Here is a 101,571-nt window from a genome sequence, read left to right as displayed (position 1 = left end):
CATATTAGTTCAATAAGGAACACTTACGGGATGATAACACTGAAACAGCAATAGGTTTACTACTTTACAACCATAACTACAGGTTATGGTTTACCTCTGTCATTTACTTTTTATTACTTTGGATCAACATTAACATTGGCCTTCAGTATTGCTTGTCACGCCTCCAAACTGCATTTAAATGAGTAACATTAGCAAGCTTCAGTTTCACTAATGCTTTAATGAATAATGTTTTAAAAAAATCAGACATTTGGAAATTTTTCCATTTCCATCCTGGCTTTTTTTTTTTTATCAGAAAATGCATGAACAACTACATAACACACAGCACCACCAAACAAAGCATTGTACTTATAATATGAGAACATATTTTGACACTTTCAGTTCGGTTGGAAATGAACTTAAACTGCATCTCATCTGCAGGTAACACATTAAGAAAATGCAAACCCCGCACAGGAAGGCCCCAGCTGACTGTACTGCCAGAAAGACTAAAACTGTATGGATACAAGATCTGTTTTGAGGATGAAAATGGAACATTGCAGGGGAAAGGCTTCTTCACCACAGACCAAGTTCACTGCATTCACGAAGACCACTGATGAGGTGAACCAAGGTAAAAGCCATTTTCTCATATTGATTTCCCTTTTTATTTTTAAACCAACCAGAGGCAGTTAAACATGAACGAAACTGGTTTTTCACTTCGAACAGAGGAACTGCTCCACAAGCAACAGAGTGTCTTGTCTTGGGATTATGAGCCCCTGTTCTGTTAACAAGGTGCTGTGGCAACGAATCAGAGCTGCTAATGACTTAAAGAGCATATCAGCTATGGCTCGTTTGCTGAACAGCAGAGGAGCACAGCACTTTGAGTTTCTACTTTAATTAGGGATTGGCTAAAACATAGCTCCCTGCGGTCCCGACACATTACCAATACTCCTGTGCTCGGGGCTATTAGTGCTTAAAACAGCTCCACAAGGACTGCATGTTATCCCACAGCTGTCCAACAAGTAATGTATAAGAGAGTAATGTATCTAAAGTATTCTGTTGACATTGCCTATCTGTGTTCATGACAGAATAGGGGTGTAACACATTTCCTGCACTTTGTATTCAATGTATGCAGATATTGACCAAGTTCTGTGTGGCGGTCACGAGCTCACCTTCACTCCTGAGCAGACATTCATATTCTTACATGGGGGGAAAAACAGTCACAGCCTCTCTCAATCAAGCCCTGATCAAGCACAAAGGCAGATCCAACTCTAAATAATACATGACTTGCCTTCCCATATACACTCCCCACTGGGACTCGGAAAAGAGGGTGCAGGTTCAAACATCTTTCCTCATCTTCAAACGTCCTGCCTTCATCTTAGCTGCTGCCAGATTCTCTGACACTGCCTCATCCTGCAAAAGGTGATATCATTCATTTTAGAGCATGATTGTCCTTGTCCTCAAAGACTCTTTTTGATTGGGAGACCACTCAGTAACACCCTGATTTCCAGACATTAGAGAGGTGGATATGTGATGGACAAACCGAATGCTGGAGCATTTTTCGATCATTTTAGGGGACAGAGTTACATTTTCAAGTTCAGATTGTTTCTTTGGTACAAAAGGCCAACAGAGGGCCACCATGTCTCCATATCACTGCTGTTCCTTTGCCATAAGCCTGAGTATCCTAGTGAATATAAATTGCTGTAGACCATCGGGAACTGTTTACAATAACTGATATTTCTTAGTTTGTGGGCTGAAGTAAAATTAGATCTTGCAGGTTCTCTTCCAGAAGTAACAAAACCTTTTTCAAAGTCACACAGACATTTGTAATAGTTCAAATAACTAAAACTCAGGCCCTGAAACCTCAACAATGTGTCTCAGTTTATTTGATTTGTCTAGACAATGATAGTTTTTTTATTGTGATGTTTATTTATTCTTTCTCTCTTGAACAGCCTTTAACACTCACCAACTGCAAGAAATTCAGTATTCGGGATCAGCACTGTTGACCTTGTAGTCACATCATTTAATGATCCTCCCTATTTGGAGCAATTTGTTAACAATAGAAACAAGATACAAGTAAACTGTGTGTAACTCCTTATTATATTGGCTGCGCCAATTCTATTTTATTGTATTAATATTGTATTTTATTTTGATGTACAGAAACCACCAGTGGTGACACTGTCGTTCATTTTGCCAAGTGGGATATATATACTCGCAGAGTATATATATCCCAGAAATTTCCGATATAGAAGAAGTAAGTCCATGGGTGAGTCGAACGGCCATGGCCCTTTTAGACATGGATAATATGAGAATTTCATATTTATAAGAGAGCTTTTGTGGATACCATGAATATGAAAGAAAGCAAGTTATGACAATGTATGCATGCTGCCACACTGTTAAATTATTATTGGAACCATAGTTTTTTTTATTTGTAGTTTTTTTTTTTTATGTTGTTCCTTCAAAATCAAACAATGGACTTGGTTCTCAGTTCTCTTGTCATTGTCACGCTGTATGTCTTTCATGCATAGCTATTAGGTGGATGTTGCTGAACCTGAGGTAAAACCTTGACTTGTAGTGAATAATTATATCTCCTCTTTCAGTGGAGCGATTTTTGCAAAGAATGCAAAATGCTAATTGAGGTCTATGTTAACTTTTCTTGTCCGAATTCTGGTCATTTGATTAGAACAAAATAATATTCCCTCTTCTTTGACCGGGAATGCAGACAGGCACAGAAGGCAGGCGGCTCAGTGCTGCTGCTCTTTGGCTGGTGATAAAGATTCAGCCTGTTCCTTTAGCTCCAAGTGTAGTCATGTGTATAATTGCTCTGGGACTGGAAATGCACCATGTGTGAATATAAAGGAAGGGCCATCTAATAGGAGACACTGTTCAAACAACATAGCTTGAGTTTGTCTAAATGTCCCATGTCACAGAGAAGCTGCAGAGGATGGAGAAGGGTTCAGGATAGGAGCAACGAGCGGTGAGAGTGCGCGGAGCTAACAGGGAAGAACAAGAAACCAGATAAAAAGTGACAGAGGGCTGCTAATCACCACAGATTGTTAAAACAAAACAAACAACAACAACAAAAAAAAACATGTAATTTAGCTGATTATATGGACAACATTTTAATGGGACATTATGGACATTCAGTGGGACTAGCCATAAGCGAATACCAGTATCTACCTGTAGGTGACATTACAGCAGCTCTACTGATGGCTTTCATTTTTTCTGTTGTCATATTGGTTCCCAAATAGGCCTGTATGTTGGTGATGACATGTTTCCATATAGTTTTTCCACTAAAATTTTCCAGAACTTTAACTGATGTCCTGGAACTTTCCCATGTTAAACATTCCCCCAGCGCATCAGGATTTTCATTTCCACACCTGGTCCACCTGGTTGTATGTGAATGTAATGATGCTATGAGTGAACTAAAACTGTAAAGTTGCTGGCCATAAAACCAAATCCGGGGTTTTTAGCTATTCCACTATGTTCACCAGCTACATTTGTCTGTCTCTGTTTGGTGCTAAATAGCGTACAGAAGGTTTCAGAGCTTTTTTATGTTGAAACAAGCTGCTGCTATGGTTTATTCCTGCTTATAGGAGCTGTCTGCTCCTGCTGCGTCCAGAGCAATGCTGAGAACAACAGTGAGACTGAACCAAAACGGTAAAGTTGTGGGCCGTAGAGCCATGTTTACGCTGAAAGAAGAGGCAATAGTGACTGAGAGAATAGCTCTTTTGAGAAAATAGGCATGGATAACATGGTGAGGCGTGGGGAAATGTCGGGGTATTGGGATGTGTGACCGTGCTGGATGTAAATGTATCATTGATTGTTTGGCTGAGGCAAGCAGAGACCCTGCTCCTATTGATCAGCTCAAGGCCAAGGGCAGGATGAGGCTGACAACTCAGACACTGACCTCTGCCACCTTGACCTTGGCCTAAAGCCAGAAAACTGCCCTTTAACCTTCATCAGGTGATCTCTGGCCTTTATGGGGCCCCAGATGTGACCTGAGCAGAGTGTTTTGGTGTCCAGGCTATGCTCCCTCTCTTCTAGAAACACTGCCCTAAACCAAAGGAACATCTCCAGAGAACTCAAGAGGAAGGCAGAGTGAATGCAACTTCACCTGAAAGGTGTGACAGGTGAGGGAGAGAGAGAGTGCAGAGGGGAGGAGGGACATAGTAAGAATGTTTTCTGTACACTTAGGAAGCAGTTTTAAGGTTACTAGCTCTGTTGTATTGATCAGGTAATTTAATTACATGAGCCTTTATTAAATACAAGCACAGACAGTGAGGTGATGGATCACAGCATCAGGCAGCTTTTACTTTATTTTGTGTTGATGTAACACAGAGGAGGATTTCACAAAAAAAAGCTGAATATTGCCCTCAATTCCTAGGAAGGTCTCCATTCCTTCCCGTAGAGCATTATTTTAAAATCACTGACTTATAGAATGAATTATAGCAATTGTTTTGGGGGAATATTTTGTCACATATGATGATGATACCTGATATTTTAGATTTATATATCTTAACAAACTTAGTCCTGTCAGGTGACACACAAATATCTTTCATAGTAAATATCTAATGCATAACAAATGCCATAAACTTTCTTGGGTGCGTGTTATCTTCTGATGATACCAGTTGCTGCCATTCAAACAATTACATTTTCTGATCACATAATGAGAAAATGTTAATTAACATATCTGGCAAGTTGCAAAAATGTTGATACTGAATATATAAGTAAAATGTTCACTTGCAACGTATTTAATTTGTTTTCTGCCATAATATCTGATCTTGTAGTACAATATTAGGATTATTAAACTTTTTTATGGTCATGTTTAGACACTGGCAGCACCTGGTTAAGATTAGGAAAGATCGTGGTGTGATTTAATACAGAAAAAGTTCACAGTGATTCCAGACACAATGCCTTTATTAATGTTTTACCAAAACCACAGTCTTTTCCTAACCTCAACCAAAGTGCTCTTGTTGCCTAAACCCATGGATGGATAACGAGAAATGAGTGCCAGGGCACAGACAGGTAAAAGGCCCCCCCACCCCTCCTGTATAGGAGAAGACCCCCAGGCTGAAAGAGACACAAAATGATGTGGCTTGTTGTAATTTTGTGCCTTTTCATGGTCATATTTTCTCTCCTTGTGGTCGTTTTGTGTCTCTGGTTATTTAGTGTCTCTTTTTGTCATTCTGCATCTCTTTGCGGTTGTTTTAGTCCTCTTCGTTGCCATTTGTGTCTCTTTGTTCTCATTGTGCCTTTTTATGGGCATTTTGAGCCCTGACCTCTCAGCCCCATGGGCCTGTGCTGTCCGGTAATCCATCTTTGCCTAAACCTAACCACAGATGGGAGTCAGGATGTGAGCCCCAGGTTCTAGTGTCACATTCCTGTGCGTTTTATACCCATGCTCCCAGCACCTCTGTTGCAATTCATAAATATAGCACTTCATCCATTCACAAATATGTTGCTTCTGGACATAATCCAACCAGTGATTACATTTGCCACCATAACATCATAGGGAAAACAATTTAGTAATATATATACATAATTTTAATAATTTTTAGGAGACAGAGTCGAGACATGAGACTGGTGTCGATCTTTCCATCCAAGTCTCAACAAAGAATCAAATGAGAATTTACTAAAATGTTGAACTATTCCTTTGACGTGTGGTTGAACTTCCTTCCTCCGTAATCACATTAGCCCATCAAATCTCCTTTTCGTTTTGTTGTTGTGTCGTACCAGACTAAGACAGACGCAATCAATAGGTTAAAGGTGAGAGGTCATGGCCAGCGTCGCAAAGCGTGCGTCTTCCTCTCTGTTTGGCAAATGTCTGTTTTCTCAGAAATTTGTTTCTCTTCGAGAAGAGGGTGTGTGTGTGTGTGTGTGTGTGTGTGTAGTTTGACGGGTTGTGTGGGTTATTGATCACTACCACCACCCACCTTGTCCAATTGGAGGGAACACCTGAGCCTCTCATAAATCAGTACTGACTTTAAGAGTGGATGGATCAGTGAGGAAAAACATAGATTATAAGAGGAAATTTATTTCAGTTGGTGAAACTGTACACTAGCAGTCTGCACTTTGATTATGCTAAGGCTCTCTGCATGTGGTATAAGGCAATAATGACTGAAGCAATTAACTCAACTGATCTTTTCAGTAACACCTGCAGCACAGGGGGCTCAAGCACATGTTTTTTTTTTTTTTTTTTCGAAACAAAACTGCTAATTGTCTTGTTATGTGGTCCTGGTGTGTTAAAGTCTTTATACTGTAAGTTCACAGCCCTGTCCCATCTCCAGTCGCTCCACATTGTGTGCTTATTGCCTTTATCAATCTACTGGGGCCCAGAACAAAGACCTTCGTGTTCAAACAGCAATTACTCTCTCATCTCCTGAGGCATCAGCACAGGCCTAATTGGATTTAAATGAACCCCCAAATTTCCCTTTGTTACAGCAAATAATATGCAAGGCTTTTTAATTAAGATCCGATACAAGCCCACGTACAGGGTCCGTAGTTGCTTTCATGTCCTGCTCTTCAAATAGAGGTTTGGGCTTGTGTAGCGGACGGTTAGGTGCAGAGTTTGGCTCAGTGGGAGTTTTCATGTGGTGGTTTTGTGTGTGTGTGTGTGTGTGTGTGGGTTGTGGGGCAAGTTGTCTATCAAGAGAGGTGGATCAGTTAATTAAAAGCGCTCCAATGTGATTGATCAACTTCTTTCAGAAATCTGAGGACACAAGAGGTTTTTGTCTCTTGTGTATTTATGTAGTCTGTCTTCTTAGCACCTGGACGGTGCTTGATGTCCTCTGGGATCATATTCTTCATACGTGTTAGCAATCTATCTGTAAATTTGTCATTTACCATTGTGATTTCAGACTATTCTGTAGGCTACATGCAGCACTTGCAGCATCCACCCTGTAAGAGGAAACTGGCCTCTCTTGCTCTTCCTGAGGTTTTTAATCTTGTCTTTTACTTTGAATAATTATTTGTTGGGAGAGTTTTCTGGTCTATTTTGAGGGCTAATGTGTCGTTTGTTGTGCAGATTAAGCTTTTTGACGCAAAATTGTGATGTCAGATTTTGAGGTTGAAGTTAAAGACAATGGCTGTACTGTGATTTCGACTATATTTACTTGTTAAATGATTGATGAATGTTGTGGTCCAGCCAAAAGAGTTCAAAAAGCTGTAGTCCCTACAAATGGATACTGCACTGGAGGATCGGATGTTTTGGCAGAAAACAAATACATTGTGATAATTTGAGTGATTTGTGACTTGCCAAATATGTAAATAAACAACACATTCTCAGCAAATGCAATTACATTTCTTGGAAAAATTTGCTTTTACAGTTTAGTTGGATATAAACATTATTTTTAGGAGACAGGGTTGTTTTTTCTGACTTCCCTGTCCCTGCCTGTGGCACTCACCCCAAAGCCCATTTGTTCCTACTAAAGACATAAAGTTTTAAAATCAACGACCAAATCAAGTTTTGACTTTTCTCCTAAAAAAGAGCTGAGTCATTTACTTAAACAACTGGGCACTCTTTAGTCAACATTACTCTAACAGGACTAAATTGTGCAGTTATGTGGGAATATTTTCAGATGCAGATTAACACATATTTGGGAGGAAGTGAGTTGTTACAGTACTGCAGCAGACCGGTGTATGTGGCGTTGACTCAAAACAAACTATAAAGACTGTCTTCACAGTATTAAAATAAATGTCTCCAACACTTTGGCTAACTTACATGCTAAATGTTTTTGGACAACATTTATTAGGCACACAGGAATAAGATATATCAGACTTCGGCTACACGAACGGTACTTGATAGCAGGAAAAACTCATTTCTTTCTTTGGTCCAATTTGTTGACATTAAGAAAAAAAATTGAATATTGCCAATCTTATTCTTTAAAGCATTAAATTCCAGCAACAACATCCCATTGACATCAAAAGCTTCCATAGTACATCTCATGGTGCTCTTTCTGTCTTAGGAATGGTTGGAACCGTGTTCAGTCTCACCAGCATGTGTACCTCAGGCATCATTTAAAGTTGGGGCATGTGTTTAACAGATGCTCAAGCACAAAGAATCCTTTGCCTTTGGCATAGGTGTACAGACATAGGGAAATGTGCTGAGTCTGCAAGCAGAGGTGTCAGCCTTTACACTTGGACTGTGCAACGACAGTGATCATTTGCTGCTCAAAAAGTGATTCAAATGCAGCTAAAGAATGTTCTCTTGATGGATCAGTATTGTAAGATTGATTGATTGATCTGCTGCTCATGTAGAGTACGCAGGAAGTCATCAGTCAGCCAGTTGCTGTCATGAGTCATTCAACCTTCATTACTTTGTTGAGTCAGCTTTAGCCAATCACATTGAGAGATTCAGGAGAGGACAAATGTGACGCCAAATTTCGGATTACATTTTCAGTTTCACTGTAAAATTGGGTTAAATGCCACTATAAGACAACAGCTCAGTAAAGTATCGAGTTTAAAGTATGGATTGAATTTTCTCATGCTTCGGTGAATTAGCAGAGGAAATAGTGACGGATGATGGAAGAGAAGGAAAGTCATCTTTTCCTTTGCTTATTGCAGAACCTCCTTTTTCTGTAACGGCATACAGTGCGGGTCATTTCCATTACCTCGGCTGGGAGTTTGGAAGATAATGATAGAAAGTGCTGAATACATATTCACACTCCGCTTTCCTAATGTGTGATTGCTCATTTTCTTTTTTTTTGAGAAAGTGGAGGAAATATTATGTCGAGCTAAGAAAATATTAGCCTGACTGCAAATGCAGAGCGGTGTCAAAAATGACTGTTTTTCTACACAGCTGTGTTACTTCATTAGACGTGCAAGCAAATTTATACTCACACCTCATGCCTGTGTTAACATTATAGATTTCAAGAGCAAACACAATTACAAGTATTCCACTATAATCATGGTTGTGTGAGTACGAGTGCATAGAAGTATTTGTTGCGAAAACGATGGCGCTTTAGGTTTGTGGTTGCAATGCTGGTACAGAGAGGATTGTGGAGTTACAGCTGCAACTGTGTATTGAGAGACTGATCAAGAGTGAATGGAGCTGTGAGACTTTCAATCCTTCTCATTTCTCCTTCTTTTCAAGTCCAAAGAATTTGGCTCTTATTCCATAAGGTAAAGTCAAACAGTTCCATGTGGTTTGTGAGTGAATTAATCATGATGATTAATTGGCTTTCAAGTTAAATATCCAGTGAGCGATGTCAGGCTGCCAGACATCAGGGCTAAATTGACAGGCCTTTAAGGAGAAGCAGATTGATTTACACAGCAGCTAATGAATGCCCCTCCACCCAGAAGGGGAGGAAAGGTAAACAAGTCTTTTCTTTTCCTTCCTCCCATCTGCCTTGTTCGGGTACTCTTTGCTCTCTGTATTGAACTCTAGCCTGGTTTTGAGACTCTGAGACTATTCTTCTTTTCTTTTTCTTTTCCACCATGATAACATGACAGCGGAGAGAAAATGGGTTTGTGGAAGTTGCACTATGCTGGGGAAAATACTTTCAGTTAGATAGCTTTCAGAAATTATACCCGCGTTGTATGTTGATACTGTATGGCAAAGTTGTTGGTTGGTCTGTCTGCTGCTTTGGTCCTGGCTGAAATATCTCAGCAGTTACTAGATGGAGTGTCATAAACATTTTGCAGATGTTCATGATCCCAAGATGATAAACCGCATAACTTTCGTGATCCCCTGACTTTTCCTTTAGTGTCACAATCAGGTTCACATTTGTGCGAAATACCTCCAGAAGTTTTAGCTGGATCACCTTGACATTTGAAACATATATTCATGTTGCCCAGAGGATGAGTCCTTTGAATGACTTCGGTGACTCTCAGACTTTTCTCTAGCATCACGAGTAGATCAAAGTTTTACATTTTTCCATTCAATATCTCAACATCCATTAGGTGTACTCCAAATTCTGTGTATTTTTGTTTCGCAGAGGATGAATCCTACTGTCTTCGGCTATTCTCTAACCTTTTTCTCTAGTGCCAGTATGTGGTTGACTTGGTAAACAGTTGCCATAAAATTTGACGTTCAGGAGGTTTTGGTGCTACTCTAACTCCACTCTCTTGGTTTAATTGAATTCCTGGAAACATTGGAAACACACAACTGAAAAAATACATATAAACATAGGTTTAATTGTTTTTAGACATTTTAATGAGGGAAAAGTTACATATTATACCGTTAGCCTCACAGAGTCACCAGGATGACTGTGGACTCTGGCCCACACTGGACCTGTTTTCAAACGCTGAAATTCAATATGTAAAATTTCAGATCTTCTACAGATCACTATACTCAGGAGACTGGAGATGTTATAACCAGCCAAATGCAATATTTTGAGGAAGAACAGCTGATTCATCCACAGGAGAATACATTTTTCTATAGTTTGCATTTTGATGTTATATGAACAAGTTTATGGAGACGGAGGAGACAAAGGTTCCTCATCCGTCCTGCTAGGTGTTGTGTTTTATCTTCTCATTATACAGACTGTTGAGATGCTCATAAACTTTCATCACAGCAGGAGCTCAGACAACAAGATCTCAGTGTGCAGGAGGATGAGGGTCACGTCTGGCCGTTGTTAAGACTGACTTGTATATATTTACGGCATATCTCAGGAAAATTGCTTCAAAAAGTTGGGAGCAGCGTTGAAGCATGCTAACAGAAGCAAATTAGAAGTTGGAGACTTTAACGTTTTGCATCTACACAGAAATAATTGTTGGTTGGATTAGCTGTAGAAAACAAAACCTAAAATCTAGTGCTCAAAGCAGATACTGTATAATGGTATGACTATGATAGATGTTAAAATATATCATGAAATGAACTGGCTTTGACATGCCATTCAAATACTGCCACTATTTCTCAGTCACTACCATGTATCCCAGGCGGGAACAGCTCTTGATTAGATTACTGACATCAGTGGTGATCATAATAAATAATATCCACTACAGTTACTTTTCATTGTTTAAACACAATCAGTTTGTTTTATTTCTATGTTGTTTCCTGTAATATTTTGCTGTCCAAATTTCCATGTTACATCTTGCTGGTGTTGAAAGGTCATGGCTGGTGAAAAGCATAAGTACTAGATGTGTTTTGATGTTCAGTGCTACCTATTCCCTCTCTCTAACCCCCCTGAGCCCCTCTGATCTACTCCTCAGCTCATTAAAACACCCTCTCCACCTCCACATTAGCATCAGAGTCATGGTCAGACTGCTTTGTGTTATAAGGGTAGAAAACAATATCAATAACAACAACAAAAACAATAGTAGCCTTTGGTCCAGGGAGGAGAGGAGGAAAAAGGTCTTTGATAATGCACATCAAAGAGAGACGCTGAAGTAGGCTGTGTTTTCACTGCATGCATGCCAAGGTCGTCTCTGATCCTGTTCGTGTGGTGTTAGCGCTTGGGGCCAGTCTGATGACACAAGGTGAGTTGCTGGGTCTGCACGACATTTCCTCAAGGATGGGAAGTCAAACACCAAAGCCTTGTTGCAGGTTAAAGTTGTGCCCCTTGATTGACGTTGATTTCCTCTCTCTGCCTCTGTGTGCATGCGAGACTGTGTGTTTGAAATCCTTAGAATCCAGAATTGTTTCCACGCGTCATTCTTTTTTTATATGTCCTGGTAATGTGTTAAGGACACATTGGAAAGAACTGGGAAGCTGCAGCTTGTCTTCCATTTTGTATGTAAGTTCCTTCACATAGTGTTGAGTAGTCCAGTTTTAGCTAGAATCAAGATGATCGCGATTGGTCCTCGTTTGATCATCCCCCTACTTTGGAGGGGGTGTGTGTGTGTGTTTGCATAAAAGGGCAAAAATTATACCTAAGTTTGGCTTAGAAAAGACTTTAATACAAAACGTAACTGTTTTCCCACATTGTGGTGGCAATATAATTGCTGGCATGGTTATGTTCTGAGGCAATGTTCTGATTTTTTTGAATTAATGAAAGGCTACATTTAGAGTGCTGTAGGGCTGACGCATTCTTTGGGCTAGCCTGGAAATTAGCATCACCTTGGTGCCCTCCACAAAAAGCAAATGGGATTTTTCCATTGACTTTTGGATTATTGCAGAAAATAAACTGTGAAAAACAAAACCCATTCAAAAAAACTTATTTCGGGGTTTTAAGACTCACACCTGAGATTGGGGTTCACATCCAGAGTCAAGCCTGTAGTTAAGTTTAGGCAACAAAAGCACTTTGGTTAAGATGAGGGAAAGAATGTGGTTTTGGTTAAATGTAAATAAACACGTTGTGTCTTAAGTCACTGTGAACTTCTGGACTACACCAGACCAGGATCTTTCCCTAACCTTCACCAAGTGTATGAGAGCCTATACATAACACATAACCATAAAACTGTTTAATAAGGCTGTAGTCACTACAAGTGGATATTGTGCTGAAAGATTGGACATTTTGATAGAAAAAAACTATGTTGTCTGTTGAGATTTTACTCATACATTCAGTATGAGTATCAATATTATTGCAACTTTCCAAATATGTAAATTAACAATATATCCTCATTGTATTAATAGGAAATGTAATCTGCAATTATGTTTAATTAAAAATGTATTTTTTGTTGTAAATTAGTTGTATAAACATAATTTCTAAGCAAAAGGGTTGGAAATGGAAATATAACTATACTGCTCTCTAATAAGGAATTCTTTATAACAAGTTTCTAATTTGCAACTAATGACTTTATCAATGGCTAAAAATGTCATTACTGCTCAGTAACAATCCATCTGTTGAGAAACAACTCCTTGGTTGCCAGGGTGTGAAAAAATTCATTTAACTGCTGTGAACTTGCTTTGTCTTTTTAGCTCGCTCTTTATTAATTCATCAGGAAGACCTCTCATTCCACTTGTAGAGTCAATGCTAATATGTTGCTAATAAATGTGCTTTGGTGCAGATGCTCTGCAGCTGTTTGCTAGAAGGTAAGTGGTTGAACATCACACTGAAGGGATCCTCTAAAACTAAACACAAAAAACAAATTATAGCGGTCAAAAGGATTTGTCATGTTCAAGCCAAATGTTTGACAAACAATCACTAAACCACTAACTTGCTTTTTTTAAGAGCTTTTAACATATAACATGCTCTTCAGTTTGCCCAGTTGTCATGGAGATTGTTGACTTGTGGCTTCAGCAGTTGTTATGATTTGATCCGCAGTTGACGTTGGTGTTGATGTAAAAGTGAAGAATGAAAGTTTGCTCCTGTCCTTTTGAAAGAGTGGTCTGACCAAACAATCCCAATTCAATGTCCACTTACAGGCTTTTTCCAAAGCTTTGGACCATATTACGTATAACATATAAAGGATTAAATAAAGATTAATAAAGACATAAATTGCAACTTGCCCTTTTGTGTGGATAAGTGGCTCATTAACGTGGTGCCAGTGTAACTATACAAAGAAGACTATGCATGACTATGAAGGCATGTGCATGAACAGTGGTTCATTTGCCACTTGAACTGCCAAACTGAAACTGTGCACTTCATGAACTTTTGCATTAACACTTCCACAAAAAAGATATGTGATATTATCTTTCATATTCCAGATCTCAATAGCACTGACTGCAATCAGTCTTTATTTCCTTCACTAAAACACTACATGCGTAACTTTAACAATGATTAAAAGTATTGCAATTTTAATCAAAAAATAGCTCTTTTTCTCCTTTTGAGGAGCATGTGATGGGAGTTATACCTCTTGAAGTGTGTGGTGTTGATGTGAAACTCTCCTCACTGTGCAGTGAATAAGTGTTAATTCCAAAGCTGCATGGCATCATCAACCTGCTGTGTTTAAAGGTATTCTATATTTATTTAATTAGATGCCACAGTAAGGTGTGTTGATTGATGTCTCAGCTGATCCACACAGTACTACTTGGTGCTGATCAATTCACAGTAACACTGACACGTTCAAGTGTTTTCTTTTGAACAAATTTAACAAAAAAAAAAGTCATCCGGTCAAATTCAGCCACTTCTTATCACACTGCTTAATAATCACAGATGTACATTTTGAGTTATACCTTTGGGATTTTAGTATATTAAAAGTAAATTAGTTATAATGGCTAAGTATGTTTTCATTAAATTCAACTTTAGGTTACATTTCATGTGTAGAATGGGTTATTTCATTCATGTTCTTTGTTAATTAGGTACTGTTACTTTAAGAGAGCGCACCTTGCACATTTACCTCAGTGAAGCTGTGGAACTGAGGAATCTAGTGGAGGCTAGATTAGCTGTGGAGTCGTACGGTTTGCATACTGTGTCCTGTTTAGTTCAGTGTATTTTAGCAGAGACCAGCTTGTGACACGTGTGGAAGAAAGGTTTGTTGTGTTTTCCAACTTTACAACGGAAGTGGATTATTGTGGAACTGCATCGGTTGGACACGTGTAAGCCATGACTACCAGCTAGGTCACATTTTGGCAGTAACAACGCATGTACAAACACTGTCAGCCTCTTTGTACACTGTTATGAAAAGTGGGAAAAGACAAAAGACAAAAGGTAAATGATGCTGTCACCATCCATAATTGAATATAACTAATAAATTATGGTCGCTTTATAGTACCTATTATGATCCATGATCTACTGAACGCAGTGTCACAATCTATTCTGCCATTTGTATCAGAAGTCACTTAATATTTCAGTATCTGATACTTCTCCCCCCCCAAACCCACCTGAGAAATGATCTTAACTACAGAGAGCCTTTATAACCACGTGGACCTCAGAGAAATCTGTCCATTCATGAAAGGCTCAGGGCCAGCCAGACTCAGCCAGACCAGCCCTTCAGGGACACCCGCTGTTTGACTTGGCTCATGACTGGGCCTGGGTACAGGGCTGCAGTTGTCCGTAGCCACAGGCTGCAGAGCTGCAGGTATTTCCTGACTAAATTTCTCTGTCATACTGTTTGCAGTCGCATTCGAAGGACGGCAGGGGAACTTTAGAGAGAACGTGGATAAAATCTCATTAGATGCCACTGTGGGAAGACACAACTACAACCACAAATGTAGTCGTAATGTATTTTTTAAATTTCTATTTCAGAGCATGAACTTTACTAAAAGCTAAGAGGAAATTAAAAACTCAAAGACTTCCTTTCCTTTAACCCAACTTCCATGTCTTATTATTTTTTTTTTTTTTGCAGCTATATAAGCACCATATTTTCTGTATAGGCCATGACTTTATCTGAATGCACCAAAGCCCAAGACTCTAATCTTTTCTGAATTTCCTCTGGTCTTCTTCTACGATGGCCCAGATGTTGCTCTCCCATGTTTAGTTCAGCATAAATATTCATCTTAGACTTCTATGCCTTCATTCTAGGAACATCTTTCACCATTATGTTAATGCTTATAGACACTTAGAAATGGGTAAATTTCAGTCCCAGCACACACCTGCAAGCACCTGGATACACACACACACACACACACACACACACACACACACACACACACACACACACACACACACACACACACACACACACACACACACAGAAAAGAGAGATGAGTGATGTCTTTGTACCATTTTCCCCGCTGTATTTTCTCTGCGCTGTTCCTTGTCACTTCGGCCCCTTTCAAATTATCTGTTGGGATTAATGAATGTAATTTTCACACATTAACTTCCCCCCGCTCATACATAATGGGCCTGTCCACAACAGTGTTTAACCAGTGCATCTGTCCATTGGGTGTCATTATTTAAGTCGCAGCAGGGGTTTGTAATTGACAATTGTTCCAGTGTGGTAAACAGAACTGCCCCCCTTCCTGTCCTCTCCCTCTAGCATCGCTCTGCCATGAGTAATTCCACCACATCAAGTGCAGTTAAGAAATGGGTTTCTGTCCCAGCAAACTTTTCATGCCTTATGAATCATCTTTCAACTCGGTTATTGACTGAAGAGCAATTTAAAATGTCACATCACAGTGCATTAAGACACATGTTCAAACCTCAGAAATGTCATATGCCTTTAAATTTGAATATAACTGGTAATGTTTGCCTCATATTTTTCAGTCTCTGTGAATGGGGACTTTGGAAATGGATATACTTTGATCATTTCCCCTCCATATCCTCTGTTTCCCCACTCTCTCTGTAGCCCGACTAACACACTTTGTCTCTCCCCTCTTCCTCTCTCTCTTCTCCACGGCTGCCTCTGCTTCTGATTTAAACACGCAGCAGGGGGTTGTGGGTAGAGACTCATGCTGTGAAGGATCCCTCTAACTCAGGGAGAGCTGAAGGTCAAACACACTCATGATCAGAACCACGGGATGACACCCGAAGAGGTGGAATATAAAGAGTAGGGGGATGAAAGCCAGGGAGATAAGTTCTGTTCTCTCAGCAGTGTTTTCAGTGAAGACAGGCAGATCAGTACAGTTCATTCTGTAAACACCACATCGCATGGCTCACAGCAGAGGAACACAATGACTTGGCTGGTCTTATAGCTTCTACAAGAGAGATGAAATGAATCAATAAAGATCTCAGATGTTCAGTACTACTCCTAGCCAAAGTAAGAAATTGCTGTAGTTTCTGCAGAAATTATTGATAACCCGATTTACTTAATAACTTCAGCAAATACCAGCAACAACATTGTCACCCTTGCAACTTCATTTTTGTTTTGTCTGGCTGGTTTTTGGTTTTGCTCTCTTCTTAATTAGACAGACCCTTGACTGACAAAGCAAACAGAACTGGAACAAGAGCATGAACAAGAGAAAATCATCTGTTTCTTTGAATGGAAAACTCCTGGAGCCCAGATGAAGGTTTTTCCTTTTCTCCTTTGCAATTTTTGTTGGAAGCATTTGCATATTTCAAAAGTCGACCAAAGAAAATAGCCCGGGGGCAGAAATGGCCGATCTGCATATTGAAGACTCAACAGAGGGCGAGGAGTGGGAGACAGAGAGGAGGAGAGAGGGAGAGCGAGAGAGAGAGAGAGAGAGAGAGAGACAACATCTTTGTGTAAATGATTTGAATACAATCTAAAAGAAACAATAAAGTCAATTAGCTGATGGTGTCATGCTCATTATGCTGGATTAATTGCAGGATTCACTACAACTAAAACAGCATATTTGCTTAGTTGTCAAACAGCTCCGTGGAGAGAGAGAGAGAGAGAGAGAGAGAGAGAAGGGAGAGAGCAGAGAGAAAAATGTGCATCATAAGAAGGCCTCTTCACCCAGCTTCCTTCATGAATAACAAATAGAGGACCCAGTGCTGTGACCAGCCAGCACAACACATGAAAAACATTACTGCATTCCCTGAGTCGTCTGGTTTTCTCCACAGTGCATTGGTAGGTTGGAAATATGAGAAACAGTGTGCGGCTTTTGTAGCTCTTTCTACATGTTTTCACTTTGTTTTACGGAAAACAGCTCATCAATAAACAGGTTTCAAATGCTGTGGAATAAATTACCACTTAATAATGAGACGCTGATTTCTGAAGCACTTATACGAAGTTGTCTCATTTTCTATCAAATAATGGGTTTACGAGTTGTAACTATAGCTTTATTAATAATTAATAAATCATTTATTAATGCTTAAAAATCCTTAAAATCTATTAACTGGAACAAGGGGTTGCCAGTCTGTGACAAATCCCTCTGGCTGGTGTATATCTTCCTCCCACATGACACATGTTAATGACAAATTAGTCATTAGTAAAGGGTTATTTCAATAATCAGTCTGAGTTGTGAATTTGGTGTTTGTAAATTAAAACTAATGTACTTAACAATTAATAACTGATAACCACTTTACTAATTCCTTACAGCCACTATGTTTACATATGCAACGATATTCCTGGCTTAACTTTGATATTGATGCACACCTCTCATTTGTTATGTATTAATCTTTGTACATCGTACATATCATCTTTTAAATATTCGATTCCTAAAACCACAAAGACAAGATAACTAAGAATATTGTAAACATACCATTATTTAAAAAAAACAGATTTGGGCTTACACGTAAAAAGACCTGGCTTGTGTGGCGCACGTCATCTGCATTGTGTGATTGTGTAGCTCTTTAGTTCATCATGAAGACCCCTTCGAAAGACTGGATCAAAATTAAAGTATTAACAATACGAAACATTTTCAACTGCAGATTTGCATTATTCTAAGAGCCTTTCCTTAATTACTGATTAACATTTATAACCAAGTGTCATACTGGAGAAAGATCTATACCAGTAGATATTTTTTTAAAGACTTGCAACCAAAGACTTGCAAGTTGTTCTTATAAATGGCTAAAAACTGATCATCAGTTAATTAATTAACCATTTATAAAGCCATTAGCTTTGACTTATAAACCCTTTACAAAGGATGCCTTATCAGAAAGTGATAATTCTTCAAGCTGGTGTCTGACATTTGAGGATTCTTGAATTTCCTGCAAGTCACAGAGGTTAAAACCTTATGCAGCTAAATTCCAGTATTTAAACGCAGCAGATTATTCACTACCATACAAACATTTTGTTGCAAAATGTCTTGTCTTATGCAGCATGTGATGCTACCTAGAATTGAGCTGAGTAGAGTATGAGTGAGTATATCAGTGTGCTCTCTGGACATAACCCCTGAGTGACATCCTGCATTGAAAAAAAGTCGCTGGGCGCATTTGAAGGGACGGTGCAGAACACTCTTACCAGTTTCCATGATACAGACAAAAACAAATAAAATACATGAAAAACTTTTCATTTTAAAATTCCTGAAGTGTCTCTATTGGAACTGATACAGTTCCTGCATTACTCACTCAGTTTGTTGTGACTTTAATGCATTTTTAAACTTTTTTTAACAACTGTAAAACACAGATAGATAATTTTGCTGAATCATAAAGTACATTGCATATTTCTGTTGCTACAGAAATGTGATACCTATTTGCTATTCTCAACCTTAACTACATCCTAAAATTTGATAAATGTAAAAGTAATTCAGCACATGATAACTCAACATATGTGGATTTAACTTATGACAAAGGAATCAGTTTATGTTGCAGGTTGGGCAAATGCATTTTTGTGCCTATTTATCTTTTACCTCTTTGGATAAGATCCAAGACAAATCCGCTGAAAAACATAAATTAGCACATTTATTGGGCTGCACCTGGCTGTCTCCTCCAGCCACAAAAACTTCATGCGTCTCAATCGATGCTTTACTCTCTTGAGGCCCTTAAAACCGATGCAAACCCGAGGTAGAAAATTCTCCACTACACGTTTATTTAACAGGCCATCCATAAACTGACCTAGCATGGAAACATCCCACCGAAACTGGTGTGTTTCCTGTGGATGGAAAAAAAAAAAATCAAACTGCTGGCTGGTTTTGTGCACCTTCAGAGCTCGCCAGAGCGGCGCGTCACGCCACTGTGGCCTTTTCCCTTTACCATATGAAAAGGAGAGCGCATTAAGATGCAAGAGGCGTACAAACCCCCTGTTTACCCAAAGCCGACTTGAGTATCCTTGACACAGGCCTCGCTGCACTGCGTTATTATAAAAGAGATAATTCACAACTGTAAAACATTATTTTAACAAACTTTAATGACTTTATAATCTCAGAATTGGTTAAAGAAGTACAATATTAATAGTAAACAATATTAGGCTAATAATAATAAATAATACATTCGATATTTTATAGGCTATTTGAGAAGGCGTTTTGTTGCACGCTTTCCTACTCCTTATTCTCAGATAATTCATGCTTTGCGCGTGCTTAAAGCCACAGCCAGAGTATTCAGTGTGCGTCATTTTTTTTCTATTGTAATATTTTCGAGCATACTGTTGCTTTTTTTTTCCTGCAGCAAGAACTTTGTGCACCCGAGGCTGCACTGCGAGACGCACTAGCTCATCTCCGGCTGTGCGTCCAATCAGCGGGAGCTTTGCAGAGTCTTCCAGTTGTAATTGGATGGAGATGGAGGGGGTATACGCAGCCTTGGCACAACGTAAACACATGCTCGTCTCCTTCGCTCCGTAGAGGACGCACCGGATAGAGCAGATGGATAGAGAGAGAAACAACTGAGAGGACCACAGAGGCTTTAAAGTTTTTTTTTTGTCATTCTCATTTTTATCGCATTCAAAACCCAAATATCAGAGAACCGAGCTACACGTGAGCGGTCTAACAGCTCCTCGGTTTGTCACGGAGCAAAGAAGGTGTTCTATATCATCAGGTCTGTGGATTACGCACGGCGGAGCTCACGGGACAGACAAAAGTTTTGAAAACTATCTTTTTGTCGCACAGGACTGCGCAACAAAGTATGTTTTGCCACACATGTCTGAGCACGCACAAGCTTCAATGTAACTAAAATTATCACCTAAGCCTCCATGGAGTGATTTGACACTTTTTTTTTTTACTACTAGCGCAAAAAAAAAAATTTCGCTCATGCTGATATAGACTGACTTTATTTAGGCTATGGATTAGAATAAAGTGGGACTTTAATCAAACATCAGAAGAGAGAAATACAAATAACGATATATGCTTTGGGGGATGGCAACAGCCACCTCAAGTCCATACCTAGCCAGCAGCAGGATTTTATCCGGGCCGGTCCTTCACTCTGATCGGAGGGGTGGTGGCATGCAGCCGGGCAGCACCGCTGTGACCACGGTTTCTAGTGGATACAGAGGGGACCCTTCAGTTAAGATGGTGCAGAGTGACTTCATGCAGGGAGCCATGGTGGCAAGCAACGGGGGGCACATGCTAAGCCATGCTCACCAGTGGATGACATCGTTGCCTCACGCAGCAGCCGCAGCAGCCGCAGCCGCGGTGGCAGCAGTCGAGGCCGGTTCTCCGTGGCCCCCCAGCTCCCAGCCGCAAGAGGTGAAGAGAAACGGCGGCAGGGAGGACCTCCACTCAGGCTCCGCTCTGCACCACAGGTCCCCACATCTGGGACCCCATCAATCGCACCCGGGGAGTTGGGGAGGCACCTCCGCAGCGCACATCAGCATCACAGAGGGGCAGCAACAGCAGCAGCAGCAGTCCCTCATTTACTCCCAACCAGGCGGGTTTACAGTCAACGGGATGCTCAGCTCACACGCCGGACAGAGCCTCATGCACCCAGGGCTCGTGCGCGGGGAGTCCCCAGAGCTGGACCACGGCAGCCAGCATCATCACCATCACCACCACAATCACCACACGCACCTTCACCAGCATCACGGTGTGAACCATGAGCCACACTCAGACGAGGACACCCCGACGTCCGATGACTTGGAGCATTTCGCCAAACAGTTCAAACAGCGGCGGATCAAGCTGGGTTTCACACAGGCAGACGTGGGCTTAGCTTTGGGCACCCTGTACGGCAACGTGTTCTCACAGACCACCATCTGCAGGTTCGAAGCGCTTCAGCTGAGCTTTAAGAACATGTGCAAGCTGAAACCTCTGCTCAACAAATGGCTGGAGGAGGCCGACTCCACGACCGGGAGCCCGACCAGCATCGATAAGATCGCCACCCAGGGCAGGAAGAGGAAAAAGCGCACATCCATCGAGGTGAGCGTAAAAGGCGCGTTGGAGAGCCACTTCCTCAAGTGTCCCAAACCCTCCGCGCAGGAGATCAACTCTCTGGCGGACACTCTGCAGCTGGAGAAGGAGGTGGTCAGGGTCTGGTTCTGCAACCGCAGGCAGAAAGAGAAGCGCATGACGCCACCTGGACTCCCACGTACCCCGGAGGACACATACTCACAGGTGGGAAGCATGGGTCCTGATACACCGTCACCCTCCATAGACTGCAAGAGGATGTACAGCGACACGTGAAAATAACTGAAACGAAATGACGGAAGAGAAATCTGACCAACGTGAGGTGTTTGAATAGATTTTTAGAGAGACGTTTCCCCGAATGACTAGAATATTTGGTTAACTTTTCTTACAGTACATATGTCCGTTGATCCACAATAATGTTATCCAGTGTGTGTGCATTTCAGAGCAGGACAGATGTCTACTTTTATGCATTGTCGAGTATTTTTCTGCACTATATGAATCAGCCTTTGGGACAGAAAATTAAAATCTTAGCTGAAATTTGAATAGAAAACAATTTTTAAGTCTTCTAAAGGCAATTTTCACTGAAAGATCACAGCTTACAGAGAAAAAGCAAACGCTTTAAAGCCAAGAAGTTCAAACAGGCAAAGCTATTTACATCTCTCTGTGCTGTTAATAATATAAGTTCCCTTGTAATGCTGCAGATTTTAATGTCCCTCAGGCTTAGACCGGGCTGTAACCTACTTTTTTTTCTTTCTTTTTTTTTAAATGGAAGTCATTGATTTAATGGGCTTTATTCAGCATTAAGTTGTTTTTTAATAAGCAATAATTTATCTTCCTTTAAAGGTGTTTCTCACATTTGTGTTGTGTGTCAGTGGATTTATGTTGTGACACAGTTTAAGATGCTCAAAGAGCAGAAATGATTCCAGTATTGTGTTTTCCTTCATAGGAAACATCCTCTTCTTTTTTTGAAATTAGCAAAAACATTCCCTTGAGTTAATGTACAAGTAAGTCTGCTGTGTATTCTCGTGTGATGATTTGGACTATTTATTTTTTCCACTGTGTTTATTTTCATGGAATAGACTAATTATTTAATAAATCTGACATAAGGGAAAATTGTGTTCATATATGTGAGATGGCCATCATTACTAGTTCCCCACACACACACACCCACACCCACACCCACACACACAAACACAAGACTTGTCAGTTAATCGATTCGTTGATTGACGGAGAAGTCCTTGACAGCGACTCTGATAGTCGATCAATTGTTTAATCAAAGACGCTAAACTTTTGCTGGTTCTGTACTCTCTGATGCAAAGATATGATGATTTTCGTTGCCATATTTGATAGTTCACTTCAGCTGTGGAGAATTACAAAAGGCATTTTCACTATTTTCTGTCATTTTACAGACAAAACAACAAATTGAAAAAATAAGTGGCAGATTCTTCAAAAATTCTAATATTTACTAGTTGCCGCCCGAGCAGCTTGATTATGTGAACTCAACCCAATATGTACTGTAACATAAACCAAAATTCTGTCACTAAACAACGCCATTACTCAGTTTTTATATCTCCCACTTGTATGAAACTATGTTGACTACTGAAAGTGATCGACGCATCACATAAGCCTGTTTTTGAAATTAAATTTTTCCATTTCTGTGTGCTATACTGCATATCAGTCCAACCACATACATCCTGTGGCAGTGCTGTGGACTGCAGCTCTGTGGAACGCAGCCAACAGAGGTCGGCTATCCCAGCTGGCAGTTCACCTCGGCAGCGGTTGCCAAGGTGACAGCGAGATGGAGTGACACGAGGCAGCAGATCTTTTGCCACAGATGATGGGTTTGGCAGATAGGCAGCAGAAAGCTTGGGACGCTGGCTATGAAAAACAATCTGTGTTTCTTCTCTCCGTCTCTGATCCGTGCCCACAAACACACAACAATGCACAATAATAAATGCACACAGAAACATACATGTGCTGATGTTACAGAACAAAAATCTCATTGATAACAATAGCAGGAGTCAGAGAAAGAGTCAAGGAGAAGCTGTAGTTGCAGTGAAACTGGGAGGAAGGTCAAAGGTCTGCTGGTAGGCTACAGCAGCTGCTGACAAACCAGACAGAAAACTGAGGAATAAACATAAACCTGGAAGTTAATGCATTACTGCAACTGCTACACTTGTAATTACAATTTGTGTATGTATTTTTGGCATCCGGTCTTATGAAAACAAATGGGTGACTGGCACACACATTTGAGGTAACTCTGTCACTCTTAATCGGATTCATGATTAAATTGTTCTTGTGGATTTCTATCCTCATTGGAGCAACATGCATCCTATAATGCCTACTATTAAAACACATGTAGGCAGTCACACAAACATGTCAGAAAGTGTGCAAGGTGTGTGTGTGTCTTCGATGAACATTGGCAGCATTTAAAGGAAACTTGGGCCTCGTGGTTATAAATAGCAGTCTTCCTGTATGAGTGGGCAGTTTGAATGGGTCTTTACACATTAGCCAATACAGCTGTGGTCACTCCAGGTCAGTTTTCGATCTTCAAAGAGACTGAAAGGACACAAGTAGATATGACAAGGACACGTCGATGGTAAAATCTGAGAGGATTCTGCTGTTATTGTTTGAACTCATATAGGTGACCTCAAAGACACTGGAAACTGAGGTGTACTTCTTAGCTCCAGCCAAGTTGACATTTTACAGAAACAATGTTTTCACCAGGCAATGATGATACAGAAAAAAAACACTTGTTACTGACTTTTATTGACTGATTATTGCTTCCTTTGGAGAGATGCGCTGAGCTCCTCAACATCAGGTGACTTTAATGTGAAAATGATAAAAGACATACGCAGCTTTCCGTGTATGTCAATCAAACCAATCAGAGTCGAGATATTGGACAGAACACAATGTTAATGCAATGGAAGACTTCTATGCGCTCGCAGTAATATCACAATAGTATCACATAGAGCTGGACAGGTGGTACCACAGCTCACTGTCATCACCCACTGATGGCTCTTCACATGATGTATTCCCATCGAGCTGCAAAAGTCAACTGATAAAAAGGGAGGGAAAACCTAAGCTTCCAGGATTGCAGTGTGATCCCCTCAAAGCTTAGTGATGTAAAGATGAGAGATAAGGCTGGAATTGGTGGGGGATAAGAAGCCCTTTAAAGGGGTTTTGTCATCACACGTTGCTAGGTGCCTTTTCTGAATATCAATGCTGGGATGTGAAGCTACGATCTGATGGTGTTACAGTACCCAAAGTATCCAAACCTGAGCCCCAAAAACACTTCAGAAACATCTCCGCTCACATCAGAGTGCAGCATGCGTCTGTGTTGGTTTTTGCTTGTACACGTGTGTTCTATTAAAATTGAGTGATAATTGTTTTTTTTTTGCATCACTGAAACAGTGGCTGTTTGCAGCTACACACTAAAGATGTTATTACCTCCTCCCATAACAACTGCTAATATAATTGCTCATAATTGCTCTTAAAGCCCTTTTCAGAAGTACATTACATAAAGCAATTATTGCTTGATAATCCCTCCCTTAATGATTGCTGTTTGTGTCTCGCAGCTCAGGCACGGTCACATACAATAGACACACACCTGAACTCTTTCAACAAATTATTTAACAACAGAAAAGTCTTCATCTGGAACTATTTTTACTGTGGTTTGCACATTATCAGTCCCCACTGTTTGGTGTTAATTATTTTCACATAGCGGAGATTGGCTAACCACTAAAGTCTAACACTGATTAACACATCATGGCCTCCTCAGTGTGAATCGAACCTTGTGAGACACATAACTATATACCTGGAGTCAGAAGAATGGGCGTGCATGAATAAAAGAACCCAAAATACGCATTAGAGGTGGATGTAATGTCAGAGCTGTTTCGTTTGCACGTGACTATATTAAAATGTGTGTCTTTTCCCCTCTAAATGTAACACAATTATCTGTACACGGCTCAGTCAATATTGTTACATGCGTGGGTTCTCTCCTCTCCTCTCATCTGAATATTCTGATTTCGTGGTGAACATTTTTCTCTTTGACTGTGTTTGCTTTGATGGAGTACCAAAGTCTCTCCATCAGGAAGAAATTAAAGCAAACATCTGTGGAATAATGGACAGGGAAATGAATTCTCTCACTAGCAAGCTTGTTGTGTGGGTGCCACTGAACGTGACGAGCATGCATGTGCCAGACCGGTGGAGTGGAACTCGTTTGATGGGCATGTTCAACACATGGGCATGATGCCAATTTAGACAAGCATGCCCACGAAAAGAATCCCAGCCTGCATACTAAGTGTGTGAATGAATTGTAAGTGTGTGAACATTGAAAATACAACAGATTTTCTTTATAAATTAATTAAATTAAATTAATTATCTGTGGAGGAATATCAGTATACTTGTTTGTAACTATTTATTATTATCATTGATATCTGGTGCTCCAAAAAGAGGCACTGCAACTTTAAATAACACTGAATTAAAAAACATAACAAAAGAAAAAAACCTTAAACCTATACCTATAAATACCAAAACATACCACCACAAGTGCCAAGTGCATATAAAAGGTACAATGCTGCCATCTCCTGGAGAAAATAATTCATGCATATTTACTGATCCCATGTCAATTAAATATTACTATTTTACAGATTCCATATTAGGCCTGTGAGGTTGGATTTTAGCATTTTTTTTTTAAAAATGTTGTAAATATGAAAATTTAAATTGCTGTTTGTGAAATTTATCAGCATCCAAAACCTACAATTACCTACATACTGTGTATGTGTTTTTTCTTAATGTGGATCTTCACAAATAATGCACTCAAAAGTTTCTGTAAACACATTGTTGTCTGTAAACACCTAAGACTGGGCCAAATGTTCACCTTCCAACAGGTCAGTGACCCTAAGCACATTGCCAAGACAACGCAGGAGTGGCTTAGGAACAACTGTAATTGTCTACAGTGGCCCAGCCACACCTGACTTGAACCCAATCAAACATCTCTGGAGAGACCTGAAAATGGATTTGTACTCACAGTCCCCATCCAACCTGGCAGAGCTTGAGAGCATCTGCACAGAAGAATGGCAGAAAATGACCAAATCCAGGTGTGCAAAGGTTTTTGTGTCATACCCAAGAAGACATGAGACTGTAATTTGTGCCAAAGCTGCCTCAACTAAGTGCTGAGTAAAAGGTCTGAATTCTTATTATTTCCTTTTAATAAATTTGCAAAAATGTCCAAAATTCTTTTAGTTTTGACTTTGTCATTATGGGATACTACGTGTAGACTGAGGGAAAAAAATGAATGTAAACAATTTTAGCATAAGGCTGCAACATAACAAAATGTGAAGAAAGTGAAGGGGTCTGTTAGGTCTGTTCTAACAGGTGGTGCTTGCGGGCCCATATCATTTCTTCAGACACTGCTGTTGTTGTTTGTGTCATTTACAGTTTAATTTTTCTCATTAATGGGTTTAGTTTTACATTCAAGGTTTGTTATTTTTTGCTTTCAAACATTCTGACCCTAAATTACCTCCACAGAAAACCCTGTAGTGATTACTGGACTTCAGTGGCCAACTATTTGATTTGGAGTTGATTTTTCTGATAGCACTGCCTAATGCTCTTAAATACAAGGGGCATGACTGAAGTTAGTGGTGGCTAAATTTGTCTGGTATTTTATCTACAATCCTTCAAATTAGCACCATGGATATTCATTATGTCCTGTGTAGTCATGAATGCTTCCAAACACTGTCATGTATTCACTAAACAGAGATGTTTAGAGAGATGATGAGATGATGAGATGATGAGATGATGAGATGATGATGTGCCAGGCCTTCACTGTTATTTCAGGTCACGCCATCCAAACAGACTCTTCGCTGGTGGCTGTAGATTCTTGTTTCAAAGCTTTGTTCGTGTTTGACATCAGTTACACCAAGCATTGCCTCCCCACCTGGGAGTTTCTCTAGCAGGAGGTTGAGTGTATATAAATATACATTTGTATTCATGTATAACAACACTTTTTGGCAGGGAAAAAAATGGCAGATTTGAATGCACATTTACAGTGGCGTCTAGTGTGTTTGTATTATTATGGGAAATTATTTATTCATTCAATCATTACTGAGTACACAACAGTAATAATTCTTAATATAATAATAATTATTATTAGTGGTAGTAGTAGTAGTATTAATATTATTAAATATGAAAACATAGATAGAGTTCACCAGGTTGGGTCAAATGATCAACAGCATTCTTGGATAAATGGCAAAACCCAAACCAAACCCGTGCATGTTCTGTTAAGGTTGGATTATTTTTTAACCCACCAGTTTTTTAGTTTTCAGTAGTGTACTGATGTTTGTCCTGCTTTGTATGTAAATTGTCAATAATCTGTTATTGTCATCATTTGTTTTGATGTCGTTGTCATATGTTTTTTGCGAAATTAAATTTAACAGTATAAGGTGAGAAGCAGTTTTTACAGTGCAGATATTTTAGCACCAAAGAGTAACACCATATGGATTACCTGTCTTTTCTTCTTTCTTTTTTTTTGCCACACTGCTCCTTTAAATCAGCGACCACCTGCTCTATGGCGTCAGCATCATCCGCAGGCGGCACGATGGCGATCGATACGGCAGTGAAACGTTCAAAGTGGGATATTTAAGGAAAACCACTGCATGCAGAGGGAGAGCAGCACGCTCACCCAGCTGATTGGCTCGACAAAAGACGAGTATAAAACCTGCTGCTGTCAAATGCGACGGTCAAGGTAAGGCCTACTCATGTCGGGTTAATGCTCAATGATGCATTGATTTATTGCTCTGATTTCCCAATGGAGAGAAAAAAAAATCAGGCATTTTGTCTTTGATGCCTGTCATGTATCTGAAATTTTGCATCGACCTGTTTTGCCTTGATTAGTGATGCGGACAGGCTCAGAGAGAGTAGTGAAACACGAGAGTGCTAGTGAAACAAGCTCAAATGTAAACGTGAGAACACTGTGTACAGGCTTTGTAAAAACTCCTCATTGTCACCAAATGTAATCCATGAATTATCACTACAGGAAAAAATAGGTTCTGGTGTCGCACATATACACATACTACACTGTGAAACAGTAACAGTCTACATGGAGGTGCTGATACTATCATCTAATCTTATAAAATGTATTATAACTGTATCTGGATAAAGGCCTGTTTAAATTCATCTTCATCATAAATTTTTTATTTTTTTTTCATTTAGATTTCCTCAGGCTGTAATATTGATCTGTTATTGTATTGTCACACCAGTCTCATTAGCTACCTGTTCAGTCAGTCCCTGGGCTGAACAGGAGCTGAGTAAAATCACATATTTTTTGTTGAAATAAGCAGCTAGGAGCCCCCTGCAGTGCAAATCAGCTCATTATCAGTTGGAAATAATTTGCACCTACTCAATAATTTCGAATAGTAAATGTATTAGAATTCAAAATGTGTAGATTTGTTATCATGTAGATATTCGTTTTGGATTACTATCTCATACTTTTGCCCTCATTTTTGTTTTGTTCTTTCTTTACCTAGCTGATTTATTCCTTCATTTGACTTAACAAATGCCTACATGCTTTATTGATTATATCAAAGGGCGATGACGTGAAACTGTATTATGTGTCTAAGTGTGTTTGAAAAAAAAAATGTACAGGAGTATCTGACTGTGAGTGTAAGTCCTATGTCCTGAGTCATAAGTGTTAAAGCATGTGACACAGAAAATATTTTGTCATAGACACTTGTAAAGGGGATGAGAGTACAGGCTGCTTGTTGCCATGGAACTGGTGACCCTGTTACCTTGGCAACAACCAGCAATGCTATTCAGTGGCCTGTAAGGGATTTTGTGCAAGAATGTAGCTACAATCACTGAAAAGATCCTTCCCTTTTAAGATCATTCCCTTCTACCGGCTCGGATGAATCAGCATGTATTTGGGTAACATTCTACTTTTTTTTATGGGTATATAAGACATTATAGTAAGACTCTGACCCTTGAACACTACACAGCACAATCACTGAATCCATATTATTCTCTCATGGAAGACATTTTCACATGTTAGAGTAATTTGTTTTAGCTGCTTCATATTCAGGGTCCTGGTGTTCATGTTGACTCACTGTCACACTGCCATGGCTTATTGAGACAATTGAATAGAACGGAGTCATTGTTATTGTTAGTACTTGTGCTTTTCTTGCTATTAAAAGTCAAGATGTCTGCATGTTGAAATACCTGCTACAACTAGGTATTAACACTGTAAGTTGTACAGGCGTTAAACATGGAGGATCAAAACTCTGACTGGGTCTCCTTGTCTCCCAGCTCCTAAGTACAGATCCATCTGGGAGGACTGTCTCTGAGACCTGAACACCAGAATAACCTCTGCACACTTTTAACACTTGCACTGTTCCACCACTAGGAGCAGGAGGTGGAAACCATAGCAACGGACTTGTCCTGCGTGTCCTGAAGATGCCTCTCTGTTTTGCCAAGGTTGCATCAGAGTCTGAAGTGAAGGGAAGACAGGCAATCATACCATGGGTGTGTACTCTACTGTATTTGTGTTGTGTAAATGTGTGTATTTCTATTCATGTGGGAAACATTACAGCTCAGTTGTTAAACATTAACCTCGTTCAGGCCAGTGACAACACATCTCTGTCCTTTGTGACTATATCTCTCAGTGTGGTGTGTCTGTGGGTTGGCCGTATGTTGTGCAAAACTCCCTCAGCATCACAGGGACGTCATTCCTCCTCCCTCTGATTCATATTTATAACTGTCACTGAGTAATAGATCACTGAGCAGCTGAACTCATCTGACTATCTAATGAGACACTCCGTTTTTTTTTTTTTTATGGTTATGCCATATTTACTGCAGCTCTTCAAGACAGACAGCACATAAATTTAATGCACTGTTAATTCACGTCGACATCCATCCTGTTCATTTCCTGAAAGTTAAAGGTGTTCTTGCTGTTACACTAAATATTCTTGAAAAAGCCTTATGTGGATATTCTTCTGTTTCTCTCTCAGATTTCACCATGGAAGACCAACTGGTCAAAAACAACGTAATATGTGTACCACAATAATAATCAGCCATGCACAGCTTCTCTCGGGTTGATATCCCCTGATAATCGCTGCTATGGCTTTTTGTAATGAAAGCCTGCTGGAGGAGTGTGACTTCATGGAGCCGGACAATGTGGAGGAAACAGCAGAAAGCCTGCCATCGGAAGCTGCGACTCCTCTCATATCAGTCACTCTGCGTGTGACCCTGGCAGCCATAATGATCTTCATGATTACTATTGGTTTCCTCGGCAACGCAATTGTGTGTCTGATTGTTTACCAGAAACCTGCCATGCGTTCTGCTATCAATCTCCTCCTCGCTACGTTGGCCTTTTCGGACATTATGCTCTCTCTGCTCTGCATGCCCTTCACTGCAGTCACTGTGGCCACAGCTGACTGGAGCTTTGGGAGCGGGTTCTGCCGAGCCTCCATCATGCTGTACTGGCTGTTCGTCTTGGAGGGGGTGTCCATCCTCCTCATAATCAGTGTGGACCGATTCCTCATCATTGTGCAGCGGCAGGACAAGCTGACCCCACACAGAGCTAAACTGCTGATTGCAGGTTCATGGGTGCTGAGCCTGTGTGTGTCCCTGCCATCTGTGGTCGGGTGGAGGACTGGTGCGGCAGGTATTGGCGGTGCCTGGGCGCCGCAGTGTGTACTGGGATATAGTGAGTCTCTGGCAGACCGTGGATACACAGTGCTCTTAGCAGTTGCAGTATTCTTTGTACCATTTACTGTCATGTTGTACTCTTACATGTGCATCCTGAACACGGTGCGTCGCAACACCCTGCGCATCCACAACCACACCAGTGAGCATTCCTGTCTGCCAGCTCTCAACCAAGTCAGCAAAATGAGACTTACTGGGCTGCAGCGCCCCCCTCAGGTCAAAGTGGACATGAGCTTCAAGACACGAGCCTTCACTACCATCCTCATCCTCTTTGTTGGTTTCTCAGTGTGCTGGTTGCCGCACACTGTTGTCAGCCTGCTGGCCGTGTTCAGCCGGCAGTTCTACTACAGCTCGGTCTTCTACCCGATCAGTATAGGCGCTCTGTGGCTCAGCTACCTGAAGACAGTCTTTAACCCCGTCATCTACTGCTGGAGGATCAGAAAGTTCAGGGAGGCCTGTCAGGAGTTCATTCCCAAAAGCTGCAGACTGTGTCCCAAAGCGCCAGGCAGGAGCCGCAGGAGAGTGAGGCCCAGTAACATTTATGTGTGCAGTGAGACTCAATCAGCTGTGTGAAACAAGGAGGACCAGTTGGATAGATGCACAAACCAGCAGCTTTTAACACTGCTATCAACTGTTTTTTAACTCATAATCTTCCTCTTAACAAGCAATGAGAGGCCACTAAAGTTCATCTTAAAAGAATATACTGGTTGTTCATATAATCTCACCACAAGAGTGAACCTTCAGTCTCAACTTTAAGGCAAAGTGGATGATGTGAGTGCTCAGAGAAATGTAAATATGAACATCGACAGTTCTATGGCAACTCCATCTGGTGAGGAAGGTCATTTGACACAGTCAAAAGCTCCAGAGTAGCTACTGAATGGAACTTGTGGTGAGATTATTTAGTGCGAAAGATCACTATTGAACTTTCGGTTTCAATATACAGTGGTTGACTTAACTTCATGGCCTTAATGGCCTCTGAAACTTACTGCCATTCCAACAGTTTCATAACCTCCACTGTCCATTTACTTCTTTGTTTCATATTTTGTCCCCTCAAGTGGTTCATCAGTGTTATTCTGTTGCTTCAGACTGTAAACTTAATGTTCAGTCTTTGAGTAGTAGTCGTGATAATTATTCAGTTGTTAGTTATGTGATGAGTTTCACAAAAACAAACTAAAAAAAAAAAATATATATACATGGTATTAATGTTCAGTGATGTTCTCAGAGGAAAGTCTGACAGCTTTTTGAAAAACTGATTTTAATGAAATTTGTGCAAAAACAAAAACTTTTATTAGTTAAAAACTGTTACGTTGGACCATGTGTGTCATCAAAGGAGAGTGTCAGTTATTCAGCTGTAAATGTTACTTGAATGAAGAAACTACCTAAATAAATATAGTTTTGAAATGAAATTACACTAATAGACTGGAGTGTTTGAATGAAAAACACATTGAAAAACACAGCATGATAAAGGAAATATGTTGCCGAGTTACTAAAGATGTCTATACACTGCATTAACCATACAATTGGTAAATGTCATTTAGACTGTGGGCAGTATCTTTAATTGTGTGTGGCATTTAATCATTGATAAATCATTACTGCATTAATTTGGGGATATTTTATAGATGCTATAAAGCAGGAAGATTTGATTATTCTGGCAGCCTCAGCCAAATAGAGGAGCTGTGTAGCATAAAACAGAAAGATACAGCTGTTCTTTCATTACAAATTAAGTTAGCTCCATTTGTCACTGAATTCTCAGCCTCGTTAGAAGACTAAATTCGTTAATTCATTCAGTTTGAATTGCTGAACAAATCAAAGATCTTGACTGTGATCCAGAGGTCGGAAACAAGATTACTAAACCCGAGGTACAGCAACGTGGTTTTGACAAACAAAGGGAAACGTGGTCTCAATTTTGAGATATATTAGCAAAACACTGACTGTAATTTCTAGACCACAGAGAGAAAACAAATAGCACAAATCAAGTACACTCCTCCAGCTCACCTGTTGCCTGAGGTAATTATTCTGCAGACATTGTGATTTTTACCTTGAAGAGAAGTTAAATAGACATAATGTGTAAAACGAAATTAATAAAAAAATTTTTTTTAATTAAAATAAATAAATACGTATGTGTGTGTATATATATATATATATATATACATAGTTTGTGTAAAGTACAAATTTTAGAGGAACTGATCCTGTATTATTGTAAATGCTATTAGTGTAAAAAGTAAATGTTTTGTACCTATATTATTATAATTTTATTGATTACAAAGAGGTGCAGCAAAACATTTCTATGTTGCATATAAATCAAAAATCCCTTTCCAATACTGTTTTGTCTAGAAAACTAAAGACAGGCAAAGATAAATAATGAATTATTATTATTATTATTATTATATAATGATTAAATAATGAAACATTCATTTACACTCTATACATTTACACGTGTCAGCAACGTGACAACCAACCCATGGTCTATCTTAATTTAGATCTCATGTTTACTTCTACATCACATTACTGCCCTAACTTAATCACTTGACTTAGGGTTGGATCTAACAAGTAATTTGTTTCCAAAGACGTCAGGAGAGAGAACCTTTTTCTTTTTTTTTGATCCGGGGCCGTGCCAACACACCTCCCCTTAAGAAAAGGTTATTTATATAGAACCATTCATCAACAAGGCAAGTCAGAGTGCTTTAAAGAAGCATGAAATACATTGAAAATAAGTCATTGCAATAGTTACCCAAACAGGCTCAATCCGTATTGGCTCAGGGCCATGGTTCTGGTTAGAAAGAAGCTTTCATATGAATTTGGAAACTAGGATTACTAGGCAAATTAGACCTAGTGTTATTAATAATCATTTTAATAAACAATATGTTCCCAGGTACTTCCAATGAAGAAAATGTGGGTCCATGTTGTTTTGCAGCAAGCTCATGCAGAAGTGGGGCCATGTGATGTCTGTTGTCTGTAAACCAGGGCCAGTTTAATACAATTCCTCACTGTTATGCGTGGGGCCCCTAGTTGTTCTGAAAGTCTGCTGTCCTCTTATCTAAAAAAAAGTTAAATCCTAATCACCGTACAAGAGTTCTGATTGAAGACGTTTTGCTATTCATCTGAAAGTCTTCTCTTCTAACTTGCGATGAATATAGATATTATTATGATACATTATGATAGATATTTATCCCTGTCAGGTGACAATGCCTATCTGTTAGGTGGATCCAGCAATGGTTAAATCAGTACGTGATTAAAAAGAGGTTCTTCTTGTTTTCATGTGACATGCAACTGATTGAAACGAGCCTCTTCAAAATCATTTAGTAAACAGCTCTTTTGACATCATTTCTGATTTTTTGTAAAGACTATTTTTCGCAGATTTTTTTTTGCCTTTATTTAGCAGTCACCATTAAAGAGGCAGAAAGGAAATATGAGAGAGAGGAGTGGCATGACATTACATTTACTAATTTGGCAGATCCTTTTATCCAAAGCGAATACATGCAACAAAGGGCGCTGGCCGGAATTGAACCCGGGACATTGTGATTATGTGACATGTGCTGAGACCGTTCAGCTTCCAAAATCTTTGTTTGAATTTATTTCAAAGTCCTGAGCATGACTCCAATCAAGACAGAAGTACCACAAATAGTCTTCTTTCTTTTACATCTGGAAAACATCAACCTGGCATAACATGAAAGGACAATTCTGGGTTTTATTCTGGGTTTTATTTTTTATAATTGTAGCCATTTTTATTTAATAAAGATAAGCCACCATGCAAATTTCTGAGGTCCTGAATATTTTTTCAGACATAGAGGTCTCGGGCTGTAGAAGACAACATATTTAAGATTATATTTTATATGACACACATTACCTATACTGAGCTATGCAAGAACATCAGAAATAAAACACTTCATATTTGGCTGAGTGAACAACATTCACTTCTTCGATCATTCGATTTCTTTGGAGCTGAACATCTGCAAAACCAAAGAGGATGTGTGGGAGGAGAAGGCTTAACATCTGCTGATGCTGTTCACCCACTTTTTGAACCCCTGGATTAAAAAGGGCAAGTTTTTGAGGAGGGTGGTACGGTGGTGCAGTGGTTGGCACTGTCACCTCACAGCAATGAAGGTTCTGGGTTGGAACTCCAGTTCTGTGGGTACTCCAGTTTCCCCCCAGAGTCCGAAGGCATATAGGAATGTGAGTGTGAACGGTTGCTCATCACGATGTCAGCCCTGCGATAGACCGGTGTCCAGGGTGTAACTTGCCTCTCGAACCCTGTCTCCTTCTACAAGCAGCATGCATTTTCCCAGCTCATGGAAGTGATGCAAGTAAGTTAACTGGCACGACGCACTCCTGATCTCTACACCCAAGCAGTTAGATGTAAAACAACTCTCATCACACAAGGTTTTTCACACCTCCTTCATAACCCATTTGACTGCCTTATTCCACTGTTAATAAAAACTCTCTGGCCAGAACAAATCTATTTAAAAAGTCTTTCACACCACCCTCCATTAACATAAACAAGCTACTTGCAAAAAGCCAAACTGCAATTAATTCTATGTGTATGCAAACACACATATAAAAATATAGTACAGGTATGATTTTAGGTCAAAGTCGAAGTTCCATCGCCTTGTGATAGACAATAACGTTTTCCTGGCTCTGATTCTAAGTAAATATGCAGTTAGTATGATTTTTTAAATGTTTCCTAATTATTTAAAAAATAACATATAGGCAGAATATGCTAATAGGTGCAACATGTGTTCTCAAGTCAAAGACATTTATTTTAACTGGGAATCCTTTGGTCTACACTTTTAATGTGTTAAATCCGCCATGTAGTGAGTACTTTCTGCATTTCTATTGAGCTTGTCTCCGTGAGTATAAAGTGTAAATATACAAATAACATACATTAAGATACGTTAAGGGGCGACAACAAGGGCCCGACAACAAACAAAAACAACCCGATAAAAGCTAATTAATTTTTCCACATACAAATATACACAACACATGCTGAGCACACAGAATACAAGTCAATACAAATCAATATAGCAAATCAATATGGCTTACATTCAGACAGTACAAGTCCATACAGAGGCTGTTCATACGGAGAAAGACAATTTTTTTTTTTTTTTTTTTTTACAAGTGTCATTATGGAGCTCTATACCGGTAGCACATACCCCCCACCCCACCCCCCCCCACCCCCCTTCCTCCACCTCCGGTCGTGTTGTTGTGACGCGGGGCATGTCGGGAACGGATGAGCATCCAGTATGGCGACTTCCACGGGGCAAGATGGAAAGGCTGTTTGTTCCTCGAATGTGGATCTGTTACTGCACCCTGAGCTGTTGTCTCAAGACTTTATGCAGCTCATTTTAAGTGAGGTGAGTGAAAGCTCCGGGAAAATCGTGGGAAGTGTCGTTCACTGTGGAGATAAATGAAGAATACCATAATGTTAGCATGCCGGCTAAACCTGCAGCAGGTTTCTGAGCATCAGACGCTGATTAATGTTTGTCATGTCGGACAAGGTGAACTGACAGTACTTTGTGTCTGAATCAGAAAAATGTCAGTACCAGAGACTGTGGGAGTCGGGACCGGCTCACAGACCTCTACCTCCGGCATGTCATCCCGCTGCCGCAGAGGACTTTGCCCAACAGCCGCTGGGGAAGGAGGGTGGAGAAGAGCCGAGGGAGGCAGACACCGGCCGGTCACAGGTCAGACGGGTAACATATACCACAAAAGGGAGATTTCAGCATGAACATTACTGTGTATTAATTGGCAGGCAGTTAGCATTATTGTGATCTCAGCACTTCAGAGCGATACCAACACGTAAAACCAGTATATTCACAAACCATATCCCATGGTTCAGCATAAATCAGCCATTCTGGTGAGATACTGGATTATCTGTCATACCATGTTGATCCTCAGAGGCACACATATCTCTGTTGTTACTGAAAATGTGGTACTCCAGACTGTACTTGGGCCTGACCAAAAAAAAAAGCATTAAGTTTAACTAAGGATGGGCCTTATTCGTTGTGTATGCACAAATTTGCCATTTTTTTTATGGAAAGTTGGGACTGATAAAAACAAACTTGACGAGCGAATGTGTGAGACTGTAGAAACTGGTGAAACAGATGGTCCTTTTTATACTTTTTATTTTACGTCATGATTAATATATTTCCCTCATCACTCTATTCAGGCCAGCAGTGTTATATTGTGTTTGTGCTTGTTGTTAGAAACCAATTTTTCTGTCCCAACCAAAATCATAATCACTAACATCTGTGATTTATTACTGAACTGTTGGTCATAGTCTGTTCTGCAGCTGACTGCGGTGCTTCCATCAGCTGCTCGCTCATCACCACGTTCACAGTTCTAAGCAGCACAAGGCAGTGTGTCGGGGCATATAATGCCCACACTCAGTCGAGATCACTTGTGGGGCACATCAGCTCAAATGCCTTTTTAAAGGTCCTGATTCACTATCCCATCTATCTAAAAAATCAGAGACTGTATCAAATAACTTTATACAACTGGAGAACAGTGCATTGGTAGATTTTGAAATTATGTTTTAACACACATATTTCATCAAGTTCAGTGAACTCAAGGTCATGCTACCAGGGGCAAAAAGGGCAGGTAAAGCACTGGAGACGCTGCAGTGACGGCCAAACTCCGTGCGCGCCTACCCACTTCACAGTAATCCGCTGCCATCTTACCCAGGGAACAATGTGTATATTAATATTCAAGAGGGTCTCGCATTGAGGAATTATGGTTCCTTAGTAATTAGTTATAAGTTAATTGTGGAAGTTTAGTGAGTGGATTATGAGGATCATCCATGTGCACACATTTTCAAGCTGATTTATAAAGGGGAAATTGTGTGCACATAAAAGTGTGCACAGTTTTGTAAACCTGATTACTTTTTGTTGCATGCCATTTCTGTCTATTGTGTGCATGTAAAGGGTTGGTAGGGATCTTACGTGTAGTCCAGAGGTCCCTGCTAGTGTTCAGATGGCTGGAGAGTTACCAGTGTAAAGGGGAGCGATAGGCTACAAGCTCAAGATTCAAGACTCAGGAATATTTTATTGCCATTTTAACATAGCTGATAGGAATTTGGTTTGGTGAGATACCCTTACTGTCTTATAGACAGTAATACAAGCTGCAAATTATATAGGAATTGAAGATTATGGTTATGATACTTTTCAGTCTTTTAAAATGAGGGAAGAAGTTACAAAGATCCTCACAGAATCACCCATGACTCTTTATTCTGTGTCACTCTCATTAATGCCGTAATCATAAAAAAAGAAGTTGTTTTCTTTGTGAGATCGCGTCTGCTGGTTGAAGAATGCAGAATGAATGTGAAAGAGACGAGCAAAAACATGAATAAAGATGTTGGTGCTTAATTTAGACGGATTTATGTGGGTGTGCCTGCATCAACTCAAGTGATAAAAATAATGCAGAACACAGGTGTGCTGTGCTGTTGACCTGTTCCAAGCAGGTGGGCAGCAGACAGTATGAAACAGTCATTCTTGGCACTAAGACTGCAGTGTGTTACTGGTTTGGCAACTGACCCCTCCTCCCACTTTAACATGCTGCAAGTCTCCAAAATACCAAAGCGGCACAGACGTGGGAATAATCTCAGTGTGTCTCCTATTGTTGCACACCTGCATGGAAATAGAGCCTCTTACTTTCAACATGAGTTTAATCCATTTGAATGTAAAAAACTGATTATTGTTGTTATTATTGTTTGGTAATTTGTAGTTCGAGTAACGACCACAATAGGAAAAGGCCTCTGATCGTGTTTGATGGCAGTTCCTCTCATTCTGGCCCGCTCAAAGTGAGGAAACCAGAGGGAAGTAGCACAGTGTCAACAGGGATCACTGACAGGTTAAAACCTCCTCCAGCAGGAAACCTGTCCAACCCCATCCGCAAACTATCAGGCAACACCTCTTCCTCATCCATTCATCGCAGCACTGACCCCGCAAACCTCAAACGAGAAGCAAACAGCTCGGTAGGAACCTTTTCTGTCACTTCAGTTATGCGCTGTACTCAAATTTACTGCGGTATACAAGGAAAATGTGCATATTTGTCAATCTTGTCTATATAATTATTACAAGCAACACAAAACATTATGTTGCTTGTATTAATCATATTGTAATTAGAGGTTAAATCTTTTGATTCTGTGCAAAAGAGAAAACTTCCAATAGCAAATTATTATGAATCCATCATTTAATAAATCATTGATATCAATGTATTTATAATACTTGTTTCATCTTTCATCACTTCAGGTTACACCGAAGTCACCAGAGGTGAAGAAAAAGATCCAGCATGTGACATGGCCCTGACTCACAGAGACCTGATTAGAGCTCAGACTCTCGGGGACTGATCGCTCCCTTCCCATCACTGAACACCCAACTGTTGTTGCCCACTACCTTTGTTCTCCCCATCACAATTTTCACACTAATTGCATCACAGAAAGAGGTGGAAGCCGTTTTACCTGTGTGTCATGGCCACCTCCCTGCTCTCGTTCAGTTCTGGGAGCGGAGAGGATAGGACGGTGCTCTGAAGATCGCCCTGCTTTTGACGTCACAGGTCTCCTCGTAGCTTCCCACAACCTCAAGTGCCCTTACCATCAGTGATCTGCAACTCCTGAATGCCATTTAGGAAATTATGGCTGTCCGTATTATGTTTCTGTGGAGGAATTGGTTTTGGTAAAAGGGCCTCAAGTACTGGTTTGCAATGGTTTAAGGGTGAGTTTCTTGGATTGGATATGCTGGAAAAAAAAAAAAAAGAGTGAAACAGATGCTGAAGAATCTCACAGTCTGAGACCCAGACTGTCAAAGTGCTGGGCATATCCAAGAGGCATTGCGAACACGTTATGTGGCAGTGTTTAACAAATTTCTGCTTTGGTGTGTTCGCTTGAAATTTTGAACAGATGTTATGTATTATTTTTATCCTCGATTAACTTCATTCCACTGAGCTTTATTCGAACCTCAGTGCAGTTTCACGAGTTGTTCAGGGTTTTTAAATATTAGTGTAGTGTGGTAAACATTACACAGAGGAAAAATGATTTTCTTGTACAGCTGGATCATAATCCACTGCTGAGCAGCCACTCTGCCACAGACGAAGCAGGTAATTTACATTCATACATGTAAATATCACATTTTAATGATTCAGGAAAAGAAAGGAATATGGATTAAACAGAATAAAGTCTTGTTGAAGTAGATTTATTTGAAAATTGTGGATAAGTTGACTTTGCGGTTGCTGTCTTTGAAACTGACAGAGTTTAGAAACATACAGTAACAGGATTCACAAAGCATTTTGAATCCACTGTCAAATCAAGTGACATATTTGTACAAACAGTTTTTTTTTTAAATAAAATGTCCAATACAATGCATCACTTTTGTTGATTTAATTGCAGTGGAAAAGTCAGCAGCTTAGTGGCCCATGTTTGATATGTTGGTATTGTAATATATATTACATAATGTACTTTTAAAGTGAATATTGAGATTAAATGATTAAATAAAGGAAATCTAAATTCCTTTTAAGGGGTTTTGACCCAGCAATCTACAATATGTTTTAAAATTTTTATTAAATATACATTTTAAATTTGTGCATTTTTGGCTTAAAAGTTGCCAAAAGAAACATGTTGACCTCTTCATGATGTTTTTTTTTATGTATTAATATTTCTAAAATTTATGTAATTTCATGCATAGCTACAATTAGCTTTTATAGGAGTGAAGTTGCAATATGAATGTTATATTTGTCTAGTTATAGTAGAACTCATTCACAAAACTCAAACTAATTTCAGCATCAAGCTAATTCATGCACAAAGCAGTAATTATTACACGTCAAAGTCTGCATTAATAATGTAGATTTATGTCAAAATGCTTACAGTGTCTGCAAACGTGTTGCTCTTTCATAAGCAAATGTCTTTACATTCGTGCTGACAGTTATTTTTTCAGTAAAGACTTTTTCTCAAAGAATTAAAATTTAACTTAAACATTCTGAATTCAAATATCACTGTTATTAATTTGTATTTCATATCGTAAAACAATATACATTCATAGTAATGCTTGGTAGTATAGATATGCTCTGTGCTCAGATAGTATTTATTGCATGTTTCTCATTCCTTGATCATAGTTATCATCCAATCAGATGTCTCTGTCATCCCTCAGGCTGAATTACATGTCCTTGCCACACTCAGGGCACAGGATATCATCACGTTCGGTGAGGAATCCACGCCCAACCAGGGACACAGAGCACTTCTTACAGTTGAAGCAGTCATTGTGCCACTGGCGCTCCTCAAAGGAAATGTACTTGCTGCCTCCAAGGCCTGAAAGAGAAAATCAAGTGTAGGTCAAGACATCAGTGAAACGGGAGAGATCATTTTTAGATCCAGGAAGACCAATAATTAGTGGTTACCGCTAATAGGGGTAGTGCAGGAAGCGCACTTCTTGGCATAAAGGTTGCAGAAGCAGTTGAGACAATAAGCAAAGTCGTCTCTAGAGGTAAACCTCTGGCCAGACAGCTGCTGCTTGCAGCTGGTGCACAGGAAGCAGTCCTTGTGCCAGGGCTGGTCACGGTAGGTCACCCCGCCAGTGGTGATGGGCTAATAGGAGAGAATTGTCACACACAGGTGTAAGCACGGTTCTTTGAGTGAAGATGGAGATTGATTTAGTTCTACTTTGAAAATTAGTTACACTTGACTTTACGATATGAGCAATCGGGCATTTCTACCTTCTTGCAGTGCACACACTGCATGGCAAATTGCTTCTCATAGCAGGGCACACAGAAGTTATGGTTGTCCTTAGGGATGAAGCTCTTGGTGCCAATAGGCTGCTGGCATCTCTGGCAGGTAAAGCACGTCTCATGCCAGCTGTTCCCCTTGTGCTCCATCTTCCTGGAGCCTTCAGAGGAACATGGATGGATTGAGATGAAAGGATGCAAAGAGAACGGAAATAAAATGGAATTAAAGAAACCAAACATATGTTTTGGGGTCTAGAAAGAGTAAATATTTAATTATGTATTTTACATTTAGAACCACGTGTATAATTTGTGGAACTATTTTAACTATTTTAATGGTTCTTTAGTACCATCTAAAGAGATGTTAGCAATTTTCAGAATTGCTCCTTTATGGTTTGTTATTATCTATTTAGTCCTTAGAGTTCAGAATAACGTGATGCACTCATTTGAATGCATGTGATTGAATCTCAGTGTAACAGCCTTGTGGCAATTTGTTAACACAATGAGTGTGCATGCATGCTGATGTCCTTCAGTTATACCTAACTAGTATCCTCCGTGTGTTATTAACTTGTATTATTATCTATATCTCTTGGAGAAACTATAAGGTTGCTTGACCTCATCCCATTGTTTCCAACCTTGATATCTCTACCTCTGCTGTTCTTGGTGGAAAGGAAGTTCCCACTTCACTCATGTGGAGATTGTGTTATGAGTTCTATGCTCTTTTCATGATGAATTTGAAGGAAACGGGCTTTGTCATTAACTCCCTAATAACAATTAAAAATGTCCTTACATAATGCTCCAATAGACACGTCTACTATTCACACTTGCCCTAACATAATTACACGTAATCATTCTGACTCTTACTGTACATCTACTTCGGCTTTAGCTGATGCTGTCTTAGTCTATCACATTATTTCACACACAAGGGTGCAAAAAAAGAAAGAAAAAAAATCATTATAGTATTTCATTTAACCCAACTCACTTGTACTGCAATATTCTAGTGGATAAAGAATAAAGACTATTTTTTACTCAGAGATAAGGTTTTCAGAACTCAAAAGGACAATCAAACATTGAGGGACAAAGAGATTTTCTGCAAATCAGAAATTGCATTTTTGTTATCTTCTGTGTTGGTGCTAGCTCAGCTCAAACCGGTTACTCGCTTTGTGGTTTTCTTCCCACCTGGCATAATGGTTTTCTTGCAGTCATGGCACTTGGAGGAATACTCATTGGAGTAGCACTCAGTGCAGAGGAGTTGTTCATCCTTGGTGGAGAAGGGCTTGTCCACCAGCGAGCGCTTGCACTGAAAGCACTTGAAACAGTCCTCATGCCAGTGACGGTCCTTGTAGGACAGATCCTACAAGAACATCAGAGGGACAGTTAGAATAAGTCTGGTGTTCATGTTGTTTAGTTTTCACGGCAGAAACCCACAGAAAGAGCATGTTAGTCTTCATAGGTACAAACCCTGGTGTTGCAGCCAATAGGCTTCTTGCACTCCTCACAGGTGTTGGAATACAGGCTCTCATAACATTTCACACAGTAGGGATTCTCCTCTCTGAGAACATACTTCTTCCCAAACAGGGACTCCTTGCAGTAATGGCAGTCGTAGCGCTCAGTCATCTTGACCCAGGGTCACTCACCTGAGAGAGAGAGGGAAGAACAAAGATGCAGAGATAGAGAGTGAAGGGGAAAATGTCCTGTTAAACAGCATGGAGGTTGAGCAAAACTTTAACATGAAACAGCTTTATCTGGATGATTACAAAAGATTTTCCACATCCTGCTACCAAAACAATAGTATGTCTTGTAGACAGTTTTGTCTTTTCGCTACTTAGTCCAAATACATCTTTGCAGTGACACTGACACTCAGCAGAGATCAATTTCCCAGAGATTGTAAATTCCTAGTAATAAATGTTTTCCAGGACACAGTATCAGCATTCAGTATCAAGACCCTTTACGTTACAGGGTTTTTCCACGTAGCATTTTTCCCCCTTTCATCTCCCCGTCCCATCTCAGCAGTCCCTTTATTTTCTTCTTGATGTCAGAGGCAGAAGGTGACAGATGAGGAGGATATAAATAACTCCTATCAGTCCTGCTTAGAGACAGTCAACTTTTGAACTGATGCATACCAACACCCACCATGCCACCATACACTGACCCATCCATCACCTCACCTCCAGCTGTCAGCACCAGATCACAGTATCCCTTGTCATCGTCGGAGTGTGTACGTGAGTGAGTGTGTGTCCGTATAAGTAGGTTTGAATGGCACTTGTAATAATGACTACTCACAATCTGCAGCTGTTGGTGGTCTGGCTGTTAAGCCATCTGGTTATCCCACCTGTGCCTAAATACTCTTACTCTCCGTAGACCAAGGATAGTGTCGGCTATATATTTGAGTGTGTGTGTCTTTGTGAGTGATAAAGATGATGAAGAAAATGAGAAATAACAGAGAGAGAAAGGGTGCAGTTGTCCAGTCTCCCTGTGCATAAAACTTTCAATACAAGCAGGCTTTTTGTTTGCCACTCACGCACATGCTCTACTACTCATGCAACTATGTGTCCACTGATTCCTCAACACAGTTTTGACTGTATAAGGAGGCTCGGAAAGAAAAGCTGGAAGACTCAAGTTTTATTCCTACTTGTATCTTCACTCCTGTTCACTGTTTGAGTGGCTGTTTTGTTTCTTAATTTCTTGGATTTCTGGTTTTGATCGAGCTGCTCTCCTCTGTCGTTATTCCCTTTATCCGGCTGTTTTATCGTCTTTAGACTGTCTGAACGTCTTCCCCTTGATCTATTTGGGCTCACTGCGTATTCCTGCCTCAGTGGTTCAACATGAGATCTGTGAGTGATTTGTGATGTTCCTGACATTCAAAAGGTTAGAATCTTTTATCTGGTTGAAGTTGAGACGTTTAATCTGCGTGTCCTCTCTGCTCTGAGCGTTCTCAACCCCTCCCACATTCCCTCATTGTCTGTTGCTCCAGCCATGACTCACCTAGCTTACATAAGGATTTATCTGACTCCTAAAAATAAAAAAAGGATAATGTGAACTGCCACAAATAAAACCTCTAGCTATTCAGACATGCCATGCAGCTGTTTCCCAGATTCTGGGGTCTCTTTGATGCTTCCCATCTGGGAGTCTCTCTAAACTGAACTACAGTCAGTTACATGGTAAGTGTTGGACCACTGTGCAGCCTGGTGTATCCCCAGAAAGTTCTAGTGCTTAAAGACAACTTGCCTCTCTTTAAAGGTGAGAAACTGCTCAAATAATACTGTTTTTATATGACCCATCAACTTTTTGTGCATTCATTGCTTTAAAAGTTTTATTTTTACAATAATCTTAGTTGCACCGTTGCACAAATTTCTCTTAAATTCTTCATTTCAGACTTTTTAAAGATGTACAGGACTGTCTCTCAAATGTTACCCAATCATCTCAAGAAATGCAAACCACTAAGTACTCTCTCTGACAGTGAGACTACTACACAGCAATCCTCTACTCTACCAAAGCAACAGTTCTGGAGGAATTCCTCGTCAACAAAGTAAGTCAGAAAAACAGCCACGAAGAATCACCTTGTAAGCGAATAATGAAAAGAAATGATAAATCAATTTAGGTTCTAAATTTAAAATGTTCAGTTACAGTTTGCACTTTAAATAAAGCTGCACATAAAAAACTTTACACCCTACTATATGTACATATATTTACAGGAACCTCTCAAATCCCTATTGTACTCACTGTTACCACAAGATATATTTATGCTGAATTTCATCACAACAAAATGCTGTGCAGTGCATGAACAAAAGCAAAAGAATAGACCAGTTTACCAAAATAGAAGTCACTACTATGTAATATATTACCTAGTAAGGAGCTGACACCTTCATCAACACAGTGTTGCTGAAGGGAAGTGTGAGGTTGATGAGGAGAGAAGAAAGAAGAGTTGGAAGGTGGAAATTAACTCTGCTAACAGGGGTCAACAAGGGCTGTGCATTTTTTTCTTTTGGACAAAAATAGATAGTAAAATGATTTAATGAAATAGGAAGTCAGACTGTCAGATCAGGACAGAACATGAGAAGGGGTGGTGGTGGTTAAATAGTGAGGATACTGTGCAGGTGGAAAGAGGGAGAACATGAGCAGGTGGGTGGGGAGGCAGATAGGAGGATGCCAGAGCACAGTGAGCAGCTGTGGCCCAGGGAATGGAAGACATGGTGAATGAAGACCAGCGAAAAGGATGGATAGGTGGAGAGATGGATGAGTGAATGGATGGATAGTGGAGCAGCTGAACAGAGTTGGGTCTTACCTTCCTGTCTGAGGAGTGTGTGCCTGTGCAGAGTCTGTGGCAGACTGAGAGAGGAGGCTCTGGCTCAGCAGTAGTAACTCCTGATTGCATTACTCCACCCATCAGGGGCTAATTGAAAATGGGGGAGGGGCAATGCGTGGGGGGGCGGGGGATTTTTTTTTGGGGGGGGGGGTACCAAGAGGGCAGGCAATCTTTTTTGAGATGATCTAAAAATACAGCGGTGCTTCACAGAGATAACCCCGAGGCCCCCTTTCACTCATTCAGTCACCAGTGAGACTATGTGGTCTTTTAAGGTCACTCAGTTGTTGTTCATTCGCTCACTCACATACAGGATCTCACAAGCTTGCTTAAATTACACTTTTTATTTCCAATTTGTTTCTCCCCACAACAGATATGCCATATCATCCCTCCCCATCCTGCTTCCTGCAGAAAAAAAAAACAAGTCAATCTTCTCAACTGTTGTTTTTGTTTCATCGAGTATCTGTGGTTATCATTATCACAATACAGAACACACACATACACAAACACACATTCGCTCTGTTACATAATGCCTTAATATTCCTATGGCCTCTGATGCGTGATGGAAAGGATGCCATGGGTCAAATGTCAAAGACTGTTGTCCTGTGAGATTTGTCCCTACTCATGTGTCTCATCTGTCTCTACCTCCCTATATTCCTCCTCACAGGGGAAAATGCATTCATTCCCAAACGTCCAACGTGTTGAATACAGTATCCGCGCCTGGTAATGACAGACACCCACATGGTTTCTAAGAAAATTTTAGCACTATTTTCCGCAACCCCACTCTCTCTTGTTCACACTGCTACACCCCCTCCATCATTTCCAATGCTCTTCTCAATTCTTTCTTTCCTCATCTCACCTCTCTCTCTCTCTCTCTCTCTCTCTCTCTCTCTCTCTCTCTCTTTCTCTGAAACAGGTTTTCCTGACCCGGTGGTCTCTCCAGTGAAAAAATACGTCAGCAGTTTTCCACTAAGATTAAAGTGCTCTATTTGTGGCGAGCCATAAAGAGTTTAGCGCTTTGTGTGTCAGTTTGTGTGTATGTATCTCTGTGTATGCATGTTTTCGTGTTTATATCGGTATATGCAAAGGTTGTTTTTTTTGCCATGCTAGCAACATGGATACCGGTTGGTCTACTGCTTTGGTACAGACTAAAATATCTCAACAATTATTTACTGGATTGCCATGAAATTTTTTTACAATTTTTTTTTTAATGTATTTTGGTTTTGAGTGAAGTGTCTAAACATCTTTTGGCTAGATTGTCTTGAAACATGATGCAGATTTTCATGCCTCCCTTAGAATGAGTTGAAATGATTTTGCACAAGTGAAAATTTTAATTTGTCCAGTACTTTACTTCATGACTAGATACCTGCAAAAGTAGTGAGACAGCTGCGTGACTGAGACTCAGCTGCACTGTGTGTTTAGCGCTAACAAGCGAATGTTAGCATGGTGAACATGGTATTACATCTGCTAAACATCAGGATGTATGTATTCTAACTTTAGCATTTAACTCAAATCACCACTGTGTTTACATACACGCTCACAGAGCTGTAGACTGATTAGCTGTTGCAAGGATGAGTAGTTAGCAGTTTTCATTTTTTTTAAAAACAATGTTTTTCTTTCACTTAGTCTCACTCAGCCATTTCAGGTAATCTGATTAATCTTTTATTTCAGTATTTGGCCTGTGGCTCTGCAGCCACAGGCCAAATACTGGACAGGCCTTTGTAGTTTTTACCAACTGAAATTAAAATATAATCACCAGGAAGTGTTCAATTTCTGTTAAACTGTGAGCAATAGCTTAGCAATGTTTTCATGAACGCTACTCTAAACAGGTTTGACATGGGCAGCTGGGAAAAACAGGAAGCTCTGTCACTTGGACATGGGGGAAATTGAAGTCAGATGACAGTTCGCCAGACTGAAGACAGAAGATGTACCAGTTCAGAGGACGTGACTGGGAATAGATTTGATTTGATTACCCTGTCTTTAACAAACTAGTTATCTTTTCCTTCATGTGTCTAATGTGCTTTTAGTAAAAATGTAGAAATTTTCCCCATGGAACTCAAGCACATATATAAATCACATGTTCACCAACCACCCCCTATATTGCCAATGTATACTTTAACCACTTTACAGTAGTACTCTAGTATTTAACACAGGCATTTTCAGTTAACTCAGTTCACTTAATTTCAGACATGTGGTCTAATTTAAACCTCACAGGACAAATCTGTTTCATGACCAATTGAAACATTGCCCAGGACTGGTCGAGCATGCCCTCAGTCCTTGCTCCCCTGCCCCCAGCCTTTGCTTCTTCTGGGCCTTCAGCTGGCACACAGTCATCCCTCCCCCACACTGTACCCTCTGGATCGAGGTCTCCAACTCAGCTGCTAAGGCCAGCGGATAAAGGTGCAGCTGTCTGGGCACTGCAAGGCTATCGTGATGCTAAAGCCTAGTGCTTACTTCTGTTGCAAATGGAAAGGTCAAGCCAGGCAGACCCCATCATCACTAGTGGACCGTTAATCATTAATGCCACAGGAACCAATTGGACTGGAATTTCTCTGGGTCATCCAAGATCCAATACGATCCTCTGGAAGAACTTCACTGACTGCCTGTCAAACTGGTTGAAATGGATCCCAGTGACTGATTTTAAAGAACGTGCAATGTCATAATTAAGGTCTCAAATGGGCAATCAGAACCGATGAAGAGGGAAAGAATCATTTTGGGCTCCCACTGTGGGAATTGGGCATACTTACAGCTTAGCAAGTGTAGAGCAGGAGTCTCCTGGCTCAAGCTGCCATATATCCTCAATTTGATGTTTAATACTCAAGCATTAAACATAGTGCACATGACTAGATTACCTGCATAAAAGGAAATTAATTAGATGATGAGATCATTATACAAACCTTTCATGCTTCTGGAAATAAGGCTACAGCTAGCAGCTTAGCATAAAGAAGGGGGAAACCGCGAGCCTGGCTCTATCCAAAGAGAGATATTTGGAGAGACTTCAGGAAGCTGCTCCCGACGCGTCTTATTGTTTTTCCAACTTTCCAGCTCAGATTAAACTGTCCACTTCGGAAGTAGGCATGTTTAAATCTAAACTGGGATGGAAAAAAATACAAGCAACCAGGAAGTAGTTCCCCCAGTAAAACTGCATTGTGTCATTTTTGGATTTCATTTTTTCTCCAGATAAAACAAAGACAATTTTACATGTTATTTAGTGAGCTTTAGAGGCAGATTTGTTACCTTTGGATTGAGCCAGGTTAGCTGTTTCCACTCGCTTCCATTCTTGGCTGCTAGTCATAGCCTTATATTTAATGCAACCTTTCATCTAACTCTTTGCCAGAAATGTTGTTGTTATTGCTTAATAAGATACATTCTGTTATGCATCTGAGGTACTTAATCCGCATCATCTGTGCAGGGAGGTAATTCTGTCCAAAAAAAAAAATGCTATCATTTTAGGGTAATACTATCTTCTGTTATTACTAGTACCGGATATAATTTAAAGTTATAGTAATGTGGTCAGTGGTATTATTTTCTGGAGCAATCCACTTCTCCTGCCAAAAGGACAGTGCTATCGCTAATAAACTCAATGAATCAAATTACGCTGAATTTGGAAGAGGTAATAGTGCCTTTTCATAGCGCCCTGAGCTCCTTGTGAATGTCCTGAGACCTGGGTGAGACTGCAAAAGTATCTAGGAAAGGACAGGACTTATCTTTTCCCTTTGCCATTACAGACTACAATCCTTTCATTCCAAACTCAGGATTTTGTGTACAGTTACTGCCTGCCGCCTGCAGCATGTGGATCTTTATGGTTTACTGTAGCTGCTCTCACAAGTAAACTGAGATTTAATTTAAAGCTAAATATCTGTTGTGTCAGCTGGCAATGTAATGACGCATGTGTAACTTAAATAATGCCCATAAGAAATCATGAAGCCAGACCGAGATGAGTGGGATTACTTTGCATGATATCTGGCCATTTGCAAAGTTGTTTATTGTGTTAACTTGCCTGAAGATAGTTTAGATCCATTAGCTGAGATCCAGTAGTGGAAGAGGGAGCATCCGCGGACACGGCAAGAGGAAAAAAACAAACCTTTTAAAATAAAAATTAAAAGTAATTCAACTCCTGCAATGGCCAAAAATAGTTTTAATAGTTCTCAGGCTTTTCCTTCCCAAATTAACTAAACTGTCTCTGGTTAGTGTGGTGGCTTTGTCACCTGATGTTGAATGTATGACGATGATTAAAAGCCTCCTGTACTCATTTTCACTCTTTCTTCGCTTGCTGCCATCGCACTGATGTGGGTCTATATATGACACAGCAAAGCCTCAGTCATTTAGCCTGGTGTTGTGTTCCAAGACTGCTAAATCCCTGAGGAGATTGGTGGGATGTTTCAACCCCAGCAGTCACTGGACACTTTATTTAGATGCTGAAGTTCCTCTTTTCTTTGCGTTCTTTTTGCCCGTGCAAACTCTTCATGCAGTCACACAGACAGTCAGCCTGACACCAATACATACAAAATTACAATGACCTGCTTTCCTCATCTGGATGTTAGTGTGACATTTGAAAGCATATGACACAGGTTTGACACAGGCTTTTAGAGGTTCTACAATTAATATGGAGAGCCTCGAAAAGTAGAGCAGAGAGAATCCTTGTGACAGCATTAATATTTTAATGTGGGAAATTCATTTCCCAACTTGGATCTGACATTGTGTTACTCTCTTCCTGCAGAAAAGCTCTCATTTGTACTCATCAGTGAGGTAAGGTGATTTACAGTAAAATACTTTTCTAGCAATGTATTTTGTGAACTGGGAGGGAGTACGTAGACATTTTGGAGATTTGTTGCGCTTCCTCCTAAAAATTGATTACCATCTCCTCCTCTGCTGATGATAGGCTACCTGAGTATAAAATCCAGCTCTTTTAAAAGAGTTCCAGTGAAAAGCCCCAGTCTTAATAACTATGTTGTTCATCTCGTGTTCTCATTTACTAAGTGGGTAAAAGACTGTTGCAGTCTCATCTGACCTCACTTATCTGGACAACAACTGGGGCCCCTCTGTCTCTGGCTGAGTTTATCTTACTAATTCTGTCTGTTGCAAAGCAAGGACAGCTGTCATGGTGGTACTCTGGCAGCTCGTACCAAGCCCCCATGTCCCAGAATACAGATCCAAAAGATGTGGGGCTGAGAGGAAAGATCGAGGCTGGAGGTGTGGTGGCAGCCAGGGGCCAAATTAGCTCCAAAAATCCCCACTTTGTAATGCTGTTATGCTTTTATTTGACTGTTCTGACAGCAAAGGCCTATTGGTTTTGGTGGAAAGGTGAAAGTGAAAGGCCTGTAGACAGTTTTCCAAAGAAACTATAGGGCTAAGGGGCAGGTATTTATACCGAATGGTTAAATGAGCATTTCTCCATTTCATTGGCGTATCCAATTAAGCTCTGTTGACATTACAAATATTCATATAGCCTAATATGCTAACTGCCACAAGAAGACGAGTTTCTTGTAGAGAAACCTGAGCTATGCTAACAACAACAATAGCAATCAAATCACATCCATTCAGGGTTTGTAGTATACAGCTGTTAATAAGCTGTTTTTAACGCAGTGGTATTGGATCAATACTTTGTGTGTGTTGTGCAAGTTTAGGCATCAGAATTGGCATCGGGAAGGAAGTAATGGCATTGGAACATCTCTACTTTCTGTGTTGTGTTGAGCTGAGGAATGCTTCAAGCTCTGAATTCAGAATTTTTCAATTTGGAAATCTCCGACCTAAAAAGCAGCATAAAGAAAACAGTCAGTCTGGAATGACAGATTAAACTGTGACGACACCGTTACCGTCACAGCAACACACGCTACTGTTCTACTGTCGCTGTTTTTGAAGGGCTATAAAAGCTCTGTTTATAAGAGTGTGAATCAACAACCTAATATCTGCAACAGTCATCACAACATAATCGTTTCTGTGGCTTTTTTGTGGTCTTTCAGTAAACTTTGAACCAGGATGTAACAGCTGCTAAAATATGAGGCAACTGCATGTTTTCTTGGAACACATCCCTGATATATTTTGCAACAGTATTTATCCAGTTAATCATCTGGATTCAACAGATTTTTCAGATTTGTTTGTGGTTTGGTTTAAATGTTTAAATGTTTGTGTCACAGTTGTAGTCTTGATTTGCTGCTGTGGTAAAGAGATAAAGCAAAGGGCAATCTGAGCCTCAGTTTTAATTCTCTTCCATCCATTGATGCGTTCTAAATCTTGTCAACCTTGAAACGGTAATTACTTGAAATGAGATTTAAACTCTTTTATACAAAGTAAACACTAAGTTCTTACATAGAGATCTTCTCTAAATGTGGTGGGATCCGCTGCCATAGAAGATCTTGCAGTGGCAGTGGAGTCATGAGAAGGTACTCTGTGTGTGTTTGGTTATGTGTCTGAAAGGGCCTCTTTCAAAAGTCCACATACAGTGCATGCCTTTCAAAATCCAGACACTGACTTTAAAAATGTTTAAATATTTTCTAAATCAAATTATGCCCACCAAGCTGCGTCACACAACTTTACCAAATCTTCATAATGTTGTGACTGATTATGAAACAATACTAGTGAAAAAACAATGAAAGGGCTGCAGCATGTGCACATCATAAGCAAACCAACGACCACTGAATTTACCTGTAATGGATAATGCCAGTGCAATGATACAGTTTAACTGCATTTTATTTAGGTGTAAACCAAAAAGGCAGATTGAATTGTGGGGGTTTGAACATAACTATGTAAGTATATCATACTTCTATCAAATCTACATTTCCATTAAAAGTTATAGTATTAAATAAGAGTTACTTTATTTCAGTGTGTACAGTCATTTTAATGACATGCAACAATAAAGGCAGAATGTATCTATGAATCTGGTGTAATTCAAACCATATTCATAGGTATCCTGTCCTTTTTATACCCTCCACATTTTAGTTTATAATATGATACATTTGATACGTTTTCATGGAAAGAAAATTCTCCTCCTTTTCTCTGAATTGAGATTAAATTCAGAAAAATAGAGCAGGATTCTTTTTCCATGAAAACCTCCCTCAGAATTAGTATAGATAATATTCTCCTTGATTCAGAGAAATAGGGCCAACATTTTTCTCAGTTGGATGCAGTACGCTTGAGATATTTCTTCTAATGTTAGAGCATTTCACTTTTCATTTCATTTCATTTCAAACTTGTTATCACTTATTTTATAAAATCTTGGCAAGTGAAATTTTCCTGTCCTGTCAGCAGATAGGTTTTTTTTCTTGTTTTTGAAAACTGAGTTTTTAGTAGGATTAGCGTTATGTCCCTCTGCTGATCACCACAAACAAAAAGGAACTGATCTGATCCCATTCAGACAATGGCCTTATTACCACAGAGATATATGTTCTTTGGCAATTACAGTGGAAGCTATCGGCTCAATTTAAGAATAACATAAACCTGGTATAATTATATATAGTTTTATTATATAAATGTATATTGTATAAAGCACATTTTGCTCATGTTTATGTTATATTTAAGACACATTTCTATGATTTCCACTGACATGATTTTGAAGCTATGTTATCCAATTTTTGCTCTCCAAATACCTTAAAATGCACAAATGTAGATCAGGAAATATATTTGGTCTCAAACCTCCGCCCACAGAAGGCTCCGTTTTTAGTCTTTGGTATTTCTAAATCCCTGCATACGGCACATAATAATCAACGTTTATTGTGATTCACATTTCACTGGGCCTGCAGGCCACCGCATAGCAAACATAGCACGGGAGCCACTGCTTCATCACATACATCATCACTTCCAGTCAGGTGGACTTGAAGACGGGCGCCTTTCTGTCAAAGTAAACATGCAGTTTCATCAGCGTTGTAACTATAGCTCCTCTCAGCTCTCAGTAGTCACTCAGTGGGAAGATTTGGTGCGGCTGGTGAGAATATGAGGGGCATGGATCTAAAGAGAAAGACATCCTGGTTATAGCAGTGGCAGATAGAGTGTTGACAAGTGTTACTCAGCCTCGATTAATAAGTCAAGCTGTCCTGTGGCTGAAGAGAGGATGGACATTCTAACAATTTCTCACTTTTACAGCAGCTTTGAATCCCATTCACTGCTGTGAACCACCATATTTCTACACTGTTGAGATTCAACAATAAAATCTAATAATACCAACTGTACATCTGATATAAACATGCACCTCAGCTCTTTCCAATTATCCTTGAGTCAGACAAACATATTGTAAAATGTTGATCTTCAAAAAATAGGCCAAAGCATGTGCTTTTACTTATTCATCTAATTGCTTTCTAATTAAATTGATTTGTTAGGGTATGTGAGTCATTGTCTGTGTTGAGTGAGAGAGGGGAGGTGGGTGAAAATTCAGTTGGTTATTTTAACATCCTGACACTATAGTACAATCAGCTGGTAAAGGTTGTGTGACGTGCACGCTTGGTGACAGAGACGGTGTTGAACTTTTCTGCCAGGGATGCTCTGCCCCCTTGTGATAGGAAGTTCAACACTTCGTCAGTGCCGAAGAAACTCTTCACATTTTACCTCAGAAATAAAAATACTGTTTTGCCCTCAAACCGCTCTCAGTTTCAGTTTCATATCCAAGAGTCAAAAATGAGTATCCAAAAACTTTTTTACAGGGGTACATTTCATTACTCCCGTTCCCAGTGTAGGAGTAAAAAACAGACATGTGGAGGTGCTGTGGAGCAGGGAACAAGTATCAGTGTATCTGTCTGGGTTGAACTGATAACGGATGAGTACTGTGTGAGACAGTGGTAAAAATTAGATGAATATTGTGGATTTAGACTAATTTTAGATGTGTGTAGGTGAGGAGGTTGTCATAGACTGGCAGTGTATTTATGTGACAAGGATATGACGTAACCCTCTGATTTTCAGTTTATCCTTAGTTTTTATTTTATGTTCACAGCAGAGAATGAGCCACAAATAACCCAAATTTTCACTTTTTTCAACTTTAATGTCAATTTAAACAGACTTTGATTTAAACTGACCAAAAAAAAAAGACAAAAGACAAAGGCTATTAATACACATACATCTATCACATATACACAAACTACATTGTCTAAATTCTGGCCATTTCTCACATTCTCTCATTTATCACAAACTTAAAACCATGAAATTAGTTTTTCTTTTAGCACATTTGGATAATACTTTGCCAGGGACTGTCTTTCTGAGTCAGACCAACATTACTTTATGATTCAGTGCAATTTCCTGTTTGATAAACCTTGATTCTATCAGAAGGTGTCAACCAAAATAGGATTGACTCACTTTTACCAAGTTCTAAACTATAACCTATTATAATGTAACTACTGTCACTATAGCTACAAGCTCATGGGTTACTCATCCAACATGCATCTTTTTAGGAGCTCGCCTCCTCTCAACGTCAAAGTCATTCTACAATGTATGTCAGTTACAAATATGAGAATGACGAGGGAACAAAGTGCACCACGCCCACACTAAATATAAGTTCTGCTTATTTAACAGCATTAAAACCTATGCCATGTGAAGTTTTTGATCTGATGTGAGTGTAGGCTACAAGTGTAACACCCTTTTCCATTCTACCGTCCATTAAATTTAATTTTTTAGAGCTCACTTCAACAACAGGACAAAACCCATTTCTCTAGTGCAATTTTTGTATTTATTTGATGTGTCTCAACCTTCCTGTGAAAGCCTCCTTATAGTGGAAGCTCATAATATCCATAGTTGGCAACTCTGGTTTTATTAGGCTACTTCCTGTATCTTTACAAGCATCTATTGCTGTGCTTCCTCTTTTGGCTGAGACAGTTTAATTTTCCTGTGTTGAAACAAAAAAAAGTTGATCATGTGTAATGTGAATATGTAGCAGTTATTGAAGTGGAGTACAGTTGAAATCAGACTGTTGTTTAATACTGCTTTGATCATACATTATGTCACATGTTGCAACATTTTGGAAATAACATAGTATCTGTCTTAGTTTTTAATCTCATTTTTGATCCAGGAAACAGCAGTTGAGAACAAACAATTTTCTAACATAAATTGAATATAATACATTATAATTTGTCACATTAAAAAAATAAAGGAAGAAAGAAAAGTCTTTTTAAAGTTGTTTTGTAGAATTTCAACATTTCTGCCATTTGGCGTAAATGGCAGACTTTCAAGTTCATTCAAGACATCCACAACTGAGGAAAATAGAAAGTGTCTGTAGATGAATGAGCTTTATATTACTTTATTAATCACTGTATATTACTTCCATTTATTGAATTCATGAATGGAGAGATTGTGTTGACTCACAGAGAGGCTTGGGGGGGGGGGGCTGAGTCACAAGACTTCTCAAGATAATCACCTGTAGGCCTACTATGAAAATGTCAGAACCAGATGAACGTCGACAAAAAGAATATAAAGCACGTTTCCCATTGTCATCAGCAAGGGGCGATATTGTCCCCTAGAGTTTGTCCCTTTTTTCCTTTGGCGTTGTCCTGTACTAGTCCCGGCGTTGGTGACATCACCAACCGGGCCGGCGATCAAGCCAGCCAAAGAAAGCATGATCACACCGGAAATCAAGTGATGTTCCTCCAAAATGGAAGTGTCTCTTCCCTTGAGTCGCTCATTGTTGAATGTAACGATATATAATCCCGAACCTGAATAAAATGCCAGTGGGGAGTACAAATGTTAGATAATAAAATATTGTTATGAAAAATATAATTACAGTATATAAAGACATCAAATGTAACACAGCTAAATATGTTATTCACAGATTTCTAATTTGTATAGAATTTAATAGATATTTAATTTATGGAAAACTGTTTGGCTCATGAATTTGACATCAATATGTGTAAAATGTAGCTATGATAATTAAGATTTGATGATCTGTGCTTGTTTTTCATTTGATCTGTTATAACTTACGCACCAAATTTGTAGGCCTGTGTATTAACCAAAAAGTATACTTTACCAATAAAATATGACATATATGTAGAATACTTAAACCAGTTTGACCTCAACCAGATACAACACTAAAGTAGCCTATTGCTTAACTTGAATGCATTTGTAATAATAATCCAATAAAATAATATATTTTTCAGTTACACTGTTTTATGTGTTTTGTTTGTTTATTTCATTCTACTTTTTAATCTGATTTTATTGCATAGACAATTACGTATTTTATTCCGTTTTATTCACTGTAGTTTTACTTGCTGAATTTCTGCATACAGTGTTCAGTCTACAAAATGTCCGAAAATAGTGGGAAAATTAATTATTAATTATTATATTATCATATTATTCGGATTCCTTTAGCTCTCTGATTGATAGTCAAAAACCTAAGTAACTCGCTAATATTCATTAGAGAACCTGGTACAAGGTTTTGGCTTTTTTGCTTGAAAATGACCAATAAATGATTAATGAATTGTTGCCACTTAATTTTGTGCCAGTCTCAACCAATCACTTCTGCTCCTGAACTGGTGGTTCAGGAACCTGGTTTCTGGGTGGCTCGTGAACTAATGGAACTGCATTGTATAGTGGAGGGTCTGTAGATGTTTTTGCAGCGAAACACCGAGTTTTTATTACTACTAAGTCGAGCTGTTATTCAGTATGTGAACCTGTGCAGTCAACACCACAACTGAAATTTTATTACACATAAACGGGTTGTTTTATTTTGGTAGTTGAGAGCGGAAGTTCTTATTCCAACTGACTGGCTTGATAGGAGTGATTGAGGTGGAGGCAGTCAGCCTGCGACAGAAAAACAAGCGAGGATAGGTCGAGCAGTACATGGTCAGTCCATGATTTAAAAGAAAAAAAAGGAAACACAAGGATATGTGGATTTAAACGTTGTTTTTGTAGCTTTTACGCCGGCTTAGTTACTTACTGTTTGCTACATAGGTTTTCATTTTGGCGTGCTGACTGTGTCGCCGTTTGCCCATTCTCACTGGAGTGAACATTAAGGTAAGCCTGTAACCGAAAATGAACTGTGTAAGTTGGTGCAGTTGGACGGGCTACTTTGCCTAGTCAAGCGCTGTTTAAGTGTCTTTTTTTCAATTGTATTGTCTCGCAAAAATGTAATCACAAACAGCCGTAAAAGTTGTGACAGAAACGGTAGCTCACTCGTGTCACTTTTCTCTACATTTGACGCTGGGTCTTTGTCCACTCAGATGTGGTTTGTTAACTAGACATTGTGCTGGAACCTCGGTTTACCTCGCATTTGCGCTTGTTAACGATTAAATAGCGCACTCTGCATGGCTCAGTTTTCCATTCTAACAACTAAAACTGTTAGTTTAAATGTATTCACTCTCCCATTTTGCAATATTTCTACAGGATCACTTTTTAAAGGCCTGTAAGCGCAGGCTACTATAGCAATCCACAAGCAGGTCTTTAGACATCTCTGATTTCTAAGACATCTGTTTTGTCTGAGTCATTTTCCACATTTCTGTTAGTAATTTACTTATTTAAAAAAAACAACAAAAAAAAACCACTCACATTTACTATTTTTTATTTACTAGAGTGAATGTCGTATGTCAGCGCTTCTGTTAAAAGCGCAATTGCTCACACAATGAACCACATTGGCCATAACACCATAGATTGGCTGCTGGTGCCACATGCAGAGCTTGTCAATGTTTCTAGTGGCTCTTCGTGGTAACTGCACCATGTATATTCACCATCATTCCCAGTACAATGATAGGATGCATTGCCTGTCTTGCTTGTCTGGAGTAGTTGCACACTAATTGTCCCTAAACTCATGATTTAGAGGTAGAAATGTTTGTTTCTTCTCTCTTACTGTGTGAGCAAAGGGACGATTCAGGTTCCTTGAAGGTACAGACACAGTAGTTTTAGTGTAGCAGGTACACTTAGATGGTACACCTTACAGACACACCCTCTGTTAAAGGTACCATGGTAACACAATGTCTAGGACAAGGTTCGTTCAGTATGACAGGTATGAGGAAGGCAAGTGTTGTAATAGGCTGCTAGGTCTGTATTACAGCTACTTCTTATCTTACGTCATTAGTCAAGGCCATAAAAACTGCACTTTAAAAGAAACGGAAATTTGTACTTTTTACTCCACTACATTTATCTGAAAGGTAATTGTGCTAGTTGATTTAAAAATTATGATTTTACAGTTTTAAGTGACATTTAGAAATTCAGGACTTTTACTTTTGGCATTGCTACTTTCACTGAAATAAGAGATATGAGCACTTCCTGGCACTGCTTGATGTGGTAGATTTGATAATGAGCTCCATGAACTTGATCCCTGTTCTAGGGCTGAAGCAGTAAGTGAAAACAGAAAATACACCATGAACTGTTATGGCAGATGGTTAATTGTTTAAGTAATTTTTGAGCTTATTCTTCTCTGATAGTGAGCTGAATATTTGGGGGCTTTGGGACTTTTGCTGGCTATTTTTCACTATTTTCTGACATTTTATAGACCAAACAATCAATCAAGAAGGTAATCTATTCATTGATCAATAATGAAAATAATTGTTAGTTGCACCCTGTAATACTGTATTTATGTTGTTTGATATTAACGTATAGTCTTGCGTAAGATAGATATTTGTGAGGAGGTCAAGTAGGGTTGCCTGATCTTATCCATAATCAATCATCCTATTGTAGTCCTGTGAAATTTACCCTATCAGCGAGAGAGACAGCAAGAGAGCTGAAATGATTAATCAACAGCTAAATATTAGCAGCTATTTTGACAATCAGCTGTTTCTCAAGTTAAAAAAAATGCACACATACTCTGGCTCTAGCCTTTGTAGTGGCTGTTTTTCTTTAATGTCATTATAAATTTAATATTTTTCTGTTTTGGAGAAAATGAACAGGAAAACAAAAAAATCAAGACATTTTAAAACATTGTTTTGGGCTTTAGAAATTTGTCATTAAAGTTTTCTACTTCCAGACCCGTTACAGACCAAAAGTTGTTGAGAAATTAATTGACAGTTAGTTGCAGCCCTGCAGTTGCTGCACCATCATTACGCAGCTTATAAAAATTTCACCCTCAGAGGACAGATAGAGGAAGATTTTCCAAATGAGTCACTGTGAATTGCCTTTCTTATCCTCACAGAGACAAAAACTAATGGTGCATTCAGTTGGCCCTTTATTAATTAATAAAGAAATTCAAAAGTTAACATCCAGGAAGTTACTCCCTCACAGCTGGTTAAGTGATAAATGCAATAGATAAACTAAAGCACGTTTTCAGAGTTTACAGTTTATGTTCAAGACATAATTAAAAATTTGCAAAGAATAGTCCAAGTTAATGATAGAGGATATAACTTCATATTGTGTCTAAGTAATTATCACAACCATGTAATGATTAACAACATATCCAGGCTGATAATAAAAGAACAAACAGAGGTGTTACCACCCAACGTTCATTATTCACACCTTGAGGTGACCTTTTTTTATTGGTCCAATTCATGTGGTGTATTTTCAAGTGACTGACAATGGAAACACATTCCAGGTAAATAAAATGCGGTATGGTAGTTTCCAAATTCTGTAACTTGATATGGACCATGTGAGCGCACCATCCGCAATGGATTTTGGAAAGCTGAGGGCTGCAAAGGATACTCTGCTGGTGATTTAAGGGGATACTGCAGGCTTGAGTTTGGTGTTAGTTGTTGGTCGATGACAAACTGAAATTACGAATTTAACTTTCATAATGCTGTCCTGAATTTTGTGAGAGTGTAAATGTTGCCCTATTTCCAGTTTTGGTTTTGGTTGGTTTAGTTTTGGTTCCACTAACACCTCTTGCATGATAAATAATATTTCCTTCTCTTTCATTGGTTGTCATTTCTAGTCACTTGACACACAGATTTGCTATTTGAGCCACAGCTTCACAGATTAGATAATAAGCCAAATCCTGTCTTCTTTATATTTGATTGCGCAGTTATGAGCCGAGACTAATTACTCTGCAGTCATATGATGCTTAATGGACCTCAAATGTCCTCACGCATTGAGTGATTAAACATCACACAATGCCCACACAATGTTTTGTTCATCCGTTCTTTTGAGTGGGAGTTACTGGAAAATGACGTTAGGTTATTAACAAGAATTATTTTTTCTGTAATAAAGTAGTGTGAGCATTGTGCATATAAGGAAATATTAGCCTAGTATATGTGGACTGCACATAGCGCAATTTAATATTTTATACATTTAATAGTCTGTGATACGTAATTATAAAAAATTCATACTTTAATAATGTAATTGGTAGTTCAATAATTTAAGATAGTAATTTTAAGAGCAGGAAAAATGTCTGACTTGTGAGAAAAGGGTTTTAATGTTTATTGCATTGTCCTCTGAACTCTAAATAGATTAAGTGATATGTCACTTTGAATCACTTAATGACGGTATGGTGTTTGATATTTATAATGCTGAGACATATCACTTCCTCATATGTGTGCGTATTTTTAATTCTTGTGTGGGCATCCCAAACAAAATAACACAACTTTTTATATATCGATGACAGTCTGCCTCTGTTTATGACAAAACAGTTTACAGTGCCTTTGGAAATTTGAGACTTATCCGTCGCTTTGAGTAGCTGCAGTCGTCCTCCAGGAAGCCACAGCACGGCAGGGGAAACCATGTAAGGAATAGAGATTGTTGTATTTTGGCTTTGTGGAAAGTCTCTTGTTTGCCTCCCTCAGGAAATCTTAATCTCTCTAGCAGAGGAGAAGGAATTAATAAGTGAAGGCACAGATGGGCAGTCAGGAGACATAGAGCGATACTCATGAAGAACATCATGTTGATAGGGAGATAAAGGCCATGCCATTGTCATTGTAATCATCTGTAATCCTGGGAATGGGTAGCCATTAAACTGAGAGTACATACAGTTATGACAATGGACCCCCTTTCTATGACCCCATGATCTAGAAAGCTAAAGAGGATTAATGTCACTATGAAGCAGAAAGTGCACAATGACCACTGGTCATCTACTTGATGGATTGACACAAAAGTTTGTATATTCATTGTTTGCAGACAATTAATCTTAATGAATTTGGTGATTGCCTCACATTTCATCTAGCACAATCATCAAGTCAAATGTTTAATTTGTCTAAATCTTTAGTTTATGACTAAATACTCACAAAACTAAGGACCTTCCTGTTAGGAATGGGGCCAAATAGTCACTTCCATTTTGGATCCGGTTGCAAGTTACTAAATTAGTCTGATTCTTTAAGCTCCACGGCCATGAATTCCTTATGGAAATATTCCTTTAATGCTCTACATTAAGTCTCTGTAGTCTCTCCCTGGCACTACAGTCATCAGCAAAGAACGGTGACGTATACAGACGAATGATGACTCACTGACACTGTTGTTAACATACATGGCGGACCAGCTTAAACATTCCCAGGTCACTGAAACAGCTGCTAAATGTAACATCTGCAGGACGGTACTCACAATGAATGGAGAAACGACAAGTCCTTTGTTAAAACATTTATCTGCAGTCAAAGTGTTAAAGTAAGAACTTAAGGAGAACGAGTGTTGTGTATTCAACATATTCAGATTCTGTGACCTGTAGCAATGCAACGAGTCCCCATTGTGCATGCAAATCACCCACGTTTTATTTCATTGATATTCACTGAATGATGAAGTAGAATGAATATTATTTTGACTCTTGTTCTTACTCTAGCGTCTACGGCTTCTGCAGCTGCAGCACAGCCCCCACTGAGGAGCAAACGCTGTTTTCCCCTCGCAGCAAAAGGAAAAGTGAGTGAGGAAATTAATGTCACAGAGCAGTGACAGAATATGTGGTGAAATCCCTACAACCCGCCAGCACAGTAGAATGTCCATGGTTTAGGTTTGATAGTTAATTATCATAATTTATCATAATAATCACATTTATTAACTAAAAGACGTCTCCATTCCCCACCAGACAAACTACTTACTATAGGGATTCAAAGGGATTCTGATTCAATAAAATACCTTTGAGCCCCATTCCTAATTCCCATCAGCCTCAGCTATACTTTGTGTTTATGTTGTCCTGCTAACATGAAAGTGAGCTGGTGGCCATGGCAAATATCTGCTTAACATCAGCAACTAAACATTTTCATTGTGAGCATGTTAGCATGCTGATGTAAGCATTCAGCTCAAAGCACTGGCGAGTCTAGGTGCAGCCTCTCTGAGCTGGGAGTGTGGCTGCACACGCTTAGTTTTCTAAAAACCTGTTTTAAAAACACAGTTGATATCCAGGCATGCTTGTAATTTTACACCTTAGTTTTCTGTGACTTTGTTTTGTTCTTTTTATCAGTAGTTTAGAGTTTCAGTTGTCTGTCCTGAGCGTCTCTTTTGTTCTTTAGTTTGTCCTTTCTCTCCTCCTCATCCTTCATCTCTATCATCACCTCCCTCCTCCACCACCCTGCTTGAGTGTTCCTAATTCATGGCCAACAACTGAACCAACAGTCTGTTGGCTTCAGTGTCCCTGTGTCACCACTGGGCACCAGGCCTAATCCTTCTCTGGGACACTGAGGGGGAGACCATGAAGGGAAGGGAAGGGAAGGAGCGAGAGGGAGGGAGGAAACTGGGAACAAGTAGAGCTGGTTATAGTACAGTGGTACAGTATCTCAGCATTACACTCACTCTGTCCACAAAGCCACAGCTGTGGGCTTTGTAATCTGTGGATGGTGCATGATGATGTCAAGGCCTGAGATGGCATGAGAGGGGATCAGACAAGCAACGCAGTTCAAGAATTTCAAACATGATGATGAAGGAAACAAGAATGTGGGAGTAAGAGGGATATTATTTTAAAAACGGAAGGAATGGCAGCCGACTGTGAACCTTCGTCTCTAAAGCAGGCAGCGTTTCTTACTCATGATGATACAGCAGATATAAGATTTCTTTAAATCTCCTGAGGTCTTCAGGGAGATTGTTTTGCAGATTGTAAATTTGATTCCCCCCTCCCTCCACAGAGAAACATGACCATAAATTCACAAACAGACTGAGAACTGCTCGTTAAATGGCAATCAAGGGTCAATGGCTCCCTCGCACTGTGCTTCTGTGTGTATGGGGTTCATATTACACAGCAGAAAATTGGTACTTTCAGAGAGAGTGTGGGGAGTTGGGGCTGCAGGCTGCCACTGCAAAATGTAAATAGTGGAAACACTGGGGGTGAAACCCAACACTTCTCAGCAGGAGAGTGTAAAACTTGGACAAAAGTTCAGGACGTTAGGTGCCTCTGCACACACACACACACACACACACACACACACACACACACACACACACACACACACACACACACACACACACACACACACATATTAGAGCTGAAAGACTTAGCCATGTAATTAAAGAAAATGAGACATTAGCAGAAAATGAACTAATTAACTGCAGTGCTGTTTTACCCAAAATGCAAAATATAACCTCTCTGTGTGTGGAACTGACTTAAGATCATTTCTCTCTGTTTGTGGTAACATGCAGTTTATGGAATTGCGACATTACAATGCATCAGTCTCATGACTGACAGCAGACGCATCATCACACGTCTTTGTGTTTCTAATACACCCACAGTTTGTGCGGTAGGCGTACTGCTATGTGAACAGATATAGACCTGACAAAGAGCACTGAGCTGCTGTGATAAATGATGACTGGAGTCAATGCTGCACTCACTGTCTTTGGAAAAGGCTTCCCTCAGCTTAATTACATGCCTCTACATCTCTTCACAAACCACCTTCACCTGTGTGTGGCCCCATCTTTTTTTCACACACCGAACCTATGTGCTAAACAACATCGCTGAATAACAGTGCAGGAAAAGTAAATAGAGTAAAAAGAGTAAATCCTCAGTTATGTTTGCTAAAGGCTTACTGCTGCTTTCTCATTAAAATGTGTTAATTAGTTAATAAGCTTACCACTATAAATAAAAGGAGCGGGAAAAAAGACTGTACTTGATGTGGATTGCTGATGTTTTGGATGATGCCTGCTTCGTCATTGTCGGTGTTGGATCAACATCGGTGCATCCCTAGAAAATAATCAGCAGTTTAATCAGGAAGGAGAATAATTGTTAGTTTAATCCCTGAAAGATATTAGTAATAATAGATGAAGAGACTCATTTGTATCATAGAAGCGTAAAAGTTGTGAAATGGAGAGAAGCCTGTAGCTCCTACATCATCAGAGTTTCTGTGACTCATGAAAAGAGTTAAGCTGTTGTTGGTAAGTTTGTTCCATCATGTTGTTTTCTGCAGAGGCTTCGGCAGGCCCTTCATGCTCTAATTAATTTAATTAAGTGGACGTTTTCCCCTTCAGCTGTACTGATGCACAAAACGGCAGTATGCAGACAAACATTGAGTTATCTCACCCAGAGCACGAGGGCTTTGCTTATCTGTATTCCACAGAATGATCCGTGTTCCAAGTTCCCCTTGGAGCATCGCAGCCCACGTCTCTCACCATTCCTGTGGATGCTCTGAGAGCCACCAGTGTTCGAGTAAATATTATGATTTACATTTGTTGAGTGTTTTCCCTAATAGGGGATTGAATGAATTTTGTGATGGGCAGACACGTGCTTGATTTCTGGATTTCTATGACAACCTTGTCCCTTCAGCTCGTTATGATGTTCATTTCAGCTGAAATAAAACGTTCCCCTGGAAAAATTAAGACAGTTCTCCTCCTTTTGATCTTAACAAATGTCTATTTTCTAAGTCCCCCCTCCAATTTGGTATGTCAAATTAAATATGCACTGTTAACCCTAATGTTGTCCGGCAATTAACTTCACCAAGGAGTAGCACATAGGTGCTGTACACCCCAGTTCCAAAATCTGTGTGCAGGCTCTGTGACCATCCAGTCTTCTGTTTCCAAAATAACATTCCCCTCAACATCACCGTCAGTTGTATCCTATCAATGACGACAGGCTAAAATATGATTAATGTTCTTGGTGTCTGTAGTCGTCCAAATATTGTTTGTGAGGAAAAAGAAACCTGACTCTGTTAACACACTCTACAACCATGAATGAACTGCATATTCTTGCAGTAGAACAAGAGTGATGAGTCATCTCAATCAAAACGATCTAGTTATTTCACCTCAGTTTCAGGAGTCGGAATCAACCCAGTTAAAGTTTCTTTTCCTTTATCATTATGTAAGCTTATCAACTTAATGAATCTGAATCATTGTCTTCAGTAATAGGAGCCGGTAGCTTGTGAGAGGAAGTTGTGTAAAGGTAGTGGGCCACGCTTGTTATTTCAGTGTCGCAGTTATTTAATCAAGATTATTTCATTTTCAAGTGTTGAACTTTAATCAGACCAACACTGAAAAATACCATCAAACCTCAACCTTACACAACACCCTTAACATCCTCTTCAGATAACTAGATAGAGATTGGCCCTTAGTGCCATAGAGCTTCTGTGCGACTGTAATATTTGTAGCAGCGACTACTAATGTTTGTGGCTTCATGGTCAACGCAGAAGTGTGTAGTGAGTGTGTATCAGAAGACAAACTTTGAAGAGGTCTAGTGACTTGTTGAGCTTAAGTGATCTGAACTTGTATCTATGTGACTGTCCGGCTGCTGGTAGCTTCAAAATAATGCACAGGATGAGGAACTATATGCAGCGACAGGATGGCAAGTTGCTCATCTTGAATTTAAAGCATTTCCATTATTATGACAGCCACTTGAGAGCAAGATCTTTGTTGACTCATGACGGAGACAATTAGGAATGCGTTTCAAAATAATTCCCCACACAATAATTGGGAAATCTCTGTGATTAAAGGAAATACCCACAATACACACAGAGAAAAAGAAAGTGACAGCTTCTGAAGGCGTATCAATAGTGCGTGCGTTTGCGAGGACATGCATTATGAGAGGGATTATGGGGATGGAATTAAACTCTGGTGAAAATCTGCCACCACCTCTGCTGCTTCCACAACGCAGGAGCTAAACAATGTTGACAGAATTACACAATGAGCAAGATGAGACACAACACAGAACAACTAAGTGATGGTAGCCACATATCTGCATCAGACATCTGATCTGGTCGTGTGGAAAAGCTTTCTGTCACATATCACTGGAAAGCCATGTTTTCTGATCTTTTTTTCTGCTCTGGTTTATTGCCGACTGCTAAAATCATGGCTCTTTTACTAAAGTTAGACTTCTTGGATAGTTTTTCATTGTCTCACCAGCACCTGAAGCAGTGCACCTCCACCAATACAACACATTGCATTTTTTAGCTCAGGGATGTTTTTTGTTTGAATACCTTACCCTTATCTGCAGCTGAAAATTCCCCAGCTGAAATGCTGCCTTTAAAATGACTTCTTGTTAGGTTTTGATTCTCCAATTGGCTTGTAACATATTTTTTATACCAATCTGATTATGCTGCCACTGATTATTATTGACCTTTGAAATGATTAGGTTGCAACTGTATTGTTTTTGTTATTGTCTTTTCAATGGATGGATGAATAGATGGATAGATATTGTTCAACAACTAGCAAAAGTCATGTGACAGCCTCTCTGAACTTCAGTGAAAATCAGTCACACCAACCATCTGGACAACAGTCTGGCTGATCATGGTTGATAATTCAGTGCTCATGAAATCTGGATGAGGACAGATTAATGCTCTGGAAACAACAGTTCAACTTTGATATTTCCGCTCTAAATATTTCTAAATATTTTAAGGCAGATTATCAAGTGAAATCACCAGTTCATGTAATTTTTAACATGCCAGCTGTAAAGATATTATTTTTTCAGTTATTTCTCCTGAAATGTGCTGCTGTTGCGTGCATGGGAGGTGAGTCGGTTACTGAATTGAGCAATATGATAGGCCTCTTCTAATCCATTTGCTCTCTCTCTCTCTCTCTCTCTCTCTCTCTCTCTCTCTCTCTCTCTCTCTCTCTCTCTCTCTGACACACGCGGTTGCAGCTGAAGGAAATCCTGCTTTATTTATGAGACGTATAGCTCAGAGTGCCACAGGGTTCTCCTGAGAATTCAAGACTGCACACATACACAGTATTTGGCCTGTGGAGTCTTTCTTCCTTGCACTCTCTCTCTCTCTCTCTCTCTCTCTCTCTCTCTCTCTCTCTCTCACACACACACACACACACACACACACACACACACACACACACACACACACACACACACACACACACGCACAGTCATATACACTTACTGCAGGACATCTGTTTACCCTATCTGCTGTTTTGGCTCGGCAGATCCACAGTTGTTTGAGTGTGACCTCTGTCTTCCTTAGCAGTGCGTGGAGAGCTGCCGGCAAATGCTCCCTTAGTGCGGTGCTTTGCTGCAGTTTTCTGTGGCAGCAGTTCAGAGGAAGGGGTGATATCATCTGCATGTCAGAGAAGCAGAAATGCCATCCTGTGCTCAAGTCACGCTAAATCACTGGCAGCATTCGAGTGTATTGTAAAATGTCAATCTATGAGATCTGATGGTGCAGAAAACCATAATAGGTACAGAAGAAGTGTTAAAGAAGCTGTTTAAATACTGAACAGCATGGAGATAACATCAAACACAGCCTTTTTTGGCCCTCAGCTGAAAGGTGAAAAAGCAAAGTTGTCCATATGATTTAGAGGTGTCTTGAAAATGTGTTCTTCTGTCCATAGTAGGGAGCATTTAGCCAGGTGTTACCTGCCTTGTGCTGGACTTGCTGTTGGAATTCTGGTATTTAACACTAGAGGCTAAATTAAGCAGCTGAACAAATATTCACCATGTGTCAGGTGAAATCCAACAGAAGCAGAGGTCATGGGAAACATTATACAAGTTGGACTTTGAAGCAGCTATAATCAATATTTACACAATAGCAATGTATCAAAAGACGATGTGAAAACAATGTGATGAATTTGAGAGGTGTCGCTAGTAGTAACGAACCTACAGAGAACTGTCACTCAAATCTGCAGCTTTACTGAACTTGTCAGTGCTGTGTTCACGTCTTCCGCTGCCCACAAGAGGCAGAGGAAACTAGTTGTCGCAGGTTTAAATGCTTGTGTCTATATTTGTGCACTTATCATCCTCCACTGTCTCATTTTAAACCATCAATATAGTGTCCTATGTTTAGGGGTCTTTATTTCCAGGGTTTTTTTCAAAACAACAAAACTAAAAACTCGGGTATTAATTAGTGTTTATTCTAATTATTAAAAGCAGGGAAGGATCTCAGCACAGTCTCTGTAGCGAGTAGTTTGACATCTTGTGAAATACTCATTTTCTTGCCAAATCATCCCAGCCAAGAAATAGTCAGGTACGTGTTTTTTTTTTTTTTTTTTACGAATGAAACAAACACAATAAAACATTTTAAATAGTGATCCTTAGAGGTGCTCGTTGGCAGATTTGTTACCTTTTTACAAAACCAGGCTGTTTCCTGTTTCTACTGGCAGAATGTCATTGCAGAGGTCAGAGTCTTCTCCGGAGATTTGACAAAGCCAGTTCTGATACTGTGAATGAGTGAAAGCATCCAGCGACACGCTGCAGCTGAAGCATGGCTCCCAGGAACTGACACATCTGTGCTTTATGCATACAAGTAAAAGAGATATGGCTTTTACATATGCCATTTCCATTTTCAACATACTGCTCTGGTCCCCTGGTGGCTCTGACGTCAACACAAGGTTATGTAACACAGACAAACAAACATATGCAAGAAAGTCGAGCAGGATACCGGCAACAACTCTCTGCTCATGCTCCTTAGAGAGAGTTCCCATGTGTCTCGGAAAACCTGGATAAATTTAGATTGTTTCTTCAGTCAGTCATGGAAAATAACAGCCGTTCATGGAAAATAAACAACATGGATAAATGTTCCAGAAAATATTTTCTCTTCTCTTAAAATATTTGACGAATTCTCACCTTTTCCATTTGCTGAAAACAAGACTCTCATATTCCTGCCGCAGTAAGTTTGAGTGTCTTTTAACCAGCTGAAGTTTAAAAGTTCGGTTTGCTCAAATATTTTTCTTAATACAGATTTGCTCACAGTTTCCGTTGTATAATAGTCAATCAATCAATCCAAACAAAATGAATCAGAAACTATTATGTTAATCAATTAATAGTTTATTTTTCATTGCAGAAATGCTGAATGCTTCTGTTTTTACATGATTTTTATAAAAATCAACTAAATATCTGTGGGATTTGGACTGTTGGTAGTGATTACATCACACTGGGCTCTATTCTGTCTATATCCAAACAAGTAATCAATTGATCAAGAGTTTAATGTTTCTTGGCCACTTGCAAGTTGTTTTTCTGACTCTTGCTTCGGTAATCGCTGTTACCCCACATTTGGTTCACTTTTTACACTTTTTAGCCATTTCCTTTTCCCCATCTCTCCCCTCTGGATCTGAGGTTGTACAGACCGGGGACACCTAAGATTGCAAACGTAAGATGTAACTTTCTACCTTTTTTATCACTCATTTTTTTCCCATCCAAAACAGGACTCGCTTCATTGAATTTTCAGAACATTTATATATATTTTTAAACAAACACTATGCATTTAATCACAGTTTAGGTCTTTTCTTCTCTAGAGTCTTTTGGGATGATGTCTTGGTGTTGGACATATTTCCAGGACAGCTTTTGTGTCAGCTCTCCAGAGGTGTGAGAGAAAGCTGAACCTAAAAAAGAATGAATGAAATGAATGTTTGTCCTTAGAGTCAGGATAAAGATATGTGACTGAGGCAGATCTGGACTTCTGTCACCTTCATTAGAAAATGATTTACACAATTTAGTATGTATTATCCACTTTAGCCTGTTTCTTGTTTGTTGAACAGACTAGAAGTATTCACTGTGACTACTCAACATTTGACTGTAAAGTAGATGCTTTGAGTAAATTGACGACGGACAAAGGCGTTCAACAGGTCTGCATTGTGTTGCACCAGTTTTTCTGCATTGCTGTCTCTACATAAGTCTGTTATCTCTTGTGAGCCTCAAGGTAGCATCTGATCAAAGAGAATAATTCAGGTCCATAGCTGAGAGAGGAGCAGAAAGAAGACCGATGGAGCAGAGGGTACAAAGAGATGGTAAAGCTCAAGCTGGGATAGAGTCAGCAGTGCTTTGTGTTACACAGGGAAGCAGAGAGGGGGTGAGAGAGTTTTGGAGGACTATTTCAGTACTGTGTTGTCGCATGAGCTCATTGCGCAACATATTCTTTCACAAGTTATCCCCCGTATAGGTAGGTTTAAAATGAAGCTGGCAGTCCATTGGGTGATTGTGAGCTTAGTGGTGGTACTGCCTGCATACTTACACATATGAAGCACAGAGTGAATTAACTAGAAGATGCTAATTGTGCAAACATCACACTCATACACACTGTAGATTCCCTCCCATGTTACCTCATTAAGATGAAGTCTCCGCCTGACATTTATCGCTTGCAGGGATTCTCACAGATCTATATTAACGTGTGTTATTACTCGAACTGTAGAATTGGATGTTTGAGAGTGAAATCCCTAAGTCCCTTCCTCAAGCAGAGGTTTTTTTTTCCTACTAATGCCTTGTTTTCCCAATTTTAGTCTGTTTATAATCCATGCATACTCGTTCCCAAAAAAAAGATCCACATTGAGGTTTGTGGATTATCCAAAGTAACCAGGGCATTGTTTCTGGAAAGAGATACTGGTGCTGAAATCTAATTTATTTTTTTTTAGATTTTTATTCCATTACCTTCACTGTATTATGGTGGGAGAAGGAATCCCAAAACCTGGGCAAACAGAACCAAAACTTTCTGCATGGCTGGATACCAAGAGACATGGTCGGGAAAATATTTATTTATATTTTAGTTGTTTAATCGGATTCACATTTTTGCAGTTTATGAACGGTCCTTTTCAGATTGTGCTGAAGTGCAGGATCCATCAGTTGGGATGGGAGCTGTCAGGGCTGTGAAGAGAAACAGAGTCTTGGGAGGCTCATAGGAGTATGAGACAATTTAAAAGTAAAGACACACCAACAATGCTGCCTCTGCATCCCTGGGTGGGAGTTGTAAACAGCGCACCATTTCATAAACAGAAGCAAACCATCATTAATTGGCTCACAGATTTACTCTTGTGTGTTCAAGTGTTGAAGTGAATGTGGCCTAGATTGTGTTGTGTGGAGTTTACACTCGCATGCAGAGAGAAATATATGAACTCCTCTACTGAAGTGTCGGGTCTGCAGTTCAAACTTTGCTTTGACAAACACTCTTCAGGAAAGAGCACAGTCAGTGTATTTTCAGTACTGCCAGGCAGTGGACTGGAGTTTAAATGTTTGCAGAAGATGAAGCTGTAGGTAACAGAAAAACAGTCATCTGATAATCTCAGTTCAACACGTAGGAGGAGGAGTGTATTAACAAATTGTTTTATCTGGCCTTGGAGTTGTTAAGATTGCTTTTTTACTACCAACAAAAAGGACTGTAATATTTTAGAGGCTTGTTGCACTGTGAATCAGAGGTATTGTGCTACGGTTGGTTAAAACAAGGGATGAAACCTTTCAGAGAACTCAGGAAATATAAGTGAGTGAACTAACCAGCTACTGACTTAATAAACTCCCAGTTAAATAATGTATTAATTCAATTTGCAAAAGTCAGCCAATGATACTTGAATGAGAAGTCTCCAGAGCACTCCAGCTCTGATGAGTAAAGTAAGACACATATTTTTTGATTTCCTATAACGAAGCATTATAATCCATGCAAATGAAGGTGAAATGAATTGATTTGATACTGATCTCTCTCCTATTGCGTAGTGTGTGAGAATGCTGCATACCTTTTGTACAATTGCTATAATAATAATAATAAGATAAACAATTTATATTTTGACGACATCAAGAGGCTAAAAGTCTTTTTTCTTTTTGAAGAAGAATTTGACAAAGCCTTCCATACCAACGTTCGGTATTTGACAGACTTCAGTACCCGGAGCTAGAGAAACATTTCAGCCATAAAAACTATTTGAGTTTAAAACCCAACCAAGCTTTCGCCTTGTCTTAACATTATCACTGTAGCACACTCGGCAACATGGATCTCATTGCAAAGATGCATAATTAGCAAATTGTTCACTTATATTGTGATTGATTATCTGTTCCTGATTAAATTTGATTTCATATAATTTAGTCTCCTCTGCAAAAACAAACAAAATAAAAAGGAAATTTATTGAGACGATAATGGCAGAATTTTACGGCCACCACAGCTGTAATCAGATTCATCAAGCAGTGGTTTGGACAGCTGTAGAGTGGCACTTTTTGCATATTTTTTGATTGATTAATCTTTTCAAAAACTGTTTAATTTTTCTAAAAAAGTTACCATGGAAACATGATATCACTTGAGTGTAGACTCATCATCACTCCTCACTTGTTTGACTCTTATTGTCATTTGTTCATGAAGAACATGCAGCACTCACTACATTCCCATCCAGTGTATCTTCTTACTGCTGAGTGCTCCCCTCAGATTAACTCTGCATTGCTAATTGACTATGTTGTCTGTATGGAGAAAAGATGAAATGCACGGCTTGTTTGGCTTGGGGCATTTTGTCCATTTGATTCCACAAGCTGCTCATATTCCATAAAGTAAGGTTTCCAAGCCAATAATACACTGCAGTGTGGAAATGTATCTTGCCTTTAGTCCCAAAGTGCTCAATACGGCACAGAACATCGCTTGTTCTCTCCCAGCTAACTGTTGTTTCTTCTCATATTTGGACAGCACATTGATTTTCAGAGTTTGGTTAGAGAGAAAACACCACATCAGCTAATTCTGAAAATGCAGTTTATGTATAAACATAACGTGTCCACACAGGTGTTTTTGTTTTTGTAAAGATTTCTGTCCACACCTGAACAGCAGAAAAACAGTTTAATCTCTTCTTCTAGGTCCTTTTTAGTTCAGCAAGAAAATATCACAGCTGTGCATCACAGCTGTTACATGTGGAGTAGGACGGCCACAGTCCAGTGTCTGGTAAAAGCAAAGTTTTTCCCCTCATATCACCAAAACTGTGTTTTAATACGTCTGAATTAATGGCATAGTTGTTCTCATTTATATAATTTTCTGTTGAACTGAATGAGCATGAAATAATGATTTTGTGGGCGGCTCATAAATGCCACCTGTTAATGAGGCAAACAATATTTCCTGGACTGCTGTGTTGAGACGTCGATCAAATCACTATTTTATGATCAAAGATGTCTGTCAAAATCAACATAGACAAAGTTTAACAAAAAAAAATAAATCTCAACACTACATCCAGCTTGCCTGTTTCGGAATATTTTAACATCTTAAGGCCTTTGTCATATACAACTAATTGTTATCAGGTGATTGTTAAGTCTAGACTGATGTCATTTGATAACAAACTAAACCATCTCAATGACAACTGAGCAACTTCATCCAATGAGCACAGCCACATGTGGATGAAAGCTTCGAAAACAAGGATGTTGGATCTCGTGTTGACAACTTTCCCAAAGTCGAGAATAAAACCCTCATGCTCAACGTAACTTCATGATAACATGTGAACTATGTGATCAGCTATATTGACACTTAAAATCAGTGATTACAGTGATTATAGAAAACCTACATTTGTATTTTCCCCATGTCCCCAGCTAATCTCCTCTGCGGAACAGTTTTGAAAACCTCGGTTTTAGGGCATTATAAAACAGAGGCAAACACATGACACAAGTTCAGAGAGAAGGCCTGTGGAGACAGGCTTTATGATGAGGGGTTAGAAAAATACATTTAAATTTACACAGTGTAGTACAGTTAATTTAAAAACAATACAATAGCTTATAGCCACTGCCATATCTCTGTTGCTTGACCTGAGAGTGACTCTTTATTCATACTCATCCACACTTTATTTCTCTACTTCCCCCCCGTGTTAAAAAACAAACACACCATTACCTCAGGTTTTTCTGTCTCCTCCAGACAAAGGAAAACGAGCAGTGTTATACATCAAAGCTGTGTTCACTACATTTGCCCTGCTGTGCTTTACAGTGCTTGCCTTTTGTTGTTCTGCCAAGGGACATGGATACCAGACTGTCACATACAGAGTTAAAAATAGAGAATCCTGCAAAAAATGTTAAAAAAAAAACACAAGAGGAAAACTATGCTAATATGTAATGGCCTGCAGCAGAGAGAGGTTGTACAGAGGAGTGAGTTATAAAACTAAAAGAGAGAAAGAGCTGCTCAGATGAGACATCTCATCATGTGTTTAGAGCACAGGGAGGTGTGTGAAGTGAACAAGCACCTCACTGTTGTGCAAGGAGGTGAAGTTGGCATCAAGGCAGACATTTAAGGCTGGAGAGAGGGAGAGAAAAAAAGGAATATAGTAAGAACTCAATGCAGCAGGGATTCAATGTTGTTTATCACCTTTCAGTGCAATCATTATGATGGAATAATAATATCAAATTAACATGATGTACTACTCCGTACCTACATCAAGCAGATACTAATTAAAACAGCAACTCACATAATGTGATCTCTAACAAATTAGGGACTAGGGTTTGATGCTTCAGTTGAAAAAAACATCAACACCTACCATCTGTCTGCACAGATAATGTGTGAAGCAGGAATTAAATAACAGTGGTGATGCACAATCATACCCCACTGTGGTGCCAGAACAGGGTGTTAAATGCATATCATCGTGTAATTATATCATGCAATGCATAAAAGAGGTTCATAGCACTTTTTTAAAAAAAAAAAATATAATCATCACACCAAGGAGACTTTTGGAGATTTAGCGCTCTCTGTCGGTCTCGCTCTAGTCCTCTCCTTTCACTTCACTGGGGAGAAAGAAAACCTTTGTTTAAAGCACCACTCTGTGGGTGCTGAGCCCACATTCGCCTTTGTGTTGAATGAAAGTTGATCCTTTGTAAAGAAATATCGAAAATCGAAGAGTGGAGGGATAAAAGTCAGATTCTTTGGGGAACGCCCCTGTCAGTGAAACTGGGACCACCCAGTGACTGTTGTCATGGAGACTCGCTCAACAATGTTGGCTCTGCTCAGGAGAGGAGGGCTGAAGTAATGACACAAAATGAAAGTGACATGTGAAAATTGCTTGTAAAGAGAGGTTGGGGGGGGGGGGGTTTCAACATTTCTGTCATAATTCATTTAGGCAGATTTAAAGCAGTTTTTGTTGCTGCTTCAGTGGCAAACATTTCTCTATATACTTTTTGCTTGAAAAATTAGTTGAACGATAAATTGATTATCAAAACTTAAAAATACATGCACAAGTTTGGGTTTGCTGCATAGCACTAGGGCTCGGTATTGTGTCAGATTGTCGTGTTGAGTTGAGCCACCAATACCAAAATGGTACGTTTTTTTTTTTTCATAATTTTCTTTGGGAAATAGACATATGTTTTTTTTTTTTTTTTTTTTTGTTTTTTTTTTTTTTTACAAAAGAGAAGTTCTCAACTTAAATGATGCTGTACAAGTACAGAAGTGTGGGAGCAGCTAAACACACTGTTGTTTTGATAAAGATGTCAGGCAATAATTGGCCTTTTCCCATCATTCTTTGAGCAACCCTGATTTTTCTATCACACGACATGAGTCTGTGAACAGCAGGGCACAGTGAAAGGAGCTTGTTACCTGGACGAGACGTTGGAGGTGTGCAGCCTGTCGCCTGCAGCTCTTCATCTAACGGCTCACTATGGCTGCTGCTCCTTCTTCCATTACTTCCTGCTAACTGAGCCATGGTCAAACAATGTGGAGGAAGTGTTCAGTTTGCATTAGCAGCCATCTAATACAGCCTTTTTTCCACTGTCACCGCAGACACCCAGTTTGTAATACTGCATGTATATAAATAATGCATTACTTTCATCAGTAGCCGTAGGCTCAATCGCTTATCATCTCATTCAGTGATCAATAGTGATTTAACACAAGCTATTAAATGAAAATCTTTGAGACTGCCACTTTAAAGGGACACTCCCATCAATTTAACGCGTAAAGATGTACTGTATAATGTATTTTGTGGCTCTGGAGGCAACCTTTTAAAGTCTGAGAAAACAACCCTGATTGTGTCATCATTAATATCTTGAGTTAGTCCAGGGTTTTTGAGGCTTTTAAAAGGTACTAAAAGTTAAGATATTTTAGCCTCTGCTGCTTTGATCTTGTTTTTAATTTGTCTCCCAACTCTACGGATGTGGAATACTACTTGCTGGAGCACCGTCATTTACTTGCCATTGGTTTTGGATACTTATGTTTATTACATGTCGTTGTTATTGTGTATTTATTACGTTTAATATATATATCTCAGTCTGCTGCTCAGACTGACTGTAATCATCATAAAACAGCTCAGCTTTTCAGGGATATTATTGCTTTACTTGGCCATATTTGCCCTCTGTGCTTTGTATCACAGCTTGGAACATTTGAGTTTGAAAAAGAAGCCTCCTCTGTCTTCAATGTGTCATATGGTTTGGTGATAGCAGCCCTGTCTCTGGGATGAGTGTGTGGTCTGAGGGTGCCTTTCTTCTCAGTCCTATTTTTAAGACGACGGCAAGGAACCCTCTCAGTGTTGTAGTTGAGCTGTCTTTGAGTGGTTTGAGTTTTGGGATTTTTTTTTTTTTTTTTTTTAATCATTTCGATGGCATCCATGTGTATGGCACCTTTTTCCTTCCCTGAAACTGAAGAAGAGCAACCACCAACCTCATCACAGGGAGTCGGAGGAGCTCATGTTATATACCACACCCTCAGTTTAGGGTCTGTGAGTGTAAGACTGAGACAGAAAATGAACTATATGTATATAAGTGACAGATTGAGAGCTTGCTGGAGTTGTAAAATATTGCCTGCTTCACAGTATAACTGTAACTCTGTTTTTTAGCTCTGTTAGTGACCTAAGGGGAAAATGTGGCATCAGCAGCAATACATGAGGAAAACATTGTTAACATTGACTGCATGTGAAAGGCATCTAACTCTGCTCTGGTCTGTTTTTTATGTTTCGCACAATTCATTCTGTGAAGAGAAGATTAGGCCTCTTAAAATCACAGAATCTTGTCCACAGTGGCTGTACCACTGACTCTGCTTTTCTCATGTTTCAGCCTGTGTACTTCACTCCAAATGTTTCAGACACTGATTGCCAGTAGGGAGTAAAACAGTCCTCCTTCCTGTGAGAAGCAACTACCACAAACAGTGTGGAGTGGAGGGGGGAGGTGGAAATGTCCTCTCATTGGCTGAATCCTGGCTGTCTTTGACCTGAATGCCAAACAGAGAAAGCTCTGCCAGACGTTTCTTTAAACATCCCCCTCGTTTTTTTTTTTTTTTTTTTTTTTATAATCCTCTTTTACTTTCCCTTTCTCTTTGTGTAGTGTTGAAAGAGCCTCTGAGCGTTCCCCCCTCAGTGAAGGGAGTTGTGAAGTGCTGGTGAAGCCCAGCTCAGCAGTCTGTCGCTCATCTTCCCTCTTTTAACTCTCTCAGCAGAGGAATGGGGAGGTCACAAGGAGCATGAGCTCTCAGGCTTTTTCCTTTTTAAACCCAACACTCTCCCAAATCTGTTTGTTTTCTGTTGTGTATATTTGTATGCACTATCACAGGAACAAGCAGCTTTTGTCAAACCACCTGTCTGTTTTATTAAACATATCAAGGAAACTGAGATAAAGGCTCTGATTAAATGACAAGTGTATCAAAAAAGTTTTTACCCACAGTTGACTGAAGCACCAATGGCTTAAAACAGCATTTCTCTATAAACTGGCCTCAGGGATTTCATTGGCATGTCGAGAGTGACGGCACGTTTGCAGGCATCTGAATGAGCAATGGTATAGCTGCCACTCTGACATACATGATTGCCCATAGAGGAGGATCAACTTGACTTGGAGTGGCAATCCCATCACTCTGCCTAATGGACAAGGTTGCCAGGGAGACAGAGAAATTGGTATCATGGATGAGGGGAGGCGAAGCACTCGTGCTAGGGTGGGAGGTAAGGCATTATTCAGCCAATTTACATGGAGTCACAAGTGGAATGAAATGACTCTAAGGTAGAGGGATTATAGAGGGGTTTGTTGTGTAGTGAGACTATTTTTAGGTGCCTTTTACACTGAACCTGTTGCTTAGGTTTAAGCAGCAGGAGCCGTTTGATTCAGTTCGATTAGACTCGTGAGGCCGATCCTGATATTGATATTTGGGAGTTAAAACATTGGATAACAATATATCGGTTCATTAACATCACCTGTTGGTCCAAACCAACTGAACCACACTACAGGTGTGAAAGCGACCTCAATACCGTTGAGCATTTCTGAGCTGCTTTGGGTTTCAATATCTCAAACACCATGGAGCATATTCCCAACAGGCTTCATCAGATTTTCTCATCCAGCCGTCCACACCAGGAGGAATAAATGCTATAAAAATGAAAGGAAAGAAGTAGCCTGGTCTAATCCAGCAGCTGTGGCCTGAGGCGGATAGAGGCTTCAGCACGCTCACATACCTCCTGTCTCTAGGAAGAGTTGACGTCATCATCCCTCATCTTGTCATAAATCTGTCCTTCCATTTCTATTTCCCGCGTTCTCCAGAGAATAAAAAGACACAGCTGCTGTGTCTTTTTATTTTTTATTTTTTCTCTCTCTCTCTTCCTGGATGTTGAACATCTTCATTCTGCTGCAGTAAAAAGTTGTCACATCCCAGAAATTTGAGTAACTTAACTTATGGTGAACTTGACATAAACTCACTTAGTGTTGCGCAAGCGCCTCTTCCTCCGCCTCCTCTACTGTCCCTGTCCTGGCCTGTGAAGAAATGCAGTTTGACAGCTTTAGTGACGGCAAGCAGAGGCACATTCACAAGTGCAATTCTTTACTCTATGCAAACTGTTGCACTTGAATTTTTAATTTTTTTTTTTGCTTGGGATAGAGATGAAAAATGTCAGTGTTAGACACTCTCATGCAGTGGCACACAACCCTGCTTTTGTTTGTGACTGTAACTGTAAGGATATATTCAGTAATGGCTGCACTGTCTCTGTGGTTGTGGCCTAATTGAAGTGGAAATAAATATCTTCAGTTGAAAAAACCAGCACTTTTGAGTGTTGCCATTTGCATTTCATAAAATGTTGCCTACACAGAAGATATCAATCTTTCCACCAGTAATGGAATCTTTTTACATGCTCTAATTTGTGCAGCTACACTTCCCATGAGTCATAACTCTCTTTTGTGGCTACCCTTTATCTGTGCTGTGTCCTCTCAAAGAATAAAATATAAACGACAATACGACTAAGAGAATATACAATCACCCTGCATTTTAAATGTGAGCTGGTTGTTTTCAGTCCTTGTGTCTTGTCGCAGTACTGTTGTGCACATATACTAAATATGCATGAAAACATGCTTTGTGATGCTCACAATTATCAGTACTGCTTTTCTGTTTTACTCTGTTTGACTCAGCAGGGGTTTCCACTCGTAAAACATAGTATATATTATGTATAAATGACCTAACCTGTTAGCATTATTGAACAGCTCTATATGGTCTGTTGGGTTGTAGAGCATATGTGACTGTCACTTTTGGCTCCTGGAGGGAATAGCTGATATAAATCAGATCATCCCACAATAGCTACTCATTACATGAGATGAGATATGAAATAGACAGTTTTATTTGATTATTCAGGCTGAACAATTGCCCACATTAAAAGCTTTACAACATGACTCTATATTCTGTCTTTGAATTCACCCAATTTTTTTTTTTATCTGCACCATTTTTTCTTCCTTTATTTATTCCAGTAATCTTGTTTCCAGCTGCAGACTGAGCTAAATATAAACTGGATTGCTCGGATGGTTCTCATACCATGCGACGCCTTTTATCACAGAACAGGTTTTTGTAGAATAGGAATAAACTAAATTAAATCAAACTTTCCCAATCCCGTCATGCATATTCCCAAACAGTCAATTTCCCATTCGGCTGTCTCCTAAACGGCTACACGTAATTTCTCAGCAGTTAAGGGGGTCCAGCAAACTCATGTCAAATCACCTCACCTAAGGCCTGGTGAAATAGAGCATGCAATTGCTCACTCTGTCTAAAAAAAAAACTAATAGGCAAGGCTTTGCGTATGTGTGTGTGTTTGTGCGTTCGTGCGTGAGAGACAGAAAGTATTGCAGAATGAACACATAAATTGATTTTGTGTGTTTGTGCCGCTCTCTACCACAGAACCTTTCTCAGATGTGCTTTTTTGAGGCTGAATGTTGCATTTTATAGCAACAGTGCTGCTACCGTCCTAAAACCTGTGCGCTTTGTCACGTTTCCAGCTCTGTCCTCCTCTTCAGTTTCACAGAGGGGTGATCATGTGCTCAGCAGCAATTTGAGATTTTGCCATAATCTTCATCCAAGGAATTATCAATGTTAGTGCCAGTCAAGGCGCTGAATATTACCACTAACCTTAAACTCATATTTGGCTTGGTTATGTAATTTAGCCTTGTGATAAACTGGCAACCTGTCCAGGGTGAATCCTGCCTAATGCTCACTGTGAGCCGGGATAAGCAGTTTAAAAATTGTGTGCATGGATGGATATGGATTATTTTGTAATGACTTGTCACTTGTCACAGCAACACTGAGCCTTACACACACACACACACGCACACACACTTCACATTACATTAGAAATAATAATACATGTACTCAAATATATTAATGTCTTATAATAGGTATGTTTTGATCCAGTGTTAATACCTGTCACTGTTAATAATTTAGCACAATAGATCCACAGTTACTTAGGAACCAGAGAACAGCGTTCTGGTTTGTATCTTTTTAAAATGTGAATCATCAAACTAAGTATTTCCCAATAATCAATTAATCATTAATGCATTCAATTACCTATAATCAACCGATCAGCCTCCTGTTGATGATGATGTGTTAAAGTCTACCAGTGGCTGTCAATATGTCACTTCTTTTTTTGACACTAATAATTGAAGCTGCTGTGTGTGGCTCTGTGTGGCAGTGTGTGAGATGTCATACTCCTTGGCTGACTCAAGTCCCCTTCTTCTCCACAGGGGGACTCCATGAAAGATGACAGAGGAGGTGATTGTTGTAGCCAAGTGGGACTACACGGCCCAGCAAGACCAGGAACTTGACATCCGTAAAAATGAGCGTCTCTTCCTCCTAGACGACTCAAAGACCTGGTGGCGCGTTCGCAACGCCGCCAACCAAACGGGGTATGTGCCATCGAACTACGTCGAACGCAAGAACAGCCTGAAGAAAGGTTCGCTGGTGAAGAACATCAAAGACACACTGGGTAAGAGGAATTTGGTTTCACGCCATTTAAAAGAGAAAGGTCGCCCGAGTGTTGTCAATGATTATTTTCAGTGAAAGTGGAAAATCTCTGCTTTTCCTTTTCGGTAGTTTGTGCTCCCTGGTGGCGATGATAAGATGTGGTCATAAGCAGTGGTCAGTTTGTGTTCACGCATGTGTGTTAGTCTGACTTTTCTGTCCTCCCCGGGAGCTGTCACTGCACTCCAGGGATCCTGCTGAAATGGCGTTGCTCTCAGCTGTCAGCACACGGTCTCTCAGTCCCCAGTCATGACTTGAATATATTAGACTGTGTCTGTAGCCATAGCTACCAACATATAGAATGCACTTTTGGTGGATCTAGGGGGAGAGATATTTATACTCCTCTCAAATTGGGCAAGACCAAAAACATGGAACAGGCTTTTGATAAGCTACTCAAAAGAGAGATGGCTTTCATTTCTTTTAGAGCCAGCTGTAAAAAATAAATAGGATCTATAAAACATAAAAAGTTACATCAAAGAAATTGCTTTCATATGCACCAAGTAGCCTATCATATAGAAAGGCCCCTCCTTCATTTTACAATTGAAGTACAGAAAGGACAACACTCTGTGTCAAAGCTTTTTGTTTTTTTCTTTTCTTCTGTCACAATCGACTAGTAAAACAGGATCAGCATGTAACTTCAGGGAAACACAGAATACACATTTGATGCATGTTTAAACATAACTATGCAGCATGTCACAGAACAACATTTTCTGAACGTCTCAACTGAGTATCGACTGAACTGTTTCTATATCACTGAAGATTGTTCAAAAAAATAAAAAGTTTTGAACATTGTATGATCAGTTAATTAATACACACATCATCTTCAGTCCAAAAGTGATCTGAACGCATAAACTCCCTCTTCATCAGCCGTACTAAATTTAGTCTGCGGATGATCTGAACATGCATGTTAGCCCAATAACAACCAAGACACTTAGTTAGTAGTGGTAATAATGTGGCTTATACTTACTGACTAACTCTGTGCTTAAAGACAGAGCTTTGCAGTGGTGGTATGAGAGTGTGACACACAAGCTCTGCCACATGACAGTGAGCAGCAGCTTTAACCTTTTACCAACACAATTATGTTCTCTGTTGGTATTTTGATATTTTTTGATATTTACCAGTGCGCTCTTTGATACAGCTGCGTGGAGGAAAATGTTGCCTCCGAGCTTCAACTACAAATCCTGTCATGGAACTCGGGCATCATGACTTAATTTATGATGACTGATAGTGAGACAAAATAACTCATAAGCAGATATCATGCTTTCAAATTGCATGTGATCTAATTTATTTTTAACGTTTGGGATTTTGAGATAAGCGCACACAATTATTTGGGCTACTGAAGCTCCTAATCACCCACAGAGCTGGTGCCTTTCTGCAGTCAGAGTACAGATGCTACAGATATGGTGGCCAGACAGCGGCCTCGAGAAAATGAGATGACGTCCGTTATAGATTTGTGCTTAACTTGGATGTGTTGGTATACAGCTCAAGTCAAGAGTGTAGGAATTAATCAAAAAATAATGCGTTTGCTCCACTTTCTTTTGGTAGACAAAGAGCGGGAGGCGGAGCGGCGCACAGATGAATCTGTTTTGACAGTTTTAGCTTGAGTTCTAACTTTGTGTCTGGGTGGTGGAGAGAGAGAGAGAGAGAGAGAGAGAGAGAGAGAGAGGGGGATATGGGGAGAAATAGAAACATCTGGTAGAAATTCTAACAAAAGAAAGAATGGTCAAGAAGTGAGATTGAAATAAAAATAGAAAGGCAGCCATATTTAGTTCTGATGTTCTGATACGCTGATTCCTCTCGGCTCTGTGGATACCAGCCCTCAGGGAAACTGCAGCTTTATATGGGCCAGCATGGCACAGCCTGCCACTGTCACCCTCACCAGGGTTCATTGTGTGCAGAGACAACATGTATCTCCCCTCCACCCCCCTACTTCAATACTGTTCCTATCAGACCCTGTCTCTATCACTGTAGGCCTCTGCTTTTCTATGATCAGTAGATTGATTAGTGGAGAAATCAGCAGCCTAATGGTTGTACTGAAATGATGGATTACCCCTCTGCCCCCACTGTGTTACATATCGACTACAACATTATGGCCTAGTTCCATTTCAGTCTAAGTAGTTTGCTTCCAGCCAGTAGCTCTTTAGTGTTAAAAGCCTGGGCAAATCCAATAGGCGAGAACATTTTCATGACGAGGTGATGAGCAATAGGTGAGGTCAGGGGCTAATGGAACTTACTCACACACTTGAATAGAGAATGTGATTGGCTGAGAGCGTGATTACTTCATCCTCTCTATAGTCTCTGGCTCTTTTTCTCTCTTTTCCAGCTCTTCAGTAAGTTGTCATTGTGATTATAGACCTTGCAGATACTCTGTGACTAGTGTTATCTCCAGCTTTTCCTCCTCATTTACTGTGCTTTAATGTGGTTGTATCATCGACATCCATCCAGGCAGAATTGAATTGTAAATGGCTGCATGCTGCTTTGTGTCCCAGTTTCCTCTCACAGGAAATAAAAACAGTGATGGGCAAAAGAATTCAGCAAAGGTCCTGCTCATTACTGAAACTGGGCCAGTACTCATTGGTAGAACATCGGCAAGCTAGATTTCTGTCCACCCGAGTTTTTACATGGCAGCTCTGCTGCAAATCAGTGTGTGAGTGTGTGTAGGTGAATGTGGGGCTGTCTGAAGCACTTTGTCCTGTCCCCATGTCAAGTGTGACATACCTGCCATCACTTTTACTCAGTACTTTCTAATGAACATAGTTATTGTAAGTGTTCAGTGAAATAGCCTCATTTCCAGCTCCAACAGGCTGCTGTGTGAAGCACATATGTGGTCTACAGTAGTTCAGTCAGAAAGCTTCTAATAAGGGCTTAAATTTCTGGTAGAGCCTCCCAAATCCTCTGTCTGTGAAAGGTCTATACAGAACCTGGCTGGTATTGGGGATTTGTGGAGTGTTCTGGTGGCCTCATGGTCTAGATGAATACAGGATATAAAACCACACGTCCATCATTTGATTCCAACACGAGACCTTTGTTGCATGTCAAACCCCCTTCTCAAGCTTTGAGTCGGTCCACCACTTTGGTCCAGACTGAGATACCTCAACAACTGTTTGACAGATTTCCATAAGATTTTGTACAGACATGTGTTGTACCATGACGCTGGTTTTGAGTGAAATCTCTCAACTCAACTGTTGGATGAATTGTGTTTAGTGCAAATTAGCAAATATTAGCATGCCAACACACTAAAGTAAATTGTGAACCACAGGATGAGCTCTAAACATCAGCATGTTAGCATTATAATTGTGAGCATGTTAGCATTTAGCTCAAAGCATGGCTGTGCCATAGCACGGCCTCACTGAACGCTTGCATGGCCATAGACTCTTAAGCTCCCAGCATTGTCCATTCTGATCTGATGCATTCTGCGCATTCTGGCTGCTGAGGTTTAGGGAAGCCTGCACACCTTTGCAATCCTCAGCCTCAGTCTTGTTTATCTGCATCTCCACTGTAAACAGTTTAATTTAACAGTGTACTAATTCTGTTTTTTATTCCAATGTAAGCACTGGTATCACCGGCAAATATTGTCATTTGTCTCTTCATGGTTTTACTGGTTTTACACAGTTATGCATTAAAGAGCTTGTGGCACTTTCAGAATATTGAACAGAGCATCACTCTTAGATTTATTTAAAGGGCTTTGATTTACTCAGAGTTCTCTTTTAAATCATAGCACTCGCTGACACGGTGCTAATGCTTTATTTGAGGGCCAGGTTGTGCTTTTTCATTACTGCACACACTTAAATGTGTCTGGTGGGTGGTTTGGTATTGTGTGGACTCATTTTATACAGTAACTTTCACACTGCCCTCCACTGTAAGCTAGAGAGTGAAGCAATATGCTGCAACATGCAGTCATCGAGGCTTTCATCAACTTCGCTTCCCTCTGAGTTGAAGTCCTCTGGGCTTGAAAGTCTAGTCTCCTTCCACAAGATGAAGAGGTAGGTGGAGGTTGGGAGTGAATGTGTGGGAGGAGAGAATATAGCCCGCTGCTGCTATAACCAGCAGGCCAGTGCCTTGAAGTGGAAATGAGTAAAGAAGAAAGGTGTGTGTGTGTGCGCGCGTGCGTGTCTGTGTGCATTAAAGTGTTTTTGCTTAGCTCAAAGGAAGTGTGTGTTTCTCCTCTCTACCCCATGGCAGCGACAGTCTATTTTATTCTTCCTGAGGGACTACCTGAAGTAGACCCAGGAGTCAACCTTTGTCTTTGGCTTACAGCCAGGAGATGTGGAATCCTCTCACACATAGACACAGCGATCAGATATAGAGGATACACACTGCTATCCATAAACATGATCTGCTTGTTATTCCTGTCTCATCCCTCCTCTTGGCATTTTTGTCAGCTGTGGTCTCTGATGTGCTTGGTCTACTGTTTGTGTGAGAAACAGCTGCCAAGGGACCCCTTGTCTTTCTTCACCACTCTCCTCCTCCTCCTCATCCTCCTCCTCTTTCTGCCAACAAGTTTCATGCTACCCAGTGTGAACCCAGCAATTTTCCAAACAATGTAAATGTACTACTCAGCAGTGACATTTCTGTGGCATTTCAGCAGGCTCTGTGGCACAAACTGGGCGATTAGCTGTCAGGAAACTCACTTCAGTCATTAGTAGCACACTTGAGCATATGCTGACACCAGCCTCAACTGTCAAGTAAACGGTTTAAATGTTGTCAACTGCATATTGTATCATTATTATTTTAACAGGAATTTGAAGAGGAGACCTCCTTGGTTATGTTCAGCTGAGAGACTTTAGAAACTTAAGGTCTTATTGAAGTGTTCAAACACATGTTTAAAGTCTCGTCTTTGAAAGTACATGAATGGAAAAGTCAGAGACAGGTAAGACAGGAGACAACTTTGATCCTGGATATGCCTGTCATTATCAAGCCCATGGTGCCTGCTCCACTTTTCATTCCCTGTCTACACCACCTATTTTCAGCCTTTTGATTAGTATAGATGTGAATACGATGTGTAGATGTGTCGACAGAATACCAAGTAGATAATGAGCTTTGATTTCATTGGTTTTGAGTAAAAGGACACGGGGCTCTCAGTGCAAGTGGATGCGTGCACCTCTGTGTTAATTCTATTATCTGGAGTATCGATCAGTCTTAAACCACTGAGGTTTCCCATAAGACATTCTGAGATTCTGTATCCTTTACTTCGAAAGTAGGTTTTTTTTTTTTTGTCCTTCTCAAGGCCCATGAGTGCAATTTGCTGCCTCAATTAGTGTCCTGCTGACCTTAACTGCCTCCCCTCCCCGTGGAGCTCAGGCCTTTCCCTGCTTTCTAAAATCTGAATCGTCGTCACCACAGCCTCTCACTGCTGTTTTGTTGCCAACATGCAAAAGTGTTTGGATTGTGTGTAAAGCTTAAAGCTGTTATAATCAATAGTTTTATGTTAACAGTTAATCAAATGACTTCTTGTATGTTAAAGGGGTCACGTGTAGTGATGAACCCACAGACAATTATCACCCGGCTCTGCAGTTCTTCTCAACTTCTCAAGAGCAGTTTAACGTCTTTCAGCTCTTTGTTTTGATTTCACGGCTTGCAGCTTAACTGTCTCCGTTGTGGTCACCATTGTTTACAGAGGCAGTGGTTAGCAGGTAGCAGGTTTTCAGTGGAAAAAGCTCTGATAAGCCTGCTGCTCACTACTTGCACAGCACCAAACAGCAGACACACAAAGTTAGCAACTAGCTGCTGAGCACAGTGGAACATTTATTTTCCTCAAAAATTAGCTGAGAGCAAAACAAAGCTGAAAGGAGTGAATATTGGATGCATCATGAAGGCAAACACAACTCCAAGTGAATGTAGATTTACTTTTTGCTGACGAATTAGCCACAGCAACAACAAGGTGATAATATGTCACGGTTGCATTGCCCTAAAGTTTCCAAAAACGTCAAATAATGCAGGTTAATTTATGGGCCAAAGAGATGAATAAATGTGCCAACTGTTTAAAACACAGGCAGGCTTTACTGCTCTGTTTCTATCTGTGACCATTCTCTTCTGCTTCTCTTCATGCTGCAGGTTTGGGAAAAACTAAGAGGAAGACAAGCGCCCGTGATGCTTCGCCGACGCCAAGCTCAGACACAGAGTACCCCTCCAATGGCAGCGGGGGTGGAGGGGTAGGAGGAGGAGCTGCCGAGAGAATCTATGACCTCAACATCCCCGCTGTGGTCAAGTTTGCCTACATGCCAGAGAGGGAAGACGAGCTGTCCCTGGTCAAGGGCTCCATGGTCATCGTGATGGAGAAGTGTAGTGACGGCTGGTGGCGGGGCAGCCAGGCGGGACGCGTGGGCTGGTTTCCCTCCAATTATGTCCAGGAGGAGCTCGGAGGAGCAGATGACAGAGGAGAGGGAGATTCCTCACGAGGCTACCATGGAGGATCTCAAGGGACTTTGTTGGCCAATGGGCGTGCAGGCGGCCGCGGTGGAGTGCTCCACCTGGTTCAAACGCTCTACCCCTTCAGCTCTGTAACAGAGGAGGAGCTGAACTTTGAGAAGGGAGAGGTCATGGAGGTGGTGGAGAAGCCTGAGAACGACCCAGAGTGGTGGAGGTGTAAGAACTCACGTGGCATGGTGGGCCTGGTACCTAAAAACTATGTGATGGTGCTGGACGAGCGGCCCGGCCTGCCCCCCTCTACGTCGAGCTCCCCACAGAACCGCTTCGTGGCACCGGCACGCTCAGGGAAGTTCGCTGGGAGGGACTGGTACTACGGCAACATCACGAGACACCAGGCCGAGTGTATACTCAACGAGAGGGGAGAAGAGGGAGACTTCCTCATACGAGACAGCGAGTCATCGGTGAGTCTGCAAGATGAAGTCATGACAGAGCTGAGAGAAAAAGGAAGAAGAGGAGATTTCAAAAAATGCTAACAGATAGAGTAATGGGGTTTGGAAATATATTTCCAAAGTTACAAATGACTTTTTTGCATGTTGACCAGTATTTATTACTTAAGATTATTAGAAGTTTGATAAATAGCCAAGTTAAAATTAAAATGTTTTTGCTAAAAGGGATATTAAAGAATGGTAAAGAATATTACATATTTATTAAGTGACTCATTCCTACTTACCACAATACCTTTTAGAGAAATGCTGAAGTCATCACATGATTGCGGACAAATGCTCAGAGCAGGAACAGCCAATCAGACACAATTATTCAACCTACAGATGGCTCTTCCTAACAACAAATTCCTAACAAGTGATTATTTTCATTATCAATTCCTTGGCTGATAATCTTCTCTATTAATCATTTTGCCTGCAGGGCAAGGGGACATCACATGCCTTGTTTTGTTTGACCAACTGTCTGAAGCCTAAACATTGTCAGTTTTCAATTATATAAAACAGGGAAAAGCAGCAAATCGTCACATTGGAAAAACTGGAGCCAGAGAATTTATTTTTCTTTAAAAACAAAAAGAATCAATAATTAAAAAAGAAGATTTTTATGTTGATTACGTGATCAAGTCTTTAAATCAGCTCAGTTTATAATTTCTGTGAAAGCAGCAGCTTCAAATAATAGTAAAAAGATAATAATATAACATTATAGATTACATGTATTGTTTCAGACTTATTTTTCTCATGGCTAATGCCATGATGATAAAAAGGTGCTGACCTTGCGGCAGCCATTAAGGGTTTTCTCTTTAACGTCTTCAGAGATCTCAAGTTCTGCAACTAGCAATAAAAGTGAAGGAATTTTACTTTTCTTTCATTGAAGACCAAAATTTCACATGCAGCAGTTTGAAAAATGTTGGCCCAGATTTTTAAATGTGAGAATATACTGCCACCTGCTGGCGTAAAGCAGCAGATGATTCGTTTTCCTGTCACACTCTTATATTTCTAACCGTATCAACAACTCTTTCTCTCTTTGTTTTCCAGCCCAGTGATTTCTCTGTGTCTCTGAAGGCAGTGGGTAAGAATAAGCACTTTAAAGTGCAGCTGTCAGAGGGAGTGTACTGTATCGGCCAGCGCAGGTTCAACTCCATGGATGAACTAGTGGAGCACTACAAGAAAGCCCCCATCTTTACCAGCGAACATGGAGAGAAGCTGTACCTGGTCAAAGCGCTGCTGTGATTCACACATCCTCACACCTACACTGGATCGCACACACACACACAAACACACACTCTCTCATACACACTATACACACATAATACTAACGCCACTCCCTAACTGTCTTAACTCAAGCCTTAGCTCTGAACCCTCTCGCTGTGGCGTCTGTACCAAGTCCAGATCGTCAGTCACTCCTCTAGGTTTCATCGGTCACCCTCTAGTGGTGACCAGGTGAAACTCTTTCCAGCTCTACAGCTGAGCAGTTAACCCCAGGACTGCACTAGGAGAACGCTTACCCAGCCACATCCTTCATGTGCAGCACAGTGCATAAAAAGCCTCTCTATTCTGGATGTGCTGACATGCAGCGACAACATCTGCTGCAAACAGAACGCCTGAGGCCTTGTTGTGGGTTGAGCTCTCCTTCTGATGTCATACATAATGTCCATATACTACCACGCACATTGTAGGTTACACCATTGCTCTTAATCCACACAGAAACAGTTCAAAGAGGACTCGAACCTCTGAGGGACCTTACTCTGGTGTTGTCCTGTCATATTGCTGGCCATTGTTTTATTTTGCTCATTTGTTGTTGTTTTAAAATGCTTGTTCCTGAGTCGACTTTTTGTTAAATCTAATTTAAATTCCTCTTTGGAGGTTCGAATCATTGCTCTTTCATACAGTGACTTCACAAAGTGACCAGAATCACTCTTGCCTTTTTCTCCTAATTTTCGCCATTCCTCTACACGACTTCTCTCCCCATTTGAATCTATGTCTTTTGTTTCTTTTTCAGATTAATCCTTGTTTCCATCTCCACAGTCCCAGTCATTATTAGTTATCTTATTGAGAATCTGGATACAATACTTCCTGTAGTACTTCTACCAAGGCAGTGGAGGGAGTGTTAATGCAATAGGGGGGAACTCTGAATTCCTGTAGAGTTTGAATGTTTATCAATGTAACCAAATGTGCCACCCTGTACCCATAATACTGGCTCCAGGTCTGCACTGCACTCACCATACTTGGCATTCATTCATAGCTCTATGCTCATGCTTTATATTGTGTCACATTGAACATGTTCTTCAGTATGTGTCTGTAGGTACACAAGAATACTGAAGAAGAATAAGAAGAATAATAAAAAAAACTTCTTTGGTAACACTTTCCGAGTAAATACACTTGATCTCCGCCAGCTCCTGTGAATGAATGCAGTTAAAAAAAGTACTTCTCCTAATGTAGTATTTGTCAAAGATAAATATATCTTGTGATTTCAGAGAATTTTGCAGGGAAAGTGTCATTTACACAAAAAGGTATATGTGATTTAGTGATTTACTAAGACCCCAAAAGTAAACTAATTAGGAAGGTGTGGCCCTAAGCTCTACATTTATCAATCGCAAATGATTTAGAAATACTTGTTATTAAACCACGAAACCAGTCCGGCAACAGCTATTGACTGTTCACTAAACCCCCCTACCAAACAGCTACTGTCCACTTGTAGCTGTGCACAGCGGGTCTGACAAGCTAAGGACGGTAGTAATAGCTATACAAGACATGTAAAGCTAAAGGATTTAGAGGGAGTGTGTCTTTTTTTTTTACAAGCCTTTCCAAAACCAAGAACCTAAAAATAAGAAACCCCCTTTTTTTTTGTTCTACTTATGTCTGAAATCAAGGACCGATTATTTAAGAAATTGGTAAAAATTTAAATTTGCTTTCAATTTTAAACTGTGCAAGACTGGAACGTTGGACAGTCACAGCAACAGTAACAGAGGCAGGTGGGGCTTAACCAACAGTCAATTTTTAATAACAGTCATCTTTCACTGTCAAGAAACCAAATATATGTCATCTTTATTATAATGAAAATAATTCTAGTCCTACCAAACATTTTCCTGTTTATTTTCTTTTGCTATGTGCATTTGTTTACCAATGGAAGTGTTGATCATGGGGTCCTCAGCTTTTATATGATATATCTGAATGTTATTGAGCATTGTTATTTAATTCTTGTCTCCACTGTATGTATATATTCAAAATAAGATGAGGTGCATATATGAATCGTTAAGATCCAACTATGGTACTGTATCACCGACAACGTGATGAGAATTGAAATACTTTTGTTCAATAAAATTTTTTGAAGAATTCTAAAATTAGGGTGTGTTGAAATGTATGTGGGTATCATCTTTGTTATCCCAGTGGTGAATTAGAGCTTCAGTCCATGAATTCTTGAAGCAAATCTATCTTATCAATAAGGTAAAACCACAATCTTTACATCATTTAGATGCATCACATTAGATGCTTTTTTTCTAAGCATGTTCATTTTTTTCATTACATACAAAAGGCAATGAGCAATTCAGTGTTCAATATTTCTCAAGGACACCTTGGCATGTGGAGGAGCCACAGATGTAGTGTTGGTAATGACTAGTGCTACATTTAACAGCTGACACGCTCCACCTGACAGCAAATCTTTTGTGTTGTAAAACCTGCTGTCATTCCTGAACTGACAGATTAATCTATTGTTTACATCTGTAATGTAGAATTAAAACTGGTCAATATTTTGAACTGTGATCAGATGAGAAAATTATCATTGTGCTGTAGCTTGTAGATGACAAGTTGAATTCATGTTTGAAATAGGTTTTATATTGTTTGATACCTACAGTAGAGCCTGCCTAATTTACAAGGAAGGTTTGTTTCAATACTGTAGAGCTTTGATTGGGTGCTCGTAATTTGTACTTCTACTGTATATGAAATGGCTTACCAGTTTTTATTTGAACAATTACAAACTACACACATAACATATTACTCCTGTTAGACCCTGCCAGACCCAGTATAATGTAGTTGACTTAACATAAGCTAAAACATTAAATACTCTTTTAAAAATGAATGTATCTCAGAGTTCCTTTTGATTAGCCTAAATTGTGCTGTGAATACCTAATATGTCTTTTTGAGTTAAACAAATTATCTGAAAATTTGTCGTAACACTATGTCCAAACTCAGTCAGCCATAAACAGCCTCGTCAGGGCGAATGAGCCCTGTCTGCCAAATAGTTATCCCCTACATAATTCTGTCAGCTGGTGAAGCCACATTTGGAAGATGTTTGAGTTCACCTGAGAGGAATGTTTGTGTCTGTGTCAGTCACAATTAAACCGCCATCTGCCTCAGCTTTGATGCCACCCAGCAGCTGGCAGTTTGGATTTCATATCTCTAAATGAGAGTGATGACTGAAACATACTTTATACCCAGTATTGTGGCTTCTGTGCTATATTTGAATGACACAAATACATTAGCTTTTGGATGGAGATGTTCAGTTACTCTACCTGGCACAATAATACAGCAATGTTTGTTATGGTGATTAAAAAATTAATTCAACCACACAGGAGAGAATATTTCAACCTTGGAAACCTGTCACTGTGATGTGGACTGCAGTAACTTTAGATTTCCACATGATGGCAATAGTAGGCTTCTTGTATTGTCACCTTTCAATATCTACATTAAGACCCTGCAAGAGACATTGACATAAAAAAAGCACAGCATCAGTTTGGTTGGTTACCAGTAAATTCAGTTCAATTCAGTGACAATGAGATTATGTGCTAAAGATTTCAATTTACTTTTTTTCCTGTTTTGCTTCCTGGTGGGATCTAAGTAGTGACAAACAAAAATACAAACAAAATGTAAATTAATTCTAATAAAATTAAAATATAACCCAACTCAAGGATACACTACCAGTGGAGAACACTCAAGATCTGTACTCTAAAACTGATTTTACTTGACTCAAAAAGAAAATTTACTAAAAGCAAACCAAATTCAAGCAAACCAAAAGGGTCGAGGCCAGTGGATAGAGAACTCGTTCAAGGGTCAGTAAGATAAAGTATTTACTTTGCTATAAATCAATGCTGGTCCCAATTTGCAGTTTTGATTGTAACCTCAGTTATCTGCCTTTTCCTAGACAGAATAGAGTATTTCTGGCCTGTCAATAGAGAAAGAATGTAAATGAAGAATATAAGATGTTACCTTGTACTCCATGTCCTCAAATTAACATGCAACATTCTGTTTAACTTCGCAGGTCACACCCCCATCAACACATAAAAACAGAAATCAGCTCTTGGTGGTCTGGAAAATTCAGAGTTGCAATTTGCATCATGGTCAGTGGTTTGCAAGACAACAGTGTCTGTGACAATCCCTGAGGCCACAACACCTTTAAACAGGGAGAAATGCTTCAGACAACAATATCGGTGTCAAGACCAAATCCCTGAGTAAACAATATTTTCAAACAAAGGGGCATCTATTTCTTCACAAAACAAACTTGAGGAAAAATAAATTAACATTAACGCAAACTTCCCAATCCAACTATCCTTAACTCAACCCAGAGTCTTCAGGTGATAATTCATTGGAAACTGATGGGGTCTAGTTATACCGTTGCTGCCAGGAAGCTACACGTTATGCAGCAACTCAAACCAAACTTCAACCACTACTGCTCAAATTTGCAAACAAGGGAAACTACACAATTAAGGACACTGATCACAGACCAAATGTCTAAAAAATAATTGACAAGCCTTCATTTTGCAACAAAAGGTCGCACCAACTAAACCAGGCAAAATTAGTTTTGAATCTGTGGGTTTTCATTTCATTTAAAAAAAAAACGTTATTTCAAAATGTTTATTTTGATCCCAAACAAGCCCACGTTTGTTACCTTCAGGCTAAAGGCTGGCAACAAAATGAGAAGTCGCATAGAGGTGTGTAGGACGGGCAAAGGTTTGAGGAGGATGCTGGGAGCCAAAAAAGTGAGAGACTGGACACATAAACAGTTTCCTATACTTTTCAAAGACATGGCACAGATGTCAGGTTGGAGAAAACGATCCACCTAACTGCGCCCACAAACAACCAGCGAAAGAGAGCACATTAGAGCAAGAAGGCAAGCACAAAAAGTCCAATGTTTCATTAGCGGGGGCTGCTACACAGAGTGTAGTTTTGAATTCAGCTCAGAGAAACCTTTCCATGGCAACGTTCAAGTTCTTTCAGGAATGACATTTGATACAAATATAAACAGTTTTTTTCGCCATTTTTTTCAATACAAAGGACACAAATGACACATGATGGCAACATGAACAACAAGAATTACCAGAGGATATATTAGAAATTTTACTAAATTTGTTTGACATTCTTGGAAATATGGTTATTCATTTTTTCTAACAGTAAGACGAGAAGATTGACACAACTCTAATCTCTGTAGGTTAAATATGTATGAAGCTAGTAGCTAGTGAGCTTAATTTAGCATGATGACAAGAGAGAAGTGGAGACCAACCATTTTATTAAGGCTTAATTGACGGTGTGGACACTTTGAATTACAGGTTGGGGCTGTTGCTTGGCCCTGCCCACACCACCCTCTGTGGAGTTTGGGAGAGTCAGGTACTACTAAGATGGCGACAGCAGAGCAGCTCACTTGGAGTTTCAAAAACACAGAAATCTATGTATGACGTCACAGAGGCACATCCATCTTTATATACAGTTTATGGTGAAGACAGCTAGCTGATATTTCCAACTACAAGCACCTCTAAAGCACTCTAATTAACTAATTACCTCTTTTGTCAACTGAGCAAGCTAACCCTGGCTTCTGTCTTCTGTGGACTAGCAGTCAGGTTGCTAGCAGGAGTAAAAATAAAATTGTGGATATATCAGAGTATGAGTTCATTTCTGTTGAAAAATCCCATGAAAATGTCACCATGAATAGTTTGACGTTGTTATGCCGTATTATACTATGACGTTTTTTGATATTTTTATGCTTTACTATACTATGATGTTTTTTGACATTTAATCCCTTACTATACCAAGATGTTTTTTGACGTTTTCATGCCTTACTTTACTATGACGTTTTTATGAAATTTTATGCATTACTATGCTATGACATTAAATGCCTTACTATACTATGACATATTATGCCTTGCTATACGGTGACATTTTTTGACATTTTTTGATGTTTCCATGCCTTACTATACTATGACATTTTTTGAAAATTTTATGAGAGAAATGTTATACCTTACTACACTTTGACGTTTTTATTAAATTTTATGCCTTCCTATAATATGACATTTTTTGACATTTTATGACCTACTATACTATGACTTTTTTGAAGTTTTTATACCTTACTATACTATGTCATTTTGATGACATATTATGCCTTACTATACTGTGACGTTTTTTTGACATTTTCATGCCTTATTATAGTATGTTTTTATGCCTTACAATACTATGATGTATTTTGACGTTTCTATGCTATATTATGTTGTTTTCATGACTTTTTATGCCTAGCTATACTGTCATTTTCATTCCCTACTAGACTGTGACATTTTGATGACTTTTTATGCCTTATTATACTATGACCTTTTTATGACTTTTTATGTCTTACTTTACTATGTCGTTTTTATGACTTTTTATGCCTAGCTATACTATATAATTTTCATGCCCTACTATACTGACATTTTCGTGACTATTTATGCCTTATTATACTATGACGTTTTCATTACTTTTTTATGCCTCACTATGACATTTTTATGAATTTTATGTCTAGCTATACTATGTAATTTTCATGTCCTACAATACTATGACATTTTTTTGACTATTTATGCCTTATTATACTATGACATTTTTATGACTTTTTATGTCTGACTATACTACGTAGTTTTTATGAATTTTTATGCCTTACTATACTATGTTGTTTTCATGACTTTTTATGCCTAGCTATACTGTCATTTTCATGCCCTACTAGACTATGACATTTTGATGACTTTTTATGCCTTGCTATACTATGTCATTTTCATGCCGTACGAGACTATGACATTTTCATGATTTTTTTATGCCTTATTATACCATGACCTTTTGATGAATTTTTATGCCTTACTATACTATGACGTTTTTATGAATTTTTATGACTTACTATACTATGACATTTTTATGAATTTCATGCCTTGCTATGCTATGTCATTTTCATGCCGTACGAGACTATAACATTTTCATTATTTTTTATGCCTTATTATACTATGACCATTTTATGAAATTTTATGCCTTACTATACTATGACATCTTTATGATTTTTTATGCCTCACTATACAATGACATTTTTATGACTTTTTACGCCTTACTATACTATGACGTTTTTATGAATTTTTATGCCTCACTATACTATGAAGTTTTTATGATTTTTATGCCTTAGTATACTATGTCAGTTTCAAACCCAACAAGACTATGACATTTTGATCATTTTATGCCTTACTATATACATGACTTTTCATGACTTACTATACTATGTCATTTTCATGACTTTTTATGTCTTACTATACTATGTAATTTTCATGCCCTAATATACTATGACATTTTTGTGACTTTTTTTGCCTTATTACACCATGACCCTTTCATGACTTTTTACGCCTTACTATACTATGATATACTATACTATTTTTACGACTTTTTATGCCATACTATACTGTGTCATTTTTATGACTTTTTATGCCTTATTATACTATGAAATTTTTATGACTTTTTATACCTTACTATACTGTGACGTTATGACTTTTTATGCCTAGCTATACTATGTAATTTTCATGCCCTACTATACTATCACATTTTTGTGACTTTTTATGCATTATTATACTATACCTTTTTTATACCCTACAATACTATGTCGTTTTTATGACTTTTTATGACTTACTATACTATGTCGTTTTTACGCCTTACTATACTATGACGTCTTTATGAATTTTTATGCCTCCCTTTACTATGTCGTTTTTATGACTTTTTATGCCTAGCTATACTATGTAATTTTCATGACGTACTATATGATGACTTTTTTATGACTTTTTACGCCTTATTATACTATAACGTCTTCATGACTTTTTGTGCCATATTATATAATACCTTTTTTATACCTTACAATACTATGACGTTTTTATGACTTTTTATGCCATACTATACTATGACGTTTTTATGACTTATGTCTTATTATACGCTGTTGTTTTTATGACTTTTTATGCCTAGCTATACTATTTTTTATGCCTTATCATATAATGCCTTTTTTATACCTTACAATACTATGACGTTTTTATGACTTTTTATGCCATACTATACTATGACGTTTTTATGACTTTTTATGCCATACTATACTATGACGTTTTTATGACTTTTTATGCCATACTATACTATGACGTTTTTATGACTTTTTATGCCATACTATACTATGACGTTTTTATGACTTTTTATGCCATACTATACTATGACGTTTTTATGACTTTTTGTGCCTTACTATACTATGACTTTTTATGCCTTACTATACTATGATGTCTTTATGAATTTTTATGCCTTATCATATAATGCCTTTTTTATACCTTACAATACTATGACGTTTTTATGACTTTTTATGACTTACTATACTATGTCGTTTTTATGACTTTTTATGCCTTACTATACAATGTAATTTTGATGACATACTATACTATGACATTTTTGTGACTTTTTATGCATTATTATACTATGACTTTTTACGCCTTACTATACTATGACGTCTTTATGAATTTTTATGCCTCCCTTTACTATGTCGTTTTTATGACTTTTTATGCCTAGCTATACTATGTAATTTTCATGACGTACTATATTATGACTTTTTTATGACTTTTTACGCCTTATTATACTCTAACGTCTTCATGACTTTTTGTGCCATATTATATAATACCTTTTTTATACCTTACAATACTATGACGTTTTTATGACTTTTTATGCCATACCATACTATGACGTTTTTATGACTTTTTATGCCTTATTATACTCTGTTGTTTTTATGACTTTTTATGCCTAGCTATACTATGTAATTTTCATGCCCTACTATACTATGACATTTTCGTGACTTTTTATGCATTATTGTACTATGACCTTTTTATGACTTTTCACGTCTTACTATACTATGACGTTTTTGTTAATTTTTATGCCTTATTATATTATCCCTTTTTTATACCTTACAATACTATGACGTTTTTATGACTTTTTATGTCATACTATACTGTGTCATTTTTATGACTTTTTATGCATTACTATACTATGACCTTTTTATGACTTTTTATGCCTTACTATAATATGTTGTTTTTATGACTTTTTATGCCTAGCTATACTTTGTAATTTTCATGCCCTACTATACTATCACATTTTTTTTTACTTTTTATGCATTATTATACTATACCTTTTGTATACCTTACAATACTATGACTTTTTGTGACTTTTTATGCCTAGCTATACTATGTTGTTTTTATGACTTTTTATGACTTACTACTATGTCGTTTTTATGACTTTTTATGCCTTACTATACAATGTAATTTTGATGACATACTATACTATGACATTTTTGTGACTTTTTATGCCTTATTATACTATGACTTTTTATGACTTTTTAAGCCTTACTATACTATGACGTCTTTATGAATTTTTATGCCTTATCATATAATACCTTTTTTATACCTTACAATACTATGACGTTTTTTATGACTTTTTATGCCTTACTATAGTATGTTGTTTTTATGACTTTTTATGCCTAGCTATACTAAGACGTTTTTATGACTTTTTATGCCTAGCTATACTATGTTGTTTTTATGACTTTTTATGCCTTACTATACTATGTAATTTTCATGACGTACTATACTATGACTTTTTTATGACTTTTTACGCCTTATTATACTATAACCTCCTTATGATTTTTTGTGCCTTATTATATAATACCTTTTTTATACCTTACAATACTATGATGTTTTTATGACTTTTTATGCCTTATTATACTATGTTGTTTTTATGACTTTTTATGCCTAGCTATACTATGTAATTTTCATGCCCTACTATACTATGATATTTTTGTGACTTTTTTTGCCTAATTATACCATGACCCTTTCATGACTTTTTATGCCTTACTACACTATGACGTTTTTATCAATTTTTATGCCTTATTATATTATACCTTTTTTTATACCTCACAATACTATGTTGTTTTCATGACTTTTTATGCCTAGCTATACTATGTCGTTTTTATTACTTTTTATGCCTGAATATACAATGTAATTTTCATGACGTACTATACTATGACATTTTCGTGACTTTTTATGCATTATTATACTATCCCTTTTTTATGCCTTACAATACTATGACTTTTTGTGTCTTTTTATGCCTAGCTATACTATGTCGTTTTTATTACTTTTGATGCCTGAATATACAATGTAATTTTCATGACGTACTATACTATGACATTTTCGTGACTTTTTATGCATTATTATACTATCCCTTTTTTATGCCTTACAATACTATGACTTTTTGTGTCTTTTTATGCCTAGCTATACTATGTCGTTTTTATTACTTTTGATGCCTGAATATACAATGTAATTTTCATGACGTACTATACTATGACATTTTCGTGACTTTTTATGCATTATTATACTATCCCTTTTTTATGCCTTACAATACTATGACTTTTTGTGTCTTTTTATGCCTAGCTATACTATGTCGTTTTTATTACTTTTGATGCCTGAATATACAATGTAATTTTCATGACGTACTATACTATGACATTTTCGTGACTTTTTATGCATTATTATACTATGACTTTTTACGCCTTACTATACTATGACGTCTTTATGAATTTTTATGCCTTATCATATAATACATTTTTTATAACTTACAATACTATAACGTTTTTATGACTTTTTATGCCATACTATACTATGACGTTTTTATGACTTTTTATGCCTTATTATACTATGTTGTTTTTATGACTTTTTATGCCTAGCTATACTATGTAATTTTCATGCCCTACTATACTATCACATTTTTTTGACTTTTTATGCATTATTATACTATACCTTTTTTATGCCTTACAATACTATGACTTTTTGTGACTTTTTATGCCTAGCTATACTATGTCGTTTTTATGACTTTTTATGACTTACTACTATGTCGTTTTTATGACTTTTTATGCCTTACTATACAATGTAATTTTGATGACATACTATACTATGACATTTTTGTGACTTTTTATGCCATTATAAGACATTCAACAAGTCATAACAAACCGTGCTACCCAAACCCGGAGTTCTAAGATATTGCTAAGGTATAAAAAGACGGAAGTATAATATAATAAGGCATAAAAGTTAATGGCAAAAAACGTCCTCCTCATAACGATATAGTTAAGGCCGTGAAAAGCTCCGATCAACACAAAGGTCATAGTACCACATATAGAATGCATAAAATCAGTTCACTTAAATGTACTATGTATACAGCTAGTTCATGGAAAAATTTACATAGCCACTATGAAGGTAAGCTCATAAAAAGTCATAACAACGAACATAAGTAACATTAAGTATGCAATAATAAAAGTCATTAACAAACGTC

General features: G+C 39.1%; 5 protein-coding genes across 6 annotated transcripts; 4 read left to right on the top strand and 1 right to left on the bottom strand.

The window, feature by feature from the left end:
• The first annotated feature begins 544 nt into the window (after positions 1–544).
• Positions 545–32,457, top strand: gpr45 (G protein-coupled receptor 45). The gene is made up of 4 exons (XM_022740706.1): positions 545–604; positions 27,913–28,103; positions 29,757–29,875; positions 30,361–32,457. The coding sequence occupies exon 4, from the start codon at positions 30,470–30,472 to the stop codon at positions 31,628–31,630; it is 1,161 nt and encodes a 386-aa protein (XP_022596427.1). The 5' UTR covers positions 545–604; positions 27,913–28,103; positions 29,757–29,875; positions 30,361–30,469; the 3' UTR covers positions 31,631–32,457.
• pou3f3 (POU class 3 homeobox 3) lies at positions 19,855–22,459 on the top strand. Its single transcript, XM_022740705.1, has one exon. The coding sequence runs from the start codon at positions 20,360–20,362 to the stop codon at positions 21,629–21,631; it is 1,272 nt and encodes a 423-aa protein (XP_022596426.1). The 5' UTR covers positions 19,855–20,359; the 3' UTR covers positions 21,632–22,459.
• Positions 32,458–36,291: 3,834 nt separating the features above from the next.
• On the top strand, positions 36,292–40,640 carry cunh2orf49 (chromosome unknown C2orf49 homolog). Its single transcript, XM_022740667.1, has 4 exons — positions 36,292–36,408; positions 36,584–36,738; positions 38,777–39,026; positions 39,304–40,640. The coding sequence occupies exons 1-4, from the start codon at positions 36,298–36,300 to the stop codon at positions 39,358–39,360; spliced, it is 573 nt and encodes a 190-aa protein (XP_022596388.1). The 5' UTR covers positions 36,292–36,297; the 3' UTR covers positions 39,361–40,640.
• A 35-nt stretch (positions 40,641–40,675) lies between these two features.
• On the bottom strand, positions 40,676–46,079 carry fhl2 (four and a half LIM domains 2). The gene is made up of 6 exons (XM_022740666.1): positions 46,047–46,079; positions 43,223–43,398; positions 42,941–43,115; positions 41,756–41,925; positions 41,441–41,627; positions 40,676–41,351 (listed from the first exon to the last, which is right to left on the bottom strand). The coding sequence occupies exons 2-6, from the start codon at positions 43,376–43,378 to the stop codon at positions 41,200–41,202; spliced, it is 840 nt and encodes a 279-aa protein (XP_022596387.1). The 5' UTR covers positions 43,379–43,398; positions 46,047–46,079; the 3' UTR covers positions 40,676–41,199.
• An 11,710-nt stretch (positions 46,080–57,789) lies between these two features.
• Positions 57,790–92,461, top strand: nck2 (NCK adaptor protein 2). 2 transcript variants are annotated; one of them, XM_022741232.1, is made up of 4 exons: positions 57,790–57,989; positions 81,829–82,070; positions 88,160–88,935; positions 90,007–92,461. In XM_022741232.1, the coding sequence occupies exons 2-4, from the start codon at positions 81,845–81,847 to the stop codon at positions 90,199–90,201; spliced, it is 1,197 nt and encodes a 398-aa protein (XP_022596953.1). In that variant the 5' UTR covers positions 57,790–57,989; positions 81,829–81,844; the 3' UTR covers positions 90,202–92,461. The 2 variants fall into 2 exon arrangements, with proteins under 2 accessions (XP_022596953.1, XP_022596954.1); XM_022741233.1 differs by lacking the exon at positions 57,790–57,989 and adding an exon at positions 62,670–62,738.
• Positions 92,462–101,571: the final 9,110 nt, after the last annotated feature.

The sequence above is a fragment of the Seriola dumerili genome, unplaced genomic scaffold (assembly GCF_002260705.1).
Source record: "Seriola dumerili isolate Sdu_G_001 unplaced genomic scaffold, Sdu_1.0 BDQW01000052.1, whole genome shotgun sequence".
NCBI classification, from domain to species: Eukaryota; Metazoa; Chordata; class Actinopteri; order Carangiformes; family Carangidae; genus Seriola; species Seriola dumerili.
The sequence above is the reverse complement of the archived record's forward strand: the minus strand, read 5'-3'. Positions and strand labels throughout refer to the sequence as shown.

Coding starts and splice junctions, on each gene's coding strand:
- pou3f3 (XM_022740705.1), top strand. CDS start 20,360: ATGCTTTGGGGGATGGCAACAGCCACCTCAAGTCCATACCTAGCCAGC.
- gpr45 (XM_022740706.1), top strand. CDS start 30,470: ATGGCTTTTTGTAATGAAAGCCTGCTGGAGGAGTGTGACTTCATGGAG.
- cunh2orf49 (XM_022740667.1), top strand. CDS start 36,298: ATGGCGACTTCCACGGGGCAAGATGGAAAGGCTGTTTGTTCCTCGAAT. Junction 36,409..36,583: donor TGCAGCTCATTTTAAGTGAG/GTGAGTGAAAGC, acceptor TGTCTGAATCAG/AAAAATGTCAGTACCAGAGA. Junction 39,027..39,303: donor AACGAGAAGCAAACAGCTCG/GTAGGAACCTTT, acceptor TCATCACTTCAG/GTTACACCGAAGTCACCAGA.
- fhl2 (XM_022740666.1), bottom strand. CDS start 43,378: ATGACTGAGCGCTACGACTGCCATTACTGCAAGGAGTCCCTGTTTGGG. Junction 43,116..43,222: donor CTATTGGCTGCAACACCAGG/GTTTGTACCTAT, acceptor ATGTTCTTGTAG/GATCTGTCCTACAAGGACCG. Junction 41,926..42,940: donor CAAGAAAACCATTATGCCAG/GTGGGAAGAAAA, acceptor GTTCCTCTGAAG/GCTCCAGGAAGATGGAGCAC.
- nck2 (XM_022741232.1), top strand. CDS start 81,845: ATGACAGAGGAGGTGATTGTTGTAGCCAAGTGGGACTACACGGCCCAG. Junction 82,071..88,159: donor GAACATCAAAGACACACTGG/GTAAGAGGAATT, acceptor TTCATGCTGCAG/GTTTGGGAAAAACTAAGAGG. Junction 88,936..90,006: donor TACGAGACAGCGAGTCATCG/GTGAGTCTGCAA, acceptor TTTGTTTTCCAG/CCCAGTGATTTCTCTGTGTC.